The sequence below is a fragment of the Musca domestica genome, unplaced genomic scaffold, assembly GCF_030504385.1.
Source record: "Musca domestica strain aabys unplaced genomic scaffold, Musca_domestica.polishedcontigs.V.1.1 25, whole genome shotgun sequence".
In the NCBI taxonomy this organism is placed as follows: Eukaryota; Metazoa; Arthropoda; class Insecta; order Diptera; family Muscidae; genus Musca; species Musca domestica.
In genome coordinates this window covers 8,174,695-8,305,231 of record NW_026712277.1, presented here as the reverse complement: position 1 = coordinate 8,305,231, position 130,537 = coordinate 8,174,695, and the positions used below count along the sequence as shown (strand labels likewise).

The window sequence follows — 130,537 nt, the reverse complement described above, 5'->3', positions numbered from 1 at the left end:
AAAATATTAATTATTATAATACAACAATTAATTATAATATATAATATCATTAATTTAATAATAATAATAATCATTAACTAAAAATATCAACGAAATATTTTTAAAATATATTTAAAAAAAATATTATGTGACAAAAAAACAAACAAAAACGTATTCTTATTCTTTGTTTTCGTATTTGATTTTATTTTGGTTAGTAAGGCAAGTGTGCAATTCGTTTTTCCTTTTTTTCTTATTTAAAAAAAGTAACTACTCGGCAAATGGTTATTTGTGTGGATTATTAAACTGCTAAGGGGTTTTTTCAGAGGTTCTCTATTAGAGCTCAAGAAAAGTAAACAAAATTGCTAAATAAGAAAAAAAAAAACATCCCTACAAAAAAGCTTCTTTTATTGTTTTTTTTTTTTTTTTTAATAACTACTCGCCAAAGTGTTTTTGTGAGGATTATGAAATTGCCAAAGGGGTCTTTTTCAGAGGTTCCTATCAAGAAAAATAAGCAAAATTCTTAAATGTTGCACAAATATTCTTAAAATTTATCACAGTTTAATGATGTTTACTTAATGGCCTAGAATTGATGTGCAACGGAACTCCGTTTTTATAATATTTAACCAAAATTATAACAAAAAGAACCGTTTCAGGTCTTTGAAGGTCCACTTGAGAATGTATACAGTTTTCATTCAAATGAAATTCAAACTATGCCAGGTTGAAATGTATTCTGAAAAGTTCTGTGACAAATTTCCAAATAGCCAAAGATATTGAAAGTCCTTAAATCAAGCAGTCTATGGGATTTTTGGCACAAAAAACTGATTCTCTATTGAAGTTCAATTCAAAGTCGTAAAAAAGTATTTTTGTATCCTCACCATTAGATTTGTCATTCCTCGAAATAGACATTTCGAATAAGCGTTGATTTAGCGGACGGTCGGACGTCTGTGGAAATCCGTCTAGCTTCCGAAAAATTTTACTCAGATGTGTGAGCCCGACTTTTGGAAATGAAAATGGGCTTTATAGGTCCACGTTTAGCTCTAGTCCCCATATAACTGAGCCGACCGACTTAAGTCTGTCATTTGTTTGTCATTCCGTTTGTAACTCCTCGAAATAAGCATTGATTTTTCGATGTCCATCCGTCTGACCGTCTGTGGAAATCACTCTAGCTTCTGGAAATTTTACCCAGATTTTTTTAGGTCTGCAGGACTTTTGGATTTGAAAATGTCCATCCGTCTGACCGTCTGTGAAAATCACTCTAGCTTGCGAAAATTGTGCTCAGATGTGTTTTAGGACTCCAAGACTTTTGTAATGGATTGTGGGCTATATGTATCAACATTTTGATATAGCCCCCATATAACTGTACCGACAGATTTAAGTTTTTTTTTTTGGGGTTTCTAAGTCACGATTTTAATCCCGAATTTGCTGTAAATTGGCTATATGTGTTCCTGTCTGAGTTTTGCTATAGCCCCCATCTAATTGCACCTAAAGACATCGGTAATTTTCTTTGACATTTTTAATTTAGCTTTTTTCTCAAAGAAATTTTTTTAAAAGCAATACATTTTTACAGGAAAGAAAGCAACAACTAACCCCTTCTTTGCCGAGTAGTTAAATTGGTAATTTTATTATTTTTCTCTTTCTCCAAACTTGTTTTCTTTTTAAAAAAAATCAATATGTTTAAAAAAAAGGGACATGTTTGAGGTTAAAAACGACAAAAGTTGCCATCCTAACGTTGGGAGATTTAGAATGAACACATATTATTTTTTCAATTTGATCTCTTCTTAGAATTTTGTGGCATTGAGAATAATTCCCTTTGCTCAAAATTATAGTAAAAATTAAAATTCATTCTAACCTCAAAAAATATATGTTCGTCTTTTTAATTTTCAAACATTTCCCCACCACTACTATTATCAAAAATATGAAGCAACGATCTTTTTTATAGCTCCTAATTAATAAGAATTAATAAGAAATTTTTGCAAAAAAATCCAAAACTCGAACAAGATGTTATTCTGTTCTTAAAAGAAAGTTTTGTTCAAATAAATAAAAATAAAATAAATAAAAATAATAATAAATATAAAAATTTGAAAAAAAATCGACTTTAATAAAATATGGACGATAATAAGCCAGAGAATGAATTTCCCTATGGATCATAGCCTACATAAGGTCAGCAAATCTGAGAACTAAGTTTGATTTTATTATTCAATTGTAGTCTTCTTGGCCTACCTTATATATTAGACCATGCTCTGGCCTTTATGTCCATGATTTATGTCAGCCATAGATGGTCTGTCAGAAATTCTGACGTATATGACATACGTAAACCTAGAATGAATTCGGCGCAACATTTTTTTTCGATTCGATTCGATTCAAAATACTTTTAAGGAATAAAAAAGTTGTCTTAATGAAAAATACACAATTCAAATCACTTTTTTCGTCAAACAAAAAATTATTCATCTGTGAAAACCAAACAATGTTTTATTACGCATGGTACAACAAAAAGGTATGGTAGAGCTGCCAGCTGATTACAATTTTTTTCTAAGTGATTTTTTCTAAGCAATTTTGTGTATATATTTATTGTTTTGGAAAATAAAAACAAAATATTTTCAAAATAATGATTGGAAAAAAACGTTGTTTTCTAATCATGTGTTTTGTTTTGATTCCTCGTTCATTCGTTCCTTCATTCTCCTAAGGTTACCATATTGAATATATAATGCTGCCATATTTACACTGAATTCGTAGTCCATCAATTCGTACGAAATTTGAAGAAGGTAAAACAAAATCGTACGATTTTGAATTGAGAAATTCAAACAATTTCGGTATGATTTTGTGACATGCCTGTATAATTCGACTTTCTGAAGGTGTTGTTTTTGTTAGAAAAAAGTTATTTGGAAAAACTTTATTTTAGGAACAGAAATCTCTGCTAAGAGTTTTGATTTTTTTATAAAAAAAAAAAACTATAATATCAAGTAATAAATTTCTTTTACAATAAACCAATCGAATGGTAGCTATATTTATAATATACATAATTATATATTGTAATAACAATAAATAATATAAAAATTATAATTTAAGTTTTGTCGCTCATTGTAATTTTCGAATTATTTTTTATTAAATTATTCTTTTTTTTTTGTTAAATAGATTTTTTTTTGTATTTTTTTAGCTTAATATTTTTTTGTTTGTTTTATATTTTGCATTTTTTTTTTCTTGGTTTAATATATTTTTTTTGTATTTTTTTCTTTCTGTATATGTGTCCAACCAACCGAGGGTACTTACTAAATATGCTTATATATATTTTTTTAAATATTTTTAATAATTAAATTTAAAATAAATATTTTATTATTATGTTTGTTGTTTTATTGCATAGAGACAAAATAAAAAATATATATATACATTATTTTTTAATTAAATTATTTGTAATCTTATAATTATTAATTAATATTATTAATTTCTGTAATTTTTACAAATTGTTTTCGGAAATTATAAATAAAATGGAAAAATTTATTTCTATTATCTAAAAAAAAATATAAAACAAATATTTGTGTGTTTTTTGTTTGAGTTGTGGATTTGTAAGGCTTATTTTTTTATTTTCTTTTGTTTTTTTATTATTTTATTTAATATTACTTTTTTATTACACAATTCTTTTTTTTAATCTTTGAGATATTGATGTTAATTATTTATTTTCATATTATCCCCTTTGTTGTGATATTTTTTTAAAGCTATAAGTCCTCTACCCCCTCTCCCGAAAACCTTCATCTCTTAACAAAGAGTACAAATATTAAAAAAAGTTCTGCTCTTTTTTGGACATTTGTTTTGTGAAAGAAAACTAAAAAAAGAAAACGATCCTCTAAAAATAACTTGAAATGCCAAAATTAAAACAAAAAATAAAATAAATGAAAAAAGGAAAATATTCTGAATTTCTAACATATCGTCAAAGATTTTTTTGTAAAGAAAAAAATTGAAAAAAAAATAAAGAAACCAAAACAATAGTAATAAGCTGCAAAAAACCCCTCAAAAATCATATCTCTGTATTTAAAGAAAAAATATTTTTTCAATTTTGATTTTCAATATTTATTTCTTTGAAACGAAAAAAACTATAATAATTTCCCAACATTAGCCCAATTATCTAGAATAAATTAATCAAATAACAAAAAAATTACCATAATAAAATCTTTTAGTTAAATTGAATTGAATTTTGGAAAGCAAAGCAAATAATAACAAAATATATATTTTTTTAAATAATAAGTTAATTTTTAATAATTTCTTCTTATATATTAAACAAAAAAGAAAAACAAATTAAGGTTGTCATTTAATAGAAAAACACTTAAAGAATTCCTATTTTATTTGAAATGCAAAGAGAAAAGAATGAAGGAAGGAAATAACCATCAGCAAATTTACAATTCAATGGCTCAATTATAAACTACAAAGGGAACCACAACACGTTGCCAACTTATTTAAATGTTGCCAAATAGGACAGTTGGCAACAGGGAAATGTCAAATTGATCAATCGATCTTTTTTTTATGGCATGGTAAAATAATACGGGTAGTCGCATTAACACAGCTGCTGGGACAATGAAATGTCAAACTAATTTTGGAATTGACAATTTTTGAATGAAAAATTATTCAAATTTGTTAAAAGAAAAAAAAAATACGTATTATAAAAATCTCAGATTGACGTCGTTTTAGGAAACTTATAAAAATCTACTAACTTTTGATAAAAAAAAAAAATTAAAAATTTTGACATATCAATGTTTTCAAGCGTACATACAGGGTGAGAAAAAAAACTGCAACAAAGGCAAACGCCATAATTTGTACAATTTTTTAGATTTTGTTAAACGAAAGCATAAAATGTCGGAAATAGCATCAAATTTTAGAATAATTTTAGATTTGTCCGAATTGGTCACCTTTGGCACGAATTAGGGCCTTCAAACGGCCAATGAAACCGTCATACGCTGTCCGAATGTTGCTCTGCGGTATTTTGGACCATTCCCGGCGAAGTGCTTGCTTGAGGTGATCGACACTTTGGTATTTTTTAGTGCCAATCTTGCTTTCCAAAATACTCCAGACACAATAGTCCAACGGAATGGTATCCGGAGATTTTGGTGGCAATTGTGCGCTGGAAATGAGGCGAGGAACCTCATTCTGCAACCATTCTTGGGTGACGCATGCTGAGTGCAATGGTTCTGAGTCCTGTTGGAATGTCCAAGGTTTGCGACCAAAATTTTTGCATGCCCAAGACTTTAATACACCCTCCAAATATTTTCGCCATAATATTCGGGATTTAGTATGATGCCACGGTCGATTAATACAAGCAGAGAGCGGCCATCGGCTGTTATGGCGGCCCGTACGTATTCTTATACGACGCCAATCGGAGTTTGTTATGGGATGCATTTTTCAAAAAATTTTACAAAATGTTTTGTTTTTTATTAAAAAAATGTCAATTCCAAAATTGGTTTGACAGTTCATTGCCCCAGCAGGTAGATGTACAGCTGTTTGTGAATACCGCGTTGCCATATATGGAGATTCTTATTGATTATCTCTTGAAATGCCAACTAACACCTGAGAGATCTCTTTGTCAATACAGGGTTGCCATATCTAAGAAATATACAGATCCTTTTGTATTTGAAGTTCCCTTGCCGTTCATAATTAAACCCATTGAACTATAATAAAGTTTATATTCATTTACAACAACAAATAAACAATAATAATAGTAAGTAAAAGTTTTTACAAATTTGTTTACAATTTTGTTGGAGTTTTTTGGTATCGAATCGCAAAATACCAAAAAACCTTAGTTAAAATGTTTTTGTTTCTTAGTTAACAGATTTTTTTTGTTACAGTTCCATTTTTATTTTTCCATAAGAAAAACAACAACAAAGCATGTTTTTTCTCAACTAATTTCCACAAGAATCCTTTTGTGTTCGGGTGGCTAAATAATAATTAGTAACGTATTTTGTTTTGGTTTTGAAGTTTTTTTCATCTTTGTAATGGTAATTATTAGACTGATTCCAATTGTTTTGAAACCAACAATCACCACCTTTTTTAGAGAGTCTTTGAGTTTGAGTTCGTTTTTCATTTAGAGAAAGTTGTTTCCCATTTCGTTTCGTTTTTTTAACGATCAGCAAAGGCTAAAATCGAAATCGATTCAAAACCCAGAATTTTGAATGGAGTTGAAGGAAAACAAGAAAAATCAGATGTTTTTTCAAAAAACAATACCAAGTAAAATACAACTTTGTACACCGATTTGAATAGGTATGCATATGCAGTAAAAAATAAACTTAAACAAAAAAAAACAAAACAAAAATTATTAATAATACTAAATGAAAAAATAAACAACTTTTTAAAACATACAACAACAACCACAACCACATAAGTAAATAACCTAAACAAGAAAATACTATCTATTTACATACAAATATACTTCAAGATTATACTCTAACAAAAACCAAAAAAAAAATAAATAAATTTGAAAAAAATGAACGCCAGAAAATAAATTGAAAAAAAAAAAAAAAAAAAAAACAACAACACAACTAAACCCTAAACTTATACACATAATAAAATTATTAACAAAACAACTCCCCCCTCCCCCCTTACATATACATACATACTAATTATATATACATATTACAAAGAAAAACTAAAAAAAAAACATGTAGTTTAAATCATCTTATTAAGAATAAAAAAAACAAAATAATTAAATTCCAAAAAACAAGGAGCAAAAGAGAAGGAGAAAATTCGTAATGAAAGTGTCAATTTTTGTTTAATTAGAACAATAAAAAAATGAAAACAATTTAAGAACAACACCTAACAACAACATTTGACAAAAACAAGGACACTGCTTAATAACAGCAACACTATCATCAACAACAACAACCAACATCACCAACAACATCATTATCACAAACAGGTCCTTAGACTCACTCACATCTACACAGAAAATTATTAGTAGGCCAAAGTTACAACAACAACAAAACAGCAACATAAGCATGACAAACAAAACAAACAACAACAGCAATGTTTTTGTCAAGGATCATATTTCAAAATGAAATTTAAGAAAACATTTAAAAACATTAATAAATAAATTATTAGTAAATGTTCAATTTGGTCTTTCATTCTTTAAAATTGTAATATCGATAACATGATATTGAAAAAAAAAGATAACAAATCGATAACTTTGTTAATTACCATTGTTTAAAACCGAACAATAATATGTGTGAAATGAAAATAAGTCAATATTTCCAATAATATGGCTATTAATATTAAATATCGATAACATTCGATAAAAAACAATTCAATTTGTGTTTCGATAACTACGTAATCAACATCGATTTCGATTAATTTAACAGAGTAAACAGTTGAATCCAATATCATAAATTTGATTAACAATTTTTAAGAAAAACTATTCGTTTTCCACATATAAACTACGATAAAAGTGCTATCGATATTTCGATAACATTCGATAAACCACCACCATACTTTCTTTCACCATAATTTTTGTAATGAAGAAGCACACACTTTATCCATTAATGGAAATAAAATGAAATTTCTGGTTCGATAACATTCGATAATCCCACTGCCAACTATATATACTTCGATAACTATCCATACATTTTACGTACTATATATTATAAATAGTTGGTCCCGATTTCATAAATTTAATTCTAAATTTTGAGAAAAATAATGTTTTTCGCGCATCTTACTATAATGCTGCAATCGATATTTCGATAACATTCGATTCATCAGTTATATTTCAAAATAATTTGGGAGTTTATAATGAAGAAGCATAAATCTTATACATAAATGAAAATGAAATGAAATTTCTGGTTCGATAACATTCGATAATCCTACAAGCACCAATACATATTTCGATAACCATCGATAAATTCCACATACTATATAGTATGTCCCAATTTCATAATTGTTATCCAAAATTTTGAAAACCAATTATTGTTTTTTGGACATTTTACGATAATACTGCAAGGTGATATTTCGATAACATTCGATATATTAGTTATATTGCATCATAATTTCGGATTTTGTAATGAAGTAACATAAATTTTAACAATAAATGAAAATGAAACAAAATTTCTGGTTCGATAACAATCGATAATCCCACCATCACCAATTTATATTTCGATAACTATCGATAAATTCTACGTATTAAATAGTTGGTCTCGATTTCATAAATTGTATCCCAAATTTTGAAGAAAAATGATTCATTCATAGCATTTTTACGATAAAACTGCAAATCGGTGTTTCGATAACATTCGATATATCAATTACATTGCATCATAATTTCGTATATTAAAATGAAAGATCTTAGATTTTATCCATAAATGAAAATAACATAAAATTTGTCTTTCGATAAAGTCACTATCATCCACATCGAATTCGATAACTTTCGATAAATTCAATATAGTAAACAATTGGTACCGATATCATAATTTTAATCACAAATTTTAAAGAAAAAGAATATATTTTCACCTAATTTACTATAAAAGTGGAATCGATATATTTCGATAACAATCGATACATAATTATATTGCATCATAATATCAGATTTTATGATGAAAGAACTTATGCTTTATCCATACAGCAAAACAAAATGAAAATTGTAACCAAAACCTATTTCGATAACTTTCGATAACATAGTAGAAGTAACTCCTGATTTCGAAAGCTTTTTTTATCACAATTAACAAACGTAATCGATAAAATAAAATGGAATCTGCATTTCGATAATCTGTCGATAATGACTTTTAATGGTAAAAAATTATCTTTTTTCGACCGATAACTAAAAAGCTTGAATAACTATCCCTGACGTGGATACTATATGGATGATATTTTTAGTTATTTCAATACCTTGGATTATTATCCATTATTTTCTAGTTATTATAACGTGGATAATATTTCTTCTTTATTTGGATAATGTAGATAAAATATCCTAGTGATTTGGAACCGCGGATCAAATTTTCCATTATTTTGATAACATGGATAATGTTTTTTTCGATATTTGGATAATGTGGACAATATATTCTCGATATTTGTATAACGTAGATAATATTATCTCGATGTTTGGATAATATTTTCTAGTTATTTGGATAACGTGGATAATATTTTTTTTCGATATTTGGATAACTTGGATAATATATTCTAGTTATTTGTATAACGTGGATACTATATTCGGGGATTTGGATACCTTTATTTAGAAAATAATATTTTCTAAATATTTGTATAACGTAGATAATATTTTGTGGTCAATTGGATAACATTGGTAATATTTTCTATATGCAGATAACTTTAACAAAATGTTCCAGCTATTTGGATAACGTGGATAATAATTTACTATTGTTTGGATAACGTGGATAACATTTTATCGATATTTGGATAATGTGGATAATATTTTCATGTATTTAGATAACGTGGATTATATTATCTCTACTTCTTGATAATATTTTCCCATTTTAATTCGGTATTTCAATAATATTTTCAGTTATCGGTAGCTTCGAAATATTCGATATAAAAACGAGAAATTATTGATTTATATTTTGACATCTTGGTATTATTTTTTCATATGATCCTTGATATAAAACACCTGTACTACTACCACCACTACCACATCACAACATCCAACCACAAAAACAACCACACACAAACATAAGAACATAACATATTGTGTAAAACGTAAATAGCTGGTGATAAATAAAAAATAATTTTTGAAAAATTAAATTTTGAATGAAAATTCAAACAAAACAACAAAAAAAACCTAACTTTAAAATGCGACAAGAAAAATAAAATGACCCTATGACTGTTTTTTTGATAGAAGTGTTCGCCGCGCAGACATTTAGAGAGCCGATGCAAAAGACAAACAAAAAAAATCGTAATTAGAATTAAACAAAACAACAACAAAAATATTAATAATATTCATATTTTTTAAATGTCTAAGAGTATTTAGAGTATAAAAATGAATAAGAAATTATAATTGTCTATAACTATACAAAGTGAAAATGCAAAAACAAAAATATCTATTATTAATTTCGTGGAAAGTCCACACCGGGATTTTCCCTAAAAACTTGAATAAAGCCATGAAGTAAGAAAACGAAAACTAAAGAAACGAATTATATTTAAATGAAAACAAAATTTTCCAATTTTGGGGGAATCTGCAATCTAAATGAGGTAAAACGCTAAACAAAATAAGGCCATAATCAGCAGTTAGATAAACGAAAACAGAAAAAACAGAGTTAGCTATTAGCCGCCAAAAAGTGGAAAAACAAACACTCCCCCCCAAAAACAAGCAGCCCGCCCTTTAGAATAGTTTGAGTTTAAAGGAAAAGTAAAAAAAATAATAAAATAATATAAAAACATTTGTTTATACATTTTTTCTCTATGTGTCTGTCTGTATTTTTTAGTAAAATATTAAGCACACATATTAACACACACATACTTACATAAGAACACAAACAAACACCCTAACACACATACAGATCAGCAGAGAGATGTATTTTACAAAATTTGAATGAAGAATCAAATTTTTTAGGCCATATCAATGTTAAACAAAATTTAAACAAAAGTATTATTAGGTAAAGTAATTAACAAAAAACACAATTAGACACACACATACACATATAAACAACCACAATGGCACCAACCACATTTATCCTGTTATAAAAATACATTTTGTTTTTATTTCATTTCCTTTTCTCTTTTTTTCGTTTCGATGAGTTAACCGTTTTTTTTGCGTCTCCGTACAATAATTGCTCTTCTCCTGCTCTCTCTAGTTTTGTTATTCAAAGTCAGTCAGGCAGTGAAGAGCTTCCAATTCTTAGGTTACTGTCATTGTGCCAGGAACGAGAATGTATCCAGAAAAAAAGAAAAATAATAAAAAAGAATAGCTTAGAAAAGTAGTCTTAACCCAATTATGTTACACAATGTGTTCGTTCTTCCAATTTTTGTTTGAAATGAAAAAAAATCAAGAAATTAAGAATATATTAAATGTTTGTTGTTATTATTGAGAAATTTTTATTTAAGTTTGCCAATTTTTTTAATTAGAAATTTGAATAAAATAGTTGGGTATAAAAAGTTGGATTTAAGAAAACAATAATTTTTCGTTCTTTGGATGATGTGGATACTAATTTCTCGATATATGGATATTTGGAGAAGATGAATAATATGTTCACGATTTTGGATAACGCAGATAATATTTTTCCCACATTTGGAGAATTTGAATAATATTTTCTCGATATTTGGAGAAAGTGGATAATATTTCTGAGTACGTTATATAACGTGAATGACATTTTTTTCGAAATTTGGAAAACGTAGTCAAAAATTTCACGATATTTAGATAGCGTGGATAATATTTTCTGGATATTTGGATAGCGCGGATAACATTTTTTAAATATTTTGATAACATGGATAAAATTTTCACGGTTTCGGATAATGTGGATAATATTTTTAAGTATTATAATATTTTCTAAATATTTGGATAACATGGATAAAATTTTCACGATTTTGGATAATGTGGATAATATTTTTACGTTATTTGATTAATTCGGATAATATTTTCTAGTTATGTGGATAATGCGGATAATATTTTCTGGGTATTTGGATAACGCGGATAAAATGGATAAAATTTTTACGGTTTCGGATAATGTGGATAATATTTTTAAGTTATTTGGATAACTTGGATAAAATTTTCTCGATATTCGGATAATGCGGATAATATTTTCTGTATATTTGGATAACGTGGTCAATATTTTCTGGATAGTTGGATAACGCGGATAATATTTTCACGTTATTTGGATAACGTGGATAATATTTTCTGGATATTTGGATATCGTGGACAATATTTTCTATATATTTGGATAATGTGGATAGTATTTTCTGGATATTTGGATAACGCGGATAATATTTTCTAAATATTTGGATAACATGGATAAAGTGTTTACGATTTTGGATAATATGGATAATATTTTGACGTTATTCGGATAACTCGGATTATTTGGATAACGAGGATAATATTTTCTGGATATTTGGATAACGCGGATAATATTTTCTAAATACTTGAATAACATAGATAAAATTTTCACGATTTTGGATAATGTGGATAATATTTTTGCGATATTTTGTAAACATGGATAGAATTTTCACGATTTTGGATAACGTGGATAATATTTTTTCGATATTTGGAGACGTGGATAAAAAATTCAAGTTATTTGGATAACGTAGATAATATTTTCCTCAAATGTAGATAACGCGGATAATATTCCCCCCAAAGTTGGATAGAATTTTCTTGATATTTGGTTACGTGGATAATATTTTCGCGATATTTGGATAAAATGGATAATATTGGATATTTGGGTAACGTGGATAATATTGTTGCGATATTTGGATATCGTGTATTTAACGATATTTAAATAGCGTGGATAATATTTTTCCCATATTTAGATAGCGTGATATTTGGATAACGTGGATATTTTTTTCATTATTTGAATAACGTGGATAATATTTTCTAAATATTTGGATTACATGGATAATGTTTTTTTTTTTTTTTTTTTTTTTGATATTTGAATAATGTGAATAAAATTTTCACGATATTTGGATAAAGTGAATAATAATAATTTTTCGATATGTGAATAATATTTTTGCGATATGCGGATAACATGGATAACAGTATTTTTCCAATATTTGGATAATGTGGATAACATTTTCGCGATTTTTGAATAATATTTTATTCATATTTGAATAACGTGAATACAATTTTCTCGATATTTCGATAACGTGTAATGATATTTTCACATTAAATTTCCACTTTTCACTCATTTTCTTAAATCCAACTTAAATATCTTACATTACATTTTTTTTATTTTTTTATTTATTTTCAAAAAGTTATCATTTATTTTGTTCATGTTTTCAATATTTTCTTCTGTGTAGAAATATATACATAAATTTAAACAAACTAAAGGATTTGAAAACATATACAACTGAATAACATAAATCCTATTAAAACTGAACAACAGCAAGAAGATTTACCAAATTTTTATAGACATTTCCTTAGATGATGATCTTAATGTTTTAGTGATTACAACAAAAGCCACAAAACAAAAACACAACAGCAACAGCAAAAACACTAAAAATTAATAAAACATTAGATGTATTACAAACAACACACACACGTACATACATACACCAGTAAAATTAAACAAGCAAAAGAAAAACATAAAACACACACACAAATTGAATACTAAGTATTATAGACACACATGCATACATACATAATTACATATATACTCTATACATGTATACATACATACATACAAATATATGCAAACATAACACAATGATGTTTAGTAATATCACATAAGAAACAAATCTTTCAATTCACAAGAGTTCCCCCCTCACACAAACACTCACACGTATAACCAAATCCTTATGCAAACATGTGCAAATCTGTTTTGGAAGCCTCCCATTCCAACACACACATTCCCGCCCATAGCCAGCCCAAAACACCTGCAAGAAACCTTAATTGATATACCTTTACACATTTACATTTACATACCATTGTTAAACATTGAAATGTTAAAGTAATAACAATTAGGATTCATCCGAGAGAGACAATTCATGTGAGTATGGCATGCACAACACGTACACACATACATATGTATGTATGTGTGCTGACGTACATGTGTTGGCCCTTAACCATAAATATTTTACGAATTGTTACAACAATCAAATAAATCCACATAGCCAACATTTTGCAATGATTTGCATATATGGAAGGAATATTCTAGGCTCTTCAAACACCTAACCTGCCGGGGTTGGGAATGCCAGACAAAAAAAAAATAATTGAAGGGCCCATACGGTAATGAAAATAATACATTTATAGCGTGTTTTCACAATGAAATTAATTTATTTCATTCTTCCTATGTCGCCCTTCAATTTCCTGTTTCAGCAATTCATACTTCCCATGTCTGGCCTGGGAGAACGTAACAATATTTACTCAAAGCAATTGTTAAACGAAACATGTCAACAAAGTTGCATTGCACAATTGTTTTTGTCAACATTCAATTGCTATTCCTATTCACCCAACCACCCATCTCCACACACACGCGCTCTCGCACAGTAGCATACCAACAGAAAACACACACACTCACCACCCACACCATCTACACTCCCCCCAATAAATGTAAACAAATAAATATTCCTTTTGTGTATCTCAATCAGTCTCTCATACAAAATCCATTAACATAACACAGTGCTCACTCACTCTCATCTCATGACAAAGAGAAACTAACATCCACACTCCCACTCTTTAACATGGCTCCCTCATAACTTTAATCAGAGATTGAAAAAATATGGAAATCAACATAACAAAATTAGAATCAATAATAGTTTTGAACCAGAAACCAAAATAGAAAATCATTTGGATTTGAACAACATCATTATCACAAACAGAAAAAAACTAAACTCAATATAATTATTTACATATAAAGAAAAGTGGAAAAATATTCCCCCCTCTCTCTTTCAAACCAAAACCCAAACAAAAAAATAAAACAAATATTGCAAAACAAACAACCAACCAACAAAACCAACAAACAATACACATAAAAATATCCTAAAAAAATGAATACATTTAATACTACTACTAAAAAAATACTAAAATACATGTAATACTTATATACTACTATAAACGTACATATATACATTTAAAAAAATTAAGAAATACATATTGAAAAAAACTCAAAAATATACTTTTTTTGTTTAACAAAGAAAAAAAATATTCAATAAAAACTGAAAATTTCAAATCATACACCGTAAAAAAAGAGAAACAAAACTTGTTTTATTTCGCCACAAACGTTTCTATACTTTGTTACATATTTCTACTCCTCCTCCTCCAACCCCCCCTTCAGCCAGACAACAGACAAATGAATATTTTTTCTGTTATTCCATTTTTATTTTGCCAAAAGTTTCCAAGAACAAAAAAACCACAGACAGACAGAACAAGTACAGCAACAACACAACATCATCCAGGCATCAAATATAAAACAGCAACAGAACAATGTCCTCCGCACAAAACCCCCCCATCGAAAAACACACGCCCTCTCAGTTACCATACCAATTGCAGACAGACAATCAGTAGTTAGAGTTTATTTCGTGTAGGTTTTCGGTTTCACAAATTCTGTCATCTCTCATCATTCAGTGGTTTGTTTAGAAATTTATGTACATATCTAGAAAAATTTTCAAATTTCAAAATTTCTTTCAAATTGTTATGTAGATTTTGATACGATTTTTTCTATTGTATTTTATTGTTTTACTTAAATAATTTCCATATCAGACTTAAAATTCAGAGGAACTTTTTCATATTTGAACGTAATATTTCCTGGTATTAAATATTCTAGTTTTTAGTATTCCCGGTACCACAGGACCTGGTAATATGTGCTCCTGGTAATATATGTTTTTTTCGCCCTTTAGCGTAAAAGGTCTATTTATGCTATATTTTGAATCGAAGATAGATGGCGCTATGTAAATTTGTTTCAGTTGAAGTAGATAACTAAGTGGATCATTATGAAATTAAGGATAAGGACAGATAACTTTAGTTAAATTTTCATATTTATTTTGAGCTCTCTTTATTAGATAATAACCCATTTCAAAGATTTAAATTGAAGTACAGATGGCGCTTACTAAATATTGGTGATCCATTTCGATTTTTCGGGTTCTAACACATTAGAGTTCTGTTTTTATTTCTGGTAAACCCTCTAATATTCTATAATCTATTTAAAAAATATTAAAATCGAAATAGAGATGGCGTCAACTAAATATTTTGAGATACGTTTTAATTGAAAAGTAGTAGTAGTAGTAGTAGACTGTCGAATACAGCATATCTCTATGAAATTCAAGTACAGGTGAGCTTTTTTAAACTTTCTTCACATTTTGTTGAAATTCTGCCTCTATTGCTGTGGTTAAAAGTACCTGTTTTGTTTAATAAAAAAACCGTTTTTTTACTCATTTCATTTTAAAATATAGAAGCTTATACTAATGAAACAAATAATTATTAAAAAATTTTTTTTGAATAAATTACGAAGGGTAAAATTTACCACAACGTCATAAAATACGTCCCAAATTTTCACCTCGTCAGTTAAAGGTTAAGAGTATTTTCAAACAGTTAACTTCATATAGCTTTTTACAAAAATAGAAAAATATATTTGAATATTCAAGCATCTAACTTCACATAGATTCAAATAATCGTCGCATAGTTAAATTTTTCAAATTTTCCTGCAACAAGGGTAACCTTTCGCATATGGACAAAATAATTACCTACCAGACAGGAAAAATTCTTGGCTTTATTATTCATTCTTTTATTTCCAGTGTCTTATTATTAAAATGTTTAAAACGGAGTACAGGTGGCGCTAGCTAAATATCTGTCTCAATTAAAGTATAGGCGTTAAATGTAAAGGATCTGTATGATATTGAAACACAGATGGTTATTTATTCACAGATTACAAATTTTCACATTTCAGGGCTCATATAACCTTAATTAAAGAAAAAATGTTTTTTGAACGGCTAAAATAACGATCAAATTAAAAAAAACGTGTAGCCCAATGTGTAATCGTTGGGATATATTTAAATTTCCAATATAGATGAATAAAGTTGATGTATAGATGGCGTTAGTTACTTAGAATCTGTTTTATACCCTCCACCATAGTACGGAGGGTATATTAACTTTCTCATTCCGTTTATAATATACACCTCGAAATATACATATTACACCCCACAAAATATTCTTGATCAGCATAAAATTCTATGTCGATTTAGCGATGTCCATCCCTCTATCAGTCTGTGGCAATCACTCTAGCTTCCGAACGAATTGAAATAGTTTGATAAAATTCTACTCAGATGTGTCTATGATCTACAGAACGTTTGGTATTAAAAATGGGATATAGAGGTCCACATTTAGGTATAACCCCTATATAACCGTACCTCCCCATATTCGATATTTTGATGGAGCGATATTACTCACCGGAATTGTTTCAAATTTCATATTTGCAGTTCCTAATAGGTACCATGGCCCGTGACAATAAATTGGCTATGCTGGTCCAGGTTTTCGTATAGCCCCCATATAACGGCACCTCCCTATTTTTTGGTATTTTGTCGATTTTAGGTACAATATTTACCGGAATTGTTTCAAAAGGTACTAGGGCCTAAGAAAATAAATTGCCTATGCAGATCCAGGTCGGTATTTTGACGATTTTGGTTACAATATTCACCGATATTTTTTCAAATTTCGTATCTGAAGTTCTTAATGGGTAATAGAGCCTGTCATAATAAATTGCGTTGCAGACCCAGATCTTAGTATAGACCTCAAAATAACAGTAATTCCCTGTATTTGGTATTTTTAAGATTTTAACAGAATTTTTAGAGGATTCTTTTTTTTTAATTTTCCAAAATCGGTTACTGCTTTTTAAGTTTTTCTAATATAGATTTAAGCTCATTAAAAAAAGCATTTCCCAATTTTCAAAAAATTCTGATAATAGTTTATATTTATATGGTCTATAACTGGTGTAACATTTAGCATTTTACATTTAGCCTCATAGATGGCGTTTACTAAGGGATCTGATTTGAGAATGAAATATAGATAGCGGTACTTATTTATTTATTATTTTCAGAGAAATTTTTCTATGGCACATAAGTTATAAATTTTATTTACATATTTTTTCTAGGATTTACTTAAATAAACGAATCGACTGAATATTAGAAGTCTGCTCTGATTTAACATTTCTAGAAAATATGAATTTAGTCATTTCGTATATATAAAAAAGTGGTCTAAAATATTCTGAAGATATTTTTTCTTCTAATGATATAAAATAATTCTCATACCTATTCTTTGTCTAAGTATTTTTTCTCTTAATTTCTTATAGAAATCATACTTGGACAGTCGTTTAAAAATATAAAATCTTAATCTATTGTTCAATCTTTGGAATTGTATAAAATGTTTGTTTGTTGTTCTTGTTCTTGTATATTTTAATGTTACAAAGTAGTTTGTTTGAGTAGAAGCGTTTGTTATACTTGGTAACAAAAGGTAAGTATGTTGTTTTTCAATATTTTAAGAATATTTTTCAAATAATTTTTTTTTTAATATTTTATTTCTTTAAGGTTAGAGAAAGAAGTTTTTTAAATTTACATTTTTTGAGACTCTTATTATAAATTAAAGCAATTATAATCATAATCAATTTTATTGTGATAGTTTTTTTAACATTAGAATTCTTTGCCGGATTTAAGGTAAGAATACATAAAGCACTTTTTTTGACTGGCTTAAGTCATCGGATGGCTTCTTCGGAAAAAAAAAACAAATGAGCCTAGGGAAAAATCGATCTAAATTAACCTAAAACTCCTTTGTTCCTCAACGAAGAAGCCAGCCGCTGACTTAATGCAGTAAAAAAAGCTTTTTATGTATTCTTATCTTAACTTCCTTTATGTGGATGCATTTGACCTATATTCGTCACTAGATTTATTAAATGTGGAAAACTTTAAACGCTAAAAACTTTGATAATTTTACAATTCAGGTGCATTTCTTGCTACAAATTCCCTTAAATTACTCTCTACAAATTAAAATTTTTTAATCTTCCAAGTATTCAATAAATCTCAATTTCATTCTCCATTGTTTACCAAATTTGCATTCATTATACAACACCATTGTACATCAATCAAATGGTATCCTTGCCCTAATTTCATTAATTAATAATTTCTGGGAATATTTCATGTTGGAAACAAATTTCAGTTTGAACTCAAAATTTCTGTAAATTAAATCATTACTCACAATCATTGTTTTCACTTGCAACATTAAATTAATATATCATTGTCAGCAAATGTACACAGACATGAAAATGACCACACAATGGAGATTATTTGAATTTTGCATAATAAAACGCTTTAGCATTTTCGAAACTTATATAAATTCGTTTGAAATTTAATTGGTTTGACACTATTTCCATAGTGTGGAAATTTATGTTAATTAAGTATTGTGGTGTCGGAAAATAATTATACATGCAATTTGTTCTTTCGACCCATAATTAATTTGTATTTTTGTCAACACATTTCAAATATTTTATGTGGAAGAACTCAAATCAAACATATATGTAATTATATATTTTAAAATTTAATATTTTTCCAAAAGGAATTTGGTTTCAAATATTAGATTTAATAAAATATTGTTCTTCTCTTTAACTGCTATACGATTGCATACCAATTCAAAAGAGAAATCTACAGTATATTCAAAAGAGAGTAACTCCAGAGCATTATGCTGGTTTCCTGACAATAAAACTTAATGTTTAATGATGGATCCACAACTATTTCCTTATTTAATGCATCCAACCTCATTTCCTCAATAAGAGAATCAGAGTATTGTAAGACCTCAATAACAGAAACACAAGAAACTATTGCCAAATGTTTGTTATTTCATCATCCTTTGTTGAAATTTTTAATTCTCTCAATACATTAAAGTGAAGTATAAACCAGCTATGAGTAGCCTCGAATGAAAAAGTATAAACAAAGCACACGTAATCTCTCTTGATATGCCATTGATTTGCCAGAGTAAGATAGTCTCTCACCACTACTAATGCATATATTCTAAGCAAGGCTGGTAAAAATGCAGTTTATTTTCAGCTATAATTAGCCCCTCTCTTTATTTTCATTTGCCTTCGCTCATGAGCCCAAAAAAATGAGATTATTTAAGAGAAAACAAAAATTGTATATTTCTTTATATTTATCCATTTATTTCAGTTGTTTTTAAACTTGGATGTTGTCCAAAATTATTAATAAAGCGAATATTTACAAAATTTGTATAAATTTTGTTTTGGCAATGATTTTTCGATTATTAAGAAAACAAAGAGAATTTGGACAGATGAGCAAGGTCTTGTTTTTGAGCAGCTCTGTAATATTCGAATAAATAAAGAGAAATTTTGTAACTCTTCTACATGTTAGGAAAGAGATAGTCAAGGAGAGTAAAATTTGAATTTTTCTTGATAATTCAAAAAATTTTGATGACATTTTTATATCCTCCACCATTCTATGGAGGGTATATTAGCTTTGCCATTCCGTTTGTAACTCCTCGAAATATTCATGACAGTCCCCACAAGGTATATGTATTGTGGATCAGCGTACAATTCGAAGACGATTTACCGATTTCCGTCTGTCTGTCTGTCCGTCTATCTATCTGTCTGTTATAATCACCCTATCTTTCGAACAAATTAAGATAGAGGGCTTACATTTTGCTCACATCTATTTTCGGCAGGCTGAGTTCATAAATGGACCATGTCGCTCCACGTTGTCGTATAGCCCCCATATAACGGTACCTCCCTTTATTCGATATTTTGATGATTTTATCGACAATATTAACCAGAGATGTTTCAAATTTGGTATTTGAAGTTCGTAATGGGTACTACAGCCTATGACAGAAAATTGTCCGTGTAGGTGCACGTCTTCGTATAGCCCCCATATAATGGCACCTCCCTTTTTTCGGTATTTTGGTGATTTAATTGACATTATTCACCCGAATTGTTTCAAATTTCGTATTCGAAGTTTGTAATGGGTACTACATCCTATGCCTAAAAAAATCGTATGCAGGTTCTAGTTTTCGTATAGCTCCCGTGTATAGGTCATCATTTAAAGGATATTTTTAGGGATTTTTTTAATTTTCCTTCCAAACGGTGGAGGGTATTTAAATTTCGGCCCTGCTGAACTTAGCTGCGTTTTAACTTGTTAAAATATTAATATTGCCTAACATTGTCAAAAAAGTTAATGTTTTATAAAAAAAGAGAAATTGGCACATACTTTAAAGTTGGTTTATGTCTGTTTTAAATGCATTTATGTGTGTTGTATTTAATCAATAATGGAGCTCGTTTTATTGTGTTTAGGCCTGGAAATGGTGTAAAATCCCATTGCCCAACAATTGCATTACAAACAATGTGGCATTATTGTCTACTGCCTTTTTGGAAATTTGAAACCAAAGAGTAAATAGGAAATCATTGCAAAATCTCTAATCACCCATAGTCTGTGTGCGGAATCTTTTGTGAATTTTATTTGTATTTTCCATATGACATATCTTCCCAGATTATATTATTGAGATGTATTGATTGATTTGGTAAGCAGATTAAATTTCCATTTATTGTTTTCGTTTTTTGAGATTTCTACAATTGAAAGGACAACAAGAGAAAGAGAGCGATTTTCATAGATAAATTGACAGCACACACATACACATACAAAATTTTCATAATAATAATATCCACATAAGTGGAATCTGTGTACATAACTCACAATTGGGTGAAATGTAGAAGGGGTTATGTCAGGGGAAGCAATAAAAGTAAGATAGGGATCTTTTTATCTTTCGCTTAACCAGACTATATATACTTTGTAGGGTCTATCGTTAATTTTTCGAGGAGGTACATAACGTATGAGTAACATATGATGTTCATACCACCTTTGGTCCTTTGCTTACAAAGACCTAAAGAGACATAGGGAAAAATTCCTTGATGGATTTCTATTATCATAAGAAAAGAGAAGGAAAAGTTTTCAATTTAAAAATATTTATGCAAACATGTATTTAAATAGTAATATTTTTTTTAAATTTTTTGTAGAATTTTTATGTCCTACAAAATTCGAGGCCATATAAATTTGCTTCTTATCTCCCTTTTTATATTTTAATAATAATATTTTTTTTTAATTTTCACTCCAGCTTCGAAATGCATCAAAACTCAAGTTGGTACTTTGTTCACAATGACTTGACATGGAACAAAGGGAAAATCTCCAGATGTATTTTTTGATACCCTACACCACATAGTGGTAAGGATAGGAGAAGGTAGCGAGATAAACTTATAACTTTTGAGGATATTCATAGAATCACTTTCTTAGGCGATTTATGCATGTAAATCCGTCCGTGTTTTTGTGAACGACATTATCCAATTGAGATGAAATTTTCCAAACAATATTTGTTTAGCCCAAGGACAATTAAAAATGGTGAGAATAAGTCAGATTTAGACATAGCTCTCATATTTTAGATGATTTGCGCACCAAATTGCGAATATCACTCCAAATGATCTGAATTTTGGCACATCCGAGCGAATTCAGTCTAGAATCAAGTACATCAAATTTGGTGAAAATCGGTTCAGATATAGCAATAGTTGCGATATATATGTTTTATCCGATTTAGTGTTTAAGTCGCTCACATTCGTAATATGCACCCCACAAGAATGATACTTGGTATCAGATATCAGATACAGCTCAGAAATGCCTCTGTCAAAATTTATCAAGATCGGTTCAGATTTGGATATAGCTCCCATATATATCTTCAAACGATTTCGGGTTAATTGTGCACCAAATGGCCAATATCACTACAAATGACCTGCATTTTGGGGCATCCAACCGAAACCAGTCTAGAATCAAGTACATCAACAATTATCAAGATCGGTTAAAATTTGTATATAGCTCCCATATATCTCTTCAACCGATTTCAGGTGAATTGTGCACCAAATGGCCAATATCAATCCAAATAAACTTAATTTTGGCACATCCAACTAATCTGTTTAAACAATTTTATTTGATACCAGGTAACTTGTAGAGCTCAGAAATACCCTTCCCAAATTTTATCGGGATCGGCCCAGATTCGGATATAGCTCCCATATATATCCTTAATCCGATTTCAGATTTATTGTGTAAATAATGGTTCTTATCAGCCCAAATGGAATGAATTTCGGGACGTACGTTTCCATTTGGTGGAACTTTGCTCCGATACATATTTTTCTAATATAATCTTTCTCGAAGTGATATCATGCACTCTATAGCAATGTTATTTGGTATAAAAGATAATAATGTCTGCGTCAAATTTGGTGAAAATCGATTCAGAATTGGATATGCCTCCCATATATTAGTTCCGTCTGAAACCAAATTATAACTGCTTTAAAGTCTTGATCTCTACTAAATATGCATAGTGGTGTAGGGTATCATATGGTCTGCCCCTCACGATTTTTGACTTTTCCTTACTGGTTTAACATGACGTTAGAGAAAATTCTACTAAGAACTTGTTCCAAGGAAAATTTTTCAATTAAAAATATTTTTTTTCGGGATTGGTATTTCAGAAAATTCATAACCCCAAAAACTTTGCATTTCACCCTCTTTTTTTAAAAATTCATCATCATCCATCGAGTTCTTTTAGGCTCCAAAAAATCCAAATAGTTAAAAAATATTCTGCATGACGTATGAGTATTGTATGTTGCTCATACAACGTGATGTACTATTTTTTTAAATATGTTTTAAATTTTAATTGCTTAGAGTTTATTTATATAAACTACTCATTTTTCCATAAAATTTTACAAATATCTCACTTAGCTCATATGGTTCTTTATCCTCAAAAAACAAACTCTATGAAAATACAATCAACTGGATTGAGATTTTTTCCCCTCCACATACACAATATTGTTATTCAATATGCCTAAAGGATTTATTTGCATAGTAGGAAAAAATGCAAATATGATTTGAATAAAAAAAAAAACAAAATCCTCATTTAGATTGACAATATTCTCCCAAAAAAAAAATACAAAACCCAAGCCAAATCTCTACAAGCGATACATAAAAGCCATTGTAGTGCAACCAAAGAAGAAAAAAATAACCACACAACAAAAAGGACAATTGTTTTCAAAATAAAAAACTAAGCAAATTTTCGATAAATCATTTATTCTATTTGTTGTTGTTGATTTGAAAAGTTTCCAAAAAAAAAAAAAACAAAATGCAATTTTCTTTAAATGATTTTATGTTCAAGTTTATTTTACGTTGTTACTTAAATGCTATGTTAAGGGACCAATGTTCTTGTGAAGTCTATTTTGAGTTAGTATTTCTTTTTTAATTTTTCTTTGGGAATCAGCTACAGGAAATTTCAATGAAATGGGAATTTTCCAAAAATTATTTAAGAATTTTTTCTGGAATTTCCTGTATTTGATCCTTTACCCAATTAATCTTACAGCTCAGCTATTACAACAACTACTATGACAACAACAACTAACAATTTACCCACCTTTGATCACAAGCCGAGAATTGGTAAGTAATCTGAAACCAAAAAAAAAAAAATAAAATTAAATTAAAAAATTATAAAGCTAAACAAATATTCTTATAAAAGTGATTTTTTCGAAAAAAAAAATATAAAAATAAAATTAACAACAAAAATATTTAAATAAATGACAACTTGATTCATTTCAATTTAACTAAAATAAAAACAAATCCAAGACAAATAAGAAAAAAACCTAACAAATTTTAATCCCCCCTCCCTTCCATACATGTATGTAGGCTAAACACTTGGGATTTTAGGTGGATAAAAAACATGCATGCATTTAACACAAAAAATAAATAAATAAATAAATAAATAAAAACAAAATAGTAGCCAATACAGTAATAACAACAAAAAATATTTCACAAATAAAAATTAATAAAAATAAATGGGAATATTATATTATTAAAAAAACTAAATAAAATAAAACATACACAGCTTCAAAGCAAAAAAAAATAAGAAATAAATTTTAATTTAATTATAAAGCAATATTTAGGGAAATTTTTTAAAAAAACCAACTTAAATTATAAGAAAAAATAACAAATACAAAGTTACAAAAACACACACAATAGAACACTGCACAACCCCACACACACACAACTTAACTTCCAAACAACCCCTCCCCTACTTTAACAAGAGTTTTGTAGATTTTGTTATTTAATTTTTTTTTTTTTAAAATTATATATAATTTTTATTAATAAGGGCAAGTAGTAGAATTCCAAAAATTACATATATATAGTATTATATATACATTAAAAAAATATTATAAATATAACAAAAACAAATGATCCTAATGTCAATTTCAAGTTAAACTTAAAACAAAACCAAGCAAAACATACAACAAAAAATGGTAATGTTTTTACAAATTAGCAACAACAAAAAATCGAATACTTTATAGCTAATAACAAAAGAATACAACAATTAGAAAATAGTCAATTTAATTAAATTTAATGAATAGCATATAGTGTAGAATAATTGTTAAATTAGTATTTAAAAGAAAAAATAAAAGAACACAAATATATAGAAAAATTTTGTTCCTTAATAAAAAATAAAATATTAAATATTATTTCTAAATTTTATATTTAAATCTTCATTGTTCTATTTAATTTTTCCCCAATAATATTCAAAATATATATTTTTATTTTTTATATAAAAATTACTTTTTTCTTTTATTTATAAAATAAAAATTTTGTTTATTTATAAAATAAAGTATTAGATATTTTTTCTAAATTTTATATTTAAAACTTCATTGTTTTATTTAATTTTTCCTAATAATACACAAAAATATTTATTTTATATACAAAAAGTTCTTTTACTAAAATAATTAAAAAAAGCTTATTTATAAAATAATATAAATTACATTTTTCTAAATTTTATATTTAAATTTGCATTATTTTATTCAATTTTCTAAATAAATACAAAAAATATTTATTATTAATTTATATAAAAAAAATATTTTTTATATATAAAGAATAACTTTTTTATTTTTAAAATAAGTATAAAAAATTTATTATTTATGAAATAAAGTATTAAATATTCTTTTCTAAATTTTATATATAAATCGTCATTGTTTTATTTAATATTTCCTAATAATTTACAAAAATATTTGTTTTATATAAAAAAATGTTCTTTAATTTATGTTTAATTTATATAATTAATTTTTGTGTAAAAAATAACTTTTTATTTTATTTTTTAATATATATTTAAATTTAACTTTTTTAATTTAATTTTGTTTTTAAAATAAAAATAAACATTTAGTTTATTTATAAAATGATATATTAAATATTTTTTTTTCAAAATTTTATTTTAAATTCTTCATTGTTTTATTTAATTTTTCCTAATAATAAAGAAAAATATTTATTTTATATAAAAAAATTCTTTTTATTATGCTTTATTCATATTATTTATTTTTATATTTATTTTTATATAAAAAAATACTTTTTATTTTATTTTTATTTTTTATATAAAAATACTTTTTATTTTATATTTATTTTTATATATAAACAATTAAGTTTATCTACTTTTTAAAATAAAAATAAAAAATTTGTGTGTTTATAAAATATTATTTTTTTCTAAATTTTATATTTAAATCATCATTGTTTTGTTCATTTTTCCTAAAATTATATAAAAATATACAAAAAATATTTTTTATATAAAAAATTTACTTATTATTTTTTTATTTTTATTTTATATAAAAAAATTACTTTTTATTTTACTTTTATTTTATTTTAAAAATCCAAATAATGTTCTTATAAAACAAAATTCTCTTAAGCATTTCTCTTTCAATATGTTTCCCATCTATGGAGTAGGAAATCAGAGCAACTCTCTCTACACTCACATTCAGACCATTTAAAAACAATTAAAAACAACTACATGCCGGTTTTCTGTGTGCACTGCTTTTTATTTTTAGTTCTTGTTTAGCAGTTGAAACAGAAACGTGCTACTGTATGTTATGTTCCTAATAAAAATAATGTTTATAATGTAAATGTATTATAGATGTAATATTTAAACTACATTTTTACGAAACCCGAAATAAATTGTTTGTTTTTTAAATAAATATGTGTTTTTTTTTTTCATTTTTAAGTGGTGTGACGATTTTTTCGATATTTCTTACGAATTTTGAACAATTTCTTTCAGAAAATCGGAACTTTCTCCCGAATTCTGAGCGTTTTTTTTTTCAGAAAATCTGAATTTTATTCCGAATTTTCTTTCGAATTCTGACCGATTTCTTTCAGAAAATCTGAATATTCCGCCGAATTTCCAGACGAATTCTGCCCGATTTCTTTCAGAAATTCGGAGTTGTCCTCCGAATCTTTTCCGAAAATCTAATTTTTTCTCCTATTTTTTCAAGAATTTTCACCGAATTCGGACCGAATTCGTCCAGAAAATCTAATATTTTTTCAGATTTTTTCAGAAAATCTTTCCGAATTCGGTGACCACGTCCATACAACTTTCGTACCGAAATCGGAAGGAATTCGGAATCAGAATCGGACATTTTTTCAGAGATTCTGACAGAAATCGGACCGAATTCGGCAAAAATTGTTTACTGGGAATGCAATTAGAGAGTAACAAAATTGCGAGAATATGTACAACTGTCTTTCCGGTCTTGCTCTGGAGCGTATGAGTACCGCTGTTTACTAATACGAAAAAGAGATCAAACATAAATTGATTATTTGAATTGGAACTCAAATAAAATTCTCGCCAGGATTTTAAAACTATGAAAGATTTTTTTAATTTTCTACGAGAAAGTAATTTCTCCATAAATTTTATATAAATATTGCAAATATTTTTCTGATATCATAATTTCTCATTTTTTATGTATTACCCTTTGGATATTAAACAACTTTTATTTCAATATTTTTCTTCAGTTGTTTGAAATGATATAGTCTAGAGCCTTAAAAAATGCCAATTATTTTACCTAGGACATTTTGTATATAATTTCCCAATGAAAAAAAATCCACTTAAACTCCCCCAAACAATAGATCAACACACATACACAAACAATAACAAAACATCAGCTACAGACACAAACAATTATATATATAGTAATGGAATATACAGTCTATGTGTATGTAAAATGAGTCCAAATAAAAGCCACCGCCTTTACTTAATAACAAAAACAAAAAACAACAACAAATATACTATACTTCATATATTTGTAAACTATATTTTGAAATATAGAACAAAAACAATATTTAGAAAAAAAAACAATTTATTGAAAAAAAGCTATGTGCAGCACAAAATAACGAAACAAAATCCTTTCCAAGGGAAATATTTGAAACCACAAAAACAAATCTACCCAAAATTTTGTAAAATAAAACCAAAAATCACTGCTTCAATTAACAAGAACAATGCTTAGCTATAACTTTGTTGATACTTTATGTTTTTCGAAAACAACTTTTTTGCTCAAAAAAAAAAAAAATAAAATAAAACAAAACACAAATAAAAAAAACAAAAAGGAAACAATCTCTTAATCCTTCTCTTCAACGCTGACTGCAATATACCACCATGAAAGAAACAAAAAAAATATGAAAATTAACATTTTATAAAATTTACTCAACTGAAAAAAATAAATGAATAAAACATACTTTAACAAAAATAAAATAAAACAAATATACCCATACTATAACAAATATAAATCATATGTATTCATAGTGAGAATTATTAAAAACAAATAACTAAATTATTGAAATAAATATATATTTTAATAATAAAATTAAAATAAACAATATGAAACTGCTCCCGAAAAATATTAATTATACAAAAAACCGGAGTCATTTTCCTTTTTTGAATAGTGTGATGTCAAGGTATGGGAAATTCAATATTTTTTTTAATTTTAATTTTACATAAATAAACATAAATATGGAATATTATTACAATAATTGCCACCTCAAAACTTGATTAAGAGAGAGTGAGTAAGAGTAAGAGAGAGAGAGAGAGAGAGAGCGAGTCAAATACTCTTAAAACCTCTTTTGAAATAACTTTTTTGGTGAAGTCTTATTGATTTTTTTTATAAAAAGACATGTAATACTCGATTTTCGAAAATTTAATACCAAAAACAAGTTTAACAGAAATCTTTATTTCAAATTGTGAGAAAAAAGCCCAGACCTGCTCAGAAGCATTATTTAAATACAGCGAGAGAATCTTTTAGTAATTGTTTCGAGCATACAACCTCCATTTCAAGAGAAAATTTTTCGAAGTATCATCAGGGGCAGTTATTAGAATCAGTACATTGTCTTTCAATCGGAGAGCAAGAGACGAAATAAATTAAAATTCTTTCAAATTTGCTTCTCGCTAAAAAATAGGAGGCCAAAGGAGCCGATGCAGATGGATAGGGGCTGAATGGCCATGTCTATCGTATTTTTGGGCGGAGATCTTTGTCATAATGAAGGCAACACTCTCTGGCTTCTCTCTCTTACGAGTAACATCGAAAAATGGGGTTTGCTCAAATATTTTACTCCTAGGAGCGCTTTCGCTCGAATTCGAACAAATTCCAATCTGTGCTCAAATTCTGCTCTTTCTTACGAATGACATCGAAAATTGAGTTTCCCCTCGAATTCGAACAAATTCCACTCTGTACTCAAATTCGAGCGAGCTTTTGGACATCTGCTCTCTCTCTCTCTCACACACATACGAATGACATCGACAAATAGGGTTTGGTCAGATTAGGTTTGCTCAAATATTTTACTCAAAGGAGTGCTCCCGCTCGAATTCGAACCAATTCCACTCTGTACTCAAATTCGAGCGAGCTTTTTGGACATCTGCTCTCTTTCTCACACGAGTGACCCCATTCTATTTTGCAAAGCTATTATGTAATCTCATTCTTATATTTCTCCAACTACCAATCTTTCCAATCCAAAATAAACTTAAAATGAACCCATATTCTAGAGAGAGCATATTTTACAAGCGCAAAAGACAAGATTTTTTCAAGACTTATAGAAATAGAAGGCTATTGAAGACTATGTGCAAATCGTCAATGGATAAACGACTTTTCAACAGATTGAAGTGATTTCTCAAATGGCTCTTTTATCGGTCTTCTAAGCATAGAAACCCTACTCAGCCTTTCTAAAGATGATTGATCTCTTACAGATCTTACAAAAGCATATGTCTTATATGCTTCTTGGGTCTTCTGCAACCTAACAACGTCTTGCATACCTGCAGCTTTTCTAACAATAGAATTTTATTGGCAATTTTTTATAAGAAGACAATTCGAGACCATTTTTAACGGGGGGTCTTTTGAAGATCTTCTACAGATATTGAAACTTTTACTACTTTCCTATCGATACAAGACCTTAGAAAGTTCTACCATCACTATAGAACCTTTCAGTTAAATTTTATACCTGAACACTTCCTATATTTAACAAAATTTCTACATATTTCCTTTCTGTATAACACCAACATCTAGTCTCTTTTATGTATAAATCTAAGTCGATATTTTCTATATACAGAGGGTTTTCCGTAAAAATATGACATCTTATTGATACGGGTCTTCTCTTAAGTGGGCGCTTTTGTAGACCTTTCACTCTTTACAAGACGGCTATAGAGAAAAGATATTATCTGATAATTTAAAATAAGAGAAACCCCTCAATTTGAATTATTATTTTTTTATCTTTTTTATATATTTTTTAAGCATTTCTTATTAATTTAAATATTCATAAGAATTTCTTATTCAGTTTCCCATACCTAAATAATAAACAAATCTAAAAATCATTTACATTTATAAAAAAATATTAAAATCACTCCCAACTCTTATACATATAGGTATATATATAAGACAATGTTTTGTGAACATTTAGCCAAACATTTTTAGATGTTTTTTCCCCCAATGCTTTATGTGTCAAATTTAGTGATATTTAAACAAAATAATAAATTGAAATTTAATAAAACCAACAACAACTAAACACAAATTAACAACAACATACTATTAGAAAACATGTTAATTATATTATCAATAAAAAAAATCCAAACAAAAAAACGATTTAAGACAAAACAATGAAAGGAGGCAAACAAAAACGAAATATTAAATTCTAAAAATAAAATAGAAATTAAACAAAAACTAAATATTTTTAAAGTAACCAGCAAAACATTCAAAAAAGGGATAAATAAATACTTTGTTATTAATTATTGAATTAAGGAAAAAAATAAAACAACACACATAAATACATACAAGTAAACACACAATATTTGTTGACAACAAAAAAAAAATGGGAAATGCTGTATTGAAAAAGCATACAAATTTAAATAGAGAATTGTTATTTTTTATTTTAAAAAAATACATACACATGTGTTACAATTGCAACAACAACAACAAAAAATTGTATTGTTTTTTTAAAAAGTCCCTTCCTCTCAAGCAGTATTATATACAACAACGTATCACAAACATATATGTATCCTACAAAATACACAACAACACTTGAGATTTAGTGAAAAACACACACCCAAATATTATTAAATAAAAAATATTAAGAAAAATAATTGTTTAATTTGTAATACATACACATCCCAAATATACTAAATAAACATATTTGTTTAATTTTTAACTTAACACATATTCACACAACATTATTAACTAACTAACTAACAACAATTTAAGCGAATGAACGAAGCATAAGAAGACGACGAAACAAAAGTATATTACAAACAAATTAATGACATTTTAAATGAAAAATTATTTAAAAAAATAATAAAAACCATTATTAAAACAAAATAAAAAGTATTTTTATTTCAAATCATGGATAAGTAGGTAGAGGTTTCATGCGAAGAAAGCTTTAACTAAAACAAGTAAAAGAGCAGTAAGTTGGCCGAAATTCCCTCTATCATTTGGAACGAATTTGAAAATATTCAAAAAAAAAAAAAAAAAACGTTTAAAATTCTATTAAAATTTTAAAAAACAAGTAAAAAAGCTGTAAGATCGGCCGGGCCGAACTTTCAATACCCTCCTCCCTTTGGAACGAATTTGAATATTCTCAAAAACAATAAAAATCCGTTATAAATTCTGTTTAAATCTTAAACATACCGAATGTAGCTGTTATATTAGGGTCTATACGATGACATGGACCTGCATAGGTAACGTTCTAACCATTACAATATTCAAATGCGAAACTTAAAAAAACGGTGAATAATTTCGCTAAAATCATCAAAATACCGAATATCGGGAGGTACCGTTATATGGGTGCTATACGAAGACGTGGACCTGCACAGACAATTTTCTGTCATAAGCTATAGTATCCATTACTAACTTCAAATACAAAATTTGAAATAATTCCGGTAAATAGTGTCGCTAAAATCATCAAAATACCGAATATCCGGGGGTGCCGTTATATTGGGGCTGTACGAAGACGTGGACCTGCACCGAACATTTTCTGTCACAGGCTGTAGTACTCATTATGAAATTCAAATACCAAATTTGAAATAGTTCCGGTGAATAATGTCGCTAAAATAATGAAAATATCGAATATCGGGAGGTACCGTTATATGGGGGCTATACGAAGACGTGGACCTACATGACCCATTTTCAATACCAAAAGTCCTGCAGACATAATATACATTTGAGAAAAATTGTATCAATCTACTTCAATTCATTCGGAAGCTAGAGTGATTTCCACAGACGGGCGGACATCGCTAAATCGACATAGAATTTAATGCTGATCAAGAATGTCCAAGGTTGGATGGAATGTCCAAGTTCTGCGGCCAAAATGTTTGCTTGCGCTCCAGAATATTTTCGCGATAATATTCGGCATTTATTCTGATGCCACGGTCGATTAATACGAGCGGAGAACGATCATCGGCTGTTATGGCCGCTTGAGTTCTGGTGGCCAACCGGAGGTACACATGTGCACCTGCAAGTGCAAGTAAACAAGTCACTTCAAGTCGCTTCTTTTATTTTCGAACCATTTCTGCTGATGGTGCTGTTTTCTCCCGTCCACTTCCTTGACATATGTCGGGCTACGCTACCAGTATCACGGTAACGGTACTTACAAGGAACTCCTTGTGAGGATTTTCAGATAATTCCATTAAAAAATGTTGCTAAAATCATAAAAATTCCGAATATTGGGAGGCACAGTTATATGGGGGACATACGACATGGTCCTATGGACCTATTTAGACAAATCGTTTCAGGAGGTAAAATAGTCACGAAGACCTCCTTGTTTAGAATTTCAGACAATTCTATTGTAAAATATGGTCAAAATCATCATCATCTTCGACCGATATAGCCCATCTTCGAACTTAACCTGTCTGCAGACAAAAGACAGATCGGTGCAAAATTTTGCTTCCTATCTTTATTCGTTTTGACTCTAGAGTGATTACAACAAACGGACAGACAGACGGACGAACAGCGCTTAATAGTCTTTGGATTTAACGCTGATCAAAAATATATATACTTAGCTAGGTCTAAAATTATTATTTCGATGAGTTACAAACGGAATGACGAACTTAATATACCCTCCATACTATGTATGGGGGAGGGTATGAACATATTTAAAAAAATTACCTTCATTTAAAAAATCTTCCATATTTGAAAAATTATACTACTGAGAGACTCTCCCTCTCCCCCAATTTTATTAATCCTTGCATTGCGCCTTGCCAACTTCTGTTCCAACTAAAAATACTTTTTTATAGGACACCAAAAACGCCCAACTATTGTTAGCACTCCTATCTGACAATGAGCGAAAACAAGGAAGTCCTTTAAATATTTTTAACATTCACATGTTGGAGATACCCTCTCTCTTCTCTCTCCACTCTCTCCCTCCCTTTTTCACTTGCATGTCCATTGGCAATTTATTGGCATTTATAACGCTAACGCTAGTTTACTTTCATTTCCATTCATAAAAATGTAAACAAACCGAGGTGATTATAGGGTGAACCCTATAAAATGGCTATGACCAGGTCAATTGACCCAAAACGACAGTAAGGACGGGTACTTGGCAGCATTTTGGTTTCATTGCCGGCATTGAAATGCAGAGTTATGAATATTTGAATTGATAACAATGACAAAGACAAATGGAATATTTCCAAATAGAATGTCACATCTTATGCGGACTTTTAACGCCTCTCGTTCTCTGAAAATGGCATTGACATGCTATCCGCTGGCAGAGGCGTAGTGGAAGTTGTCTCATGGCAGTGGAGGTTTATAAAAGGATCATGGGAGAGGGGAGGAGTAGGGAGGGAGAGAAGGAGTGAGGAGGGAGAGAAAGAGTGGGGAGGCAGGGGACGGAGGGAGAGGGGGGAGATAGAGAGGGGAGGAGAGGAAAGAGAAGTTGTCTACTGGCTGTGGAGGTTTATAAAAGGAACATGGGAGAGGGGAGGAGTGAAGAGGGAGAGGAGGAGTGGGGAGGCAGGGGACGGAGGGAGAGGAGGGAGATAGAGAGGGGAGGAGAGGAAAGAGAAGTTGTCTACTGGCTGTGGAGGTTTATAAAAGGAACATGGGAGAGGGGAGGAGTGAAGAGGGAGAGGAGGAGTGGGGAGGGAGAGGAGGAGTGGGGAGGCAGGGAAGGAGGAAGAGAGAGAGAGGGGGGAGGAGAGGAAAGAGAGAGGGGAGAAGAGGAAAGAGAGAGGGGATGAGAGGAAAGAGAGAGGGGAGGAGAGGAAAGAGAGAGAGGGGAGGAGAGGAAAGAGAGAGGGGAGGAGAGAGGAAGGTGGATAGGAGAAAGAGAGAGAGAGAGAGAGAGAAGAAGAGAATTAAGCCATCGATTTGTAACAATATTGGCTCTGTCAAGAAAGCCCTCACCGATGTCGTTACATTCATACATTATCTTTTGGAGATTTCAAATAAAGTAAGAGCTTTTGAAGGCCTTTCCTCCATAAGAATGCGTTTAAACGACTTTTATATATGGAGAAGCTTTTAAGTGAGTTATATGATCAGAAGCACTTTTGCAGGTTCTATGAAGGAACTTTTATAGGTCCTCCTCTATACAAAAATGATTTCACATATCTCCGATCTAAAAGAGTAAGGTTCCATCAAGTCATATATATGTGATGGATCTTTTTAAGGATATTCTGTGTGTAAACATGTATCAAATGCCTTCGATCTATTGAAGAGGATTTTATCAAAAAAAGAGCTTTCAAATGTCTTTCATCTCTCCAGCTCTCCCCCTCTCTCTTAGAAAATTTCCACGCCCCTTTTGTAGATATATTTCAATATAGCACTCCATAACAATAAACTCTTATCCTAACATCTCTTCGCGTAATTAAATACTTACAAATTAATTGTAAATAAACCAAATACTTGATGACTTGTTTGACGAAGCTTTCCAAAGCTTGACCGAGGTGATACTTAGGTTATACGAGTTTAAATGCTGGCACAAATCAATTGTACATCACAGAGGTAACATCAAAAAAACCAATTTAAAGAAGCATGGCTCTCAACAGCACCATTGCCCTGCTGATGCTTTCCTCCGGCTCTGGCATCTCCAATACGATGAGCAATGAAACCCAGCCCGTTCCTCAGCTGGTCAACAGCAGTTTTCTCATCGACATTGTGAGCAGCATCCATGACATTTATAAGTTTCATAATTTTGTATTTTTCATATCGGAACGTTTGACCATTGACACGGATACGGCAGCGGAGTTTTTCCAAGATTTCTGGGAATCCTTTCCCACGGTGCCGGTTCTCATTTTGATTGATAACGCCCAAGTGATGGATGGGTACTTGAGTACACCCTCCTTGTGTTTGGTACTCACCACGGAACGTGACGATCCCGTTATGGAGGTGGCTGCCGATAGCATGAGGGGTATAAGGTATTTTAAGACCCTTTTTATACTCTTTCCCATCGAGGAGAGCGATGATTTCTATCAGACTTTTGAGGACTATAATCGTTTTTACGAGACCATAAGGATGCTGTACGACTGGGTGTGGATGAAACAGTTCATAAATACGGCCCTGATAACTGTCAAAAATAATGTCTTCATCCTGGATCCATATCCCACTCCCACCTTGGTGAACATCACCGAAACATGGCAGCCGGAGAGCTTTTTCATTAACTACGGTAGCGATCTCAAGGGGTATGTCATTAACACCCCCATACGTTACGACCTGCCCAGGGTATTCTACATGAAACGGCCAAGGATTGGGGCGAGAACAAAGCACCAGGTCACTGGAGTGTCGGGGAAAATATTTACTGCCTTCATCAGTACCATCAATGCCACCTTCAATGAATCCTGGACCGATGGCCTGGAATCGGAGCCGGTTGACATTAACAACATTATCAAAATGGTTGAGGAAAAACATCTGGAGATCAGCATGCACACCTACACCGGATTGATAGGTGATGGTAGGGCCACAAGTTATCCAATTGGCATCAATGACTGGTGTATAATGGTGCCATACCGTAATCGTTCCCCCGAACATATGTATCTCCAAAATGGGTTTCAACAATATACCTGGTTGCTGATCTGCTTTAGCATCCTCTACATTACCATTGGCATTTGGCTGTGTTCCCCTTCGCAGTCACGGGACTTGAGTTTATCATTTTTGCAGGCAATTTGTTCTACCATTCTCATTGTCCCTCTGCGGGTGCTGATGGCGCCCACATTACGCATGCATTTCATATTTATTCTACTGTTCCTAATGGGCTTTTTCATCACCAACTTGTATGTCTCCAAAATGGCCAGTTTCCTAACCACAACCACCGAACAGCCACAAATCAACAGCGTCCAGGATGTCATAGATGCCGGTTTGAAGATTATGATAATGGACTATGAATATGACATCCTGGTGTCCAATAACTTTCCCGAGCCTTTTATGGATCTGCTGGTGAAGGCAAACAAACAGGTGATGGATGATCATCGAGATCGTTTCAACACCAGCTATGGCTATAGTATCCAATCGGATAGGTGGAATTTTTTGAACATCCAACAGCGTTACCTGAAAAAACCTCTCTTCCGATTATCACAAATTTGTCTGGGACCCTATTATCATGTGTTCCCCCTGCAGAGTGATTCCCATTTGGCTGCCCCACTACAATCCTTTATTATGTTTGCCTCTCAATTGGGTTTGATAAAATGCTGGAAGAATGAAGCTTTTGCCGATGCCCTCTATTTGGGCTATGTTCGCATGATGTTGGTCAACGAGTCACTGCCGCCATTGAGTACAAATTTCTTTCGCTCCCTTTGGTATGTCTGGTGGTTAGGTTTAATTGTGAGTGGTATTACGTTTTGCTTGGAAATTAAGAGAATAACATGGCAAAGGGTAAGGGATTGGTGTTTGAAGTGCTATCGGAGAGTATGTGAGCAACTGGAATGAGATGGAAGAGAGAAAAAAGAAATTTTGGCAAGAAATTATTAATAAAAAAAATGAATATATTTGTTGTGTTTGTTGAAGTTTTAAAAAGCTTTGGAATAAGAGTCTACAAAATTAAGCTCCATCCTCTAGAAGAGCTTTAAAATACTTGAGCTTAATATTCCATATACACAAAATCAGTTAAATATGCAGAAAGTTTTAAAGCTTTAAAGCTCAGTGCTTACATAAGAAACCTATGTATCGCGGAGCTTTCGAAGTATTCAATTTATAGACAATATTTTTATAGCTTTCAAGCATATACAAACTTAAGTAACAGTCAAGCTTTTTAAGTTATTATATTTACAGAGAAGCATTCAATGATGTTTCATCTACGTAAAGCTTCTAAGAGTCTCATCTCAATAAAAACATAAATAAATAGGTATTTGATCGGTTGACCACCTATGTTTTTAAGAGAACTTAAATATATTATGTGTACAGGGGAGCTTTTAAAGCTTATTATTTTTATACAAGAGCTTAATAAGGCCTTAGGAGAGTTTTAAAAGGGCTTTGTATATGAACAACTTGTAGAACGTTTAAAGGTTTTTCTATGCGTGGAAGTGGCATAAAAAATCAACAATAAGGTCTCCTTTGTACAAAAGAGCTTTTGATGGACTTCTTTGTACAGAAGACCTTGAAAGTGTTATTTTTTATAAAAGAGCTTGAAAAAGTAATTTATGTTTATAAAAGCTTAAAAAATTTGCTAAGCACAGAAAGCTTTTAAAATGTACAGAAGAGCTTTTAGACGTGAGCTTCATAATAGTTTTTGTGTAGAGAAATTATTTAAAAGCTCTTCATTGTATAGGAACATTTTTAAATGATATTCTATGAGCTTTAAATGATATTTTACCCATAAAGGAGCTTTAAAAAGTATTGAAAAGCTTTAAAACTTATTGTACGTGATACTAGAGCTTTTAGAGGCTTTCAGTTCATAGAAAAGCTTTAAGAGATATTTTTTTGTAAAAGAAAGTATTTTATGTGTATAAAAGCTTGAAAACATTTTCTAAACGCAGAAAGCATTTAAAAGGGTGTCCAATGTATAAAAAAGCTTTTAAACGTGTCCTTTGTATAGAAGAGTTTTAGACAATCCTTTATCTAGAGAAATGCTTTAAAAGCTCTTCATTGTATACTGAAAATTGTAAACGACATTTTATGAGCTTTAAATGTTATTCTACTCATAAAGGAGCTTTAAAAAGTATTGAAAAGCTTTTAAACTTATTATAGGTGATACCAGAGATTTTAGAGGTCTTTTGTTCATAGAAAAGCTTTAACTTATCTTCGTTAAAAAATAACTTAGGAAAGTATTTTAAGTGTATAAAAGCTTTAAATAATTTTCTAAACGCAGAAAGCATTTAAAAGGGTGTGCAATGTACAGAAGAGCTTTTAAACGTGTTCCTTTAATGGAAGAGCTTTATAATACTTTTTTATCTTGAGAAATTATTTAAAAGCTCTTCGTGGAATAGAAAAATTTTAAATGATATTCTATGAGCTTTAAATGATATTCTACTCATAAGGGAGCTTTAAAAAGTATTGAAAAGCTTTTAAACTTATTATATGTGATACTAGAGCTTTTAGAGGACTTCTGTTCATAGAAAAGCTTTAAGAGATATTTTTTTTATAAAATAACTTAAGAAAGTATTCAATGTGTATAAAAGCTTTAAATAATTTTCTCAACGCAGAAAGCGTTTAAAAAGGTGTCCAATGTACAGAAGAGCTTTTAGATGTGTTCTTTGTATAGAAGTTCTTTATAATATTTCTTATCTAGAGAAATGCTTTAAAGGCTCTTCTTTGTATAGAAAATTGGAAATGATATTCTATGAGCTTTAAATGATATTCTACTCATAAAAGAGCTTTAAAAAGTATTAAAAAGCTTAAAAACTTATTATATGTGATACTCGAGCTTTTAGAGGCCTTCTGTTCATAGAAACGCTTTGAGGGATATTGCTTGTATGCGAGAGCTTTGAAAAAACAATTTAAGAGCTTTAAAGTTTATTATTATATATGATACTAGGGCTTTTAGAGTCCCCCTGTTCATAGAAAAGCTTTGAGGGATCTTGCCTGTATGCGAGAGCTTTGAAAAACAATTTGAGAGCTTTTAAGTTTATTTAATGTATGGGAGAGCTTTAAAAAGTCTATGGAGATAAAAGCTGCTCTATACACAGAAACCCTGTCAGAGATCTGCTAGACAAGTTTTCTGTAGACAAATCAATGCGAAAACGCTGCAGCGAAATTCAAACATTTTTCCACCACCAATTTCACTGCTGCCTTCTGGACATATATTCTGCTGATATTCAGGACATTTGGATCCTGATCCCCTATAGCTTCACAGAAATATTTAGGTCCATAAATGTCTGTTTAACATTATGACTACGCAGCAATTCGTAGTCCATTATCACAATTTCTGATTGGGCGCCACAAACATCTTTTTTAGCAGTTTTGTATTGTTAATTCGAATTGTGCGCCAGCTAACTGTCTTCCAAGGAAGCTTCTTTAGATTAGAGACCTTTAAAATGTCTTCTATTGCTTTTCGCCACTTCTCAAACACTTTCGATTACCTTTTTTCGCAAAAAGTTTCCTGCGCACAGAAACTCAACTCAAAACTGCCAATTTTTGTTAGTCTCTCTGACGACCACCTGCCGCCCGGGCCAACACGATTTATGAACTGTAAACACAGTTTGTTTGTCAGCCTTTATGACCCATTAACGAAGCTGTGGACAATAGCAGCAGCAGCAGGCCTGCCACGCCATTGTAACTTTGTGAAGAAATTTGCTTTTTGCAGGGCATCACCGGTGTGTTATTAAAAATAGCGCGGACAAACAAATTAAATAATTAGAGAGAGAGAACAAGTTGTTGTAAAAACACAAATACAACAACAAATTGCAATTCAACACAAAAAAATCTGCAAACATTGGTGAAAACAACTTCCAGCGGAATACATTTCCGAAATGATTTTAAATACCAGCATAGTGGGTCTCTTGTCAATACTCGTGAAAGGCCCAGCGAATATTTCAGAGAATTCGAAAGGCATCACACCGGAAATTGTTAATCATACCTTTATTTGGAATATAGTCCATGATTTACACAAACGGACTCCCTTCAATGATTTGGTGTTTTTCATATCGGAAAATTTGATGACCGACCCGGTGAGGGGTGAATTTTTCCATAATTTTTGGCAGAACCTACCCCAGATACCCCTTACCATAAAAATAAATAATAGCCAAAAACTGAATGGTTATCTGAGTCTACCCTCAATGTGTTTGGTCTTTACCTCGGGAGAGGAGGATGCAATAATGGAAACAACAGCTGCCAGCATGAAAGGAATACGCAGTATACAGACAATATTTGTACTATATTCCGTTTCCCAAACGGAGGACACTTTTGAAGTTGTGAGCGCCATATTTAGCTGGGCTTGGAAGAAACAGTTCATGAATACCTTGCTGATAACGCTATGGAATAATATCTTCATTTACGATCCCTATCCCAGAGGTCGGGTTGTAAACATTACCGACAATTGGTCGCTGGAAAACCTCTTCAACTTCATGGAGCGCAAAGATTTCAAGGGCTATGTTATCCACACACCGGTACAGCGAGATTTTCCCAGGGTATTCTACATGGGCCGGCAACGGGCCAGCAGGCGGAATACAACAAAACTCAGTGGAATATCGGGTAGTTTATTTAGAGCCTTTATGAAATCCATTAATGCCACCCTAAATGACACCTCTTCTCCGGAGGAGCCAAAGAATATCTTTCAAATCATCGAATTGGTGGGCAATAAGTCTCTCGAAATTAGTGTAAATTCCTACACGGCCATGTTTAAAACCATTTCCGGTCTAAGCTATCCCGTAGGCATCAATGATTGGTGTTTAATGGTGCCTTACTTGAATCGAACAAAGGCGAACCATTTTCTCAGCAGGAGTTTCCATCCCTCCACCTGGGCATTGATAGGCTTTTCATGCCTCTACATTAGCCTTGGAATTTGGCTGTGTTCCCCTCCAAGGCAAAAGGATCTCAGCAAGTCATTTTTACAGGCCATATGTTCGCTAATGCTAATAGCTCCTCTCAAAGTTCTACAACTTCGTCTGTGGCGCATGCGTTTGTTGTTTGTACTGCTTTTCGTCTTCGGTTTCCTGCTGACCAATATCTATCTCTCCAAAATGGCCAGTTTACTAACAGCCTATTCGGAACCCCAACAAATCAACTCCATTGAAGACATAATTGGCGCCCAATTGCCCATCATGATGATGGACTACGAATATGAGGTGCTGCTTAGCTATAATTTCCCCCAGCAATTTATGGACCTAATTATTACGGTGAATAAATCTCAAATGGATGAACATCGTGACCGTCTAAACACCAGTTATGCCTACAGCAGTCAAACGGATCGCTGGAAATTCCTGGACATGCAACAACGTTTCCTGAAGACACCATTATTTCGTTTATCGCCAATTTGCATTGGCCCCTTTTTCCATGTATTTCCAGTGCAAAAGGATTCCCATTTGGACAAACCGTTAAAGGATTTTATTATCCTCGCGTCGGATATGGGTCTATTGGCCCACTGGAAAAAGGAATCCTTTGCTGATGCCTTGTTTTTGGGTTATGTCCAAATGATCAAGATCGATGAGGATCTGATGCCATTGAATTTACATTTTTTTCGTTCCATTTGGATTATCTGGAGTATGGGTTTGGTTTTGAGTGCCTTGGTGTTTTTGGTGGAATTGAATTGGGCCTTGTTTTGTAAAATAATTGATTTGATTGTTGGTTCTCTAAAGAAGTTGCGGAATAAAATCTATGAAATTTAGAAAAGGAAAAATAAAAATTTGGATTTTGAATTAAATTTCGTCGTGGAAACTGATTTAATTATATCCTCAGCCATATGACTAGAGAGGATATATATCATTTGATACGGTCAAAACGTGCGTCATCGAAATAATGCTTTAAGTCACTAGATCTCTTTCGACCAAATCCGTTTCAGGACATTTGGAGCCGATCTAGGGATGTCCATCCGTCCGTCTGTTTGTCTGTCTGGATGGTGCGCACGATAACTCTCGAAGGAGTATCCGATTTGATCCAAACTTGGTGCATCGTAATAGTATTGTCAAAGTTAGATCAAGTTCGGAAATGGGCAATATCGGTCCACTCCTTCTAGTACCTCCCCACAAAAGGTCGAAGGAAGGATAATCCGATTACAGGCTTCAGTGCTAGGTCAGGCGAGAGAATGGACAATATCGGCCCACTCCTTCTGGTACCTCCCACACAAAATATCAAAATTTTCAAAGAAAATATTTTACTGCACAGAAAAATTAGGGATAATCCGATTTTGCACCAACTTTGCAAATCCCAATATTTGCATCAGTGCTGGGTCAGGTGCGGTCATAATCGGTCAACTCCATCAAGTGCCTTCCCCACAAAGGCTCAAAATTTCTAATAATTGTAGCTCTTATAAAATGTGATGTACTAGTCCGATTGTCTTCAATTTACACACACCACAATTTTTTTTATTAACTCAAGATCTGGTGTAAAGATTGGATATATCGGTCCACTACTTCTGGTACCTCCCCCACAAAGGTTCAAAAATTTTGAATGTTCATGAAACTGATAAAACACGAATTTAGCAACCGATTCCATTCAGACTTGGCACATCTAAATATTTTCATAGACACAAAATCTGTCAAAAAAATGGTAGGTCAAAATTTTGAATAACCCATACAATCATAAAATTCAAAATAAGCATCCGATTCTCTTCAAATTACACACATCACAATATTTTTTTTAGCTCAACGTCTGATGTGAAGATGGCATGTACCGGTCCACTCTTTCTAGTACCTCCCCCACAATGGATAAAAAATTTAAATATTCATGAAGCTCATAAAACGCGAAATTAATATCCGGTTCTATTCAGACTTGGCACATTTCAATATATTGTAAAACACAATGTCTGATAAAAAAAGTGGTAGAGATCGGACCATTACTTCTGGTACCTCCTCCACAAAGGGTCAAAATTTTGAATAACCAAAACGAGCATAAAATCCATAATAAGCATCCGATTCTCTTCAAATTACATACATCACAATATTTTTATTAACTCAAGATAAAGATGGGATATATAGGTCCACTCTTTCTAGTACCTCCCCTACAAAGGGTCAAAATTTTGAGTATTCCAGAAGCTCATAAAACGAGAAATTAACATCCGATTCCATTTAGACTTGGTACATGTCAATATTTCCATCAACACAACATCTGTTAAAAATATGGTAGTGATCGGACCACTCCTTTTGGTACCTCCCCCACAAAGGGTCAACATTTTAATGACCAAAACGTTAATAAAATCCAAAAAAAAGCATCCGATTCTCTTCAAATTATACGTATCAAAATATTTTTATTAACTCAAGATCTGGGGTGAAGATGGGATATATCGGTCTACTACTTCTGGTACCTCCTCCACAAAGGGTCAAAATTTTGAGTATTCAAGGAGCTCATAAAACGCGAAATTAACATTCGATTCCATTCAGACTTGGCACATTTCAAAATTTCCATCAACACAAGATCTGTTATAAAGATGGTAGAGATCGGACCATTCCATCCGGTACCTCCCCCACCAAGGGTCAAAATTTTGAATAACCAAAACGAGCATAAAATTCAGAATTGGTACATCCCAATATTTCCATCAATACAAGATCTGTTATAAAGATGGTAGAGATCGCAGGTACACGTCGTCGTATACCCCGTTCCAGGTAGGTACACGCCTTCGTATACCCCCATACACCGGGGTAATGATGTGTCACACTTTTCATGATTGATTTTTTGATGATTAGACTTTTCACCAGAAATGTTTTAAATTTGGAATTTGACGTTCCTAACAGCCTGTGACAGAAATTTGCCTTTGTAGTTCCATGTCTTCATATAGCCCCCACAAACCAGTATCTCCCTATATTCGGTATTTTGATGATTTTGGAGACATTTACCAACGAAATTGTTTTAAATTTCGTATATGAAGTTCGTAAAGGATACTACAGCCTGGGACAGAAAATTTCTTTTGCAGATCCACGTCTTCGTATAGCCCCCATATAACAATACCTCCCGATATTCGGTATTTTGATGATTTAAGCGACATTATTTATCGGAACTGTTTCAAATTAAGTATTTGAAGTTCTTAATGAGTGCTAAAACTTATGACAAAAAATTGCGTATGCAGGCCAAGGCCTTCGTATAGCCCCCATATAGTGATTCCTCCCGATATTCGGTATTTTGATGATTTTAACGACATTATTCGCCGGAACTGTTCCAAATTTAGTATTTGAAGTTCTTAGTAAGTACTACAACTTATGGCAAAAAAATGGCGTATGCAGGCCAAAGCCTTCGTATAGCCTCCATATAATGGTACCTCCCGAAATTCGGTATTTTTTGATGATTTTTAGCGACATTATTTACCGGAATTGTTTCAAATTTCGTAATTGAAGTTTTTAATGAGTACTACAACCTACGACAAAAAATCGCATATTCAGGTCCACGTCTTCGTATAGCCCCCACACAACGAAACCTCTCAATATTCGGTATTTTGATGATTTTAGCTGCATTATTCAACGGAATTGTTTCAAATTTCGAAGTTGAAGTTCTTAATGGGTACTACAGCCTGTGGCAGGCCCAAGATCCACGCCTTCGTGTGCCCCTCATATATCGGTAACTCCCAATATTCCAAATATTGAACTTTTTGTGATATTATTTACCAGAATTGTTTCAAATTTTGTATTTGAATATTGACAAAAATTGTCTATACAGGTCCACGTCGTCGTACAGGCTCCGATATAGCGATAACTCTAAATTCGGTATTTTTATGAATATAACAGTCTTTTACAACAGATTTTTTTTTATTTGAAAATTTTCAAATTTTTTCCAAGTGGTGGAGGGTAATGAATGTTGGTTCCGGCCGAAATTACAGTTTTTTTCTTGTTTTAATTAGATTTTCAATATTCATATCATTTTAAAAATTAATGTTTCTTTAATGTCTGCTTTGGAATCCGATATCATATCCTTCCCTTTTCTAATAGAGAAAGGTCCGAATGGTTGTTTTTCCTCCATTCCATAATAATTTAGCACCACTGCAGTATATGTCCCTTCGACCCTTTTGCAGAACTCTAAAATTGCAAAAAAAAGAATGAAAACAAAATAATTAACAAATTTAAGATTTAATTAAATTTAATTAAACATGTGCCACAATTTCCAATTCCAAACACCAGCAGCAGCAGCAGCAACAATAAATTTATTATTAATCCAAATGTTGCAGCTTTACTACTTTCGTATGCGAATGTTCGTCTCGACCATTTCATTTCATGACTGTATCTCATTTATTTTTCTGGCAATGCTTTAATCGAAGAATAAACGTTTATCTATAATTTGTCAGTTGGGCGAACAGGGACGTCGTTGGAGTTGAGTTATTTGAAGTAAAACAAAAAAATCAAAATCATCAGCCTCAGCCTCAGCCTCAGCGACGGACATCGCTAAATCGACTCCAAATGTGCTGAAATGGATTTGATCCAAAGAGACCTAGAGTCTAAAACCGTTATATCTACCGTGGCCGTATTACATGATGTATAGGGTGAGATGAAAAAATTGCACCCAACTTCAGACTGCTCTCATTTTTAAGCCACTCGTCCGACAGCTGTTAAAATTATTCCAGTGACAGCTCATTATATTGTTTACAAGCGTACAAAAGCATTTTGGTGAGAATTCTCCGGAAAAAAGTTATTCGTGATGGAATTTAAGAGTGATAGTGTGATTTCTTTATATTTGGCTGGAAAACCACAAGTGGCGATCGTTAGAGCACTCCAGGATTTAAATGGGGAATAAATCTTCTGTGTCTCGTACAATCGCTCATTACCGTGATACTGGTAGCGTAGCCCGATGTCAAGGAAGTGGACGGAAGAAAAGAGCAGCAACATCAGCAGAAATGGTTCGAAAAGTAAAGTAGCCACGTGATCGAAACCCACATCGCAGTGGCCGAAAAATAGCTCGTGAGCTGAACATATCGCAATATTCCATTCGGCAAATATTGAAAAATGAGCTCGGGGTAAACTCATTGCAATTCCAAAAAGTGCAAGAACTTACATCGCAACAGAAAGAAAACAGACTCAAAAGAGCTAAAGAGTTGCTTCGCCTGGCCGAAAGTGGTGCACTGCCGAGTTTGGTTTTCTCCGTCTCCGGTGAGAAAACATTCGTTGTCCAGCAGTTTGTAAACAAACAAAATTGTCCGCTCGTGTTTACTTGCCAAAGGGGTCAGCTGAAAATGTGCATCTTCGGTTGGCCACCAGAACACAGGCGCCGGCCATGGTGATTGTGTGGGCCGCCGATGGTCGCTCTGCGCTCGTATTCATCCACCGTGCAATCAGAATAAATGCCGAATATTATCGCGAAAATATTCTGGAGGGTGTATTAAAGCCTTGGGCACGCAAACATTTTGGCCACAGACCTTGGACATTCCAACAGGACTCAGCACCATCGCACTCCGTGGCATCAGAATAAATGCCAAATATTATATCGAAAATATTCTGAAGGGTGTATTAAAGCCTTGGGCACGCAAACATATTGGCCGCAGACCTTGGACTTTTCAACAGGACTCAGCACCATCGCACTCAGCAGGCGCAACCCAAGAATGGTTACAAAATGAGATTCCTCGTTTCATTTCCAGCGTACAATGGCCACCAAAAATTTCCGTATACCAATCCGTTGGACTATTGCGCCTGGAGTATTTTGGAAAGCAAGCTTGACCCCAAAAAATACCAAAGTGTCGATCACCTCAAGCAAGCGCTTCGCCGGGAATGGGCCAAAATACCGTAGAGCAATATTCGGGCAGCTTGTGTTGGTTTCATTGGCAGTTTGAAGGCCATAATTCGTGCCAAAGGTGACCAATTCGAGCAAATCTAAACTTATTCTAAAATTTGATGCTATCTCCGACATTTTTCCTTTCATTCAATAAAATTTAAAAAAAAAATGTAAAAATTATGGCGTTTGACTTTGTTGCAGTTTTTTTATCTCACCCTCTAGCCATATGGCTGAGGGTATAAAAATATAAAAATTATCAATTCCCACCTGCCATAAAATTCCGCATGTCTACAATTCAGTGATCCTGTGCCAATTTGTATCTAACGTACGGTAAGATAATAAAGGTGATGACCCACACACACAGATGTTGAAACTTTGAATGGAGGGACGTGTAGCCGCAAAATGCGATTTGAAATTATGCCCGATCGAACGAAGCCGAAACCTCTTAAAACCCCTTTCTGTAGACATATATCCTTCTAGAAGGGAAATTTCCTTTATCTAAATGGGGAAATTTCCCAATTTTAAGAAATTAAAAAAAATCCCCCTCTCCAACTACGCCCCTGTGCCTGCAATTTTGTAGCAACTTTCAATTTCATGTCCTAACACCAGCAAGTCCTATTATTAAAAAAATTACAAATTTTATTGCAAAAAATACGCAAGTAGGCACTTGAAAACAGAGAGAACGGAGAAAAAAAACAAAAAACGGAAATTGCAACAACTTCCGCATCTGGGCTTCATAGCATTGCCGAATCGTTTGCAGTAGTCAGCAGTTTGTGTCCCAATCCAAATGGCCCTGAACAGTACCATAGCCTTGCTGATATTGACCTCGAGCCACGTTATCCCAAGCAGCAATGGAGCAACGAACCACTCTCACCCGCAAATGGTCAACAGCTCTTTGCTAATCGAAATCGTCAGAAGTTTACATAATTTAAACGATTTCAATAATTTCGTGTTTTTCATCTCGGATCGATTGACCAAGGACACGCATACGGCTGCCGAGTTTTTCCACGATTTTTGGCATGTCTTTCCCACGATACCGATAACCATAAAGGTGGATAATACCGAAAATATGGACGGATTTCTAAGTATACCCTCACTGTGTTTGGTCCTGACCACCGCGCCCAATGATCCCATAATGCGAGTGGCATCGATTGGCCTAAAGGGTTTGCGTTATGTAAGGACTCTCTTTATTCTATTTCCCTTTGCGGGAGAGGATAGCAACGAGGAGCTCTACGAGACCATATGTCAAATATATCACTGGGTGTGGAGAAAACAATTCATTAACACGGCCCTGCTAACGATACGTAATGGAATATTCATACACGACCCCTACCCTGAGCCAAGCATTGCGAATTTAACCCACAACTGGACAGCGGAACAATTCTTCGTTACCTCCAATATGGATTTTAAGGGCTATGAAATACGCACACCCATACACCATGATTTGCCCCGCGTATTCTACATGACCAAGCCGCGACGTTTCATTACCAAGAACCACTTCGTGAGTGGGGTGTCGGGAAAGCTGTTCACCTCTTTTGTGGAATTTATCAATGCCACCTTCAATGAGACCACAACCAATGAGCTGGGCACTCAGCCGGTAAATTTGAGTGACATCATACGCAAGGTGGGTGGCAAGCGTTTGGAAATCAGCCTACATTCCTACACCGATATGCTACCCAAGAAAAGTGGCACCAGCTATCCCATTGGCATCAATGACTGGTGCATAATGGTACCCTATCACAATCGCACACCCGACCATCGTTTCATTAAATCCAGTTTTCGAACATATGCCTGGTATTTGGTTATCTTCAGCATTGCTTACATAACCCTGGGAATTTGGTTTTGTACTCCAACGCCCCAGCGCGACTTAAGCCTGTCATTTATACAAGCCATATGCTCGCTGCTGCTAATACCCCCCTTACGGGTACTCACCTTACCCTGCTGTCGCATGCGTTTTATTTTTATCATTCTCTTTGTGCTCGGTTTCATCACCACCAACTGGTATGTCAGTAAAATGGCCAGCTTCCTGACGGCCTCCAAGGAGCCACAACAAATCAATACCATCGCAGATGTCATCGCCGCCAAACTGCCCATTATGATAATGTCCTATGAGTATCAGGTGCTCAAGGATTACAATTTCCCCCAAGCATTTATGGATCTGATCATTAATGCCACCAAACCCCAAATGGATATGCATAGGGATCGCTTGAACACCACCTATGGCTATAGCACCCAAACTGATCGTTGGAATTTCATCAATATACAGCAGCGCTATCTGCGCAAACCCATATTCCGCCTTTCGGATATTTGCATTGGACCCTATTATCACATATATCCCATACAGAAAGATTCTCACTTGGCCCGCCCGCTGCAGACCTTTATTTTGCTGGCCTCCGATGTGGGTCTCATCGATCACTGGGAAAATGAGGCATTTGCTGATGCCCTGCACTTGGGCTATGTCCACATGATGACCGTGGATGAAATATTACCGCCTCTGTCGTTAAGTTTTTTCCGTTCCATTTGGCTCCTATGGGCCATGGGTGTGCTGTTAAGTATTGCCGTATTTGCTTTTGAATTTCAGGGCCAGGCCACATGTCGAAAGTTACGGGAGTTTTGTAAGCTACATGCCACAAAATTTTGCAATAAATTTAACGGAACTTAGAAATGAGAAGAGGAAATGGTAAAAATTTTTATTTTTTATAAATTTCGGGTAGGACGGGCGGAGAAATTCTGGGCAACATTAAAAATTTAAAAAAAGAGTATCTAAAAATTTTCCTATGGACGATTTGAAGACTTGAATGTCTTTAAATTAAAATTTGGGAGAAGACTTATTTTCTCTGGTAGAGATATTTTACAGAAGACTTGAAAATATTTCATGGAAGACATGGAGGTTTTTTCATAGAAAATCTGCTGTCAATTAGAACTGAAAATCCTCATTTGCGAAGGTCTTAAACAGATGACTTGAAAGACTTTAAAAGAAAACTAGAAGATCTTGCACAGAAGATGTAGAGGTCTTTTTTTGAAGGAATTCCTCATAAGACTTGGAGGTTTTCCTTAGAGAACTTGAAGGATCCCTCAGAAAACTTGAGGTCTTTCTTAATAGACTGGAATGTCTATCTTTGAAGAAGGTTTTCTATTGAAGACCTTCCAAGGTAGATACTACGGTAGATACCATAAAAGATTTGAAGATTTTTTAATATAAAAGTAATAGCCTTGAATAGAAGTCTTAAAAGATCTCCATAGAAAATTTGAAGGTCTTCTTTTGAAGATTTGAAGGTTTTTTACAGAGAACTTGAAAGTCTTCTCTTGAAGATTTGAAGGTTTTCTATAGAGAACTTGAAGGTGTTTCAAGGTTGCTGCTAACGTCTTCGATAGGTGATTGAATATTGAAACAGAAGACGTGAAAGTCTTTGTTGGGAGACTTGAAGGATTTCCGGAGAAGACTTGGAGGTCTTCCTTAGAGATCTAGAAGGCCCTCTTAAAAAACTTGAAAACGTGAAGATCTTCCTTATACATCTTGAATGTTCTTCATAGAATATTTGAAGGTTTTCTGTAGGGAACTTGAAGGTCTTCCAAGGTAGATTCTAACGTCTCCGTAGAAAATTGGCGATTTACACAGAATACTTCAAAGCCTTTCTTAGCAGACTAAAATATCTTCCTTTGCGGATTTGAAGGTTTTCTGTAGAGGACTTGAAGGCATTCCAAGGTAGATGATAACATTTTCCGTAGAAGATTGGAGAAGACTTGAGAGAGGAGACTTCTTAGGAGACTAAAATATCTTCCTTTGAGGACTTGAAGGTGATTCGTAGAGAACTTGAAGGTTCTCTTAAAAAAAATTGAAGGTCTTTCCTAAAAGTCTCGAATGTCTTCCTTTGAAGATTTGTAGGTTTTCTGCAGGGGACTTGAAGACCTTCCAAGGTAGATTTTAACGTCTTCCATAGAAGGTTTAAAGATTTGCTATAAAAAAAACATGTATGCCTTTAATGCAAATCTTTAAGGTCTTCCATAGAAGACTTTAAAGGCTTCATTTGAAAATTTGAAGGTTTTCTGTAGAGGACTTGAAGGTCTTCCAAAGAAGATTTGAAGCTTAAAAAAAACTTGAAAGCCTTGATTACAAGAGCTTAAGGTCTTCTATAGAAGACTTGAAAAGATTTTCTGTAAAGGACTCGAAGACCTTCTAAGGTAGATGCTAATGTCCTCCATAGAAGATTTGAAGATTTTTATAAAAAAAAAAAAAACTAGAATGTCTTTAACATAAGCCTTTAAGGTTTTTAACATAAGCCTTTAAGTTCTACCATAGAGTTTTTTTTAGGTGTTATATAGGATAGAGAACTCTGTATAGGTATTCTATAGAATATAAGACCATCTTAAATCTACGACTATAGTAAAGAAGATCCTCAAGATCCCCCTTCAAGGTCTTCTTTATGATAAAGGACCTTCTAAAGTGTATCCATAGTAGAAACGACTGTGTTAGGTCTTCTAGAGAATAAGATATCATTTAAGGGGCTCTTATAGAATAGATAACTCTCTGAAGGTCCATTATAAAAAGAAGGTCCTCTAAAGGACTTCTATAGGCTAGATTTTCTACAGAATAGATACGCCTCTAAACGTCCTCTTGTAGATATAAAGGCCTCTAGCTGTGTTCTTGGAAAAAAAGACCCTGCGACTCCAGAGAAGCTTCCTATCGTATAAAAGACCTCTTGACGGTATTATTTTCTCTAGAAAGTCTTTCCAAGATATTCTCTGGATAGAAGACATCTCAGGTGTCATCTATACTCTGGTGTACCGCTCATCTGTCATTTACCATATGTCATCTATTCGCTAGAAGAGCTCAGCTTTTATAGCATTTTTTCACCGGCTTTATATTCCAGTGAAGATCTCTTAAAAGCGTTGTGTTGGATGAATGAAAAACCTACCACCACAGATAAAGGTATATTATCTTCTATTTTCTGAAAAATCTGCCGCGATCTTCTATTTTATTAAAGGTTCTCTGCTCGTCAAAAGGTCTTCTATCTTCTAAAAAATCTGCTACGATCTTCTATTTTATTAAGGAGCTCTCAAAGATTCTGGCAAAAAAAGCCTTGATTGTGTATGTTTTACATACATGAACATCGAGAGAGGATAACTCTCTCTCTCTCTTCCTCTCTCTCTCTCAGTTAAAATTGTTTGTGCTACTTTCTTACAAAATAGAAAATCTCTCTCTCTCTCCCTCGCTCAGTAAACATTGTGTGTTACGTCTTTGCGGAAAAGATAATCATGAAATCAAACGACTGGACTCCCTTCTTCATTGAAATTTGAAAAGCTATTGTCCATTTGCAAAGCTAATTTGTTGTTGCAGATCTGGTGGTGATTTTACTGAACGAGGTTAGCTTTTTACACAAAACTATGATTGTGTGTTAACTCTGGTGAATTGCCCATGGGAGGTTTGTTGGCTAGTCCTGACTTAACGGCTTTATCTTCAAGACTAAGAGAATTCTGTCAAAAATAAAAACACACACACAAAAGCAGACACTCACACACAGTATATCTTTATTCTCTTCACTTCCCATCACATTATTTTCCCCGCTTGCCCTTTAACCAGGCATAACCACATTCCATGAAAAACGTCAACACACTGACAATATAGACAGCAAACAAAACCACAAAAACAATCATAACATGTTCCATGTGGGCCGAAGTATACTCCTTGTCGGTATTGAAATGTTGCACCAAACCTGCCTGCAAAGCATGATCGAAGGCATTGTTCTCAAAGTACTCCAGCAGACCCGACGAATACATGTTGCGTATAAAATACTCCATAGAACGTTTCACGGGTGTATCCGGTTCCATGGGGAAACCCAAATAAAACGAACCAAAACAAATATCCGTCAATTTGAAGAGACCCTGCTTCAGATGGCCCTGTTGCATGGCCAGAAAATTCCAAACATCATCGGTGACAAAATAGGCATAGCTTTTGTTTAGCCTCAGCTGGTGTTGGGCAAAGGTGGCACTGTCCACCTGCCTGATGAGCCGCAGGAAATCTTGGCTTAAATTCAAACCTCCGGACATTAGGAAATCATATTCATAGTCGATTATCATCACGGAGATGTTTGCCCTTATCAAGTCTTCCATGGTATTGATTTGTCCACGAAATATGGTCACGGTGAGAATACTGCCCAGCAGCGAGGTATAGTTGGCAGTCAAAAAGAAACCATGGAACCACACCGCAGCATAGAAGAGAAACCTCATTATGGAGGGATTTCTTATAGTTCGACTGGCCGCTATGTTGATGATGAAACAAAAATTCTCCAGCACACTGTCTCGTATAAGCCATATGAGGACATTCCTTTTGACGACCGTGCGCTTTCCCAGCGACTGGACATATATCCAAAGGCCATCGATGATGCAGAGTATGACAAAGGTGCCCAACACGGCATACCATATGGCATTTGTAAAGGGTTTGAGGGCATAGTAAAATGTTGATTCCCGATTCCATTGCGGCACCATAATGCACCAGCGCACCACCATTATGGGATAGCTGATATCCAGATTATCATCGGTGCTAAACAGGGCATAGGCATGACTCAGGATAATAACCTCACCATTTCGTATCAAATTTAAAGCTGCACGCATATCGATGACATCTCCTCCCAACGGGTCCTTGGGCATTTCGTAGACCTCCATGGAGGCATTGACATATTCCAAGAAGACATTCAATATACTAAAGGATATGCCACGCTGCACCACATTACCCTGGCCATCATGGGAACTGAAAACATAGGGGACATCCTGGCGCAATGGAGTCTTATATTTATAGCCATAGGCATCCCAGCCACCACTGGACACCTTACTCATGGTGCTACTGAAGCTGCTAAAAAAATTCGTACGCTTAGCAATGTGTATCTCAGGAAAACTGGTGATGCCATATAAATCCGATGATCCATTCCTATAGCCAACATAGAGTAAGCTAAGTTCAAAGTTATTCCTCTCCAGCACATAGAGAGTCTCCTCCGCAATGCGAAAGTCATCAATTCTGTCGACAATGACCACAAAATTCAAATATCCATGACGTCCCTTCAGCACCAAATTATGTACATCCAAAATGGGATCATCGGCAGAGGTGGTAAGGACAACGCCCAAATAATTCCTTTTACTGTCCGTTTGCATAATGCGATCGCTCAGGGTATTGGTCAGCACCTTTTGGGGTACAAATGTTCTCGCATGCAGTGTTAGCATGAAGTTCTCCAAATTCTCATGGTGTTCCCCATTCAAGCGTTCCGATATAAACCAAATCACCTCGGGTATTTTTATATAAGCCACCAGCGGTAATATGTAACCCATAAGGAAGGCGGTGTCCCAGGTTGTATTGACGTTTTGACGTAAAATATCCATTGCTTGACGACGTTTCTTTAACAAATGACTTGTTCCGTTTGCCAAGCGACAGACAAGCTTTTCGTTGGCTCATCCAATGCATCCTTGGGGAGTTGTATTTGTAATATGAACATGCTTCCCTATGCCTTGGAGGTTTGTTTTGTTATTTATAGTGAGGAATTTTTGTTGATGGAGGAAGTTATTTTAAAATCAAATTCAAAATATCCTTCCATTGGAGGTCCTTGAACTTCACCTTAGAAACAAGTCAAGGATACGAATTTGTAGATTGAACTGTCACCCAAACACATTGGGATAAGTTATAAGTTTATGTCAGAAGTTAGGTAGTTTATGTCAGAAACTCGGCAATTAGGGGTCACCTTTGGGCATAAGACTTCTCGGAGGTATTTCCCCGATAGAAGACCTTCTAAATATTATTTAGGTAGAAACCTTCTATAGGTCTTCTTAAAGGAGAAAGTATTCTAAAGGACCTTTTAAGGGAGGGGACCTATTAAAAGTCTTCATTGAACGCATTTTAAGCACTTCTAATAGATAGAGACCCTCTCAAGGGATAGAAGACCTTCCAAGAGTCTTTTATAGGATAGATGACTTTCATAGGTTTTTTATAGGATAGAGGGCTATTTTAGGTATTATATAGGATAGAGGACCCTGTACAGGTATTCTATAGAATATAAGACCACCTTAGATGTATGAGATGGGAACGTATTCTATAGGATCTAAGACTATAGTGCGGAAGATCGTCAAAAGACCTTCAATAGCGTAGAAGATCCCCTTAAAAGTCTTCCTAAGGACGACTGTCTTAGGTCTTCTATAGAATATGATATCGTTTAAAGCACTCTTATAGGCTAGATAACTCTCTAAAGGTCCATTATTATAAGAAGGTCCTTAAAAGGACTTCCATAGGATACATAGGTCCTCTAAAGGACTTCTATAGGATATATAGGTCCTCTATAGGACTTTTATAGGATAGGTAGGTCATCTAAAGGACGTCTATAGGAAAGAAGTCACTCGTAGGTTTTCTGGAGGATAGATCCCCCTCTAAACGCCTTTTAGTAGATAGAAAGGCCTCAAGATAAAAGAAAGAATACAATATTCGATCAACGACTCCAGAATAGCTTCCTATTTTATAGAAGACCTCTTGACATTCTTGTATTCACTAGAAAATCTCTCCAAGTTATTCTCTGGATAAAAGACGTCTCAGATGTCATCTATCCTCTCGGATACCATTCGCAAGGAAAGCTCTCCAAGAGCTTAAATTTTGACATAAATTTTCTGAAAGGCTTTATATTGCAGTGAAGATCCTTTAAAAGCTTTGTGGTTAATTAAAGACCTATCCCAGTTGTTTCTTAGATATAGGTATATTATCTTTTATTCTCTGAAAAATCTGCCAAGATCTTCTATTTTTTTCAAGGAGCTGTCAAAGGTTCTCTGCTCGTCAGAAGGTCTCTCAATGTTCTTCTATTAGGTAGAAGGCTTCTCAAAGCTTTAATTTTCTTAAGTAGACCTTTCAAAGGTCTTCTAGTCCCGAGACCTCTCAGAAATAATCTATCAACAGGGATACTCCTCAAAGGTTATTCTATTTCTAGAAGAGCTCTCTTAGGGCCAAAAAAAACCTTTTTATGGAGCGTCTCTCAAATCTCTTCGTTTCCTTAGAAGCCATTCAAAATGTTATTTTCTTTCAATGTCCTCTCAAAGCTTTTTGATTTGTTCAAAACCCCTCTAAGCTTTTTTGATTATTTTTAAGATCTCTCAATGCTTTTTTCTATTGGAAGTCCCTTCAGAAAATAGAATACTAAAAGATCAGCTAAGATCTTTCATTTTTGGAGAAACTGTCAAAGGATCTCCACTCGTCAGAAGATCTTTCAAAGTTCTTCTATTAGGGAGAAGGTTTCTCAAAGCTTCTATTTTCTTAAGAAGACCTCTCAAAAGTCTTCTAGTTTCGAGACCTCTTAGAAATCATGTATCAGCTGGGATGCGGCTCTAAGGTTATTTAGCACAGAAGAGCTATCCTAGGGCACCAAAGGTCTTTCTTGGGAGTGCTTCTCAAAGCTCTTCTATTCTTTACAAGTCTTTCTAAAACATAATTTTCTTTCTTCTCAAAGCTCTTCTAACTCCTTAAAAGACTTATATTCGTTATATCTAGTCTTTATATGATCTCTTAAAGGTCTTTCTATAGATGGTCTCTCAAAGCTCTGCGTTCTTTAGAAGTCCTCTCAAAAGCCTTATTTTCTCTCAAGTTTTCTCAAATCTTTTTAAATCAACATAAAATTGATATGATTTAATGTACAGTTCTTTTAAAAGATCTTCCAGCAAATTTTTCAAAGATTTAACAAAGGTCATGAGTTCTTCTTAAGATGGCCGGAACGGTCTTCTAGAAAATTGTTCAAAGATTTATCTAAGTTCATTAGTTCTTCTTTAGATGGCTCCTCGACGTTCTGTTGTTTATATATCCTTCCAAAAGTCCTTGTCCTCGTTAGAGGGGCTCTCAATGTTCATCCAGCGAAGAAGCCATCTTTTTTTGATGGAAGAACTCTCTAAGATCTCTTATTCGTTAATACGGCTCTCAAAGCTCTTTAAATGTGGGAGATCCTCTGGAGGCCTTCTTACCATTCATTCAATCGCATTGAATATCCCTTTAATATTAATTTACAAGTTGTTCTTCTCCCTCCCACTCCTTTCAAAAGAGGAAAAGTTATCCTTCACTTCTTGGAAAACATCAAAGTATGCATCCCCAGAGACAGGCTGATAAATGTCATGAAACGACAACGGAAACAATTGGAGGAAATTCAAGCAACGATGAGCTCAATCTATAATAGAACCAGGAAAATGCAGTCACGTGTGCCTTCTGTGAACGTAACCCTCTCTCTGTCTGTCTGTCTGTCTCTCTCTCTCTCTCTCTCTCTCTCTCTCTCTCTCTCTCTCTCTCTGCACATACACACACACAATAAGAGCCATTGAAAACAGTGTAATGATTAAACTGTAAGCAGAAATAAGGAAATTGGGAGAACATAAAAGTGCGACCCTCTCTCCGCCCACAAAAAAAAATCTCAAAGGATTTAAAACAGGGCTAGCCAACCAGCTCTGATTTAGAACTTCTAAATTCTTTCTATCAAGAAAGAATCTTTTCCACCTCTACTATCGACAGAAAATCTCTCGATTTTTTTTTATTTCTAAAAGCGCTCTGCAAAATCTGTTACATATTTAAGTCCTCTGTAATGGTTAATGTCTTTGGAAGACCTGAAATGTATTTATTTATTGAAGAAACATGGAATGACCCTTAAGCAGCGCCAGACAATAAAGAGTACTTTTTTAGCTCCCATACATTACTCTCTCAAAACATTGTTTTTAAATCATTCTGATTATGTGTGTGGAGAGAACTGCTCTCATTGAAGGCACCAGTGCCTGTTCAAGACTGGGCCTGCTTTAAAGAGTAATATAGCGAGGAGTCTGAAAAACACATTTATGCATTAAAAAATATATAAAATTAAATAAAAAAATTAAAAATGTATTTCCTCAAAATTTAATTTATTTTCAATTCATTCTTCTCTTCTTCGCGTGACAAATAATTTCCAAAATTAAACACAAACCTCCCAAAACATATATCCCCAACATCAATGCGAATATTACCACCAAATGATCCATACCGACAGCCTGATATTCACCAACTGCCCTGATGATTCTCAGCTGACCCGACTTGACGGCATGATATAATGCCTTCTGCTCACAAACCTGATACAGACCCGACGAATGAATACGAAAAATAAAATATTCCAAATTACGCCAAATCGGTGAATCCTTTTCCATGACATAGGCCAAGTGGTACGACCCGAAGCATATCTGGGAAAATTTGAAGTGTCTCTGCTTCAAGTGTTTTTGGGAGTATTGCAAAAAATGCCAGCGATCTTCGGTGGTAAAATACCCGAAACTTACATTCATCGATAGCTGATGGGCATAGAAGAACGAGGAGTTGACAACCAGCAGCAATTGCAGGAACTCCGGTTGTAATGGGAAACCTTGAGATTCCAAAAATTCCAATTCATAATCGATTATCATGATGGGCAGCTGTAGGCGTATTATGTCCTCCAGGGTGTTGATTTGCTCGCGAAATAAACTGACAGTCAAGGCGGATCCCAGATAGGAGCAGTAGAGGGAAGTTATGAAAAATCCAAAGAAAAAAATCGAAAAATTATAAAGAAAACGTTGCCAACAGCCTGGGTTGGAGAGGGGAAATGTGGGACTGAGGTTAAGTAAAAAACACATGTCGTTTAACCACAAATCCAGGAAATGAAGAGATTTCTGTCCTAGATGCCACATCAGGAAATCCATGGAGCATAGCAAAAATAAGACCAATACCACCATGAGCCATACCTGGCACTCGAATGGCTGCAGGGCATACAAATTGGTGGATAGTTCATTCCTTAGGGGTACCATTAGACACCATTTGACCACCAGCAATGGATAGCTTTTTTCCAGTAGCTTATCTTTTTGGAATAAGGCATAGGCATGGGCAGAGATGTGGATTTTCCGGCTGCGAACCAAAGACATGACATTCTGCATGTTGACAACATCATTTGCGGATTTGTTTTTGGGATATTCCACTAAACGACCATTTATGGAGTCCATGAAACTCTTTAGTATGGTATAACTGGTACCTTGAATCTGTCTGGCCCCATTTGCTGTCAGGTAGCTAAAAACTCCTGGAATATCCTGTTCCATGGGGGTATACCATTTATAGCCTCCTGTGTCGAGGGCAGCCAAAGCCAATTGTTTAAATTCCCTTGCAAACCATAAATCGTAGTCGGTGTAATTTTTTAACTCAAATTCTGGAAATTGTTTGAAACCAAACAGGTTCGCACCGCCTTCCATGGAATCAAAAAATATAAATGTATTAACAAAATTCCGACGGCTTAAATCCCTGGCCAAGTTTTCAATGGTTTCCACATCACCGACTTTGTGGGTGTAGAGCAATAGGCCGATATAGAAATGCCTTTCGATAAGTAAATCATTGTGGACCTTCATAATGGGATCCTCCAGTCCCGTTGATATTACCACAGCTGTGGACACCCGTTTGCAACCGATCTCCACCATGCGAACATCCATCCATTCGGTCCACACAAATTGTGTCAAATAGTTGCGCTGCGAAAGACCTTTCATGAAACCATCCACCTCCTCCCGTTGTTCACTCTCCAATGCTTGACTTATAAACCACACAATTTCGGATACCGATGTCCGATTTATATAGGAATCCAAAAATCCATACAAATATTGAAAATCCCATGAAGTGGCCAAAGATAGGCAGCCAGATAACACATATGCAAGAATTTTCAGTTCCATGTCTACGGGATGTTAGTTTGAAACTAATTTACAATTATGAACAGGATTTATGAATGTCCATCTAGATAGTGTCATGATTCCCAGGGAGAATATTAAATATGAAAACATTTTTTATGAACATGAATCGGTTTTAATTTAATTAATTTAAAATGCAACACTTTTCGCGGAACACTAACAACCAATGCTGGTGTTTTTAGGTGAGGTGTGGCTAAATGGGGTGAATACACGAGAAGTTATCATAAATTAAATGTGTTGAAAAATAATAAAAAAAAAGGACAGCGCCATCTGTTTTTGAAGTTCTAGATTTCCAAAAATTTATTATATCCTTCACCTTGAAAAGGAGGATATATTAACTTTGTCATTCCGTTTGTTACATCCCTAAATATTCGTCTTAGACTAGAATAATGTCACTAAAATCATCAAAATACCGAATATAGGAAGGTACCGTTATATGGGGGCTATACAAAGGCTTGGACCTGCATGGACAATTTTCTGTCATAGACTGTAGTATCCATTACGAACCTCAAATACCAAATTTAAAACATTTCCGGTGAATAATGTCGCTAAAATCAAAGAATACCGAATATTGGGAGGTACCGTTATATGGGGGCTATACGAAGACGTGGACCTGCATAGTCAATTTTCTGTCATAAACTGTAATATCCATTGCGAACTTCAAATACCAAATTTTAAACAATTCCGGTGAATAATGTTGCTAAAATCATCAAAATATCGAATATCGGGAGGTACTGATATATGGGGGCTATACGAAGACGTGGACCTTCATAGATACATTTCTGTCATAGGTTGTAGTATCCATTACGAACTTCAAATACCAAATTTGAAACATTTCCGGTGAATCATGTCGCTAAAATCATCAAAATACCGAATATCGGTACCGTTATATGGGGGGCTATAGGAAGACGTGGACCTGCACGGACAATTTTCTGTCATAGGCTGTAATATCCAATACGAACTTTGAATACCAAATATCTCTAGGATGGTTAGTAATGAAAGTGAGATATATCGGTCCACCTTTTAGTATAGCCCCCATAGATCCATGTTTAGGTATAGCTCCCATATAAAGATACCCACCGAAGTTCGGTATTTTCATAATCCTAGTCACATTTATCCACGAAATTATTTCAAATTTGGTATTTTAGTTGTTGTTGTGGCAGCAGTAGTACATATGGATGTTTGTGTTCTGCTAATCTGGTTCAAGCTCCAGGTTTAAAAATTCGGGTAATTAAACGGACTGTAGTCAGAGATCTTCTTATCACACGCCGGTCAGACGTCACGCATATATTCCTCAATTCGTGCCCAATATGAATTGAGACTACTACACCATCCTGAACGTAATTTCGCCAAAACTACCCTGGTTTGTCTAAGCAACTGGCGTTCTTCTGCTGCAATGGATGGGAGGGGTGGACTCCGAGGACGGCATTCATCCTGTAATTGCTGATAGCATCTGCGACTGCATCGGTATGAATGTCACTCAGACCCGTCTGATATGCTTCTGGATCTAAAGGTTCTCTCTTATAGCGTTGGACCTCCCTCTCTCGATCGTGTATATACTTCCAGACACGCCTAGGTGGGGGAGTTGTATCCACCATACGATGGTTGGGATGACTCTCATGGTAACACCGAAGCCGATACTGCAACGAGAGCATATGAAGGATTTTCGCCACCTCATGTGGATGGTCCACTGGTGTCATGAGCAAGCACCCTGTCGCAGTTCTCAGGGCAGCATTGTGGCAGGTCTGGATGTGCTTCCACTGCGTAGCACTAGTATTCGCAGACAACACTAGAGCCGCATAGCTGACCTCAGACCCACCTATCGCGTTATAAGAGGTCAACAAGGTTTCCTTGTCTGCACCCCAAGTGCTGCCGCCTAGTGTCTTGAGGACCTTGTTCCTATTTTCCATGTTGTCGCAGATAGCTTTGGCTTGCGCGGACGACTTGAACATGCTGTCGAATGTGACCCCTAGAATCTTGGGGAAGTTCGTGGTCGCAATTAAATTTCTGTCGACCTGCACATTCAGCAGTGTTCTCATCTCCGCAGCTCATGTGATAAAGCGTATGGTCTTTGATTTCGTGGCGAATATTTTCATATTCCTCGCATGGAAATATGCGGCAAGCTTCGCGAGATACGGGTTCAACCTTTCACATATGTCAATGCTTGAAGTAAAAAATTGTCTATGGAGGTTCCCGTTTTTGTATGGCCCCCATTAAACGGACTCAAATTTAACAGCATTATGCAAACGGTATTAAAGTTGTCGCTCTATATTTCAGGTAACACGCTTGAGATTATGAATTTTGCACATATTTGTGTTTGGAACTAAAAAAAAGAATTAAAACATCCCAGCTCTGAATGACCTCACCTCGGATTCACAAAATAAAACACATTTTTTGGCTGAATTTGATACAATTTATTTCCGATTCATTAAAAACACACCACACTTCACTCCTTCCCTCTATTTAAATTCATAATCCCTGTGGACCAGAATTAATGCCATATTTTCATTTTTTCCCCTTTTGAAATCCGCGCTTTTCTACATTTATATACCGCAATCTCCAAAAACAGGCATAACCAAGCGGCAGAACACATTAAAGCCCAAATAATAAATAGCAAACGTAAATGCTCAATTCCCGCCGCAGTTGTATCATGAGCCTCGGCCAAACGTTGTATATAACCTGCCGACACGGCATATTGAAATGTCTCATGTTCGTATTTCTGCAGCAAACCATTCGAATGGGTGCGAAATAGGAAATACTCCAAATCACGCCACACGGGCGAATCCATTTGTATGGGATAGGCCAGATGATAGGAACCAAAACAAATATCGGAAAATTTAAACACCTTTTGCTTCAAATGTTTTTGGGCCTCATCCAGAAAGTGCCAGGTATCATCGGTGACAAAATAGGCAAAACTTTTGTTGAACTGAATCCGGTGTGTGACAAAAGTGTGGCTGTCAACGGGACGTATTAGTTTTCCAAACTCCTCGGGCATTTGAAAGCCCTCGGAAAGTAAAAATTCCAGCTCATAATCGATTATCATGACGGGCAATTGGGCCTGAATCAGGTCCTCCATGGTGTTGATTTGGGCACGAAACAGACTCACCGTGAGAAAGCTACCCAAATATGAGGTATAGTTGGCGGAGAGGAAGAAGCTAAAGTAGAAAAGGGTAATGTAGAATAGAAAACGTTTAAGGACCGGAACCTGTATGGGCTTGGGTGTGGTTATGCCCAGGACAACACAGTAATCATCCAACCAAGCCTCAATGACACGACTGAAATATTCTTTGCGTTGAGCCCTGAGGATAATAGTTTCCAGGGTGATTTTAAACAGGTCCATGATTTGTAGTGCGAACAAAACAACAATTATTACCAGCCACACCTTCCATTCGAACGGCTGCAGGACATAGAGAAATGTGGATATGCTGTTTTGTAGCGGCACCATTAGACACCATTTGACCACCATTATGGGATAGCTTTTATCCAAATCATCATCGGTGTGATAGAGGGCATAGGCATGGGCAGCCAAGTCAATTTTCCGACTACGCACCAACTCCAAGACAGCTTTCATATTTACCACATCTCCACCATAGTTGTCGGGGGGCATTTGATATTCTACTATGGTACCATTCAGGGATTCCACAAAATCATCCAGGATACGAAATGTGGTGCCCTGCATCTGGGCCCTGCCCCCCTTATCCTTGTATTTTATGACATGCGGCAAATCCTGACGCAGTGGTGTGTAGAACTTATAACCACCCACATCCTGAGAGGCCGCTAACGCTTTTTTGTACTGCCTCCTGACATAGGCCATAAAATCGGTACGATTTTCCATCACAAATTCTGGAAATTGTTCGTGGCCAAAGAGTTCGTTTCGTCCATTGGTTTGTTGGAAGTACACCATGCCATTGACAAAGTTGCCCTTGTACAGGACATAGCAAAGTCTCTCGATGTCCTTTATGCTGCTCACCTTGGGAGCGTAGATGATGAGTGAAAGGCCAAAATGACGTCCTGTCATTACCCGATTGTGGGTATACATTATGGGATCCTCAGCATCGGTGGTGAAGACCACAACCATGCAATTCCGCTTGGCTGCGGTACGAATCATTCTCACATCGCTGCGATTGGTCCATACGTATTGGGGTTCCCCGGTGGCATCCTGAATGCGTTTTATGAAACTATCCAAATGTTCGGTATGTTCCGTGGTCATCCGCGGACTTAGAAACCAAATGTTGCCCATGGACTGTAGCATGGGGTAGAACTGCATGATGAAATTGAAAATGAAGTCTTCGTTCCATTGCAGTGCGGGGTTGGGAAATAGGGCTAAACTTATCACGGCGACTGCCAGTCTTCGAATGTTCATTGTAAACTGAATGACTTGCCGATTCCTTGGCATTTCCTTGGCTTTGTTTACCTGACACAAGTTCCGATGTTCTCATGTATCCCACCGAGGAATGCAACTCCCAGGGGCATTGTTAATACATGTCCCCCAAAGTGGCTTCTTCATTTTCATGTCTGCCGGGATGGTAGGCAGACAGAACACGTGGCTGGTTTAGTTGTCAAAAAATCGTCAACAATGAACGTTCGAAAATTAATAATCGCCATCCTTGGCTTATCCTGTTTCCCCTCACCCTCGCTGCCTTGGAATGATACCTTCATTGCAAATTTTATCCTAAAACTGTATCCCGTATTAAAGGCCCAAGGCAACATTTGGTTCCTTAGCCAACTGATGACCACACAGCACACGGAGCATTTGGATAGATTCATAAAACGCATCCAGGATGGATCCGGAGAGGCCCAATATGTCTGGAACAATCGCAGTGATGTACGCATCATAAGGACAGCATCGAAGCGTAACTCTGTGGCATTTGTACTCACCACGGGCCCAGATGATCCCGTCATGCATGTCCATAGTCGTGTTATGACGGGACGTCATTTTTACTTCTCCGTCTTTATATATGTGCCAAAGGTACACGATTTCCGGGAGATTGAGAGGCTTGCCCACCTGCTGTACCTGGGTAGCTTTGCCAACAGCATGGTCTACTATCAGCAGCCGAATGGTCAAAACGAATTGGCTGGCACCGAACAATTTCCCCACTTTCAGATGATAAATCTGACGGATTTCACGGTCTATGTTCGGCGGCAGTTCCAAAAAGTCATGTCAGCCAATCAGGATGTGGCAGGCTATAAGTTTTACACTCCCCTGCGCCAGGACCTGCCTCATGTCATAAAATACCACGACAAAATGGGGCGTCTGCAATTGCAAGGTACCACATTTCGTATCCTGGAAGATTTCATTGACTCCCTAAATGGTTCCATTGCTGAATACGAGATGCCAAGGGATAACTATGGTTATGAAGTGGTAAATATGAAAGAAGTTCTGGATTTGGTACGTTCCCGGAAAATTGACTTGGCTGCTCATGCCTATGCCCTCTACCACACCGATGATGATTTGGATAAAAGCTATCCCATAATGGTGGTCAAATGGTGTCTAATGGTGCCGCTACAAAACAGCATATCCACATTCCTCTACATCCTACAGCCGTTCGGCTGGAAGGTGTGGTGCATACTATTGCTGGTGTTCTCGGGTCTGCTCTCCTTAGACTTTTTACGAATTTTCTTAGACTCCTTAATTTTTAAGGAACTGAGAAGGAAATTTCCTAGCCAGCTCAGTGATGCCTGGTTGGAGGATTTTTGCCACATTATATGCATAACCGCACCCAAGGCCATACAGGTTGCTACCTTAAAACGTTTCCTCTACTATGCCACTCTGTTCTTTTTTAGCTTTTTCCTCTCCGCCAACTATACCTCATATTTGGGTAGTTTCCTCACTGTGAGTCTCTTTCGGGCCCAAATCAACACCATGGAGGACCTGATTCAAGCCCAACTGCCTGTCATGATAATCGATTATGAATTGGAATTCTTGCTTTCCGAGGGGTTTCATATGCCCGAGGAGTTTGGAAAACTAATACGATCCGTTGACAGCCACACCTTTGTCGCACACCAGATTCAGTTCAACAAAAGTTTTGCCTATTTTGTCACCGATGATACCTGGCATTTTCTGGACGAGGCCCAAAAACATCTAAAGCAAAAGGTGTTTAAATTTTCCGATATCTGTTTTGGTTCCTATCATCTGGCCTATCCCATACAAATGGATTCGGCCGTGTGGCGTGATTTGGAGTATTTTCTTTTTCGCACCCATTCGAATGGTTTGCTGCAGAAATACGAACATGAGACATTTCAATATGCCGTGGCGGCGGGTTTTATAAAACGTCTCGCGGAAACTCAGGAACATTCATCGGCTGGTTTGGAACATTTGCGACTGCTTTTCATCATATGGGGTCTATTGTGTGGCATGGGTTTGTTTTGTTTGCTAATCGAAATTTGTATTTATAAATATCGGCATTATAAGTTATTGAAATTGTAGGAATATTTTAAATTTATTTAACTGCCGGGGGTACAAATTAAATTTAAATTTAAAAAAAATGTGAACGGATTAATTTAGAGATTCAGAGAGAAGCTTCTTCTAGTTTTAAGTGAGATATTGTAAATGTTTGATATGAAAATAAATTTACTAACTCTATGAATGTATTTCTTTGATTTGCGCCCTAAATTAGGCACTACATTTGTGAATTCTTAATAGATTACTTATAACAAATCACAAATTGATATGTAGGTGGCGTTCCTCCTCATAATACATTATAGGTCTTAATGCACATTTTTCCTCATGGTTTTCCTGCATATCTATGAGAAGTCCTCCTGTTCTATATCAGAAATCGTTTCATTTCTATTTAAAAAGATTTTCTTATTCATCAAAATTGTAACATTTCTATTGGAAGAGTTACGGATTTTTTTCTCTGAAGACCATGTACTCTCCACGACAAAGTCCTACACTTCTCCTCTGATAAAACCAATTGGCGCAATATGGCAACGCCTGTTAAGACCTTTTTCTATAACAATGAATTTATTCTATTTTTTTTATGTTGTCTATTTTTGGAATTAAAATGCATTTATTACCTCTGAATTTATCTTTTATTTGGCGCCCAAAAGTAGACAATACAATTGTCAACTATTTGTTACTTAAAAACAAATCCTAAAATTAACTGCAGATGGCGTTCCCTATCATATATTAAACACTATAAGGAACATCTTTTCCTCATGCTTTCCTTTCATTTTATGGGAAGTCCTTTGTTCTGCATCAGAAATAGTTTCATTTTTATTTAAAACGACCTTCTAACTCCACAAAATTTTTGCTTTTCTATGGAAAGACTTACGAATTTTTTCTCTGAAGACCATGTTATCACCACGTATCTCCCCTGAGAAAACCAATTGGCGCTCTATGATAATAAATTCGTTCTTTTTTTATATGCTGTCTATTTTTTGGAATTAGAATTCATATACTGCCACTGTATTTCTTTTCTATTTGGCGCCCAATAGTAGACACTACAATAGTCTACTATTATGTTACTTAAATGAACTGCAGATGGCGTTCCTTATCATATATTAAACATTTTAAAGAAGATTTTTTCTCATGGTTTTCTTTCATTTAATGGGAAGACCTGCTTTTCTGTATCAGAAACATTTTTTTTATCTTGGAAAAGACCACTTCCAAGAGAAGGTTTACTGATTTTTTTCTCTAAAGAATTTTCGTGCACAAGAATTCCTTCGAAGATTTCCAAAAAAAAAAATAAAATCCGTTAAAAATTCTGTTAAAATCTTAAAAAATACCGAATGGGGGGTACCGTTATATGGGGGCTATACGAAGACGTGTACCTGCACACACAATTTTCTGGCATGGGATGAAGTATCCATTACGAACTTCACATGCGAAATTTGAATCAATCCCGGTAAATAATGCCGCTAAAATCATCAAAATACGGAATATCGGGGGGTACTGTATATGGGGGCTATACGAAGACGTGGACCTACATGGTCCATTTTCTGTTTTGTGCTGCAGTATCTATTACGAACTTCAAATACCAAATTTGGAACGATTCCGTTAAATAATGTCGATAAAATTATCAAAATACCGAATATCGGGGGGTACCGTTATATGGGGGCTATATGAAGACGTGGACCTACATGGCTCATTTTTTGACTTAGGATGTAGTATACATTACGAACTTCAAATACCAAATTTGGAACGATTCCGTTAAATAATGTCGCTAAAATCATCAAAATACCGAATATCGGGGGGTACCGTTATATGGGAGCTATATGAAGACGTGGACCTACATGGCTCATTTTTTGACTTAGGATGTAGTATACATTACGAACTTTAAATGCGAAATTTGAAACAATTCTGGTGAATAATGTCGCTAAAATCATCAAAATACCGAATATCGGGAGGTATCGTTATATGGGGGCTATGTGATAACTTGGACCTACATGGCCCATTTACGAACTTAACCTGCCTACTGGCAAAAAATACATGTGTGCAAAATTTTAGCTTTCTATCTCAATTTGTTCGAAAGATAGCGTGATTACAACAGACAGACAGACAGACAGACAGACGAACATGGCTATATCGTCTTAGAATTTTACGCTGATCAAGAATGACAAAATTAATATACCCTCCATAGTATGGAGGAGGATATAAAAAGGATAATCCGATTTTGCTCCAACTTTGCAAATCCTAATATTTGCAATATCGGTCCACTGCATCAAATACCTCCCCCACAAAGGGTCAAAATTTTGATAGATTATAAGTCTTATAAAATATGATGTAAGAGTCCGATTGTCTTCATATTACACACATCACAATATTTTTATTAACCCAAGGCATGGTGTGAAGATGGAATATATCGGTCCTCTTCTTTTGGCACTTTTCCCACAAAGGCTCAAAATTTTGAATGTCCATGAAGCTCTTAAGACGCGAAATCAACATCTGATTCCATTCAGATTTCACACGTCTCAATATTTCCATAAACACAAGATATATTATAAAGACGGTAGAGATCGGACCATTCCTTCTGGTACCTCCCCCACAAAGGGTCAAAGCCTTGAATAACCAAAAGTATTATAAAATCCGAAATAAGCATCCGGTTATCTTTATATTTCGCACATCTCATTATTTCTACTAACACGAGATCTGCTGTGTAGATGGGGTATATAGGCGCACTCCTTCTGGTACCTCCCCTACAAAGGGTCAAAATTTTGAATATCCATGAAGCTCATACAACGCGAAATTAACATCTAATTCGATTCAGTCTTGGTACATCCCAATATTTCTCTCAGCACAAGATCTTTTATAAAGAGGGTATAGATCGGACAATTCCTGCTGGTACCACCCCCACATAGGGTTCAAGAAAAAACAAAACGCCAAATAAGCATCAAAATCTCTGCGAATTTCACACACACAATCATATGAAGGTGATATATATCTGTGAACCGTCGACTACGTCCGGTACCTCACGCAGATTTTAACATTTTCTACAAATGTCTCATATAGAGTGAAGGGAGTAGTCGATATAGTCCAAACCTGGCACTTCGCAATATTTATATCATATTTATTTAGGTCCTATGCGAAATGGACAATTTTGGGTCATTCCTTCGGAACCTACTCCAAAGTGGGTCAAAAATTTGAATAATCCTAACACAAGTCAAAATATATTTAAATAATCGATCATTGGCTGAGGTTATACTTCTGTCGGCTAAACCGACTGATACTTTTTAACTTGTTTCCATAAGCCCTCTAAGCTTCCACTTACTCTTCTATAACAGAACTCTCTGCTCCTCTACGAAAAGAACTGTGCATATTCCAGCAAAACAATGTCATATCTATTGGTCACATTTTTCTCTGAAGTCCTCTAATCTCTTGCCCTCTGACCATATCCTTAGCAAAGGATGTTTTACAATGTATGACGACATTAATTAAAATTTTATAATTATTTGATGACCCTAACTGATTATATCTCGTCACGAAATGCTTGGGTAATAAAAGTTGGAAAAACATCAACACTATGGCCCGAATCTTTGAACACAAAATCAGTTGCCGTTCAAGCGTGGAAGATTCCGAAACCCAGAAAATTCACAACAAAATGTTAAAAATACAAATACTTTCATTTTTGCTTTTTACCCTGGCCAACTGCTGGAACATTGATTATGTGGGCAAACGTCTGGCCCTGCCCATAGCCATGGGAACCCAGGAAACGCTATTTTGTCCCTGCGCTGAGTGTCAAGATGAAAAACTGGCATTGCTCATGAAATGGATTCAACTGGCCACCATGCATCCCCAGCTGGTCATGTCTCAGCCATCGGATTATGTGCTACGGAATCACGATGTGAAGAGGAATCTTTTGACCATAATGATACTCCAAGATCTCGATGATCCCATTGTGGAGGTACATGCCAATCTTTTGCGGGGACGTCATTTCTATGTTAACATTTGGATTCTCTACGAACCGCAATGGAATTTCACCCTCATTGAAAATATTCTGGAATATTTATATGTCAAGAAATTTGTTAATTCCGATTTGTATTATGTCAATGCCTCCAATGGAAGGGATGAGGTATTTGGCTTTGCCACATTTCCGGAATTCTCAGTGGAGAACAAAACCCATTTGGTGGGTGATATCAAAATGTTCTATCATCGAATAATTGAGAAAACCGATTTAAAGGGTTATCGTTTTGAGACACCCCTACTTATGGATGCGCCCAAGGTCATACGATATTACAACAACAATGGCGAATTGCGGATCCAAGGTGTCACATACAACATCATGGAAATGTGTTTGGAATATTTAAATGGCACCCTAATCGAATCGCAAATGGAATATTCCAGTGATGGTGTGGTGAACATGAAAAACGTCTTGGAAGGAGTGCGCCAGCACAAAGTGGAATTGGCCGCCCATGGTTATGCCTTGTTCCACAACGATGATGAGGTGCAGAAAAGTTATCCCCTGCTAGTGGTTAATTGGTGTCTAATGGTACCCATTACCAACAAGGTCTTTACCATGTTTTATCCCCTGAGCCCGTTCCAGGCAACCGTGTGGCTAAACTTCTTGGTGGCCTTTGTTCTGATCAACATTGTGTCCCACTTTTTTCTCAAGTTCCATGATCTGGATAATCATAATTTTATTTTGATTAATTTTTGCAAATTCATCAATGCCGCTCCACCCATTACCAGCCATGGCAGTGACATGCCCTGGTTCGAAATGGTCATAAATGGTTTCATTTATGTTCAGGGATTCTTTTTGGCAGCCCATTACACCTCCATGTTGGGTAGTTTCCTTGCGGTGACCGTTATCAAGTCGGACATTAACAGCATCCACGATGTTATACACCAACATTTGCCGGTCATGATCATCGACTATGAACTGGAGTTTCTCGAGGAGGAGGTATTGAATCTGCCCCCAAAATTCATGGATTTGTTACATGCCGTCAACACCTCTGTTTTCTATGAACACCAACTAAATCTCAACCATTCCTATGCCTACTTCGCCACCTATGACACCTGGCATTTTCTCAACCTACAACAGGCCCATCTGAGAACTCCGATTTTTCGTTACACGGACATATGTTTTGGCGATTATCATTTGGCTTTTCCCATGGTGGCGGAATCGCCAATTTGGCGTGACATTGAACATCTGATGTTTCGTATTCACTCATCGGGGCTCTACTATTATCACGAGAAGAAATCATTTGAATATGCCCTACGTGCCGGAGTGGTTAGCCATTTGGTAGAGGATCCCTCGTTTCATACTGTGGGTTTTACCCATTTGCGCATGGTTGTGGGATTTTTGGTTATAGGATTCCTCATGGCCTTGGTGAGTTTTCTCCACGAGTTGTGGCAGAGCCGAAGGGAGAGAGAGCGTGCTAAGAGAGTAGATTTGGAGGACGAGGAAGCGGATGTGGCCAATAGTGTTTCATAATTTGGATGGAGAATTTTTTGGGGGATTTTATAGAGAAAACACATACACCTGTAGTTTTAATATGCATGTAGTGGAAAATAAACACACAAACGCTTTTTTACACTTTAATTGTTGATGCCTGATTTCTACGGGGTTTCTCATTTAAAGAAGAAAATCAACCCCTTTTCCCAGAGAAGGACCGATACTTTTTCCATAAAATACCAAAAAAATATTCTCAGAGAAGTTAAAGAGATCTTTTCATAAGTGTGATAATATAGGCTTTTTAAAAAAGACAATAAACCTTCCCAAGGATTATCAGAAAGTATTCTCCAAGAAGGCAAAGCGGCCGCTCATAGAAGTTTACAATTCTCTTCATAAAAACAAACAAAGAAATTTCCTTATGGATTGTCAAATATATGCCTTTTCCTTAACATCGAAGAATGGTAATTTTACCCTCAGCTATATGGCTAGAGAAGGTATATATCATTTGATACGGCCATCGATATAACAGTTTTAGACCATAGGTCTCTTTGGACCAAATCCGTTTCAGGACATTTGTAGTCAATCTAGCGGCGAAAGGAGTATCCGATTCGCTCCAAACTTGGTACATCGTAATATTATTGTCAAATTTGGATCGAGTTCAATAACGACCCACACCTTCTGGTACCTCCCCCACAAAAGGTCGAAATTAAAAAAAATATTTTACTGCACAGAAAGAGAAAGGATAATCCGATTTTACTCCAACTTTGCATATCCGAATATTTCCATCAGAGCTAAGTCAGGTGCGAAAATGGACAATATCGGTCCACTCCATCAAATACCTCCCCCACAAAGGGTCAAAATTATGAATAATTACAACTCTTATAAAAAGTGATGTAAGAATCCGATTGTCTTAAAAATGCACACATCCCAATATTTTTATTAATCCAAAATCTAGTGTAAATATGAAATATGTCGGTCCATTCCTTCAAGCACCTCTCCCACAAAGGGTCAAAATTTTGAATATCCATGAAACTCATAAAAAGCGAAATTAACATTCGATTCCATTCAGTCTTGGTACATCTCAATATTTTCATCAACACAAGATCTCTTATAAAGATGGTATAGATCGGACCATTTCTTCTGGTACCTCCCACACAAAGGGTCGAATAACAAAAACGATTATTAAATCCGAAATAAGAATACGGTGCTCATCATATTTCACACATCCCATTACTTCTACTAACACAAGATCTGCTGTGAAGATGGGATATATCGGATCATTCCTTCTGATACTTCCCCCACAAATGGTCAAAGTTTTGAATATCCGTGAAGCTCATAAAACCCGCAATTAACATTCGATTCTATTTAGACTTGACAAATCTCAATATTTTTTATCAACACAAGATCTGTTATAAAGATGGTAGAGATCGGACCATTTCTTCTGGTACCTCCCCCACATAGGGGTTGAAAAACAGAACGCTCAAAGAAAGCGAAATAAGCATCCAACTCTCTTCAAATTTCACACATCCAAAGATATGTGCTAACGCAAAGTCTGTTGTGAAGATGATAGATATCTGCCAACCACTTCTGGTACCTTACCGAAATGTAAAGAAGCGACTTGATCGAAACCCGCGTCACAGTGGCCGAGAAAAGGCTTGTGAGCTGAACATATCACAATATTTCATTCGGCAAATGTTAAAAAATAAGCTCGGTAAAGCCATTGAAATTCCAAAAAAAATCAAGAACTTACACCGCAACAGAAAGAAAATAGACTCAAAAGAGCTAAAGAGTTGCCTCTCTTGGCCGAAAGTGGTGAACTGCCGAATTTGGTTTTCTTCGACGATGACAGCAGTTCCTTGTCCAGCGGTTTGTAAATAAACAAAATGATCCGCTCGTGTTTTCTTGCCAAAGCGATCAGCTGAAAATGTGCACCTTCGGTTGGCCACCAGAACTCAAGCGCCGGCCATGGTGATAGTGGTGGTGTGGGCCGCCATAACAGCCGAATAAGTACCGAATATTATCGCGAAAATATTCTTGAGGGTGTATTAAAGCCTTGGGCACGCTAACAATTTGACGGCACACCTTGGACATTCCAACAGGACTCAGCACCATCGCACCCAGCACGCGCCATCCAAGAATGGTTACAAAAAGAGGTTCTTCGCTTAATTTCCAGCTCACAATGGCCACCAAAATCTCCGCATACCAATCGGTTGGACTATTTTGTCTGGAATATTTTGGAATGCAAGGTTGGCACTAAAAAATACCAAAGTGTCGATCACCTCAAGCAAGCGCTTCCCCGGGAATGGGCCAAAATACCGCAGAGCAATATTCGGGCACCGTGTGAGGGCTTCATTGGCCGTTTGAAGGCCATAATTCGTGCCAAAGGTGACCAATTCGAAAAAATCTAAAAATATTCTAAAATTTGATTCTATTTCCGACATTTTTTGCTTTCATTCAATAAAATTCAAAAAAATGTAAAAATTATGACCTTTGACTTTGTTGCAGTTTTTTTTATCTCACCCTGTATATCTGTCATTACTTGGGAAAAAATCGGCGATTCTTTACAATATGTTATATCTAACTATTTTTATTAACCGGAAGTCTTGAATATTAATATGTTATTTATTAATTTATGATTTCGCATAAAATAGGATATAAATGTTCAATTTCCTTCAAATTTTGCACATACCAATATTTTTATCTGTATTATATGGATTTTGAGAATGGGATACTTCGGTCGGCTATATCTGGTACCCCACGCATTTTTCCACATTTTCCAAAAAATTTCACATATCTCATATAAAGTATATGAAGTAGTCGATATAGTCCAAATCTGGCAAGTTGTAATATTTTTATAAGTTTTAGGTCAGATACGAATTGGTCAATATTGTCCACTTGCTTTGGAACCTACCCCCACAAAAAGGTCAAGGGTTTGAATAATCATAACTCCAGGCTGGGGATATAAATCTGTCGGCAAAACCGACTGATGCAATTTTCCTTGTTTTTTTAAGAAAGGGGAAATCGGTTATCACAGTCCTGGAACAGACAATATTCTATTAGTTTTGAAATAGAATAACATTTATTTCTTATCTGAAAAAGTTTTTTTTTTATTTTTTGAAAATCTTCTCATTGAAGTCCAATTACATTTCTAATAGAGCCTCAATTAGTCTTCAAAATAAATTATCGCTAATACACCCTTCCCTCTTTTCCCCAATTTATCCGTAATTACAACATTTCTGATTTCCATTCAAGATAATTCGTCCTCAGACACCACCAAGCCGTATAGTTTCCTTATCCAATTAGAATTGATGCTAATTTATTTAATTATTCAATTAACCACAACCTTTTTTTGGTTGCCCCATACAATGGCGAATTGAAATAATTTTCTTAGCAATTTTCCATTTCATATCAATCAGGAAACAAGATATGAAAATAATTCTGTAGGCAGCAGGTTGGCCAAAATCCATATAAAAACCCAATTTCCCCAAAAAATCCCCAACAAAGTCTTTCATTCGCTTGCGCCAGAATGAAGTATCTTCTCCTAGTTGCATTTTTACTTTTGTGTTCCAAGTCCATAGCCCATCACGACTCATCTGGCATACACCTTGAGGATGTGCTTCGAAAACAAGTCGAACTTTTAATTAAAATGGTGAAAACTTTGAGTTCCTTTAATCATTTCGACAACATCATTTTCTATGGCACGCCCAACAGAGTCTATGATGCGCCACTGAATGTCAGCACACTGTTGACCAATATCGGTTTGGAGGTACACAAAACCCTTGGCGATATTGTTGCAGAATTTATGTTTACCAATGAGAATTCAAGGTCGGTAATGATTTTCGCCATTGCACCCTGGAATTATGTAAATAGTTCCGAGAATATACCGAATTTGGGAAAAATCTTAACGAATCGCAATTTGGCGGTGATATTGATAAACGATATTTTCAATACGGAATTAAAGGAATTTGTTTCCACCTCATTGGGAGCTAGTATGGAGACAAAGCTGATATTTCTCTTAATTGGCCATGAACTGACAGAGGTGTTGCCCTTTATACGCCAGGAAAAATTGCTGCGATTCTTTCGTTGGTGTTGGTCCAAAAATATACTCAATGCCATACTGATGTATCAAGAAAAGCATGTGGTGGCCAGTGTAGATGATTTGAAAATGGAGATTTACTCCTATTCACCATTTCCCAGGCCCGTAAAATTGATCAAACTAACAAATGTCCATCCGTTTTTCTTCTTTTTTGATCGCACCTTGGATGTGAGGGGATATGAGTTTAAGACACCGGTGTTCAACGATAAGCCAAGTGTTTTCAAGGTAAGACAGACAACTGTGGAATGGTCTTCCATATGTGTTATTTAATTTCTTTAATTTCTAATAGGCCAAACGCCTGGATGACGATGATGATGATGACAACGACGAAGAAGTCTCTGGCATTGCCGGCCATTTATATTTGGAATTTGTGAAGAGCATCAATGGTAAATTTGTTGAATTGGAAACTCCCGAAAGCCATCCAATGATGTTGGACTATGAATACGAATTACTTGTGGCCCGTAATATTGACATTGCCATTCATCCGTTTTCCAATCTCTTGCCGCATGGTTATTACGGCAGCTATCCCATTACCAATACCAATAGCTGTGTTCTGGTACCGGTTATACCCGAAATTTTCGTTGGCCATTACATTCCACGAATTATGAATTTGAATATGTGGTTACAGGTTTTGGTGTTATTCACAGGCTTCCAGGTGGCATATTTTCTAATAGACAAGTTTAATGGCGGCAAATGGTATCCCTGGAAATCCATATCTCTTACCCTTAAAGGCATGTTGAATATGTCGCTGGGTGAAATCAATGTTTCGGAGACCTTTGGTATATTCTCTAGGAGCCGTATTCTTTTGATACACATGCTGGTTCTACTTTCGGGTATGCTTTACAGCCTAAGTTTTATTGCGGGACTCACCTCGGCCCTAAGTGCCACAATATTTGGCAAAAAACTGGAAACATTAGAGGATCTACGCAGGGCTAATATTTCCATTATGATGTTGGATTACATGTATTTTATGTATAACTACATGGACATTATACCCAGCAGTTTCGAAAGTAATGTGCTAATAGCCGATGTGGAGACAGTATCGCATCACTTGAATTCCCTGAATACCTCCTTTGCCTATGCGGTCTACAACGAAGAATGGCAGGTGCTGCAATCGCTGCAAAAGAAGCTGTGGAAACCGAAATTTAGAATTGCCTCCAAATTGTGTATTGCCAATGTATATCTCTCATTTCCCATACAATTTAATTCGGCATTTTATCATCCCCTCAAGAATTTCATCTTGAGAATACGCGAAACAGGACTGGAATTGAAATGGACAAGTGATATATTAAAAGATATACGAGAAACTACAAGTGGTGTAAATCTAATGAATCACCAAGAAGAACATCCAGTGCCCTTGACCATTGATCATTTGCGAGTTATTTGGACAGGTTGGTTTCTTGGCATGCTGCTGGCCACAATGGTATTTCTTGTTGAGCTCTATCTAAAGAGGATTAAAAGAGTCGTTAGAAGAAGGAATAAACAATCAAAGAAAAATAAATCTTTTACGGAGATGATAAAATAACAATCGTTTATTCAACTAAAAATTCTGTGGCTGAAAAATTATCATCAGCCTAAAAGTATGCTATGAAAACTATATATATACACTTCTCTAGGAAGTTTTTCTTTGGCTTGAACAATGCACAACTGCTCCTTTAAGAATTTATAAACTCAGCTGTTTCGAACGGTTATTTTCAATTTGAGTCTTGAATTTAATATAATAAATAAAAATAAAAAATATATAAAAAAATAAATAAAAATAAAAAAAATAAAAAATAAATAAAAATAAAAAAGAAATTAATGAAAGAAATAAAAAATAATAAAAAAATTAAAGTTGTTGCGAATTTTAATTTCCAATTTAAGGCAATTTAATCTAATAAATAAAAATAAAATAATAATAATAATAAATAAATTAATATAATAAATAAAAAAATAAAAATAAATAAAAAATAAATAAAAATAAGTAAAAATATAGAAATAAATAAAACTAAAAAATATATAAAAATATAAAATTAATTAATGAAATAAAAAATAATAACAATAAATAAATAAAAAAATTAAAGTTGTTGCGAATTTGAATTTCCAATTTGAGGCTTGCAATTTAATCTAATAAATAAAAATAAAAAAAAAAAACAAATAAAAAAATTAATAAAAATAGAAAAACAAATAAAAATAAAAAATAAGTAAAAATAATAAAATATATAGAAATAAAAAATAATTGAAAAAAATAAATGAAAATAACAAAAATAAAAAATTAATAAAAAAAAGTAAAAAGTTAACAAGCAGTAAGTTCGGTTCGAACTTTGAATACCCTCCATCATTTAGAACGAATTTAGAAATTTTCAACAAATAAAATCTGTTAAAATCTTAAAAATGCCGAATATACACGTTATATTGGGACCTACCTAGGCATTGTTTGTCATAAGACATTAAATTCGAAACTTGAAATAAACGGTGAATAATGTAGCTAAAATCATCAAAATACCGTATATAAGGGGGTACTGATATATCGGAACAATACGAAGTCGTTGACCTGTATAGACAATTTTCTGTTACAGACTGTAGTTCCCATTACGAACTTTTAATACGTAATTTGAAACTACTTCGGTGAATAATGACGCTAAAATCATCAAAATACCGAATATTGGGAGGTACCCTTATATGGGAGCTATACGAAGACGTAGACCTGCATGACTCATTTACGAACTTAGCCTGCCTACTGGCAAAATAAACATGTGTGCCAAAAATTTAGCCTTCTATCTCAATTCTTTCGAAAGATAGCGTGATTTCAACAGACAGACGGACACACAGACAGGCAGCTGATCAAGAATATATATACTTTGTTGGGTCTGACATTAGTGTTTCGAGGAGTTACAAACGGAATGACAAAGTTAATTAATATTCCCTCATTATTATGGTGAAGGGTATAATAAAAAATAAATACATACACACATGTAGCCCGTTACAAATAAAGAAATAAATATAACCTTTGTATAACTGAAATAATTGTGGAAAGGTTCGATTTACACAAATGTTATCCATGGGTGAATATGGGACTTCGTATAAAACAGAACCTCTTTTTGCACTTTCCTATGGGTTATTTTTCAACCCAGTTGATCTCGAGAAACTTGTGTTCAATCGACAGTCCGGAATTTCCAGTACAGAAAACCCTACATTTTACAAATTCATATATATATTTGATAGATATTTATTTATTTAGTTTTATATCAATTACGCTATGTACATTTACAGATTGACATAGATTTTCATTTTCATTTAAATTTCACAATTCTTTCCATTGTATATAAATTATATGTTAGATGATAAACAACATTTGTTTTCTAATTATGATTATTATTATTATAATTATATTAATTTGATTTAATGATAAATGCCCTCCATGCTGATCCATTTTAAACAGTGTCGCAACAGCACGGTAGCAGTGACATACATAATCATTTGAATTAAACTTAATTTAGCTAAACAAATTTAAAAACGTACAAACAAACTAACAGGTGGAATGCATCATACATTACAAATCCACCAATATTTCACCCTCAACAAAGGTTTTCTTTTCCAGGACAGCCGCTGTCCGAATTCTTTTGTCAAGGGGATAAAAAAATCTCTTTCACCAGGCCCTCTATTATTTCTCCTTCTTTATCTTTGCTATATATCACTTACAAAGCTATAATGATAATTTCTGGAAATCCATGAAGTTTGGAGGATTTTAGGGTTGTCCAAAGACACGCAAATTTGGATCTGTATTACATCCCATTGTATATTGCATCTCTAAACGCATTAAATTCATTTGATGTTGTTCCACACTGACCAGCGGCACAGCTGCTGGCATCTGGGACTGTTGCAGTGTCAGATTATAGGGATTCTGAACATATTCCTGATAGATATCACCACCAGTCTGTTGCTGACTAGTTGTGGCCGTTTGTTGAAAACTTACCGGAGTGAAACTTTGAACAATGGCAGGTGTGGGTTGCTTCTGCAATGAGGGATATTCATTACCAGCCAATAGATGGCTGATTGGAACTTTAGGTGCAGCATTGCTGGGTTCATCTGCAGCCGCCTTAAACTCCTCCTTTATTTCAGCAATGGTACTCACTTCATCGCCACTAAACACTGAAGTGTTTAAGAGACTGGTGTTATTAGCCTGTTGTCCATGTCCATGTTGCTGCTGGCTAGCATTAAGGCTTTCATTATGTTTCTGCCATTCCTGATTCTGTTTGTATTGTTTGTAGTAGAGATTGTATTGCTCTTGCAGCACATGTCTGAGGTGTGTTTCTTCTGGCTTTTCTTCGGGGACATTGGTGGTGTTTGCCACCTGACTTTCATAAGCATCCGGTGTGGCATCATACAGGTCGATGGAAAATGAATTACTATCTATCGGCACTGGATTGGGATTTATCATTGTTGAGGACATGACTGGCCTAGATGTTGTTGGTGTATGGGGAAACATGTTAGGAACAGTGGTGTTAAACTGAGGGGCAGTCTGAACATTTGCCGTTGTATTATGTTCTGTGACGACAGTTGTAATAAGGTTGGCTGGGCCACTATGATTTGTTTGTTGCGTAGATTGCACCACCGATGGTTGAGGTGCGGATGAAGTTTCATTTGTAGGGGAATTCATGGACACTAGTTGAACACCTTGCTGATTGTTGGCATTAACCAGAATGGGAGATGTCACTGTGGCTGGTTGTTCATTGTTTGCAGCGGGGGGCTGAGCCACAGGCTGTTGTTGCTGAGGCACAATAAACGGCATATTGTTAACAGGGAACTGCAAAGAAAATATAAGAAAGAAATCTCTTGATTTTAAAATACCCTTAAATAGGATTTTCATAACTTACCTGACCATAGAAAAGTGGTTGCTGCTGCAGAGAATCGGCCACAGGTGGTTGCAGAATTATACTATGTCGAGGCGATTCAACGGGCGATATCAATGAAACCGGTGATGGTACAAAATGTGTTGTTGCCTGACTTGTAGCAGCCATTGTAGATGGTGCTGCTGTTGATTGTGGCAATATTGCTACGGCTGGCGGAGACACAGAAGTCAATGGTGGTGATACCACTGCTGCTTGGTGATTGGGTTCCTTCATGACATGGGCCCGATTACCTTAAAATTGTGCAAGGTATTCACTTACTGCACTGTGTTTTTTTTTTTTTTGGAAACTTAATTTATGATGATATCATGAAAATTGAATGAAATGAATGGAATTGTGGAAGTAGCGTAGGGAATGATGAACCCTTTTTTCTAACAGGTAGATATGGCATTTAAGAGTCTACAACAGATGAAAGACTCTCTACCATTATCCAACAAGTAGAAGGCATTTTAAGTCGTAGATAGATGGAAAAATTCCCATCTAGGGAATGGAAAAGAATTTCTTAACGCATTCTATCGGCAGAAGACTTCCAAAGAAATCTACTCTGAATAGATATCTTCATAAGATTTATGTGTAAAAAGAAAAAACCTGAAGGTCTACTATGTCCTTCAGAATCATCAGAGAGCAAACAACTTTTTAACAAAGTATTTTCTGCTTCCCAAAAAAAAATCTCACCACTTGAGGTTTTGTTTTTAAAAGTAGAAATCTACGAAATGATCACATATTCCCCCATTGATGAAAATCATGAATATGCTGAATAAATTAACATACCTTCATCCCGGAATAGCTCATCTTTGAGATTGGGCAAGAATTCTCCGATTCGCTTCCATGTCAACTCCCACAAATCCATGCGTATCGTACCATCATTGTTGTGAAAAACTCGTACTGAATGCATTACCAAAAGCATGTTCTTGAGAATCTCTTGCATTTGTTCGGACAGCATATCCGAACCGACTTTCATAAACTTTTCAATATAGTCCAAAATTTGTATCCACAGATCGTTGAAGGCACTGCCCAACTCAATTAATGGCGTGAGATGATGTAGAAATACCTTTGACATAATGGTGGCCGTACGTATTCTAGACTCCTCTAGGAGCACCTGATCCAATTGAGCTACGGCAGCACTGTCAGGCAGTAATTCATTGAGTAATGGAAATAGAACCTGTTGGAAGCACGAAGCCCACTCGGTGCCGGATAGTGTTTGAAGATCATGCACCAATAATGCTCTTTGTTGCAGGCATGATATGGCATAGGTACGTACTTCACGCCGTCGATCCATGGCCAGGCGGGCAATTCCCTGCAACAGGGGACACCAACCTTGGGCCCACAATGCCGAACACTGTGGCACAGCACAGCCCTCCTCGGCCCACCAACGGAATATCTGGGCAGTTCTTGTATAGAGAGTATACATAAGATCCAACAATTGTATCGACAATGTCTCATAGCGTTGGGCCAAATCGGCCTCATCGCCATCTTCTCCAGCCGCACCACTGTCCTCGTCATGTTTGTTACGATCATTGGAACGATCTTGACGTTTGGCGCTGCCCTTCTTCTTTTGATTTGATGCAGCTGCAGCCAGAGCAGCTTCCATTTTGCGACGCTGGCGTATGCCACCATCCCGGCATGCTTCCACAAATGTGCGTATACAACGGACACAACTCTCAAAGTTATAGGGGGTAATGTGGGCTACATTGCGCACAATAAATGCCAATGAATCCCAACATTTGAACAAAGCAAAAGGCATGTGGTCCAACAGCTTGCAATTGTAAACCAGATTTGAGAGACTGGGAGCACCAATGGATTCTGGTGGAGATTGTGGCCTAGGAGATACACAAATTCTATTAACACACAAACAAAAAATTATGACAAATAAATTCTCACCTTGAAGCTGCCAAATCTGTATCCTTGTTAACCAATATCCAATTTTCGGCGGTGGGACTGGAGGGGAAGGGACTGCTAGCATTCGAATTTTGAGCCATGGGTATTTGTTGCTTATTACTAGCCACTTGTTGCTTACTGCTCAATTCCGAATCTGAGGTATAACCACGATCAGGCAAACCTGAATCCTCTTCACTACTCAAAGCCCCATCCGATTTGGCAGCCAAACCATTTGGCACCGGCAGTGAGGCATCATCGTATTCTGGAGGTTCAGCGCCAGCACCCACACATTCCAAAATCGTAAAGACAATCTGCCAATCCTGTTCCGAGTGGATATTCTGGGCCGATGTTTTTAACAATTCATACATTCCTATGGAAATCTGTTTGGATATTCTCAAGATTACAGCTGGCTTTAGCATTAGCAACATTTTCAAGGATTTCAAAACAACTGGACACAGCTCTTCGTTGCGCATTAGATATATGGCCAATTTGAGCATGGCCACAATACATCGATTGAGAAGATAATCATAGCCACATGATGAACTTCCCATCAACAACAGGTACATTTGATCACGAACAGCAGGCCATAGGGGAATCATACGGTCCCGATTGTAGATGACAATCTTCACGAGAAATTCCATCCAAAAGACAACCACATCCTCTGCGTATGGCATGCCAATAGATTTATGGGCACTGGGTGCCTTGAGAGAGCCCAAAACTTGTTTCAGCAATTCCTGCAGTGACTCCAATTGCACAAACTTCGATTCCTGGATCATTTGATCCAGCTGGCATTCCTTGATGCATTTTTTACCAATCTTTATGAATTCCTGTTCCTCATAGGAAGGTTCACGTTGTCCCTCGGACGAAAGATATGAATACAGACTGGAAAATATACCCGACTCTTGTTTCTGACTGGGTTTTTCCAATATCAATTGGGCCTTGCCCGAAGGTTCACAGAAATCTTCCACCTCCATCAGGGATTTGGGCAATAATTTCAAACGGAATAGTTGCAGATACAAGTCGAGAATATGACGCCAACCATCTCTCAAACAATCACCATAGTCATGGACCAAAGCGAAGACTGTGCGCATGGCAGCTTGTCCCTTGGGATTGAGACCAAAGTTGACTGCTTGAACAATTTCATTAGGAGCTGGATGTGTGGTTTCCAATTGGGCTGAACTCAAGATGCTGGTAAATTTGCACAGCGTTAAAATCAAGGCATCAAAGTCCTCATGTAGGCCATAGAATGCCGATATGGCAGCACATTTTGTAAAGCCAGTCAATGTTCTTTGATAGCCATTCTCACTGCTCTTATCAAACATAAAACTCAGGGAGCTAAGTGATGGTCCCCAAATGACATTGAAAATATCCATGTCGTATGTGGAGTCATGGACATAGGTGAAGAGGCCATCCGATGTGGCTCCACGTCGCAACAATACCTTCCACAAATAGTTTTCGCGAACCAAACCAGTTTGTTCTGCCGGCATTATAATTTCATCGTTCCTACAATACAATTTTAAAGTTATCGGCAACCGTTCGTAAAAAATGTTTGGGACTTACTTAATGGCATTATAAATGGTCGCCAGCAAATCCTGATCATAGTCTATGCCACCATTTAAACCTCTCAAATTCTTAAGGAAATCCTCTTGGGTCATGGGAATATTTAAACGTTTCGCATTGGCATTGTGCTGATCCATATTTAACATAATAATGGAATATGCCAAACTAAACGCTGCATCAGTGTTGGCAAAAGGCTCGCCATTTTGTTTCTGCAAAAAACAAACAGGGAAATATCAAATCAATGTTCTTTGTTCAGTTCGGTGTGTCCACTTACATGCCAATGTTCGGAGAAATGTTCGAGCACCAAAAATATCAATGGAGCCTCTCCGGGCAAACGGAATGTTTCCAAATACAAACGTAAAGCCTGATCCACACGCAACCCTCTAAAATCAAACGACTCTACAAAATTCATTAAAATCTTCGAGTCGACGTTTTTCTTTTTCGAAATGTATTCGCCAATCATTTTCTTATCCAAGCCGGGATTTTCACGCAAAAAGGAGGCAATTTCCCTGGGATCGAGTTCGGGATTTAAAATACCATTTTCTTGTAGAAATTGTATACCCTTATCGGGTCGTTGATTAAACAATTCAGTTCCCTGGCTCAAGACTCGTTTTTTGTGTTTTACTTCCTTCAAATATTCGCCAGTTATGGCCTTTTTGGCAGCAGTATCACCGGACAGAGAGCGTAAACGTGATGAGGTGTTTATAAATTTGGATATATTTTCCACAACACTGTCCTCCGTGGCCTTGGGATCATCAATGACAATACCCTCTAAGCCGGAATTTTGTCGTGAATGACGTAGCGAGGAAGATGGCTGCGATACAACTCCAGATGTCGTATTATCACCCTGTGTGCCACAGCCATTTTTGGCCGCCACACAATTACTTTCTATATTATCCACCACCGATATCAGGGTGTCCATTGCCAATATATGGGTATTATAAATGGCATTTGTGGCCGATAAGGTATATTTCGACAACAGATTTGTTAGATTTTCAAACAAATCACTGCAATACAGATCACAGTCGTAGTTAATATAAATCTCCGTGACAAAGTTTGGAATACGCCACAACTGCAACAAATTGTCCAAAGCCAGTTCACGCATTTCATATGGGGTTTTTGGATTATCGCTGGCAATAATTTCCGACAACTTTCTGAGGTAGCTTTCCAGTTGGAATTTCAAATGACCTCTCATTGATTCAAACATTAGGAAACAGACTTGCAAATCGGCAGCAAATATGGTCAAACGTTCAGAATTCATTAGCTGAAATTAATGTCAGTCATCAGTGATAATAAATAAAAACATATTTTTTTGGGTATACCTACCGCAAAGAGATTGCGACATAAATCATCCTTGACCAGTTGCAGCAATGAGTCGTACTTGAGCATATTGTCGGCTCCCACTTCAAATGCCACGGTAAGCAAACTCAAACCCATGTGCATCATGGTGTCGGTATTTTGTTTGTCCAATGGATTGCACAGCAATATCAAGAAGCGAAATAGTTCTTGAATGCAGGGCAAACCATAGGGAACCAGGGGGGCCATGCCTTCGGAAACATCTACAGAATTTTGTTGGGTAAAACGCACTCCCACAGAGTTAATATATTCACTACTGCCTCCTTGGGATAGAGGCGATTGTGGTCTGGCTTCAGAATTTTCCTCTTGATTGGTGTTTGTGGGTGGTGAGGCTGGTTCCACCGATATAGAGGGAGCATTTTGCTCACTATTCGTTGTTGTCGTTGGAATGCTTTCATTTGTCTCCGTGTCTCCCTGGCCACCATCGCTGGTAATAGCTGATGTAGGGGTTTGGGTTATTTTACCCTGCAAATCCACAATGTTACCAGCTGGTGTGGCAGGTGTTGTGGCCAATGGAGGAGCTTTCAATTGATGCAAATGCCCTGGTGTTGTGGAATTTTGCTGTTGCACCTCATCACCCGGAGCCGATTGTGTAGAGATTTTCCTTTGCTCATCTGCACCCACTTTGGATAAATCTGACTCCTTGTAGCTTTGGCTGCGTGCCAAGTTCTCTTGGCTCGCCGCAACTTTCGATGAACGTTTACGTTGCTTCTTATCATTTTCCATGGAAGCGGCCATCATTTGGAACTTTTTCAGCATACCCGACTCAGTGCGATCGTCGGCAAACTGTGGCAAGCGCATGAACAACAAAAGCACCATATCCTTCAAGGCCTGTTCGGCAGAACGGCGCAGCAACTCATTCAAGCGAGGTTCAAAGCATATTTTAAAACAACTCAGCATTACTTCACACACAGATTCATTGGTGAGCATGGAACCCTCGGGACTGCGCATTAATGTGTGTAAAACTTCCACGACACGGAACAGGGTAACACCATCCGATGATTGGTCGGTGCCCATGAAACGGGCATGAGTAACTGCATCAGCTATATTTTCTATGGTCACAGCTAAATTGGGACAGGTGGGATCTGAAAGAAAATTGACTGGTTTAAGAGGGAACATTATCTCTTTTTTGACAAAAAATGTAACTCACCAATCAAACCGTAGGATAAAAATTTATTGATGGCTGACAATGCCAAACTTGTCACAGCTCCTGTGGTCTCCTCGGTGCGTATAACCTCCAAGAATGGTGCCAAGAAAACATTTGGATCTATTAGCCGCAAATCTTCAATACGATTTAGAACCTGTTTAAGATCCATGAACAATTTCATCAGCCCATCCTTTTCCTCATCCTACGAAACAAAAATAAAGGCAGCATCATTAGCCAAAACATCCATTCATTCATATATACAACAAAAACAAACAATGGTCATGTATTTACAAACAAATATGCACACGCACATCATTTGCTCATTTGCCGTATCCATCTGACCAACCACATACATACACGTCCATCCATATGTGATCGTCTGTCGGCCCGTCTGTCGTTTGCTTTTATACATTTGACTTACCACGTATGCTGCAGAGGCATTCCAACGGGAACCCCTGCGCATTGCCGTCATCAATGTGGACATTTCGCCACGGACCACAAATATGCCATTTCCCGGCAGTGACATTTTAGATTAGTTTTTCTTCCACCACAAAATATGAGAAATTTTCCAACTTTTCACACACAAAAGAAAAACAAGAAAAAAACTTTTCCTCAAAATCGATTGAGGGTGTAGTGCGAGCGACTGCTGACAGGCTGGCTACTTCTTTTTCGTTGAACGTCTTTTTTTAACAACAATTTCTCATCAATAATACTATGTACAGGTAGGCAAGAATTCTCTTCCGTTTTCTATTCACATTTTAATTGTTGAGTTTTCAACAAATTTGTAAATTTTTCTGCAACATTACTATACACGCAACCACAACCACGACAAAAAATCTAATTTTCTAGCTTAAGTTGATGACGTTTTCAAACTGTCAGAACTGACAGTGATTTGAATGCGATATGGCAACAATTGCTTTGTTTTCATTGGATTTTCAAATTAGAATGCCATATGATCTAAAGCCTGGCTGAGAGGATGTGGTAGAGAGATTATTAAGGCGGTTCACATGGTAAGAAATAAAGAAAATTGGAGGGATCATGGCACACTAAAAAGGTATTAAAGAGCCACCAATTTATTTCTGCTTATTATACACGAATATAAGGCAAAAGAAATTGATGTCGTACAACAAATGGAAACAACCATTTGAGAGTTTGTTGTTGTCACTTGAAGGAATGTAAACAAAGTCAAACAAGGTGTTGAAAAGTTTTTTTTAGTAAATGTTTTTATCTTTATTGCCTTGAATCTAATAAAAAAAAGAAGTAAAGTATAGTCCGGGTTTGAGAGCAAGTTTTTCAAGAAATTGTTTTCTTCTTTTTTTGATTTTATTAAACTTTATTGAGAATTAATATTTCTTAGTAAAAAAATGGACACTTATATCACATTGAATAAAAAGTCTGCATTCGCAGCAACTTTATAATAGCAACCTTAAATAATTATAATATGATTTTTGAAACATCTAGCGGTTTAGCCTTGTGTGTACATATAACATTAGGAGGATTTGGGTCTTCCGTTTAAATAATGCTGTTAAACTTTTCAAAAAAAAAAAAAGAAAAACATAATGTGAGGGAACCCGTCATATGGAGGCCACACCAAATCGGGAACCTCTATAGACAAGTTTGTACTTTAAGGATTGTCATCCACCAAATCTTCTTAAATACCAAATTTGAAACAGTTTCGTGGGTAAATGTGACTAGGATTATCAAAATACTGAATATCGGTGGGTATCGTTATATGTGCACAATAGGAAAACGTGGACCTAAATATTCAATGTTCTGCAACCTGAGATAGAACCCATTTTGAACTACAAATATCAATTTTTAGACAAATCCGTGGAAAATGTGGTAAAAATCATAAAAATACCGAATATCGGGAGGTACCGTTATGTGGGGACTATACAAAAACGTCGACCTATACATCTAATGTTTCGCCACCGGAGCTAGAACTCATTATGACCTACAAATACTAATTTTTAGACAAATCCGTGGAAAAATGTGACGAAAATCATCAAAATACCGAATATCGGGATTAACCGTTATATGGGACTATACGAAAACTTAGACCTTTACATACAATCTTTCGCCACCGAAGCTAGAACCTTTTATGACTTCCAAATTCTAATTTTTAGACAAATCCGTGAAAAATATGGCGCAAATAATCAAAATACGGATTATCGGGAGGTACCGTTATACCAAAACGTAAACCGATATATCTCATTTTCAATACCAATCATCCTATACACAAAACAAATTGTTCTGCCAAAACTTTGATAATATAATGTGGGCTATATCGTGATTTCAACAGACAGACAGACGATCATGTTGATCATGAATATATATACTTTACGGGGTCTACGACGAATATTTAGAAATGTTACAAACGGAATAACCTCCTTTTCAATGTGGAGGGCATAAAAAGCAAAACTTTTGTGGTGAAAATGCTACTGAGTATTGTAAGTATTCTTTCCCTTTTGCAAAAAAAATAATGTATAGTTCCGAGCTGGAAGAAGATCTACTTTTATTTGGGGTTTATCTTTTTCTTATGAGTATTAATTGGTACTCATGTTTTAATTAAAAATATTTGATTAGAAACCTTACATTTTGCTATTTTGGTGATTTGTAATTATTTAGGGTCGTTATGTATCGTAATATGTAAGCTCATTTATATGTTAAAGTGTTGAACATTTGCAGCTTTTTAACCGAAATATGTTCCCTTACACAAAATAGCAGTACAATTCAAATGGAAATCTGATTTACACTTCACAACCTTTACAATTTTTAAAGGAAAAGAAACAAAGCATTTCTTCCATTTCATGTCATTTCCATGTTTATTATATCACCAGGCCACCTTTACTATAATACCCTTTGCAATGTTACCATATCGTAAGAAATCAATTGTCAAACCAATTTTTTGCCAAGTGTCACTCTCATACGGTAGCTCTGTCTCAGAGAAAATAAAAAATTTTCAGAGTACGTGTTTTGGTTGGTTTTCTTTCCAATTGGAATTGCAAAAAATCATAAATTGTGGAATAAATTACAAAGATTTGTGTGCTAAAGTGAAATAATATTGGACTATTCCGTTGTGTGTTGGCAGCAACACCAAATTCCATACCGTTTTGTGTGACAAAACCACCTTACATTGATCCAATATGGGAAACAGTGATTCAAAGTTGAACTTTCGCAAATCCATTGTACAACTCACACAGAAAAATCAAAAGATCGATGCTGACGACCCATTTTGGGAACAGTTTTGGAGTGGCCATCAAACCACTTTGGAGGATGTATTTGCTTTGGTAACTGCGGCGGAGATACGAAATATACGCAATGATAATCCTGCCAATTTGGCGACTCTCTGCTATAAGGCAGTGGAAAAACTGGCGAAGGCAGTCGACAACAGCTGTCGCACACAGGCCGAACAGTCGTGTGTCATGAACTGTGTTCGTCTGTTAATACGCATTATTCCATACATCTTCGAGGATGATAAGTGGCGTCATTTCTTTTGGAGTAGTTTGCCAGCAGCGGGTGGTGGTAAAGAGTCTGGCCAGGATGTGGCAAGGGTGGGTGGTGAGACTGAACCGTTGGCATATCATCAGCAAACTGTACCCTTAGCCCAGTCTCTGCTGAATGCTGTGTGTGATTTGCTTTTCTGTCCCGATTTCACAGTAACAGCAGCCACTAGGCGGCCAGGTCCCGAGAAGGCTGAGGAATTGGCCAATATCGATAGCTGTGAATATATTTGGGAAGCGGGTGTGGGTTTTGCTCATTCCCCACCTAAGAATGCCAACATGGAAAAGAGACGCACGGAATTGTTGAAATTATTGCTGACATGTTTCTCGGAACCAATGTACAGGGCTCCCACACCCACAGAGGAGCCCAATAAATGGATTGCCTACTTTACATCGGCCGATAATCGTCATGCCCTGCCTTTGTTTACATCTTTCTTGAACACGGTCTGTGCTTATGATCCCGTTGGCTTTGGGGTACCCTATAATCATCTATTGTTCACGGATACCACCGAGGCCCTGGTGGAGGCTTGTTTGCAAATATTGATTGTAACATTGGATCATGATATGATTGTTCAACAGCAACAACAATTGGAACTGCAGCGCCATGGCAAACTACCAGCTCCGTCGCCATATGACGATGTCTGTGGGGATAATTTGTTCATCAATTATTTATCCCGGGTACATCGAGATGAAGATTTCCATTTTATTCTGAAAGGCATAACACGTCTGCTGAACAACCCCTTGGTTCAAAACTATTTGCCCAATTCCACGAAACGTTTGCATTGTCACCAGGAGCTGTTGATATTGTTCTGGAAGATATGCGATTACAATAAGAAGTTTTTGTATTTCGTTTTGAAAAGTTCGGATGTTTTGGATATTTTAATACCCATACTCTATCATTTGAATTATTCCCGGGCTGATCAGTCGAAGGTGGGACTAATGCATATTGGGGTTTTTATTTTGTTGCTGTTGTCGGGTAAGTTGAAACCATAGACAGAGAGTGAGGGTATGAGTCAGAGCCTCAGTTTCTAATCCAATTATTTTTTCCCTTTGTCTTTTAGGTGAGCGTAACTTTGGTGTGCGCCTGAATAAACCCTACACTGCTACTGTGCCTATGGACATTCCCGTGTTCACGGGTACCCATGCCGATCTCTTGATAACAGTATTCCATAAAATCATTGCCACTGGCCATCAACGTTTGCAGCCCTTATTCGATTGTCTTCTCACAATTTTGGTCAATGTTTCACCCTATCTCAAGACTCTGTCCATGGTGGCTAGTGTAAAGTTATTGCATTTATTGGAGGCCTTCAGTACACCATGGTTCTTATTGTCCGCCCCCAGTAACCATCATTTGGTGTTTTTCTTGTTGGAGATATTCAACAACATCATACAATACCAATTTGATGGCAATTCGAATTTGGTGTACACGATTATACGGAAGCGCCATGTTTTCCATGCCATGGCCAATTTGCCAACTGATATGAATGGCATTGCAAAGTGTCTGAGTGGTCGAAAAGTGGGAAAATTCAATTTACCACCCGTGAGGCAGAAGCGAATAACAACTGTTGTGCAAAATTTTCAAAATCAGTTGCCCAACTGCGTTGAAGATGATGACGAAGAGGATGAGGAGGATGATTTGGAGGAGGATACCCCCAAAAACGGTGGCATTCTTAATAATAGCAACATTGCTGAATCGGAGACTGAGTCTCAACAACAACAGCACGGTGGAGAAAAACAAATGGAAGGTGCTTTAACGGCCATGCCTGCTGAACCGGGCACATTGAAGGCCTCCTTGCCTGATACTCCAGCCTTATTGCAAATGACTGAACGGGAACAGGCCCATCCGGGCAGTACTGATTCAACGGAACAAACTCCCACAATTGATGGCACCTCAGACATAGTGCGGTTTGAGAAAACCCCTGAGAAATCTCCATCCGAGTCTCGATCGAATAGTCCAATTAATGGAAATTTTGAACGTGATGTAAAAGCCAATAACCGGCTATCAGTGGCACCACGTAGCAGCATTCGCATGGTTCATCAACCCTCCATGGAAGTGTGGACACCCACACCAGAATGGATAGTTTCATGGCGTTCCAAGCTGCCTTTGCAAACCATAATGCGTCTTCTGCAGGTCCTAGTGCCACAAGTGGAGAAAATCTGTATAGACAAGGGTCTAACGGATGAGTCGGAAATTTTAAAATTCCTTCAACATGGTACGCTTGTGGGCCTCCTGCCAGTTCCCCATCCCATACTCATACGGAAGTATCAAGCAAATGCGGGAACAACGGCTTGGTTCCGTACCTATATATGGGGTGTGATTTATTTGCGTAACGTGGAGCCGGCAATTTGGTATGACACCGAAGTAAAGCTGTTTGAAATCCAAAGAGTCTAAGAAAACGAAACACACACATATAGGAAAATCTCACTAACTTTTGTAATGGCATCCCACGCAGTTATGGGGGCATTTGACATTTCCTTCTTTACCTCCCTTAACTACATGACACCCAACCAAGCAAGCTCAAAATGTATATCTGCTGGAAAAACATATGAAACAAAACTAATGAAGTCGTGAAACAAAAGCAACAACAACAACATTGATGATGATAATAATTATAAATTTACCTTCGTAGACAGCCAGAACACGCAAGAATCAATAACCCTATTCTTATCGCTTTCAATGGCACTCGAAACAGAGAAATCATTTTGTTATAATTAGTTTCGATTTTTGTTTTACCGCTATCTCAAAACGTAATTTACCTCGTTGTATATATACTCTTATTTTATATGTATGCATATACGGACACACCGATACACTCCAACATAGCTATATAGTAAATATATATGTATTTCAAATGATGCTTATATTTATGTTTTAAAAAAAGAAAATGAAAAGAGAATAATAAGTTTAGTTTATAAATGTTTTAAATATAAGTGCAATCTTTTTTCCTTCTGTCTTAGTTTGAATTAAAAAAAATACAAATAAATATTAATAACAGATTCCGTTAAAACATTAATCTACCTAACAAAAAGTATTTATAAAGAATGATATATACATAACTACATACATACATAAATAAAGACACACCGACGACAACAACAACAGCAAATATATTCCATATTATTATTGTATCGTGTTACAACTATAAATCAAAATACATACATAAATAAAAAAATATAAATGTTGGTGTTTTTATTGCTGCTTTGTCACGAGGATAAAATATATAAACATGAAAAATATCCTTGGAAATGTAAACCATTTATTTATATATGGCAAATAAAATATGTGTTGATATTTAAGAATGGTAATTAAATTGAGCATACTTTTAGGCGTATAATTTTAATCGCATTAAATTTGGTAAATTCGGTATGGGCGGCATTCAGAAAACAATCCTACCACGCATAGCAGAATTTTAAAGATTTTAACCAACAAAAGGTATTTTTAATAGCAAGAAATTTGGTCCTTATTTCTACTTTGTTGTCATACAAATTTTAACTAATTGACATTTAATATAAATAAAAAAAAGTTGTTATCAACAAACAACTTTAAACGTCTTCTTCTGATGATAACATACTTTTTTATTTAGTTTCTTTATATGTTTTTTCAATTTATTATTTTTTTTATATTTAAAACATGTTCCACATTCGTTCTTTCGTCCATTCAGTGAACATATATTTTTGAACTTTACGCTTGTTTCAGTAAACGAAATATGTCATGATTGATCCATAAGGCAAGTGGGGAGAGGAAAACGTTATTTTATCTCCTCTTTCTCTCTCTCTATCTCTCTCTCTTTTCTCTCCCCCGAATATTAAAAATTCCTAATTTCCACATAAAACGTGACTACACAATAGAGGCCTCGGCTTTAAATGTATTGTCACTCGTTCCTTAGTTCATTCAGTGAACATCACAGCTGGTTTCTTTTAGCTTCTAGAACCCTGCTCGTTGTTTTTGTTTTGACGTTTTTCTTAAGCTTTAGTGGCACTGTAATCTAACTCAACTCCCATTTCATAAGAAAAACACCAAGCATCGTTCTAAAAAGTGCATTTTATTTAAAAAACAATGACATTTTTGCTAAGAAACGCCATTCAAACGTTGGCGGTAAGGAATCTGCTGAGACCCATACACACAAATACTGGATGTTTGTCTTTGTACCAAAGACAGAGGCCCAATGATGTGGGCGATGAATCCGGTGCATCCGCTCAAAAGAAGAAGTCATCATCGCTGAAGATTACCCTGTTGCAAAATCAAAATGTTACCGTTACATCTCTGGAGGAGGCCAAGAATCTGGCCAAACGTCGTTCAATGCAACTGGTGCAGGTGCAGAAGTTGGATACGAAAACCCAGAGGCCGGTCTATAAGTAAGGATATACTAAGAAAATGGGGAACAACTCTAGTTTAGTAAAAACAATTCGATGTTTTCTAAATTTTTCCCAGAGGTATGTATTTTTACCCTGATTCCGGGAAACTATTTTTTTCTTGGGGGACGGACCCGGGACCCCAGATTTTTGACCCGAAAATCCGGGTTTGAGACCCGGCCTGGAACCGGAACCAATTACCCGATATAAACAATATGCTATAAATTGCCATCAATTTTGTTGACCCCCACAATGGGCCCTTTTTTGACTTTTTGGGGATTTTATAAAAAATCCGGGTCCAAAAAATCGATAATTTGATTATAACTTCCGAACCGTGACCACATGTTGGATAGGTATTTTCATAAGCTTTCCAAAAATCCCATATTGTATATATCGGGTAATTGGATCTTGTCGGGGTCCCGGACTTTGGGGTCAAAAATCTGGGGTTCCGGGTCCGTCCCCCAAGAAAATATTGTTTCCCGGGATCAGGGTAAAAATACCTACCACTGGAAAAAATTTCGAAAAAATTGAAGAGTTTTTTCTAAACTAGAGTTAAGCCGAAAATAGTGAAGATATTTAAAAGACATCGCTCAGATTAGCCGGGAAGCTTTTTTTAACTCATTAAAAAAAACTAAATGAACTGAGTGCCTTCGGCCTTAATTGAAAGTTCCAAAACCGGCTAAATATACAAATATCACCATATATAGATCTTATATTTCAACTTGATCTGAAATTGGTCTAGTTTCTTGGTACAGTTTAAATATCAACATTAAATTGCATCTCATTTTCCATCTATTTCAGATTGGTTTCCTCAGCAGAACGATTACAAGAAGAACTATCAGATTTAAAAGGTGGTCAAGACAAGGATACCTCCTCCGGCGCCTCCGATAAAGCATCACAGAAGAAATCTGAAAAGACCCTCAACATTGGCTCTCGTATATCGGACCACGATTTAGCTTCCCGCCTAAAGAACATTTCCAAATGGTTGTCGAAACACCACGAAGTACGCATTCTAATACAAGGCAATGAATCGGATTTATCTAGCTGTGAAAAAATCTACAAATCCATAGAGGAATCAATTAAAACACCCGAACCCATAGGGAAAATTGTACAAAAACGTGCCAAGGGTTCAGTTATTAAATTTAATATTTTACCTATTATCAATGCCGAGAAGTCGACATCTGCAAGTTCTAAAAATCAATGACTTGCAGTGGACTGTAGATCATCCGTAGCTATGCGTCATTACTCAACGAAGGCGGGTGATTGTCAACGTAGAGACTGTCCGTTGCCAGTGTCATCAAACTCAAATGGAAAACGTTTAAAACTTGCTCTATTCACAATGGCTGTCATAACGCTTAAATATTATTTTTGGTGGTCATATTTGAAAACGCGTCGAACCTCAACTTCAAATAAATCGAAAAAATAAGGTAGCTTTAAAATCTAAAAGAAAAGAAAGTAATGTTTATAGATATTTTTTTTGTTAAATAAATTATTTAAATTATGTTTAATAAAGTGTAAAAGTAATGGAAGTAGTTGTGAAGGCAAGGGAAGAAGTGACAATGATACAGACCCCTTTGTAGGTTTGTTATTCAGAGTCCTTTTTTTGCCCATGCGGACACCCTTCTGGTCGTCTACAAATACTTCCTTCTGATTGCATGTAAGGCAATCTCTGTCGTCTATACCTTACCTTCTTACTTTCTCGTCTATAAAGCCTGCAGTCAGCTCATCTATAAAAACTCCAATTAGATCCCCCTCAGTTCGTCTAAAAAGACTCCTTAAACTGACCTTGAAAGCCTCTCTCCAATTCGTCTAGAAAGAAGCCCTTCAACTTGTTTATAAATCTCCTTTCAGTCTGTCGTTAAAGAATTCACCCAAATAGTCCCCTCTGGTTGTCGGAAAGGACAACCTAACCTAATTCCAATTAATACAATATTAAGAATTTTATTAATATTTAAAATAAATTATACAGATTAACATTAGCAGTAGTTAATAATGTTAATATTACTTTTAAGAATATGAAACAAATTCTGAAATATCTGAGATTCCTGAGCCTTAAAATAACCTCAAAATGCAACCTATTCAAAACGTATAAGCTCTCTTTCGGCTATTCCTAAGTAAACGTTGGCAAAATGGTGATTGCAATTGTTTGCGACGCAAAAAGTTCGGCAACCTTCGAAGGGGATTGGCACACTGCTGTTCACATCTCTCAAATGAGGGAAATTTATTTGTATTCGGATCACAAATATCGGCAGCATACAGCATGCACTCGTCGGTACAGAAGTTATAAAACCAATAATTGGAAATCACACGATTATCTGAACACTCCACAACGGAGAGAGGTTGATAACAGTGGACCGGTATGGATTGTAGCAGAAGAGAATTCGTGTCATCGTATAGATTTGGATGACCGGGTAGGACATTTCTTTGACTATATTGCAGAGCCTTGCGGTTTCTATCCAAAACAATTTGCTGATTGTTTCTTCGGAGATATTGGAAACGTTTTGTTTCTTCGGGTTCATAGAATCCCTCTGAATGATAGTTCGAAATATAAGGTCCAGGTGGTTCTTGTCTTAAGTTTTCTGCTTGAATACCACCATATGAGGGCACCAAATCCTCTTCTTGATTGTTGTAATTGTATTCCGGAAGATTTGTATCCACAGCAAATTCATCAATGGGTTTATAACTGTTTGGCACTCTTTCATATGAAAATTCGGGCTCCGTGACCGAAGAGCTCAAAGGATAATTCTCGTTATCTCCATGCTCTGAATCAAGCAAAGTATTTTCTTGAGGGTTTTCAAAGTTATTTTCCAAATGAGTTGTTGCTCCCACAACTGGCTGAACATTGAAACGGCGACAGGCAACATTGGAGACAAAACATTTCTCGTATTCATAAAGATCCTCTTCCTGTCACAAGAAATGCATTTTATTTTAGAAATCCTTATGTTTTGTTAAAACTTTTACCTGACACTCTCTTTGTGCCCTAGCATCGAGAATTTTTCTCCTCATCTTAAAGCCCACACCACAAGTTGCATTGCAGGCCGACCATGCTGACCATTGGCCAGCACAATCAACATTGGATCGTCCTCCTCCCCGTTTTATCATGGGTCGCAGGGATTTAAGTAAATTATCCCCTTCACCGTTTTCATCCTCTTCCTGTAGCCATGGAGGATTGTCGGATTTTGAACATGCGCCCGAACAAGGTTCCACTTGCCTCTTTATTACGATTTCATCACAGTTATAGATACTAGCCACTTCCGGTTGTTTGTAGACACGAGATCGACTCCTGGTACCCAAACCACATTCGGCACTGCATTCACTCCAAGCGGACCAGGGATGGGTATGACATTCTCGGGGTATGTCGTCGGCATTGTTGGCTACAAGGAAAACCATGGATAGGAAATCATTAAAGGTAAGGAAAGTTTGCCACAATCTGAGATCATAACCTCAAAAATAGTTTCGTTTTTTATTTCCGAATTTTAAACTTTTTGGAAAAAAAATCAAATAAAATTTTCTAAGATTTCAGATTAGATGAGTCCCATAATGGGAGATATTAGGATGTGGACTTACAATCTTCATCTGTACATTTCCTTTCATACAATCTTTGACGTTTTATTTTCAACATGGCCATGGGCTTCATGGGAGCTCCTGTGGGATCATAGAATGGTGATCGAGGATCCGATGGAAAATCAGAACGCATGCGCCGTATAACATCTGGTGGTAGTTGTGGTTGGTCAGGGGACTGGAAACAAAAAGAGATGCAGGAAATGAAGTAATTCCATCCAACCGGGTTAAATGGGGAATTCTGTTCAGCCAGGCTAAATCAGAGTCTTCTCAAAGGGAACTCTATTCGGCCGGGCTGAATGGGAGCTTTCTCAAAGGAAACTATATTAAGCCAGGCTGAATGGGAGCTTTCTCAAAGAAAACTCTATTCAGCCAGGCTGAATGGGAGTTCGGCCGGGCTGAATGAAAGTCTTCGCAAAGGAATCTCTATTCAGCCAGGCTGAGTGAGAGTCTTCCCCAAGGAAACTCTATTCAGCCAGGCTGAGTGAGAGTCTTCCCCAAGGGAACTCTATTCAGCCAGGCTGAGTGAGAGTCTTCCCCAAGGGAACTCTATTCAGCCAGGCTGAGTGAGAGTCTTCCCCAAGGGAACTCTATTCAGCCAGGCTGAGTGAGAGTCTTCCCCAAGGAAACTCTATTCAGCCAGGCTGAGTGAGAGTCTTCCCCAAGGAAATTCTATTCAGCCAGGCTGAGTGAGAGTCTTCCCCAAGGAAACTCTATTCAGCCGGGCTGAATGGGAGTTTTCCCAAAAGAAAACTCTATTCAGCCAAGCCGAATGGGAGTTCTCCAAAGGAAACTCTATTCGGCCGGGCTGAGTGAAAGTCTTCGCAAAGGAAACTCTTTTCAGCCAGGCTGAATGGGAGTTTTCCCAAAGGAAACTCTATTTAGCCAGGCTGAAGAGAATTCTTCCCCAAGAAAACATTAATCAGCCGGACTGGATGAGAGTCTTCCCAAAGGAAATTTTATTCAGCCAGGCTGAATGGGAGTATTCCTGAAGGAAATTCTGTTCAGCCAATATTAATAGATGTTATTTTACCGTATACGACGGTCCTGCATCGGTGCCAATATCCCATGGATATAAGCTAATGACTTTCTCTTCAATCCAGGTGCAATTCGCAAGACATAATTCCAGGCCCGCAACGCCAACTATCCAATCCGGTGAGGGTGTAATTTTTGAAGCCAACGACAGCTGATGCCTAGAGGGGTCCACACGTAACCAAGCCAGTGTGGGATTATTCAAATAGGGAAATGATGGACCACGGGCCTTGAGAATGGTGCGTATCTTTTTCTCCTAAACCACAATAAAGTTAGCCTTCAGAAAATCTGACGTGTTCTATGGACTTACCTTAAAATAGTTATTGAATTCTTGTTCCAGGCCCCGGGAAGAACCATGTTCGGCAAATTCTTGCATGGCCGACGAAGCCAATTCACCAGAATCCCAGAAACGATAATCTGAGGTGTGGGCAGCACCCAATATGTCACTAAATTTGGCAAGCCATCCTTTGGCGGGGAAATCTTTGGGATGGAGATTACGTGACCACATGCCCTCAAAGGTTATCTGAAGGAGAACAATTTTTGAAAAATGGTTTCCAAAATGTAAATTCTTTTCAATTCACCTCATAACGTGCCTCATCACAGGCACAACACTCCTTGCCCTCCTCATCCTTCTTCTGGGACTCCAAATCATCCACGGCCTCCTCACAGATGCGTTTCGTCAGCAAACCATCATCCATGAACCAAACATCCCGATGATGTATGACAGTGGCCCGTATTAAAACACAACCAAAGCCGGGTTCACTCGGAGCCACCCATGCCATATCCAAACGGGTTTTAGGATTCGTATTCGTGGTCTCAATCATATTCACACAATCGGCACTGAAACGACTCTCGACGGGGTCAATTAACTCGAAATGTCCCAAATTGGAATTCATCACCAGATCGCCATTATCATTTTCCAATGCCAATTTGGCGCTAATAAAACGCCGACCATTGTAAGCTTGTAAAGAAACTAATGGAAAGTTCTGCATTAATTGAAGGCAGCATATTGAGAGGCTCAAAAACAAAACAAAAGTAATTCGTTGTTTACTCGAAAAAAAGGGGGACGCCGAAACCTTATCACCAAGCGAGACGCCTTAAAATAATCTTCAAAACATTGATTTTTGTTTTGTTTTCTTGAGAGGCGTCGTTTTTTAATCTACGCACACAATGCCGGCTTGACTTGGAAATATTTGCCGCAAACCACTTTATAAGTTTAAGTTCAAGGTCATTTCAGAACACAACTGCAGCACGAGATTCTGCAAACTAGTCACAAAGCTTTGTTGTCGTGCAGACAATTCTGCATACTATCAGCCAGCTAGACTAAAAGGCGTCTAGTTTGCACCATGTGCTAATGATCGCCTCGTCATACTTACCATTATAGGTTTGACCCAGCAAATAGGTCTGGGCATTGCCCGTTATTGTTATGGCAAAATTATCATCGACTGGCGCCTTGGGCGCCAAGGTGTTTTGTGGATAACGGCTGCACAAGATTGCAAAAACATTTCCGGTTTGTATTATTGTTGTCACTATGTAAATTCCCAGAAAATAGGTTTTCCAATTTTCCATTATAACGTAGAGGATGTACTTTTTGCGGTTTAATTTTCTCTCACTGATGTTTACACTTCCAAAGTTTTAGTTAAACTAATGGCAAGCCGTGATTATAGTCAAGATTATAATGCGGACGGCGATCTCTCACGGCTACTCCAAGTTGCGTTTCATACGCAAATCTTTGATTGTGTGGCGGAGAAAGAGAGTGGCAGAGAATTAGCAAAGTTAAAATGTTTCCTTATCGCGACTATGGACGTCGCCGTCATCGTAATTTCAAGGTTGGCAAGAAAAGCGAATCTAAGGGTGGAATAGGGTCTTGCGGATACCCTACTTTGGAAATAATTTGAATTAAGAAAATTGTTTTTTATTTTTTTAATGATTTCAAAATAATAATTTGAAAAGTCCTCATTAGACCCACAAATGATCCTTTAAAAAATTTTAAATAGTGAAGTTTAAAAGCCTTTAGCTTCCTGAAGAATTCCTTAAAAATGTCCTTGAAAATTTGTTGAAAAAATGCATTTTTTAAAAAAAATTATTTTTTAATAAAAAATTTATTTTTTTATAAAAAAAATAATTTTTTTTATTTAAATTTATTTTTTTTTATAAATTTTATTTTTTTATAAAAATTTATTTTTTTAAATTAAATTTTTGGTAAAAAATAGTTTTTTAAAATATTTTTTTTTCCAAAAATTTAATTTTTGTAAAAAATTGTTTTTATTTGTAAAAAATTGTTTTTTTTACAGAAAATTAATTTTTTATAAAAAGTTGATATTTTTAAAAAATCAAATTTGAAATGTCCAAATTTGGTCTGATGATCTCTGAAAAGCTCTTCCAATGGTTAATGGGCTCTTTAACGTTTTTTAAACATCTTAAACCTTTTTTTTATAAAAAAATATTTTTTTTTATAAAAAAATATTTTTTTTATAAAAAATTTATTTTTTTTATAAAAAATTGAATTTTTTTATTAATTGTATTTTTTATAAAAATTTTAGTTTTTTATAGAAATTTATTTTTTTATAATTGTTTTTTATAAAAATTTGTTTATTTTTATAAAAAATTGATTTTTTTAAATTGATTTTTTTTAAAATAAAAACTGATATAAAAATTAAAAAAAATTGTTTTTTTTTTAAATGATTTTTTTATAAAAAATGTTTTTTTTTTACAAAAAATGTTTTTTTTTTAATAAAAGATTAAAATTTGAAATGAATCATAATAATATAAAGAGCTTTAAAAAACCTTCAATCGATAAAGGTCTTTTAAAGCTTTCTTGAAAGCTCTTTCTATATATAGAAGATCATTGTAAGCTTTTTTTATTAATATACGACTTTTGAAATCCCTTCTATAGTTATAAAAGCTCTCATATGGGCAAAACACCTTTGAAAGCTCGTCTGTAGACAGAAGCCATTAAAAGCTCTTCTATAAATAGAATCACTTTTAAAACTCTTCTAAAGATAGAAGACCCTTGACAGCTGTACTGTAGACAGAATACCTCTTAAAGGACTAGGTGGAACACCTTTGGAAGCTCTTCTATAGACAGATTGACAGGCCACCTTTGAAAGCTCTTCAGTAGATCTTCCATAGACACAAGATATTTGAAAGCTCTTCTATAGATATAAAACATATATATTTGTATATATAGAAGACCTTTGAAAGTTCTTTCTATGTATAGAAGACCGTTGATATAATACAATGGAAAGCTCATCTGTAGATAGGACGTCATTAAAAGCTCTTCTATGAGCAGAATTCATTTTGAAACTTTTCTATATACAATGGCCTTGAAAGCTCGTCTGTAGACAGAATAACTCTTAAATGACTGAGTGGAACACCATTGAAAGCCTTTCAGTAGACAGATGACATGTGAACGCTCTTCTATAGACAGGCGACCTTTGAAAGTTTTTCTATGGACAGAAGATCTTTGAAAGCTTTTCTATGGACACAACACCATTGACTGAAGATCTTTGAAAGCTCTTTTATGCATATATACAACATTTAAAATATGTTTTGTGGAGAAAACACCATAGAAAGCTTTTCTATAGACAAAATACCTATTTACGCTCGTCTGTGGACATAAGCCTCTGAGTATTCTTCTATCCATAGACAACTCTAAGATGTCGTCTATAGATAGAAGGCTTTTTAAAGCTTATCTTTTAATGTTTTTTTTATTGAAAATAATAAAAATATTTTCTTTAGATCCAAAAATATTGAAATAAATCCACATTTATAAATCTTTATTGAACCCCCAAAAATTCTCAATCAAAATCCCTCTCCAGACATCTCTCATTTTTTCAAAATTCATATAAAAATAAATATAAAAAATTGTTTTAAAAATAATTTTTATTAAAATTATCTCTTAACCCCATACATTTTTCCACTTGCCATTGTTTCGAGTGGCGCCCGAATTGCCATAACCCCCACCAATGTTTCGATAACCATAACCATCAGTCTCCATATTCTGTTCACCAGCACATTCCGACTCACACGCCTCTAGACTGAAAAATTTATTGCGATTCTGATCACAGTTATCCGAAGTAAAGAGTTTACATTGCATATCGAAGGCATCGTAGAACCAATAATTTTTCAAAAATACCCTGGGAGCATTACAGGGATCTGGCGACACAATTGGACGTTGCAGGCAGAAACTTTTATCTGTCTCCTCTTCGTGATCGGTGATGCCATCATTGATACCCTTTATGCCATATGGGTTGCTTGGAAGAAAACCATATAAAGATGAGGATGATTCGGTTGTCTGACCATAACTGAAGGCCCTGAAATTGCGTTGGGTAGTTGTGCTAGTTCTCAATGTGGGTTTGTTGGCCCTGGCATCCATTGTACCAAATGTATTAAATTTCGAACGAGTATTGCCAAAGGTTAAATCACCGCTTATTTCCTGCTCATCATCCTCTGCTACATGGGGAGGATTTCCCCTCAATCTCTCACTGCCATATATTGTATTGAGATTCTCATACGGAGATTTGCCATAGTCATCATTACGACCACTCATAGATGGTGGTTTATTGATTTGAGATCTCAAATCCCCAGTGTCCATATATCCTCCCATACCACCTGCATATTCTTGATTTTGTTCCGAGTCATAGCCATTTGGTTCCATGTCATAGTCCAATGGGCGATTGTTGTCGGGTTTCTGTTCCTTCCGGCGTTGTTTATTCGAGGAGTTGAGTATGGCACCACCACAATAAGTACCCTCACAGGATTCGGTTTGCACCAATTCAACGTTTATGCCACCGCTCTGTAGGAATGCACAATAAAACATCATCATCATTATTAGAAGTAGAATAAGAGGTGATTCCAAAAAGTACCCACCTGACACCTCTCGGTGGCATAACTATTGACATAGCCCCTCGTCCTTGTCCTAGTTCCCATGCCACATTTATTGGAACATTCGGAAAATGGCGACCAAGGCGTTAGCTCACATTCAGCTGCACTGCCATAGCGGGAATTGCTTGACATTGGGACTCCTGAATTTTGTTCGACACATGGACCACTACATTCCTGGGTTTGTCGAAGGATTTCTTGGCAATTCTTTTTCCTAGCCACCTCTGGATCCTTGTAATCACGTACGCGATATTGGGTGCCACTGCCACACTTAACATTGCACTCACTCCACTCCGTCCAGGGATGGGTGTCACATTCAATCGGAAGTTGTTCTGAAATTAAGAACATTATCGATGGATGTTATTGGTAGGACTCATGATACAACAATACATTTTGTACCATGGTAGGACCTTTCTACCTATGTCCCGATCCGAAAAAATAATGAAAATACTAAGTCTATCCTAAATTTGGAAAAATTTGTTATATTCGGAAAAAAATGAAAATATTGCACCAGGGTCCTAGGAAATTATCTAAATAAAATCGATCGTTCACAGAATCCTGAAAACAAGTCTCCCAGATCCTGCACATTTATTCTAGGAAATCATCTGAATAAAAATAATCCTTCACAGAAACCAAGCCTGGAAAACAAGTCCCCCGGATGCTGCACCATGACCCTAGGAAACAGTCCTTCACAGAAAGTCAAGGCATAGCATCCTGGGAAACCAATCTCCTCGCTTTCCTTGTCTTTGACCTCGGTAATAAAATAAATCTCAATATGCCACCTTACCATCAAAACAGCGGCCATATGTACGTTTCCGAGTAACCCTTAAGGTGGCCAAGGGTTTCATGGGTGCTCCCGACTTATCGTAAAACGGTGAATGTTCATCACTGGGAAATGAGGAGGTAATGCGTCTCACAACATCCGGAGGCTTTTGGGCTTGATCTGGAGACTAAAATTGAAATATGGAATAAAACTCTTTTCCAAATTCTATCCAATCACCTACCTCATAAGACGGTCCCGAATCGGTGCCCACATCCCAGGGATATAAATTCAAAACCTTCTCATCAATCCAACGACAATTGGCAGTGCACAGCTCCATAGAGGCCACACCCAAAATCCAATCCGGTGAGGGATTGATTTTTGTTACCAACGAGATCATGTGATGTTTGGGTCCCACCCGGGCCGTGGCCAATGTTCTGCCCACAAAGTTGGCTTTATATCTGATGCCAGGCGCCTTGATTATGGTGCGTATATTGCCGGTCTAAAAGAAACAAATATTTTAGGAGAAATCCATTTAAAAATCTCCTTCTAAATTTTACTTCCGTGTGATTTTTAATTTCCATTTCCAAGGCCATGCTCGAACCATGTTCGGCCAATTCCTGTAGACCCTGGCTAGCCGGGGTGCCATAACTCCAAAAAGAATAATCCACCGTGTGTGAGGCCCCAATGACGGTGCCAAAACTGGTGCGCCAAGCCTGCAAAGGGAAATCCTTGGGATGGGTATTGCGGGACCAATGGCGTTCCAAGACAATCTAAATGGAAGACTAGATATTATTCCTATCGTTAAAAAATAAATTCCTAAACCCACCTCATACTTGGCCTCATCACAGGCACAACAGGGATCCACAGCCGGCAATTGGCGATGTATATCATCGACATTTTCCCGACACAATTTCTTGGTCAAATACCCATCATCAATAAACCAAACGGTACGATGTTGCAATACCGCCGCCTTAAACAATACACAACCACTCTCCGGATCATCTGGAGCTATCCAGGTAACACTAATCTTCTGCTTCATATTGCTGTTGCTACTTTCAATCATATTCTCACAGAGATTGCTAAATTTCGTCTCGGCCGGATTGATAATCTCGAATTTGCCCAACAATTCACTGTGTGCGTTGTGGGCGGGATTTTCCGATTCCACCAGCAGGGTGAATGTCAAGAATTTCAGACCATCCGGACAGGATAGGGATACTGGGAGGATAAAAAGGTGAGAGTAAAATAATAAAGTCGCTCTTATGAAATTTGTTCAAATAGCTAAATGGCAAAGGTACTCAACGGCTTGGAAGGATTCAAAAGGTTTCTCTGAATTTTGAAAAACCTAAATAATATCCTTCTTTTCCCCTAAAAGACAACCGCTTTAAAGGCTCCCATATACCTTGAAAACGAAGCTCTCTGTAGCTCGCCTAGAAACATATAAGGCAGGCTATAGGTCGTAGAGAGAGGCAACCTCGTTCTCACCTATAAAGGACTATTTCAGAACGCCATTAAAGGTATATCCCTGGCGGATTATAAAGCCCTTTTCGTTTTTTTTATCCTTGGGCTCTTTTAGAAAGACCCCCTCCAACTGCCTTCTGTCCCTCTATATAGACTCCCTTCTTCTTGTCTCTGCTTGTCTAAAAATACTTTAATCGGATCGTATATAAAGATCCATACTGGTCATATACTACGGCTCCTTTGAGTTTATTAGAAAAGCTTATTAAGCCTATGTTCAGTTTCCCTGTAGAAACGACCTTCAGTTTACCCATATAAACTCTGTTTGCTCTCTTCCCTACGCCTAAAGGCATTTAATGGAGGTTGCCTAAGTTATTCTATCAAGACTCCCTTCAACTCGTCCATAAGTATACTCCCCGGACTCTGTATTATGACTCCCCTTGCCTATGAATGCTCCCTTGGGTTCTTCTCTTCTAACTTTTTGTCATGAGTCAGTGTAGACCCCCTACTGTTTATTTCTGCTCTTTTTTCGGGTCATATGTAAAGATTCCTACGAGTTATGACTCCTAAGAGATCGTGCCCATCTATAAAGACTCTCCTCAGCTCGCCTAGAAAGTCTAGCCTATTGAGGCTACCTTCAATTTACCTGAAGAAGTATTCTCCATTTGACCCATTAAGACTCTCTAAAGCTCTTCTAGAAAGATTATATATGTAGGCCTTCTTTCAGATCATCTGTGGTGATTCCTTTCAGCTGGTCTATAGATATTCTGGAGCGACTCTGTTCTGGTAGTCTAATAGGACATTCTCTGAAATGTTCTATTCAACTCGCCTATAAGGCCTCTCATTCGGCTCTTCCATAATGACCTACCAAGAGTCTTTCTGTTCACCTGTATAGACAACCTTCGGCTTTTCTAAAGCTGGATTCCATTTAACTCCAAAACAAAGCTTGTTTAAAACTCGCCCATAAAGTTCCTGACCTTAAAAAAGAGGTCCCACTTAGCTGGCCGATAAAGAGGCACTCATTTAGCACTTTTCCTTTAGAGAAGTCTCATTCAGTTCGATTATAAAGAGGCTTCCAATCAGCTCACCGACAAAGGCTCCCATTTATGTCATCTAAAAAACACCCTTCAATGGCTACAGAAATTTCCTTCGGATGTTATAAGTAATCTATTAGAGCTGTCATCGTCTGGTCTGTATAAGCTCCTCTGTAATGGTTTTCATTGAGCTTCCCTAAAAGGCTCCCTCCTGCTCCCATATAAGGAAAAATGCTCTCTTTAGCTCACCTCAAACGAAAGAAGATTGCTTTTATCCTCATATAAAGAAAGAGACTCTCTTTAGCTAGGTTAAGAGGCTTCCTTCCGCTAGCCTATGAAAGAGAGTTTCTCTTCAGTCCCCCTATAAAGAAAGAGCGTGTCTTCAATCCGCCTATTATGAAAGAGGCACCTTTTAGCAGCCTCCAACCTTTAAAAAGGCTGCTTCACTCGCCATTGAAGTCTCTATTTAATTTGCCTTTAAATACTTCCTTTAATTCGCCTTTTAAAGCTCCACTTTATTTGCATTTAATTACTCCATTTAATTCGCTTTTAATGGCTTCATTTAATTCGCCTTTGAAGGCTGCATTTAAATGCTCCCTTTAAATTGCCTTTTGAGGTTTCCTCTAATTCGCCTTTAATGACTCATTTTAATTCGCCTTTAAAGACTCCCTTTAAGTCGCTCACTTTAGTTCGCCTTTCACGGCTCCATTTAACTTGCCTTTAAAGGCTGCCTATAATTCGCCTTTAAAGGCTGCATTTAAATGCTCCCTTTAAATTGCCCCTTAAGGCTTCCTCTAATTCGCCTTTCAAGGTTTAATCTAATTCGCCGTTCAAGGCTTCCTTTAATTCGCCTTTCAAAGATCCCTTTAATTCGCCTTTAAAAACTCCCTTTAACTCGCTTTTCAAGGCTTCCTTTAAAGGCTCACTTTAATTCGCCTTTCGTGGCTCCATTTAACTTGCATTTAATTCGCCTTTAAAGGCTGCCTATAATTCGCCTTTTAGGGCTCCATTTAATTCGCCTTTTAAGGCTCCCTCCATATTAAAGCCTATTTTAGGATGCTTAAAGTAAAGTCTTCGTGGGGGTTGCCTTTGACGTCCCCTAAAGCTTCCATTAGATCTCCATAAATTCTCCCATTAGTTCATCTATAAAGGTTCTCATCAGCTTCCTTTAGCTCGCCCATAAAGACTACTTATAGTCCTCTATAAAGACTGTTTCTGATCTCTGGAGGGAGTCCGTCTGGTCGTCTATAAAATCTCATTTCTGGTTGTCAATGAAAATTCATCCTGGTCCTTGAGTTTCTCCTCAAAAATTCCATTGGTTTTATTGAAAAAACCGGCTTTTTGTTGCCATTTAATATCCTTTAATATCCTTCTTTTCTTACAATTATATTCTCTTCCGGGTAAGTATGTCGAAGGGTTGCCATCAATTAATATTTGATAATTCTCATCGACGGGTGAACGATCACCGGTGGCACCTTGCGGTGTGCGATAGCAGGCCGAATAGCAAACACTCGTCGCGGCGAATATCGATAGACACCACAATATTATGCCACAAGGATTCATTTCGAATTGTTCCGATTCCTTTTTTTATATCCTTTGTTTTTCTAAATGTTCCGATTACTTTCAAGTCCTTCGATTGGGTATACCGCCGTTCTATAGTTTTTAACCGTTTGAAATCCGACAACCAACTGAATTCGCTGCCGCCAAGAGAATTCTTCAATAGTTCAATTTTTGAATAGTTTTCTTCGGCATTTGGTTTATTGATTCAATTAAACGAAAAAAACTATGTCATCTTCATTTAAGAGACTAGATGAGGAATGCCAACCACAACCCTGCTCCCCATGCTCTCTCTCCCTTCCTCTTGATACGTAATCAAAAAGACAACTCAATCACTCAATGAAATGTCCGCAATCTGATATCGCCTAATTTTCTTGTTTTGACGCCGTTCAATTAATTGAAGATTGAAAGTCATCGGCGAAACGAAGAGCGTAATTTTCTTCCAAGACACTGTGTGGGAAAGCCTGGCCCATGGAGATAGTGTCTCTGTGTGTGCGTGTGTGGGACTTTTGGAGGCACGCGCACCAATTAGTTTTGTTGGTGGCGTAATTATTTTATTGTCATCTCTTAGATTGAATATTTCCGAATATGATTGTACCGTCTCTGGGGAATGGGTGAATGACCCAAACGAATTGAATAGTTTCATTTGAGTAGCTCATAATTGTTTTTGTTGTTGTTTCTATTATTAATTTGGTTGCATCTTAATTTAATAAAAAAATACAATCTGTTGATTCTAAAAATGCTGTCGATTGCTGATAAGTGGGTCAAACATTTGAGAATTAAATTTCGAATAAAAAAATATGGACTATAAAATTGTGGCATAGTTCCAGAGAAGTCTAGAAGGTCAGAAGTTGTATTTGGAGGAGGTGTAAACGTGTAAACGCCATATTTTGACCTACTACGAAAACCTCCTCCAAATACAACTTCTGACCTTCTAGACTTCTCTGGAACTTTGCCACAATTTTATAGTCCATATTTTTTTATTCAAAATTTATTTTCAAAACGATCCACAGCATATTCAAACCAATCCACAGCATATTCAGAATCAACAGATTTTTTTATTAAATTTAGAAAATGTCTAGTTTATTTACGCAGTGTTACCCTTTCTCTCTCTCTCTCTTAAAATTGCTCTTTGTCTCTCCACTGACTAGTAGCGCCATCTGTCCGTCAAATTTTCATTTCATCAAAAAAATCAATTCATTTTCGATTTAACAATAATTCTTTTATTCGTAGATATGTATAAACAATAAATAAAATCATGGTAATGCCATTATACCCATCCTCTCCGGGAAATATCCCTCCTACTCCTCATTATTATTCAGCTGACAGGGTAACATTTTACACTTCTCCACAATGACACGATCCTTGCATTTGTAACTCATTTCAATGTTGAGCAATGTTCGTGTCCTCTGGCGATATGAGTTGTCACCACAGGTCGCAGTGCACGGTGTCCACACGGACCACTCCGAGTAACGGCATTCATCTTTTTCCTCGATCTGCGGTGGTTCCAACTTTACATGGCTATGATGTCGTCGGCGATCCTCATTGTTTTGCGGTACATAACCTCCCACGGAATAGATGTCATCGCAACGTTGATAACATTTCTCAATCTTGACCAGATGTTTGGGACAGGGTTTCCCGCCATATTTTGGGGAACGTAACACCTTGCGTGTCTTAATCTGGGCACCCTCACCACAGGTCACATTACACGCATGACTCATCCAATTGCTGACCACACAGTCGATGGGATCGGCCCTTATGTTTTCCTGTTGCATTTCCATTTTCTTGCGTGGCATGCGACACGTTTCCTCACACTCTTCCTTCGACTTGTATTTGTTGCGATTCCGATCACACTTATCTGCCCAAAAGATGGCACACTGATCGGACATGTGATCATAGTACCAAAAATTGGCCACATCACTATCACGACAATGGCTGGGTTTTAGAATTTCATAGCATTGCGGCGGCACAATGGCATCACAGTTCAGGGTATTGCAGCTGACCACTTCACGGCGTTTGATGTGGCGACAAGGATCTATGGAGGGGTCGCGATCTGGATTACGCACACCATACACTTCGTCTTTGTTCCAAACAAAACGTTGGCGTTCACTGGTACCCTTGCCACCACAGGGACCCAGACAGGGTGAGAAATCCGACCAGTGAGACACTCCACATTCGGGCGGTATATAATCGTCCAATTGGTGGCTATAGCTTTCCAGGTCGCGATAACGGATATTGTCATCAATGTTGCCAAACAGGGATCGGGTGCCATCAACTTCATTGTCCTCAGCATCACCGCCATTGTCTCCATTCTCGCTGTCTCCAATATCGCCACCACAGTCCGAGGCCCGACAGCTTCGTTTCTCCTCCAAAATTAAACGGAGAATGGGCTGAAATAGAAATAAGAACGTCATTCTTAAATAATTAAAAAATCTCTCCTACCCACCTGACACTTCTTCTTGGCCCCTCGCGTTAGGTAACGCCTTCGCCTTATCTCAAAACCCTTGCCACAGGACACCGAACACGATGACCATTCACCCCAATCGGAAACGGCACACTCGGGCATATCGGGCGCCGGGGCATACACAGTCTCCTCAACATCACCATTTTCCGCCTCACACTGGCGACCCATGCACGATTGTTCCTGACGCAAACTGGTGCGACAGCGTACTCTCTGAGCAGCGGCGGGATTTTTAAATTCCCGGGTACGATATTGTGTGCCAGGACCACATTTGGCCGAGCATTCATCCCAGGCAGACCAATGATGTGTGGCACATTCGAGAGGTTCGTTTTCGGCTGGAGAAAAAGATGGAAAAGGGAGTTTTAAGAAATATGGCGCCCAAGGCTCAAATGGGTTTGAGGGGATTTTAAACAAAAGTGGGTGAGGTTCTCTAAAGTTTCAAAGCTCGACAGCTCACTATCGCATCCCAGCTCACTATCGCACCCCGTATTAACTACCTGTGAGCCGGTTATCTTTACTTTCTGCAAATTTTTATCGGTTCTACCCTTCTTATAATAATAAGTGGAACAATAATAGACTACTTACATTCCGTGTTATCACAGGTCTTCTCATACAAACGGCGTCGATTCAAATACACCGTGGCCAGGGGTTTCATGGGAGCCCCACTGCTGTCATAGAATGGAGAACGTGGATCATTTGGGGAATTGGATTTAATGCGTCGCACCACATCCGGAGGAACTTGAGGCTGGTCTGCTGACTAAAAACCAATAAAATGGGGAGATATTCAAAATTTCCCAAAAAATCCTCAACATACCATATACGAAGGCCCCATATCGGTGCCCACATCCCAGGGATATAAATTATAGACCTTGGTCTCAACCCAACTGCAATTGGACAAACACAACTCCAGACCTGAAACACCCACAATCCAATCGGGTGAGGGATCGATCATGGAAACGAAGGATATCAAATGATGCTGGGAATCGACACGAAACACGGCATGAGTTTTTCCCGTCACATCGGGATAGGCAATGCCTCGGGCCTTGATAATGGTGCGGATTTGATCGCTCTGTAGAGATGGAGATAATGAAGTTAAAGAGTATTTTTAGAATATTTCATTTTACCTTATCTTTGAGTTCCGTTTCCAAGGTCCTTGTCGAGCCATGTTCGGCAATTTCCCTCAAGCCCTCACTGGCCAGTTCACCATACTGCCAGAAACGATAGTCGACGGTGTGGGAAGCCCCAATAATATCACTAAATCTTGTACGCCAACTATTCGCCGGAAAATCCTTGGGATGCGTATGCCGTGACCACTTGCCCTCAAATGTCAGCTCATATTTGGCCTCATCACAGGCACAGCAAGGATCCACTATTGTCGGTTGACTATCGATATCATCGATTTCCTCTTCGCATAACTTTTTCGTCAAAAATCCATCATCCATAAACCAAACATCACGATGTTGTATGACCGTGGCTCTCAACAGCACACACCCCATGCCGGTGGCAGCGGGCGCCACCCATACCACATCGACACGTTGCTTGACATTTGTATTAGTATTTTCCACCAGATTAGCACAGCGTGGACTAAAACGGGTCTCAGCCAGGTCGGCTATTTCAAAGGTGCCCACCACATCCATGGCATCGACACCGCCATTTTCGGATTCCACACCCAACATGAAGCTAATAAACACCTGGTCATTGGAGGCCACCAAGGAGACTAGGAAAGTGAGAGGAGAGCTATTAGAAAAAAATCTCTACTGCAAGGTCTTTTTCAACTCACCATTATATTTCTGTCCCGGTATATATGTCTGGGGATTACCCGCAATGACAACGGCATAGCTTTCGTCCACCGGCGATTTGGCTGCCGTTGTCCCATACGGCACCCGATTACAGGCCAACGCAATATTCAGTGTTGCCGATATGGAAATAGCCAACGCCAGCCAATTCATTTTCACTGTCACAATGTGCTGTCGACAATTTGTCGGTGTGTGCGATGCTACTGATCTTCGAATGAATGGATGGTTTTCCGTTGATTGTTGGTTGGCAGAATATGCCGACTGACCTGAAATGAATATCAATTTTGATGGTGAATGTTATGTTAATGACAATCTAACGGAAATCCAATATTCTTCAATAGCAAAACAATTAATGATGCAGTCCGAAAATAGATCCGGAGAAATTTGCCAGCTCATGCCAAGTTGTCCCAGCTTGTTGCAGAGAAGATTGCTCTTGTAAATATCGTCCGATTTCTACAAAATAAAAAATACGTTGGCTTTCTTCATAACCTTAAATTCACTGTATAGAAATCCGCCAGAATTGTGTAAAATCGCTCTCTTAGTGCAAGATCGACAGATCTTAAATATCGCTAGCTTTCGGATCGCAAACTCTCTATAAGGTCGCCAGAGCTTTGTCTGAGTGGTAGCGATCACTCTTTAATATCGCTAGTTCTCTCTCTCTCTCACTTAGAAGAGCTTCTCTCTATGAGGTCGTCATTCTCCTGTAAAATAGTGAGATCTCTTAGATTCCATCTCCCGCTCTTGATAAGTTCGCCGACTCTCTGTAAGAAAACCAGTTCACCATAAAATGGCTAGACCTCCTTAAGATCACCATTCTCCATAAGATAGCCCGCTTTCTCTAAACTTGCCAGATTTCTGTAAAATCGCAAGCTCCCTTTTACAAGGTTGTCTGTGATGGATCGCCAGCTCTCTGTACAATCGGCCGCTCTATGTAATGTCGAAACCTCTCCCAAATCCCAAGCTCCCTTTCACATCGTTCTCTGTTTAAGATCGCCAGCTCTCTGTATTACTGGCCGCTCTGTGTAAGATCGAACCATCTCTGCAGATACATATTTTAAATATAATTGATCGGTAGCTCATGCTCTCTTCCAGAACTGCAAGAATGTAAGACTTTTTACTACGATAATCGGGTTTTCCGTTATGATATCGAAAAAATGGCAAAGCTAGTAGTTTCTGGAACAGAACATCACTGTAAGGTCGCCTGATATTACTGAGATCGCCGGCGTTGCAGGAATATAAGACTTTTTACTACCATAACCAATTTTCCGTTATGATACCGAAAAAACGGCAAAGCTAGTAGATTTTGGTAGGTTCTGGAACAGAATATCACCATAAAGACGCCTGATATTGCTGAGACCGCCGGCACCGTTTAAGTTCTCTAGATCTCGGTATAATCCCCAGCACTCAGTAACATTGCTTGCACATAAGATCAATGGCTCGCTGTAAGAGTAAGGGTTCTCTTAATATCACTATCTCTCTTTTTTAAGGTCGTTAGGTCTCTAAAGGTTCTCCAGATATTTGTACGAACGTCAGATGATTGGCAGATAACCAGTTATCTATAAAATCACCAGCTCTCTGGAAGAACGTGAGTTATATATAAGATCAGTACCTCGATCGATGTAAAGGCCATTTCTAAATCATCTTCTCTCTCTTTAAGATCGTCAGCTCTCTACAGGTTCCCCAGGTATGTGTACGAACTCCGGATCACTGTCAGCTAACACGTTCTCTATAAAATCGTCAGCTTTCTTGAAGAACGTGTGTTCCCTGTAAAATCGGTGTATCGATCTCAGCTCTCTTTGAAATTGACAGTATGTGTAATATCACTTATTGGTTCTCTGTGAGATTGACAGCCCTATATAAGATCGCCAATGTTCATCAAAAACTCCAGTTCTCTTTGGAAACGTAAGCCTTCTTCTGATTTGTATAAATTCAAAAACTCTCCGCAGGATCCAGGAGATCCCCTTTTCTCTCTCTCTCTCTTTCCCACTTTAGGATCTCTCTATGCAAGTTCTTCACATCACACCAAGTTCTTCCCCCCGCTGGTTCAATATCCATTTCCCAACCTGACTTATAATTTATTTTTTTAAACTACAAATCACTGACTGAACCCCAATTAGTCCAAAGTGTCAGCGAAATAATCTCAGACTAGACAAACAAATGTTGTTGTAAAACACAAAACGTCACTCCGTGCTGTTGTTAGGGGCCCCCAATGGCCAGGTTATCACCGGACAAATATAGTTTGATTGTTTTATATTTTTTTGTTTTCCAATTTTTTTTTTTCGAATTACTCACTTCTATGGATTCTGGAAATTGTGAAATTATGAAAATTCCAATAATTATTACGTCTTCTCACTAATAACAACAACAATAATAATACTACTTTTTTTGTATTTGGCTGGCTGTCGATCGCCTCTGTGTCTCCAAATATAGATGTCGTCGGTGATGGCTCCTCAGTTCAATTATTTCAATTCGTTCGTTACAATTGAATTAATTAATATTAATATTTTTGTATTTGGGATCAAGTCACCCTCCGGCAGAGCCCAGACACACAGCCACACACACTCTCTATCACATGTACCCTTATACGTTTGCGGTTTAATTCAACTAGTTGTGGGATGCGCGTTCCGCGTGTTGGATCCTCAATAGTTAACGGTCAACTGAAAATGCATTGCAGTTTAGTTTGAATGAATTGCGAACCAAATGTCTGCCTGTCCGGCTGTATTGGCGTCTGGCTGCTGAGCATTACATCTCATTTAGAGGAGAATAATCCACTCTCGTGGGGCTGGAGACGATAGTTGGACACATGTTTGTGGGTTTTGTGTGAGAAAAAAAAAACAAAATATGGATGCTTTCACAGACACCCTCGGTGTCAGATGAGCGCTGATGGCGTCGTTAGTTTTAGTTCCGGTATTTTCTTGGCAGTTTTTTGTTTACACTTTCACGTTCACAACAACAACACCACAGGAATTTAGAAAATTTAAAATGCCCTACAATGGGCATATTTGAACCACAGCGAACTAAGCTGTCGAACTTTAAATGAGCTAGTGAACCTATAGTAACCTGGGGAGCTCATGGAGATCTGGCGAATTGTTAGATAGTTGGTGTGGTAAAAGTCAGCTGGTTAACTCAAAGTAAGCTGGCGTTTCTTTTGTGAATTTTCGAGCCTACATTAGACTGGCGAACTCATAGTCAGCTGACAAGCTCATAGTGAACTCGCGATCTCATATCATAGCTAGGGAATTCAAATCTAGTCTGTAGTGAGCTAGTAAACCCATAGTGACCCGTCAAATTCCTACTGGGTAGCCGAACTCATACCGAACTGTTGAACTCTTAGTGAGCAGACGAACTCAAAACTAACCTATAGTGAGCTAGTGAACCCATAATGACCTCCTAAACTTATACTGAACTAGGGAACTCATAGTGAGCCGTCAAATTCCTACTGTGTTGCCGAACTCACGGCAAGCTTTTGAACTCTCAGTGAGCAGGCGAACTCTTAGTGAACAGGGAAAGTTATATTAAGTTTGCAACTTCAGGGCAAACTCCTGCTGGTCTGCCGAACTCATAGTGAGCTTTAGAACTCTTAGTGAACTGGGCTGCTGAACTCATAGAGAGCGTTTGAACTCTTAGTGAGCTGGTGAACTCAAATCTAGTGACCCGTCAAACTAATACTGGGCTGCCGAACTCATACCGAGCTGGTGGACTTTTGGTGAGCAGGTGAACTCATATTAAGTCTGCGAACTCATGGTCAAGTGACTAACCAATAGGGAGCTAACCAACCTATAGTTAACTAACGAAACTTATTGTAAACAGGTCCAACTCTAGCAGATGAGTCTTCAGTATACATTAGTGAGGCACTTGCGAATCGATGAGCCTTTAATAGGGAACCTGCAATGAGTTAAGGTGCCTATAGCTAGCTGCCGAATCTATTGAGAGCAGTTAAACTTTTAGTTGGTCTTGGGAACGTATATCGACTTGACAATGACTTATACCTCCCTCCCGATATTCGGAATTTTAATGGTTTTTGCCACATTTCTTCTAATGTTTCTTTTACCCTAAGGTGGAGGGTATTAAAAGTTTGGCCCGGCCGAACTTAATGTTTTTTTACTTGTTCGACTTATGGGTGGTCCGGGCCCAAACATCGATATTTTTTATGTAACTCTCTAACCGTTTTAAGTAACCCCATCATGTGACCGCTTGTTGGATTAGCATGCAGGTAATACCTGTTTTATCCATATTGGTTTAGTAGATTCGGGTCTAACCTGTGTCTTCAATCCGGTCTTTCGGGTCAAAAATCCGGCTAAACGGGTCTGTCCCCTAAGAACAAAAAAAAATACTTTTCAGAGTTTAGAGTAAAAATACCTACATCTGGACCAAATCCGTTTCAGGACATTTGGAGTCGATCTAGCGATGTCCTTCTGTCTAGCTGGTGCGCATGATAACTCTCGAAGGAAGTATACGATTTGGTGCAAACTTCTTTATAATATTATTATTAAATTTTGATCGAGTTCGGAGATGGGTCCACTCCTTCTGGTACCTCCCATTTTACTGCACAGAAAGAGAAAGGATAATCCGTTTTTGCTCCAACTTTGCAAGTCCTAATATTTACATCAGTGCTAGGTCAGGTGCGAAAAAGAACACACGCTGCCCGAATGTTGCTCTGCGGTATTTTGGTCCATTGCCGGCGAAGCGCTTGCTTGAGGTGGTCAACACTTTGGTATTTTTTAGTGCCAACCTTGCTTTCCAAAATACTCCAGACACAATAGTCAAACGGATTGGTATCCGGAGATTTTGGTTGCCATTGTGCGCTGGAAATGATTATTTTGGGTGGCGCGTGCTGAGTGCGTCCTTTTGGAATGTCCAAGGTCTGCGGCCAAAATGTTTTGCGTGCCCAAGGCTTTCGTTTAATACGAGCGGTGAGCGACCATCGGCTGTTATGGCGGCCCACACCATCACCATGGCCGCCGCTTGAGTTCTGGTGGCCAACCGAAGGAGCACATTTTCGGCTGACCTCTTAGGCAAGTAAACGCGAGCGGATCATTTTGTTTGTTTACAAACTACTGAACAACGAATTTTTTCTCATCGGAGAAAACCAAATTCGGCAGTTCATCACTTTCGGCCAAGCGAAGCAACCATTTACCTCTTTTGAGTCTATTTTCTTTCTCTTGCGGTGTAAGTTCTTGCACATTCAATGACTTTACCCCGAGCTCATATCATTTTTCAATATTTGCGAATAGAATATTGCGATATGTTTAGCTCACGAGCGAATTTTCAGCCACTGCAATGCGGGTTCGATCGAAGTCGCTTCTTTACTTTTCGAACCATTTCTGCTGATGTTTCTGTTTTCTTCCGTCCACTTCCTTGACCAGTATCACGGTATCGAGCGATGGTTCGAGACACAAAAGATTTATTCACATTTAAATGCTGGAAGTGCTCTAACGATAGCCACTTGTGGTTTTCCAGCCAAATATAAAGAAATCACACTATCACGCTAGAATTCCTCCATCGCGAAAAACTTTTTTTCTGGAAAATTCTCACCAAAATGCTTTTGTACGCTTATAAACAATATAATGAGCTATCACTGGAATAATTTTAACAGCTGTCGGAGGAGAGTTTTTCATTTCACCCTGTAAAGTGTAGGAACCAACTTATTTAGGTCCGATACGAAATGGACAATATTGGCCAATTCCTTCCGCCCTACTCCATAGAGGATCAACAATTTGTATAATCAACATTGGCTGAGGGTATACATCTGTTGGCAAAACCGACTGATACTTTTTAAGTTGTTTTTATTTTTTTTATTTCAACATATTCTTCCTTGCCTTTCCAGTCAGTATCGATACTAATTTGTCAGAATTATTTTGCAGAATTATTTTTTTCCTTTTTTTTTGTATTTAATTTTTGTTTTGTGGAAACATAAATTTAAACGCCTGTTATTTTCGTGTCGTGTTCTTTGAGAGAAAAAAATATTTGCCAATTTTTTTTTTGTTTTTGTAAAATTTCATCAAATTTCACTAAAAATAATGGAAAAAGCTCCCAGTTCTATGAGACTGGAAAAGATGGCTACAGGTTAGATAAAAAAATTCAGATATTTTTCCAAAACCTTTGGTGCATTTTGTGTTTAGTTCCAGAGGAAGTTCCAGGAAAGCCAACCAAATTTGAGGGTGATGCCAAGAAAATGGCCCAGCAAGTCTCGGTAGGGTCGGCAACAGCTGCAACTAACCAAGCCATAAAAGCTAAAGGAAGAAATGTAAGTTACGTTCTCCGTAATATGAAGATTCATTTATGATATGTTTCCAATTCACATATTTTCCATTCAGATGTCGATCACAAATCCAGCCTCCAAAATTCCAGCTATCAAAGCAACGGTACTAAGTTTTTGAATACGAAATTTTTCTATTGGTTTAATTTTCTCCTTTTAGTCCAACGTGTTAAGCTTAAAGGGCAAAACTGCAAATCCATCATGCCCGCCATCTCAAAATTCGAGGCCATCAACACCCTCCAGTGATTCTAAAAGAAATTCATTAACAAAATCTCCCCCAGCCATAATGTCAAGATCTCCAACACCGATCAGCAAATCAAGAATGAGTTTGATGTCGAAAAAAGATGATTTTGAAAAGAAATCCTTTAATTCCGCATCGAAAACAAGTTTAGCAACCAATACGGCCAATGAAAAAGCTCAAAGCTTTCGAACTCCAAATGCTGTGTCTTCAAAAATTAATAGCAATCGAGGTGGTAGGCAGGCCTTCTCATCATCTGGAGTCAATAATAGGCAACTTTTTCTCCTTTCAGGAAGTAATCAAACCCGTGCCAGGAGTTCCATGGCCGGAAATCAAAAAACAAATTTACACAAAACAACCTCCACAGCAGGTGATCAAAATTCCCCCCAAGCCTTGGAGAAGAGGCTAACGGACTTACAGACTGAATTTCTTACAAAAATCCAAGCTGATCCTGATAAAAGCTTTGAATATCGTTTTGTTAGTGTGGTCCATCAGAATGGTGAATGCAAGCTTTTAATCAAAGATACGGAGAAGGATCTTCCGGAGCTGCGTAAGTTAAAATTCTTAGCCCTGAAAAAAAGGATAACCTTAAAAATTCCCCACCCATTAGCCTCCAATTCGGTCAATGATTTCAAGGCGAAAATCTTAAAATATATGAATGAAAGTTTTGCCCAACTGTTAGGGAATTCCATGGAAAAGGAAAATTCCAACAGCCAGGAGAAAATACGCCAGCTACAGGTATTGGGAATTGAGAAAATACCATAATTTTGAAAATAAATTGTAAGAGGATATTTTTTGCAGGATTCAAATACCAAGGCTTTGTTTGACTACATCGATGATTTATGTAAGTCCTATAAGGAGAAGCCGTTACCGGACTCGGAAGTCGAACATTTGAAACAGGAACTAGAGGTAAGGTCCTTGCAAAGAAAATGTCTTCCGTCCGTCTATCCGTCCGTGGAAATAACCCTAGCTTCCGAACGAAATGAAGTAGGTTGATAAAATTTTACTCTAAATGTATATTATGTCTGCAGTTGTCTGTTGATATCGAAAATGGGCCATGTAGGCCCACGTTTTGGTATAGCTCCCATATAACGATACCTCCCGATATTCGGATTTTTGGGTGATTTTAGCGACATTATTTACCTGAATTTTTTCAAATTTGGTATTTGAAGTTCGCAATGAATACAACAGCCTAACAAAAAAATTGTCTGTGCAGGTCCACATCCTCGTATAAGCCCCCTATATCGGTACCTCCCATTATTCGGTATTTTGATAATTTTAGCGACATTATTCACCGAAATTGTTTCAAATTTGGTATTTGAAGTTCGTAATGGATAGTACAGCCTATGGCAAAAAATTGTCCACGCCTTCGTATAGCCCCCATATAATAGTACCTCCCCATATTCGGAATTTTGATGATTTTAGCTACATTATTCATCGATTTTTTCCAAGTTTCGCATTTGAATATTGTAATGGCTAATAACAAAAGTTGCTTTTGCAGGTCCACATTATCGTATAGACCCCAAAAAATAGCTACATTCGGTATTTTTAAGATTTTAACAGAACTTTTAACGGATTTTTTTTTTTTGAAAATTGACACATTCGTTCCAATTGGTGGAGGGTATTAGAAGTTCGACCCGGTCGAAATTGCTACCCTTAGTATTTAATTGTATACCCCTTCAGAAAACTCATTACCAATCTGATTACTAACCCATTATTTTAACAAGGATATGTCACTCGAAGTCAATAGTTATACCTTGCCCAGAAATAGGTAGTAGAACTTTTTTAGTAGTAGCCGAATAATAACTACTTATTTATCAGCTTATTTGAGGCCCAGGAATAACTACTTATTTCGCAAAGTGCCATGGCCTTGTAAAAATAATGGATCAATAATACGATTTGTAATGAGTTCGTATTCTCGGACTCTTATCATTTTTTTAGGAATGCAAAGCAATTCTGGCAGCCGCTGAAACAAAATCCCTGGAACTCAGCAAAAAACACGACGAAGAACTAGTCGCCTTGAAAAATCAATTCAATTCTAAGATAGCGGAAATAGCCCAAAGAGAAAGTGCCATGAGAGAGGTATGATAAAAAATTAACTAGGACCTAAACTAAATATCATAACAACCTTCTTCTCCCTGTTTCACAGTTAGAAAATAGACTCCAAAATTCCGAGAATCAAAGAGCTTTTCTTAAATCCCAACTTCAGTCCCTGGACATGGAAAAGCAAGAAGAAATCAATACCTTAAAGGAAAGCCTTCGCAAAAACCAAGAGAAGTAGGGATTTCTCTCTTTGTCTCTCTCTCTCTCTTTATCTCTTTCTCTCTCTTTATCTCATTCTCTTTCTTTATCGCGTTCTCTCGTTTTATCTCTCTCTTTCCATATCTTTTTCTCTCTCCCTTTCTCTTTCTCTCTCTCCCTCTCTTTATCACTTTATTTCTCTCTAAAATCCAATAAAACTCCTTTATTCTCTTTCCCCAATTTCTAGTACAAATGCTATGCAAAAGAATTTCATGTTGCTCCAGCAGCAATTGGACAACGAGAGAAATGAAAATCAGAACAAAACAGTTACCCTCAAGGCCATGGGGGAGGAATTACAGAAATTACACCTTATGGTGGAACAACAAAATGTCTCGGAAAATTCTGAAGAAATTCAAGAACTAAGGGATACAATTAAAAGTTTGGAAGAGGAAAAAACTTCATTGGAAGAACATAATCGAAATTTGAAAGAGGTATTGCGACTTAGATTGAAAATTTAAGTTATGGAAATATTTTTGTGGTTTCCAGGAACTTAATTCCAGTAAAGAAATGTTGATCCGCTACCAGGAGGCCCAAGAGGAAATAAAGTAAGTTATATTTTACATCTTTCTTAACAATTTTCTTCAATAGAATCCATATCCAAAAAGGTCTCTCCGGGAACAGATCAAGCTTAAAGATGAAATGCTGGAGAAGTCAAAATTGGAAAATGCCAAGGATACTCAAATGGAGGTAAAAAGAAGAAAACAGAACATTTTTTCTCCAAATAGGGGCAAACGTCTATCTCTACTCAGGGAGGGCCATATTCTCATAGAAGAGCGGTTGGTCTTCTCATAGAGCAATTGGTCTTCTCATAGAAGCGTAGTTGGTCTTCTCATAGAAGAGCTGTTGATCTTCTCTTAGAATAGCAGTTGGTCTTCTCATAGACGAGCAATTGGTCTTCTCTTAGAAGAGCAATTGGTCTTCTCTTAGAAGAGCAATTGGTCTTCTCTTAGAAGAGCATTTGGTCTTTTCCTGAAAGAGCAGTTGGTCTTCTCCTGGAAAAGCAGTTGGTCTTCTCCTGGAAGAGCAGTTGGTCTTCTCCTGGAAGGGTAGTTGGTCTTCTTCTGGAAGAGCAGTTGATCTTCTCCTGCAAGATCAGTTGGTCTTCTCCTGGAAGAGTAGTTGGTCTTTTTGTAGAGGAGCAATTGGTCTTCTCATAGAAGAGCAGTAGTTGGTCTTCTCATAGAAGAGCAATTGGTCCGTGGTCCTCTAGGAAAAGACTAAGTAGTCTTCTCCTAGAAGTCTACATTATATTCTCTTAAAAATTACTTGGAGTTCTCCTAGAAGATATGTTCCTATAAAACCAGTTTGCCACCACTTAGAAGACCAGGTGAACTTCCCCTAGAAGACCCAGTCCCAGAAGACCACTAAGTCTAAGACAACTTGTTATATTCCTAAATGAATAGTAGGTCTTCTCCTAGAAGCAACTTGGTCTACTCCAGATAGTCTTCTCTCTGAGAGAGCCAGGAGGCATTCTCTTCTCATAGACAACCAGTTGGTCTTCTCACAGAAGAAGACTGGTTGGTTTTCCCACAGAAGACTAGGAGGCATTCTCCCAGAAGACCAGTTGTCTTCTCAAAGAAGAACAGTTGGTCTTCTCATAGAAGAACAGTTGGTCTTCTCATAGAAGAACAGGTGATCTCCCCACAATTTTGCTCTTTACTCTCTCTCCCACCCCTCTCACCCATTGCATTAGCTCGCGAAACTACGCCAATCGGAAACGGAGAAATGTCGTGAAATTCAAAAACTTAAAATGGAATTATCCAAAGCTCAATATAACATAACCAAGCTGGAAGAACAAATACAAAGAGATCAACAGCTACTCGACATAAGAAGCGATTTAATCAACTCGCTGCAGACAAACGAAACCAGTCAACGGATTCAGCTGGAGGAGTTTATGGCCCAGATGGGTGAAAAGAACAGCACCATTAATCAGGTACGGAGTTTCCAGTAGCCTCAGAAAAAAAATTGATATTATGATATCTAATCCCCCTTCGCTGCAGCTCACAAATGACTTGCGCGTCAAGACGGAGGAATTTCAAAATCTTTACACAAACATCAATGACAAACAATTGGAACTCTCCAATCAGGAACACATGATCAAACTTTTGGAAGAGAGCAACGAACGTTGTCAGCTGTTGAGGGTACAGCAGGAGGAGAAAATCGGTCGACTCGAAGAGGATATTGCCCATTTGAAGCAGACCATGTAAGCTTTTGTGAAGAGCTTTTCTTTGGGAAACACCAATACTTTGAAAGTTTTTTGTTTTTTAGAAAAATTTATGAGCAACATTATCAAAGTGCTTTTCTTACGCAATACGAAAATTGGACACGATAACGGAAAACTTTTATACAAAACGATATATTTTTAAAGAAACATATTTTATAACAGTTTATGAAAAACCACGGAAACCACGTAAGCTTTTATGATAAAGTTAAGTTAATGCCTTGAAAGCTTTATGGGTTCTTAACAAGGTTTAAAGTAAAAGACAATTGTATAATCTCGTTTGAAAACGAGAAATCTAAAAATTTGTTTGAAATAATCATTGAATGCTTAAAAAAAAGAATAAGCTGTAAAAGTTTTCCGTTAGAGTACCATAAAGCTTTCAAAACAAATTTAAATTTGTGTTTACCAAGGTGGAAAGAAAATGCGGACAATATACAGTTTGATCTTAAAACTGCTATTTTGGGAGAAAGTGAGAGAAAAAGGAAAGAGAAAGAGCAAATGTTGTTTACCTTCTGAAAAAAAAAAAAAAAAAAACTGCAGGTCGCATTTATTATCCGATCGAGATGGAATTTTCCAAGCAATATTTATTAGGCCCAAGGACGTACCCTATTGAAATTGGTGATAATCGGATCAGATTTAGATATAACTCCCACATATATCTTTAACCGATTTCGGATTAATTGTTCGCCAAATGACCAATATCAGTCCAAATGACTAGAATTTTGGTACATCTGAACGAATTTAGTCTAGAAGCAAGTACATCAAATGTGGAGAAAATCGGTTCAGATATAGCTATAACTCCCATATAAGTGTTTCATCCGATTTTATGTTTAAGTCCCTCATATTCGTAATATACATCCGACAAGAATGATATTTGGTACCAGATATCAAATACAGCTCAGAAATACCTTTGTCAAATTTTATCAAGATCGGTTGAGATTTGGATATAGCTCCCATATATATATTCCACCGATTTGGGGTTAATTGTGCACCAAATTGCCAATATCAATCCAAATGTCCTGAATTTTTGTACATCCGACCGAATTCAGTCTAGAAGCAAGTACATTAAATGTGGAGAAAATCGGTTCAGATATAGCTATAGCTCCAGTATATATGTTTCATGTTTTGGTCTTTATGTCCCTCATATTCGTAATATACATCCGACAAGAATGATATTTGGTACCAAATATCAGATACTGCTCAGAAATACTTTTGCCAAATTTTATCAAGATCGGTTCAGATTTGGATATAGCTCCCATATATACCTTCAACCGATTTCGGGTTAATTGTGCACAAAATAGCCAATATCAGTCCAAATGTCCTGAATTTTTGTACATCCGACCGAATTCAGTCTAGAAGCAAGTACATCAAATTTGGAGAAAATCGGTTCAGATATAGCTATAGAACCCATATATATGTTTTATCCGATTTGTACTTTAAGTCCCTCACATTCGTAATATGCATTCGACAAAATTGATATTTGGTACCAGATATCAGATACAGCCCAGAAATTTATAAAAATCGGTTCAGATTTGGATATAGCTACCATATATATCCTTAATCCAATTTCAGGTTTATTGTGCAAATAATGACCAATATCAGCTCAAACGGTGAATTTCGGGATGTAGGTTTCCATTTTGTGGAACTAAAAGATAAAAAGTCTCCGTCAGATTTAGTGAAAATCGGTCGAGGATTGGATATGCCTCCCATATATTAGTTATCTCTGAAATCAAATTATAACTGCTCTAAAGCCAAAGGTTGATAGGTCGTATGATCTACTTCAAATAAACTCTTTTGTTACGGGAGCTCTGCTAAATATGCACAGTGGTGAAGGGTACCGTCGGACCTGAACGACTTTTGACTTTTTCTTACTGGTTTAAATGTGAGATTTTGGGAGAGAACTGATATAAAGAATTGTTCCTTCTCCATTTCTGTCAAGAAATACATAATTCAGTATCAGTTATAGCCACTCTAGAACCGTAGCATTTGTGAAACCTGGGGCTGGATCATTTTTCTTTTTAATGGAAATTTTCTGGTGTGTTCCAGAAATGCAAGAATGTAAAAGCTTTTACTATGATAACCGATTTTCCCTTTTATGATATCGAAAATAGTGCAAAATTAGTAGATTCCTGCAGGCTCTGGAACAGTCCCTTTCATTTCACATTTTCGTAGAACAAGAATTGAGCCTTTAGATTGATAATTCCCGCCCGTTCTGTAAAGGAATGATCGACAACATTTATTCTTTTATTTCCCTTCTCTCATTTCATTGGCTTTCTACCGTTTTTTTCTTATTCTCTCTGCAATGTTTAATACCCTTTTCTTACTTTCTCTCTCTCTTTCTCCCCCCCCCCCCCCTCTCTCTTTTCAGAGCCATGCATGTAAATTCCAATACCAAATTAAATTGTGAGTCGCCTTTGAGTGAAAACTATGAAAATTACAGTGAAAATTTCCATCACTACACCAGCCAGCGTAAGCGTAAACGTCGAATTGCCATCAATGTTCGAAAATATGAAACCTAAGTGGCCAACAATTTGTAAAAAATGTCATGTTGAGAGAGAGCTGAGAGTTTTCATTACGGCATGATTTATTGATGTCTCTTTGTGTGGGGGTGTAATGTATTGTAATATCTTTGTTTGTATGTATGTGTGGACAAGCTTTAATGATATAAATTGTTGAAAATTAATAAACTTTGATTTATGTGCAACTTTTCAAAGCAACAATAATGGATGATTTTTTCTTTATCTCTTCTCTCCCTCTCTTGCTTTTGTTATATTACTCAACCGTGAGGTAGGTTGGGAGATTTATGAGTTTTGTCATACAAGGGTTCCTATTTGCATATTTATAATGGCAAGAATTCGAAAATATCATTGCCTTTCATTGGAAAGGAAGGCTTAAGCAAACCTTATGGATTTCCTACGAACTCATGGAGTTGCTTTCAATTCTCTGGACGCTACATAATTTACAAAACTCATAAAAATACCTTAAAGTTGTCCGGATCTAATTTTATTCCTATAAAATATTGAATCGCCTCATCGAGTTCCAAAAAAAATTCTAAAAATTAATATAGCTTTAGGAACACTTGGTGGTGTAAAGAGACCCTTTGTGGTGGAGGTGCCAGAAGCAGTAAACTGATATATCCCAGCTTCACGGCAAATCTTGTGTTAGTAGAATTAATGGGATGTGTGAAATATGAAGAGAATGATGCTTATTTCGGATTTTTGATCGTTTTGATTATTCAAAACCTTGACCCTTTGTGGGGGAGGTACCAGAAGGAATGGCTCCATATCTTCCATATTCACAACAGATCTTTTGTTGATGGAAATATTGAGATGTACCAAGTCTGAATGGAATCGGATGTTGATTTCGCGTTTTATGAGCTTCATGGATATTCACAAATTTTGACCCTTTGTGGGAGAGGTACCAGAAGGAGTAAACCGATATATCCCATCTTCACAGCAAATATTGTGTTAGTCGAAAAAATTGAATGTATGAAATATGAAGAGAATCGAATGCTTATTTCCCATTTTATGATCGTTTTCGTTATTCAAAATTTTGACCCTTTGTGGGGGAGGTACCAGAAGGAGTGGACCGATATATTCCATCTTCACACCAGACTTTGGGTTAACAAAAATATTGTGATGTGTGTAATTTGAAGACAATCGGACTTTTATATCACATTTTTTAAGAGTTATAATAATTTAAAATTTTGACTCTTTGTGGGGGAGGTACTTGATGGAGTGGACCGACATTGGCCATTTTCGCACCTGACCTAGCACTGATGCAAATATTAGGACTTGCAAAGGTGGAGCAAGACCGGATTATCCTTTCTATTTCTGAGCAGAAACTATTTTCTTTGAAAGTTTGGAACTTTTGTGGAGGAGGTAACAGGAGGAGTGTACGATAATGTCCATCTCCGAACTCCATCTAAGTTTTATAATAATATTACGCTGTACCAAATTTTGGAACAAAACGGATACTTGCTTCGAGAGTTATCGTGCCCGCCAGCCATTCAGACAGACGGACGGACATCGCTTGATCGACTCCAAATGTCCTGAAACGGATTCTTTTGAACTAATAGATCGTCCTGAAACGGATTTGGTCCAAAGAGACCTAGGTTCTAAAACCGTTATTTCGATTAGGCACGTTTTGGCCGTATCAAATGATATATACCCCCTCTAGCCATATGGCTGAGGGTATAAAAATAAGTTTTTATCCAGTTATCTCCCGATCTTATGTTGTTCTTATAAACTTATATATCGACCAAAAACTCTTTGAATTTCTTAAAATGAATGAAGCATAAAAAACTATTTCAGTTCCAAAGATACCTTGGAACTAATGGAGTTCGGAAATTGTCATAAAAAGCTCCTACAACGCTCCTTAAAAGACAAGTAGCTTCTGATACCTAATTGAGTGCCTTAAAGCTTATAAAGCCTGTTTTATGGAGTTACATTGCATTCCAAAGAACTCACTCAATTGGCGTATTGTTTATATCGAGGTCAATCTGTATCGTTGTTAATAGACAAGTTATGTTAACGCTGCCAGCGAACGCATGCTTTTAATCTCGTTTCTTTTTTCTATTTCTAAATTATCAAACAAACCGAAAAAGGGTGCAATTGTTGTAAATATTTAATGCCGGCTATCTGCCAAATGGAAAATGGACATTAGGTCGGCTTAGCAAAAAAAAATATGATTAAAAATCTATAAAATATTTAACATTTGCTCTAAAAATTAGGAAACTACAATGCTATGACTCTCATTCTCTCTATTTCACTTTTTGTAGGTACCTTTGATCCACATACGAAATTCAGGACATTCCGAGAACCATAATAGTGGAACGTCCAAAAATTTACTGACAGTCTTCCAACAGTCCATATTTATTATAAATTAACACATTCACTAAAACCGGGCCAGATAAATGAAGGCGCACGTGCTTACAATGAGCGTAATTCTCTCAACACTCACAATCAACACTATTGACATAAAATGTGATTAGAGAGTAGAAAAACTAGGTGGGCTCAATCTCTCTCTCTCTCTCTCAACCTTTTGTTCTAGCACTTTCAATTTCTTTTTCACCCATACTCTCCCTCTCTCCCTCTCTCTCTCTCTGTCTATCTTTATCTTTTCAAAACTAACTTTTGTATCCCATAAATTCCTTCCGCGAAATATTCTTCCTCAATTTTGAGGTTAAGTCAACCTAATGTATAAAATTTATGTACCAATTTGTCTGATTGTATGTCTAATTGTAGGTCTCGTGCTCTGGTGTTTTTTAGAACATGGACATATTGTTTAACCAATTAAATGTGTCTGCATCGAAGATTTGGAATCTTTTTTGTAGATTTGTCGGATTACAAAAGGAAAAAAAAGAAACAGATAAATGTGAATGAATTTGACACAGATATGGGATTTAATAATAATCAGGGAACTGTCACAAAGTTGAGTTGGACCATAAGTAGGACAATGTGGAATATTTCATTAGAGATCCAGCTCATAAGCAAGTAGTACATTATAAACTAAGAGAGATCATAGAATTCAGAGGGTTCATATGAACTGAAAGAGTTCACAAGAACTCAGACAGTTCACAAAAACTCAGGCAATTTATAAGAGATCTTAGAGTTCATGAAAACTCTGACCATTTTTAGGGACTTAGAAAGTCCAAAAAATCTCATGGATTTTTTAGAACTCATAGTGTTCTTAATATATCAATAAGAACACAATAACTCAGACTTCAAAAAAAAATCGTGGAGAGAAATCATAGACAGACAGTTCATGAAGACTCAAAAGTTTCATAAGAACTGGGAGCAAGGTAGATCTAACAGGTAACCGCATCGGCGAATTGCTACAACAAAGCAACTTTTGTGGTCCCCTCAAATGTCAAAATTGGCATCTAAGGCGAAAAACATAGATTCGCCATGACATTTAAAGGTTGCGGCAAATTTGTTTCAACCAATCAGAAACGAGGTGTTTTTTTACATTTTATTTTGTGTGCTTCTCGTCGTAAAAGAACGTCGCAATAAAAGTTTGTATTGTAAAACAAATAAGAGTAAAATAAGTATTAATTGCGATATTTTTTAAACCAAGAAACTTATAATGACTATATTTTACTGGTTTAAACCGCAAGTTTTCCGGGACTGCAAATGGCAAGAGTCGAATTCTTGCACTACTTCCCGTGATGTGCTTTGGAAATCTTAGATGTTGAGGCTAACTTAATTCTTAAAGGTGCACTCCATTCTAACCTCCTTCCTTCATTTTCTTTTAATTTTTATACTAGTTTTACTCTAAACTTGCTCTTAAATTATTTAAAATATTATAAAAAGTTACTTTTAGGGAAGACAACCAAGGTAGATCTAACATCTAACATAGTACATCTACCTTGGAAGACAACATAAACAAATTTGTTGTTGCATTCATTTAGGGCGTATTCTTCATTACAACAATTTGTTTTGACATTTAATGGTGCCGTCAGCTGGGCTGATGCGATTACCTAGTACATCTACCTTGACTGGGAGAGTTCTCAAGAGCTCAGAAAGTTTACAAAAACAGAGGGAATTTATAAGAAATCCGTGAGTTCATGACAACTCTGACCATTCTTTAGGACTCTGAAAATTTAAAAAATCTAAGCATTTTTTTAAGAACTCAGTGCTTTTAATATCTCAATAAGATCGGGGAGTTTATTAGAAATGAATAAGTTCATAGAACGCAGAGCCCATAAAAATTCATAGGGTTCATGAGAGAACTCGGAGGGTTCATAGTTAGCGAGCTAATAAGACCGTAGAGACATCAAAACAACGCAGAGAAGTCATAAGAGCTCAGAGAGCTTGAGAGTTCATAATAACTCTGAGAGCTCATAAGATCTCAGAGAGTTCATAACAACTCTCAGAGATCAAAAAAAATTAGAGATATTATAAAAACTCAGATTCCAGGTGTTCATAAGAGCTCTTAAAGTTCACAGAATCTGTAAGAAAGATAGTAAGAACTCCTAAGATTTTTAAGAATCCATGAGAA

At 36.2% G+C, this 130,537-nt stretch overlaps 13 protein-coding genes across 14 annotated transcripts; 8 read left to right on the top strand and 5 right to left on the bottom strand.

Annotated features, from left to right (window-relative positions):
* Positions 1-47,427: 47,427 nt before the first annotated feature.
* LOC101891109 (uncharacterized) lies at positions 47,428-49,302 on the top strand. The gene has a single exon (XM_005181582.2). It carries the CDS (start codon positions 47,428-47,430, stop codon positions 49,300-49,302), a length of 1,875 nt encoding a protein of 624 aa, XP_005181639.2.
* A 2,891-nt stretch (positions 49,303-52,193) lies between these two features.
* Positions 52,194-54,011, bottom strand: LOC101891281 (uncharacterized). The gene has a single exon (XM_005181583.2). It carries the CDS (start codon positions 54,009-54,011, stop codon positions 52,194-52,196), a length of 1,818 nt encoding a protein of 605 aa, XP_005181640.2.
* Positions 54,012-63,933: 9,922 nt separating this feature from the next.
* Positions 63,934-65,784, top strand: LOC101891809 (uncharacterized). The gene has a single exon (XM_005181586.2). The coding sequence runs from the start codon at positions 63,934-63,936 to the stop codon at positions 65,782-65,784; it is 1,851 nt and encodes a 616-aa protein (XP_005181643.2).
* Positions 65,785-69,319: 3,535 nt separating this feature from the next.
* On the top strand, positions 69,320-71,230 carry LOC131802831 (uncharacterized). Its single transcript, XM_059123505.1, has one exon. It carries the CDS (start codon positions 69,320-69,322, stop codon positions 71,228-71,230), a length of 1,911 nt encoding a protein of 636 aa, XP_058979488.1.
* Positions 71,231-74,837: 3,607 nt separating this feature from the next.
* LOC101892154 (uncharacterized) lies at positions 74,838-78,755 on the top strand. Its single transcript, XM_020036088.2, has 3 exons — positions 74,838-75,512; positions 75,577-76,678; positions 78,709-78,755. The coding sequence occupies exons 1-3, from the start codon at positions 74,838-74,840 to the stop codon at positions 78,753-78,755; spliced, it is 1,824 nt and encodes a 607-aa protein (XP_019891647.2).
* On the bottom strand, positions 78,480-86,971 carry LOC131802850 (Golgi-specific brefeldin A-resistance guanine nucleotide exchange factor 1-like). The gene is made up of 9 exons (XM_059123534.1): positions 86,539-86,971; positions 86,121-86,319; positions 84,941-86,055; positions 83,889-84,878; positions 83,615-83,823; positions 82,058-83,557; positions 80,948-81,996; positions 80,144-80,409; positions 78,480-80,073 (listed from the first exon to the last, which is right to left on the bottom strand). The coding sequence occupies exons 1-9, from the start codon at positions 86,641-86,643 to the stop codon at positions 79,015-79,017; spliced, it is 6,492 nt and encodes a 2,163-aa protein (XP_058979517.1). The 5' UTR covers positions 86,644-86,971; the 3' UTR covers positions 78,480-79,014.
* Positions 86,972-89,044: 2,073 nt separating this feature from the next.
* On the top strand, positions 89,045-92,799 carry LOC101888762 (protein HID1). The gene is made up of 2 exons (XM_011293394.3): positions 89,045-90,596; positions 90,682-92,799. The coding sequence occupies exons 1-2, from the start codon at positions 89,264-89,266 to the stop codon at positions 92,010-92,012; spliced, it is 2,664 nt and encodes an 887-aa protein (XP_011291696.2). The 5' UTR covers positions 89,045-89,263; the 3' UTR covers positions 92,013-92,799.
* Positions 92,800-93,574: 775 nt separating this feature from the next.
* LOC101888940 (uncharacterized) lies at positions 93,575-95,485 on the top strand. The gene is made up of 2 exons (XM_005181567.4): positions 93,575-93,976; positions 94,775-95,485. Exons 1-2 carry the CDS (start codon positions 93,678-93,680, stop codon positions 95,175-95,177), a joined length of 702 nt encoding a protein of 233 aa, XP_005181624.2. The 5' UTR covers positions 93,575-93,677; the 3' UTR covers positions 95,178-95,485.
* A 413-nt stretch (positions 95,486-95,898) lies between these two features.
* Positions 95,899-100,382, bottom strand: LOC131802908 (spondin-1-like). The gene is made up of 7 exons (XM_059123663.1): positions 99,943-100,382; positions 99,148-99,539; positions 98,877-99,089; positions 98,568-98,822; positions 97,541-97,712; positions 96,935-97,347; positions 95,899-96,877 (listed from the first exon to the last, which is right to left on the bottom strand). The coding sequence occupies exons 1-7, from the start codon at positions 100,133-100,135 to the stop codon at positions 96,053-96,055; spliced, it is 2,463 nt and encodes an 820-aa protein (XP_058979646.1). The 5' UTR covers positions 100,136-100,382; the 3' UTR covers positions 95,899-96,052.
* Positions 100,383-102,467: 2,085 nt separating this feature from the next.
* On the bottom strand, positions 102,468-108,459 carry LOC101892487 (spondin-1). Its single transcript, XM_005181590.3, has 7 exons — positions 108,085-108,459; positions 105,040-105,428; positions 104,771-104,983; positions 104,455-104,712; positions 104,238-104,400; positions 103,439-103,782; positions 102,468-103,364 (listed from the first exon to the last, which is right to left on the bottom strand). Exons 1-7 carry the CDS (start codon positions 108,263-108,265, stop codon positions 102,468-102,470), a joined length of 2,445 nt encoding a protein of 814 aa, XP_005181647.2. The 5' UTR covers positions 108,266-108,459.
* A 1,000-nt stretch (positions 108,460-109,459) lies between these two features.
* LOC131802912 (spondin-1-like) lies at positions 109,460-115,183 on the bottom strand. The gene is made up of 7 exons (XM_059123668.1): positions 114,809-115,183; positions 112,501-112,782; positions 111,845-112,437; positions 111,535-111,789; positions 111,306-111,477; positions 110,706-111,055; positions 109,460-110,649 (listed from the first exon to the last, which is right to left on the bottom strand). Exons 2-7 carry the CDS (start codon positions 112,667-112,669, stop codon positions 109,561-109,563), a joined length of 2,628 nt encoding a protein of 875 aa, XP_058979651.1. The 5' UTR covers positions 112,670-112,782; positions 114,809-115,183; the 3' UTR covers positions 109,460-109,560.
* Positions 115,184-118,356: 3,173 nt separating this feature from the next.
* LOC131802830 (uncharacterized) lies at positions 118,357-122,595 on the top strand. The gene is made up of 13 exons (XM_059123504.1): positions 118,357-118,582; positions 118,639-118,763; positions 118,834-118,881; positions 118,936-119,248; positions 119,306-119,563; positions 119,624-119,751; positions 119,815-119,922; positions 120,955-121,095; positions 121,163-121,290; positions 121,502-121,745; positions 121,801-121,859; positions 121,920-122,001; positions 122,587-122,595. Exons 1-13 carry the CDS (start codon positions 118,537-118,539, stop codon positions 122,593-122,595), a joined length of 1,689 nt encoding a protein of 562 aa, XP_058979487.1. The 5' UTR covers positions 118,357-118,536.
* A 396-nt stretch (positions 122,596-122,991) lies between these two features.
* On the top strand, positions 122,992-126,121 carry LOC131802910 (uncharacterized). Of its 2 annotated transcripts, XR_009342419.1 has the most exons (4): positions 123,000-123,247; positions 123,315-123,517; positions 123,583-123,724; positions 125,904-126,030. XR_009342419.1 is itself a non-coding variant. In XM_059123665.1 (3 exons), the coding sequence occupies exons 1-3, from the start codon at positions 123,065-123,067 to the stop codon at positions 126,052-126,054; spliced, it is 537 nt and encodes a 178-aa protein (XP_058979648.1). In that variant the 5' UTR covers positions 122,992-123,064; the 3' UTR covers positions 126,055-126,121. The 2 variants fall into 2 exon arrangements, 1 of the variants encoding a protein (XP_058979648.1); XM_059123665.1 differs by lacking the exon at positions 123,583-123,724 and having other exon boundaries at positions 122,992-123,247; positions 125,904-126,121.
* The last annotated feature ends 4,416 nt before the right edge of the window (positions 126,122-130,537 follow it).

Bases quoted from the DNA above. Each gene is read 5' to 3' on its own strand.
- LOC131802908 (XM_059123663.1), bottom strand. From the start codon at position 100,135: ATGGAAAATTGGAAAACCTATTTTCTGGGAATTTACATAGTGACAACA. The intron at 98,823-98,876 runs GTAAGTCCATAG...ATTGTGGTTTAG, and splicing joins AATTCAATAACTATTTTAAG to GAGAAAAAGATACGCACCAT. The intron at 97,348-97,540 runs GTAAGTCCACAT...TTTTCCTTGTAG, and splicing joins GAAATGTACAGATGAAGATT to CCAACAATGCCGACGACATA.
- LOC131802912 (XM_059123668.1), bottom strand. From the start codon at position 112,669: ATGAATTGGCTGGCGTTGGCTATTTCCATATCGGCAACACTGAATATT. The intron at 112,438-112,500 runs GTGAGTTGAAAA...TCACTTTCCTAG, and splicing joins ACCGGGACAGAAATATAATG to TCTCCTTGGTGGCCTCCAAT. The intron at 111,478-111,534 runs GTATGTTGAGGA...ATTGGTTTTTAG, and splicing joins ATATGGGGCCTTCGTATATG to TCAGCAGACCAGCCTCAAGT.
- LOC101888940 (XM_005181567.4), top strand. From the start codon at position 93,678: ATGACATTTTTGCTAAGAAACGCCATTCAAACGTTGGCGGTAAGGAAT. The intron at 93,977-94,774 runs GTAAGGATATAC...CATCTATTTCAG, and splicing joins ACCCAGAGGCCGGTCTATAA to ATTGGTTTCCTCAGCAGAAC.
- LOC101892154 (XM_020036088.2), top strand. From the start codon at position 74,838: ATGGTGAAAACTTTGAGTTCCTTTAATCATTTCGACAACATCATTTTC. The intron at 75,513-75,576 runs GTAAGACAGACA...AATTTCTAATAG, and splicing joins ATAAGCCAAGTGTTTTCAAG to GCCAAACGCCTGGATGACGA. The intron at 76,679-78,708 runs GTTGGTTTCTTG...CATTTTAAACAG, and splicing joins TTTGCGAGTTATTTGGACAG to TGTCGCAACAGCACGGTAGC.
- LOC101891109 (XM_005181582.2), top strand. From the start codon at position 47,428: ATGGCCCTGAACAGTACCATAGCCTTGCTGATATTGACCTCGAGCCAC.
- LOC101891809 (XM_005181586.2), top strand. From the start codon at position 63,934: ATGAACGTTCGAAAATTAATAATCGCCATCCTTGGCTTATCCTGTTTC.
- LOC131802830 (XM_059123504.1), top strand. From the start codon at position 118,537: ATGGAAAAAGCTCCCAGTTCTATGAGACTGGAAAAGATGGCTACAG. The intron at 118,882-118,935 runs GTACTAAGTTTT...TTCTCCTTTTAG, and splicing joins TTCCAGCTATCAAAGCAACG to TCCAACGTGTTAAGCTTAAA. The intron at 121,291-121,501 runs GTAGGGATTTCT...CCCAATTTCTAG, and splicing joins CTTCGCAAAAACCAAGAGAA to TACAAATGCTATGCAAAAGA.
- LOC101891281 (XM_005181583.2), bottom strand. From the start codon at position 54,011: ATGGATATTTTACGTCAAAACGTCAATACAACCTGGGACACCGCCTTC.
- LOC101892487 (XM_005181590.3), bottom strand. From the start codon at position 108,265: ATGAATCCTTGTGGCATAATATTGTGGTGTCTATCGATATTCGCCGCG. The intron at 105,429-108,084 runs GTAAGAAAAGAA...TTATCCTCCCAG, and splicing joins ACCCGGAAGAGAATATAATT to TATCCCTATCCTGTCCGGAT. The intron at 103,365-103,438 runs GTGGGTACTTTT...GCATTCCTACAG, and splicing joins ATGCCACCGAGAGGTGTCAG to AGCGGTGGCATAAACGTTGA.
- LOC131802850 (XM_059123534.1), bottom strand. From the start codon at position 86,643: ATGTCACTGCCGGGAAATGGCATATTTGTGGTCCGTGGCGAAATGTCC. The intron at 83,558-83,614 runs GTAAGTCCCAAA...ATTGTATTGTAG, and splicing joins ACCATTTATAATGCCATTAA to GAACGATGAAATTATAATGC. The intron at 81,997-82,057 runs GTGAGAATTTAT...TGTATCTCCTAG, and splicing joins ACAGATTTGGCAGCTTCAAG to GCCACAATCTCCACCAGAAT.
- LOC131802831 (XM_059123505.1), top strand. From the start codon at position 69,320: ATGGCCCGAATCTTTGAACACAAAATCAGTTGCCGTTCAAGCGTGGAA.
- LOC131802910 (XM_059123665.1), top strand. From the start codon at position 123,065: ATGGAATTATCCAAAGCTCAATATAACATAACCAAGCTGGAAGAACAA. The intron at 123,248-123,314 runs GTACGGAGTTTC...CCTTCGCTGCAG, and splicing joins AGAACAGCACCATTAATCAG to CTCACAAATGACTTGCGCGT. The intron at 123,518-125,903 runs GTAAGCTTTTGT...CTCTCTTTTCAG, and splicing joins GCCCATTTGAAGCAGACCAT to AGCCATGCATGTAAATTCCA.
- LOC101888762 (XM_011293394.3), top strand. From the start codon at position 89,264: ATGGGAAACAGTGATTCAAAGTTGAACTTTCGCAAATCCATTGTACAA. The intron at 90,597-90,681 runs GTAAGTTGAAAC...TTTGTCTTTTAG, and splicing joins TATTTTGTTGCTGTTGTCGG to GTGAGCGTAACTTTGGTGTG.